The sequence below is a fragment of the Sander vitreus genome, chromosome 19 (genome assembly GCF_031162955.1).
Source record: "Sander vitreus isolate 19-12246 chromosome 19, sanVit1, whole genome shotgun sequence".
Classification (NCBI taxonomy): domain Eukaryota; kingdom Metazoa; phylum Chordata; class Actinopteri; order Perciformes; family Percidae; genus Sander; species Sander vitreus.
The window spans coordinates 642070-785121 of NC_135873.1; the positions used below are offsets into that span (position 1 = coordinate 642070).

At 39.6% G+C, this 143052-nt stretch overlaps 11 protein-coding genes and 1 long non-coding RNA gene across 32 annotated transcripts in view; 7 read left to right on the forward strand and 5 right to left on the reverse strand.

Annotated features, from left to right (window-relative positions):
* Positions 1–4304: 4304 nt before the first annotated feature.
* LOC144534326 (L-amino-acid oxidase-like) lies at positions 4305–16111 on the reverse strand. 2 transcript variants are annotated; one of them, XM_078276194.1, is made up of 8 exons: positions 16044–16111; positions 14615–14662; positions 10360–10583; positions 9011–9123; positions 8234–8435; positions 6667–6735; positions 6223–6359; positions 4305–5799 (listed from the first exon to the last, which is right to left on the reverse strand). In XM_078276194.1, exons 2-8 carry the CDS (start codon positions 14643–14645, stop codon positions 5010–5012), a joined length of 1566 nt encoding a protein of 521 aa, XP_078132320.1. In that variant the 5' UTR covers positions 14646–14662; positions 16044–16111; the 3' UTR covers positions 4305–5009. The 2 variants fall into 2 exon arrangements, with proteins under 2 accessions (XP_078132320.1, XP_078132321.1); XM_078276195.1 differs by having other exon boundaries at positions 14615–14658; positions 16044–16094.
* A 9337-nt stretch (positions 16112–25448) lies between these two features.
* Positions 25449–32134, reverse strand: LOC144534204 (Fc receptor-like protein 5). 9 transcript variants are annotated; one of them, XM_078276000.1, is made up of 11 exons: positions 32004–32134; positions 31696–31740; positions 31532–31600; positions 31367–31438; positions 31041–31286; positions 30825–30923; positions 29947–30003; positions 29549–29623; positions 28355–28420; positions 28134–28198; positions 25449–27385 (listed from the first exon to the last, which is right to left on the reverse strand). In XM_078276000.1, exons 1-10 carry the CDS (start codon positions 32032–32034, stop codon positions 28134–28136), a joined length of 825 nt encoding a protein of 274 aa, XP_078132126.1. In that variant the 5' UTR covers positions 32035–32134; the 3' UTR covers positions 25449–27385. The 9 variants fall into 9 exon arrangements, with proteins under 9 accessions (XP_078132126.1, XP_078132128.1, XP_078132123.1 ...); XM_078276002.1 differs by lacking the exon at positions 31532–31600; XM_078275997.1 differs by having other exon boundaries at positions 28134–28195; positions 31367–31600.
* Positions 32135–32851: 717 nt separating this feature from the next.
* LOC144534202 (low affinity immunoglobulin gamma Fc region receptor III-A-like) lies at positions 32852–43910 on the reverse strand. 9 transcript variants are annotated; one of them, XM_078275987.1, is made up of 9 exons: positions 43754–43908; positions 43428–43487; positions 42935–43198; positions 42491–42736; positions 42144–42281; positions 41746–41796; positions 41294–41356; positions 34316–34470; positions 32852–33277 (listed from the first exon to the last, which is right to left on the reverse strand). In XM_078275987.1, exons 1-8 carry the CDS (start codon positions 43782–43784, stop codon positions 34346–34348), a joined length of 978 nt encoding a protein of 325 aa, XP_078132113.1. In that variant the 5' UTR covers positions 43785–43908; the 3' UTR covers positions 32852–33277; positions 34316–34345. The 9 variants fall into 9 exon arrangements, with proteins under 9 accessions (XP_078132113.1, XP_078132112.1, XP_078132114.1 ...); XM_078275986.1 differs by having other exon boundaries at positions 34345–34470; positions 43754–43906; XM_078275988.1 differs by having other exon boundaries at positions 34345–34470; positions 43428–43504; positions 43754–43906.
* A 2064-nt stretch (positions 43911–45974) lies between these two features.
* LOC144534592 (uncharacterized) lies at positions 45975–71185 on the forward strand. Its single transcript, XM_078276598.1, has 12 exons — positions 45975–46083; positions 46801–47142; positions 48341–48619; positions 48697–48813; positions 49256–49308; positions 49412–49523; positions 60472–60807; positions 60976–61062; positions 67928–68266; positions 69710–69991; positions 70645–70766; positions 70878–71185. Exons 1-12 carry the CDS (start codon positions 45975–45977, stop codon positions 70893–70895), a joined length of 2196 nt encoding a protein of 731 aa, XP_078132724.1. The 3' UTR covers positions 70896–71185.
* Positions 71186–71476: 291 nt separating this feature from the next.
* Positions 71477–76763, reverse strand: LOC144534593 (Fc receptor-like protein 5). Its single transcript, XM_078276599.1, has 4 exons — positions 76733–76763; positions 76210–76269; positions 75587–75850; positions 71477–71795 (listed from the first exon to the last, which is right to left on the reverse strand). Exons 1-4 carry the CDS (start codon positions 76761–76763, stop codon positions 71485–71487), a joined length of 666 nt encoding a protein of 221 aa, XP_078132725.1. The 3' UTR covers positions 71477–71484.
* Positions 76764–78989: 2226 nt separating this feature from the next.
* On the reverse strand, positions 78990–85854 carry LOC144534516 (uncharacterized). 2 transcript variants are annotated; one of them, XM_078276495.1, is made up of 11 exons: positions 85802–85854; positions 84660–84719; positions 84103–84366; positions 83776–84024; positions 82564–82623; positions 81633–81737; positions 80920–80997; positions 80689–80748; positions 80469–80543; positions 80116–80222; positions 78990–79757 (listed from the first exon to the last, which is right to left on the reverse strand). In XM_078276495.1, exons 1-10 carry the CDS (start codon positions 85830–85832, stop codon positions 80128–80130), a joined length of 1077 nt encoding a protein of 358 aa, XP_078132621.1. In that variant the 5' UTR covers positions 85833–85854; the 3' UTR covers positions 78990–79757; positions 80116–80127. The 2 variants fall into 2 exon arrangements, with proteins under 2 accessions (XP_078132621.1, XP_078132620.1); XM_078276494.1 differs by having other exon boundaries at positions 80620–80748.
* Positions 85855–103583: 17729 nt separating this feature from the next.
* LOC144534216 (low affinity immunoglobulin gamma Fc region receptor II-a-like) lies at positions 103584–108471 on the forward strand. 2 transcript variants are annotated; one of them, XR_013503520.1, is made up of 8 exons: positions 103584–103633; positions 103780–103839; positions 104139–104402; positions 104481–104729; positions 105906–106104; positions 106247–106282; positions 106466–106543; positions 106846–108471. XR_013503520.1 is itself a non-coding variant. In XM_078276020.1 (8 exons), exons 1-7 carry the CDS (start codon positions 103603–103605, stop codon positions 106540–106542), a joined length of 906 nt encoding a protein of 301 aa, XP_078132146.1. In that variant the 5' UTR covers positions 103584–103602; the 3' UTR covers position 106543; positions 106846–108471. The 2 variants fall into 2 exon arrangements, 1 of the variants encoding a protein (XP_078132146.1); XM_078276020.1 differs by having other exon boundaries at positions 105906–106094.
* A 7837-nt stretch (positions 108472–116308) lies between these two features.
* Positions 116309–117880, forward strand: LOC144534594 (V-set domain-containing T-cell activation inhibitor 1-like). Its single transcript, XM_078276600.1, has 5 exons — positions 116309–116595; positions 116774–116808; positions 117114–117395; positions 117497–117549; positions 117875–117880. Exons 1-5 carry the CDS (start codon positions 116396–116398, stop codon positions 117878–117880), a joined length of 576 nt encoding a protein of 191 aa, XP_078132726.1. The 5' UTR covers positions 116309–116395.
* A 5820-nt stretch (positions 117881–123700) lies between these two features.
* Positions 123701–134395, forward strand: LOC144534190 (uncharacterized). Its single transcript, XM_078275975.1, has 13 exons — positions 123701–123862; positions 124088–124195; positions 124439–124558; positions 125494–125646; positions 126465–126572; positions 126878–126997; positions 127362–127454; positions 127687–127794; positions 128062–128181; positions 130279–130425; positions 131004–131111; positions 131231–131299; positions 133912–134395. Exons 2-13 carry the CDS (start codon positions 124157–124159, stop codon positions 133939–133941), a joined length of 1215 nt encoding a protein of 404 aa, XP_078132101.1. The 5' UTR covers positions 123701–123862; positions 124088–124156; the 3' UTR covers positions 133942–134395.
* Positions 128575–129383, forward strand: LOC144533997 (uncharacterized). Its single transcript, XR_013503500.1, has 3 exons — positions 128575–128662; positions 128895–129003; positions 129270–129383. It is a non-coding gene; the product is annotated as an uncharacterized LOC144533997 (long non-coding RNA).
* Positions 134396–135346: 951 nt separating the features above from the next.
* On the forward strand, positions 135347–138944 carry LOC144534595 (uncharacterized). The gene is made up of 8 exons (XM_078276601.1): positions 135347–135352; positions 136010–136032; positions 136246–136503; positions 136558–136773; positions 136855–137245; positions 137385–137519; positions 138358–138469; positions 138774–138944. The coding sequence occupies exons 1-8, from the start codon at positions 135347–135349 to the stop codon at positions 138839–138841; spliced, it is 1209 nt and encodes a 402-aa protein (XP_078132727.1). The 3' UTR covers positions 138842–138944.
* A 3966-nt stretch (positions 138945–142910) lies between these two features.
* LOC144534416 (C-type isolectin Sp-CL4-like) overlaps positions 142911–143052 on the forward strand; it is a 10990-nt gene continuing 10848 nt past the window's right edge. Inside the window, exon 1 of one of the 2 annotated variants that reach the window (XM_078276329.1) lies at positions 142911–142959. The gene's annotated coding sequence lies outside the window, so the exon portion shown is untranslated. The remainder of the gene's footprint in view (positions 142960–143052) is intronic. The other variant, XM_078276330.1, reaches the window with a different exon arrangement.

Below are 143052 nucleotides of genomic sequence, written 5' to 3' on the forward strand. Positions count from 1 at the left end.
AAGTTTCTAGCATGCGCTACATGGAGGTATAGTATCTGGGTTCATTTTTGAGGAACTATGAAAAGCACTTTAAATATCAGCTTCACCACAATGCATTTTTTGCTTGGCCATATAAAAAGCGGTGGTGTATGAGGAAAGGACCCAAATGCAGAGCAGCAGGCAGACAGGAACAGTTAAGTGATTTAATGGTAAATTGATGATACATAAACTCGCAGTTGAAGGTAACATGTCCAGACAGAAGCAGATGAGATTCCACTGGTTAACATGGGGCGGAAACACCATTGACAGTCTGGCCAGGGAGAAGTGTAGATGGGCTGCTATAGAAAAAGGAGGCTGTGTGTCATCTTATGGGAACATTTCTAACAATGCAACCACAATGAGGAAATGCAACATTCATCTTACATTTCATTTGGGAAATGAGGAACAGGGGGTAAAGTCTGAGGGCATCTGATGGTTGGATGGAGAATGGTAAGTCTGTAGAGTTCCTAGGAAATACATGGTGGGCAACTGAAGTAGCCGTCGTGATACAAACTTGACCAAAGTGATCTTAAAATGTTCAATTATCGGGACATATATAGCCAATATACCCATTTGGAATATAATGGGTGCTTTTATCATTAGAAATGATGTAACCCTTAAAGTTATATAAAATACTGCAGGTACCATTGGACGGTCTCTTGCTTATAACCACTGAACTCACCAAAATAAAGCATTGATTCTTAAATGGCAGCCATTTGTTGTGGTTGTAGTGTTTGTGATTTCTGTGAGTCAAAGGTTACAACCACAACATTCTGAGAGATGTGACATCACCTGTTTCTCTGATTACTGGATATACAATTCAAAAATGTTGGGCTACAAATATAATCAAGAAGAATCAGACCTTAGAGCTCATCTTGCGCTGGATATATTGCTGAGTTGAATTCAAAGCAAGTATAGGGTGGGTCTGCTCTTCATCTGACAAACCTGCTGTGACAAAATGGCGGGGAGGGAGTGCATCACAGAGTGTGCTGTCAATGCAGAACCAGGGCGGGGAAATGTGTAAAACTACATTGCTACAACTGCTACTACTTTTCATACTGCTGCTTGTACTACTATAGCTATCACTCTTACAAGTATTATGACAACTACTAACTACTACTACTGCTGCTGCTAACACTACTGTCAATATTACTGCTAATATCACCGTGCAGTGGTTTTTATAACATCAGCTTGTTGCATGTATCTTGTGTCCTGCGTCTTGCAGTAGCTTGGCAGCCATCAGTCCAGCCATGCCAGCTCCCACAATAACATTTTGAGATGTATTTATGTGTGGGAGGCCGGTTTTCAGAGTTTGCAGTAGTTGATCATAGTCTTTGTTCTACAGACAATCAGCCAGATGTCCCTTCATGCTCACAGCAGCAGCAGGGCTGTAGTCGAGGACTGCCCTCAGGGCCTCCATCTCCCTGATGGAGAGAGGTGGATCAAAGTCAATGAAGAGGGCTGCTTTGGTTGTCGTTGTTACCAGGACAACGTCAGCAGGCTTCTTGTTTCCGCTAGGATTGAATACAAGGTCTCCCTCCTTAGCCACCAGTGCATATATGGAAATGCCCCCCACCCTATCTGAAAGAACTACTCACCCCTCTAACTACAACTCGATCCCTCCGTTCAACAAACTCAAACCGCCTCCTTCTCCCCAGGACTAAGCTCAGCACAATGGATGATCAGGCTTTCTGTTCTGCCACTCCTCGGATCTGGAATACCCTCCCCGACCATCTGAGGGCACCTCAAACTATTGAGACTTTTAAAAAAGGACTACAAACATTTATTTTTAGCAGAACTTATGAGTTTTAACTATCCCTGCAAGTCGTTGCAGTATTTGCATTTCATATCGATGTACTTACCATGCTTTTATGATCTTACCTGTAGCACTTTGAGATTTGCTTCAAATGTAAAGTGCATTACAAATAAAATCTATTATTATTATTAGACGTTAAGAAAACCTTTGGGAAGAAGGTCCCACCCACCAGTCACTTCATCATACCTTAAAAAGAAAAAGACAAAAAAGATACTCTTATTGAATGCAGTCTTGCAGAGAGAGGTCCAAATGTCTGCGGTATGCTAGACCGTTGCTAAGCATAACAGACCGTGGCCATGTATAACAGACCATTGCCATGGATGCAGTTCTGTTAACTCTGGAGGAAAGCCATTAATCTACAGAAATAAGCCCTGTTAATTTATCAGCTGTGGCAAAAAGTGTGAAAAAGTGGAGCAACTCCTGTTCTCCAATCTAGGCGACAGCAGATCTGGTGAGCGCCTATCGCTACATCTTTATCTACAGTCTATGATAGCTGCCCAGTAACTTCAGCCGAAGGGACAATAGTTACATTGCATTTTTATTACACAACATCCAACTTTATCCATAATTTCAAGCAACACAAAGGTACGTAATTGTGTCTTTTAGCTAACGTTAACAGTAATAAACCAGCTGGTAAAACTTCAGCTAGTTTAGTTTTAACTTAACCTTAACGTTACTTCAGATTTGGTTTCAAATCTATTGCTTAGACATACAGTATATATGAAAGTTAATCGGCGACTGATTCAGGGCCATTACGATTAAATCAATGTATCAATGTAAGTATGTGTAGTTAACGTAACAGGTTTTGTATGACTTGACTTGTGACTTGCTTGACTTACAGCAGGGACTTGTCTTGACTTGCTTGATTCTCACCACAGTGACTTGTCAGTCCGGTCATAGATCATCTCACTCAGTGCTGTGTACATAAGGCTCTGGTTGTTAAGCAGGTCTTACCGAGACCTGTTTGAAGAGGTGGTCTCGGTACGCTTTCAATCGATCGTTTGTGGTGAGAACATGATCCGACCTCGAACTGCACCAACTATACATACTCCGCAAGTCTGAGCTAATGTCTCCTGTAGTCAGAGGTGTTTAGACCATGGAGATGCAAGAAATATGCACTAGTCCAGAACACAGGAACTTCTTCCTGTATTTACTTTCTTGCTCCCGCCCCCAGACACAACCGACCAATACGTTCTTGCGTGATTTGTAATGGGGCATTTTGGTATGCTTGGATTTTTCCAGGAGTGAAACCAAACCAAACCAAGCCAAACCGAGGGCAAATCGCTCCAAGTTTACAAACTCACCAGCTGATTCGGACCAAAGCAAACAAACTATAGGTGTGAAAACACCCTTATTTAAGGCACATATTTTGATCTGCTATTCATACAGACAGCTAACTCTGCACCTGGCCCGTGCAGCACTTTGGGAATCAATGCCTTGAGCCATTAAGCTACTACAAATTATCAAAAAATAAAGACTTTAAATAATAATTTTGCCTCACACAGATCCATCTGTTATTAATCGCGTCTTATTTCTCTCTTTGGTGACATGAAGAGAACGATATCTTTCTTTCTTTCAAAAAATTAACTCATTCATAAAGTTAACGAAAAGACATCAAATAAAATTACAGATTCTTATCGTTTAAAGAGCTTCAATGTCAACATCTTCTGTTCGAGTGACTTGAAATGAAAGGGAAAACCTCTTAAATAGACACATTTAGGGCTGGAATTTTGTTCTCATCTAACTGGCTCAACTGGAAAATGGTAAGACTTTTATTTTAAATCAGGGTTTTGGTCCTCATTATTTGGTCTCTTTCTCTCTCTCCCCCCCAATTAGTCGAGTCAGATGGTCGCTCAATAGATTAGATAAATTGGGGGGAATTGTTGGGTCTCTGTAAATGATGTGTGTATATATATATATACTCTGTAAAGTGCCCTGAGATAACTTCTGCTATGATTTGACACTATAAGTACATCTGACACATCAGAATCTGATGATCTAGAATTACTGGTCATGACTCATGATCAGTAAAACCTTGAACACAACATCATCATCAACATGTGTGTGTGTGTGTGTGTGTGTGTGTGTGTGTGTGTGTGTGTGTGTGTGTGTTTTTGTGTGTGTGTGTGTCATCTTATTTATTGGAAACCCTGCCCAAAATATGAACTGATAGGAGGAAATCAACAAACCATTATTTTAATTATTTAATTCATCTTGAATTCCCATTGTTAACCGCATACTTATCATTCACACAGTGTCATATATCCAGTATTTAGATGAAGCCATGACACCTCCAATGCTTCTGCTTTTCAGACAGAGAAACACTTTCACTTTGTTGTATTTAACATGCAATGACAATAAAAGATGTATCTATCTTAAACCACTGTGCATGTTCGGTATGTGGGAGGTCTAGTCTTTAGAATAAGAGCTGCCTTTTTAACTTATTAAGGAGAATTTGTTGACATTAAAATAAGAAATAAACAAATTGAATCATTTTTAATATCAAACAACAGCGTTTATAGTGGCAGCATGTTCACGATAAAACAATATTGTTTAACATTAACATCCTCGGTATATCTACAACATGTATCTATAATGTAATGAAATCATGTTTAACGTATATGGCACATTAAGATAATTTCCCCCTCACCTGGAAACTTAAAATGTATGTTTGCACCCAACTAATAAAGCTGGCCAGAATTGCTAAACATGCACAAAAAAAGAGTATTGTAAGGACAAGGATGAAGTAATGGACAAACAACTATTAATTTGAGCATTTAATTCAATAATTTGAGAGCACCAATGAATGTAGATTAAAAGTAGCAAATTTGTATGAAAACATTTTACAGTTTGTTTCTTTGTAATGTGCTGACTGTTTTTGTTATGTTTAAATCAGATCAGCTGTCAATTGCCTGCTCTTTCATTCTCTGTATGTAATGCCCCCAGGAAGTGTGCCAGGCTTTGACATTTCAGCCAAACAGTGGAATTGAAATGAACACAACAAACAGTAACTGCCAAACATCCACCTGTTTGATGCAGATTAGAACTGCATGGTGTAAGGACAATTCCAATGAGCCTTACTCCTAAGGAAGGAATGCAATCATCAAGCGTAAGATACAATTTGACACAGACATTTCAGTACTATGGTACTACTGATTGACCTAAAAAGTAGACCCTAGAGCTCATCATGGTGTCGCGTTCTAGCTGACTCTTTGTTAATTTTGGAAGCAGCCCTGATCGCAGATTTCATAGATGTCTCGATCCAAGCGTGAGGAAAAGCTGTGTGTTCACCTGCAAAGTGCACCCTGCCTTCACAACTGAAGAGATCTTTAGAGTACTCTAAATGTTGGTAGGGTGTGAAGAGAGCGAAGGCACCCAAGCTGTGAGGATCCGCGCTCCACCTCTTCACCACCACCCCTGTGCAGAGAGATTTGACATACTCGCCGTGGATCTTCGCCAAATCTCTAAGAGCCAGCTCTTTCAGGTCTTCATCGCTCGCACCTAAGAAGAGGAGAGATTCGTCGGACCAGGTGTAGGAGGCCAGGAGGACACCAATGGTCTTATTGGTTGGGAAACTGTGGCTGGGGTAGTAGATGAAACGGGATGGCCCGTCGGTGATGCTCTTTCCTCCTCGGATGCCGTCCTTCTCCCAGAACTTCTTGCTGAAGGTGAGGATGATTTTAGTGGAGCTGTCATAGTGGACTGCCCTCAGTGCCTCCATCTTTTTGATGGAGAGAGGTGGATCAAAGTCCATGAAAAGGGCTGCTTTGGCTGTCGTTGTTACCAGGACAACGTCAGCGGAAAGATCTGTCAAAGAGGACTGTTGTCCTGTCTGGTACGATACTATTACACCTTTATTTGACTGGCTGATGTTTTTGACCTTGGAGTTGAGGAAGATAGGAACATCCAGGACATTAAGAAAAGCTTTTGGGAGAAGGTCTGATCCACCAGTCACTTCATAATACCTTAAAAACAAATATTTGTTTGAGTGCAATGTTGTAGAGAGGTGCAAAATTCCAGTATGTCAATATGGTATGTCTATGTACAGTTATATTCATAGGTTATGATTTAAACTGGGAGAGCAACATTCAGGCATACGTGTCAAAGGAGTTTTGCTGCCGGTTGATAAAAACAACTTTCAATTTCATCTTAGTTTAGGTCAAAAATGTACTTTACATAGGGCCACATGTAAAGCCACTGAATTACTGTCTTTCAGATGAAAATATAAAATGTACTGGTTTTCTCTTGAAGCCAGTACTCTTTAGTTTTCCAGACCTTTCATGACCACCTTACATTTTCTGGCCAGGGGTTTTATAATTTGTATCTCTACTGCAAAAAAAATATATTCCAAACTTGAATAGTTGACAGTGTGGGATGTAGGGCCTTACGTAGTGTCGTCACTGATGTCAGTCTGGTCATAGATCATCTCAGTCAGTGCTGTGTACATAAGGCTCTCTTCATTAAGAAGGTCTCCAATCATCCGTATTGCTTCTGAACTCAGATTTCCTTCTTCTTTCAGATACTCCTATTAAACAAAGTTCCACGTAATGCTGTCAGGGTGCCTCAGAAAGAAAGCTTAACAAGTGTTAAAATCTTTGGATTACGTTTTCCACTAGTCAGGTTTTCAAATTTAAATCAAGAATTATGCATGTACAGACACTTGTGGATGTGGTGGGGAGTTTCAGTAACAACTGTTTTCAAATGCTAAACCATTGAAAATGGCGTGCGAAAATAATGCCATTGATAATGCACTAAAATATATGTTGTAATTCGCAATTTACCCCACACAATGTTCTCATTTTACAACATTTAATGACATTGTTGTGTTTTACCTTCACAGAGTAGTGGTCATATTTTATCAGCGCAGCCTTGCAGCCATGAGTCTGGACGTAATCTTTCACCTACAAGAAACCGGAACAATTCACTCATTTATCTATTGAGCTGATGGTGTCACCATGAGTCAAACTGAACTTTGATTTGCCTATAATGACCCATGAATGTGTAACTCGACTGTATGGCCTAGCCTGACACAAGTGGAAGCTCTTAGAGGTTGGGCCCACCGAACAGCAACGCCAGTAGTTCAATGTTTGTCTAATTTTCATATAGCTCAGACTTTAAACATGTCCTCTTTTAACCTTACTGGCCGGAACAGCTTAAAGGACAATTCCGGCGCAAAACGAACCTAGGGGTTATTAACAGATGTGTACCCACTCTGTCGCTCTATGGGACATGTTTTCATGCTAATCGAATGTGTTTGTAGCTTGAAAGACGCTAGCGCGGACCGCTGATTAGCTTACAACGCTAGTTTTTGGGGCACAGGGAAAGTAAAAACAAATCGCTATTTATACCACTAAAAAGGCTCAAAATATCACCGCACTTCAACGGTAGCATAATGAGGGTCCCAACATGTTAACCGAAGCATTGAGAACTTTGTAAATGTACAGTTTATTAAAAAGATAGATTATAAAGACACTCGTGTTCATGTTTATGTTCATGTGGTTCTTGGAAACCAGTCATGACTTACAGCTGGCGATGCAAACTAAAATCAAAAGCGATTTGCTCAATATATCTGAAATAATCGCACTCTGCATAACTTGTCTAGTGTACTTACTCAGTGGATAACTGTCCATCTGGTCCCTCCGGTCTGGGTCGCCGTCTCCAATTTATTTTCGTGACATGGACACACTGCGTCTCTTGGGTGTAACGACGCAACAGGTCCCACTCCGTGCAAGACAGACACTCCCGTTCAGTGGCCATAGCTTCACAATGTCCGCAGCTACACCACCAGTTTCCCGAAGTACGAGGCTGTGTTGCGGCATTGACTACCGGTAGCGCTGTCTCTCTCGTAGCCCTTTCACGGAGCTCCCGCAGCTATTCGCTCAATAAACTGTCTGTACACTTACAATGTTCTCAATGCTTTGGTTAATATTTAGGGACCCTCATTATGCTACCGTTGAAGTTTGGTGATATTTTGAGCCTTTTTAGTGGTATAAATGTGTTGTTTTTACTTTCCCTGTGCCCCGAATACTAGCGTTGTAAGCTAATCAGCGGTCCGCTCTAGTGTCTTTCAAGCTACAAACACATTCGATTAGCATGAAAACATGTTCCAGAGAGCAACAGAGTGGGTACACATCTGTTAATAACCCCTAGGTTCGTTTTGCGCCGGAATTGTCCTTTAACAATTAACTCTGACTTCTGCAATTAGTGAATTTCCTGGATCAGGAAAGTCTGATATTGAGGAAGCTATACCATTAGTTATGTTGCACCATGTTTTATATAACCCTTCTATGCCGGTGTGAAACTACTCTACAAAAGAGAAAAATACATTTGCTTTCCAAGGATGTGTGAATTTGTGTAACTTTCTTTCCACCCCTCCTTCCTTTCTTCTGTCTTACGTACCTTCTGCAAAGCTTGTTGTAGCAGTTCGTCGGCTGACTTCCCTTTCTCACTTGGCCACACGTTGTAATTCAGAACGTCAGGGTCATTTTGCACTGTGTACGTCTTCTTCAACAACCCATTAACCAAGTAAAAGGTGTTGGGGTCATACATGCTGAAGTTATTCAGCTTGACCTTTAGCTCGTCCGCAAACCAATGGACGATTCTGGTGACAAAGGGGATGGTGGTTAGCTTATTACTGTAATGTATCTTTACCTTGTGGGCCCAGACAGTAAACAATGACATTCACTAACTACTCTTGATGTGTAGGCAAGACATTTAATGGTGGCACATGTAACATCCCTACATCATTTTTGAGTTTTAAGTTAACAAGACAGCGACAAGCCTCCAAGGGCCTCAACAACAAAATTCACCTTCTACTATTTTGAAGTAACTCGGCATGTTATTTTTATGTAAATAAACCAGAATGTTTAGCTCTATAGATAACATAACATAACTCTGAGTCAATTCCACTATAGCGATAGTAAAGCCTTTACAATAGCTTAACTATTAATTTCTTTTTCATTCTAGCCACGTTTAATTTTTATCTCACCTTTAGTGTTTTAAGTAATTGTAATAACAATGCTGGTGGATGGTTTCCTTGCATATCAACCCCATAAAAAGCTGGTAGTTTTATCAGCATCCTTTTTACACAATCATGTTAGTCTGAGACAGGGAAGGGTTGCATGCCATGTTTATATGTAAATGCCGAAACTGAATGTTTTTAAAACTTAAACTCACCGGTGAGTACTTGGGATCCTCATGGCTCCCAGTTCTGCATACCAGCCCTCTTCTTCATTCCTGTAGGTCTCCACCCGTCCTCCAACACGACCACTAGACTCTATTATGGTTACCTTGTCAGAACAGAAAAATACAAACAGATAAATACACAGAAGGCCATTATGTAATGTTTCAAAGGTAGTAGGTTTGGTATTGCTACAACTGGACAGCCTAAAGCCCTCTTTGGGGGAAGTTACAGCTTACTTACTCTGTGTCTCCATAGATGATGGGAGACGTAACAACAGTATGATGAGACAGTGCTGCCTCAAGCACTTTCATCCTGCCAATGTCATAGAGGAAGTAAACACATATCACATTCTGTCTGTGCTGAAGTATTTGGGTTAAGCATCTTTGCGGCACCCTCAATATCTTCGTTGACATTGAAGGTTCAAGTAAACTTAATGGCTCCAGCATTAGTTTAAATATACCTTCAGGTAGACAGGAACTTCAGAGAGTTGGGACGGCACAACATGACATTCTGGTTAACCTGTACGGCCTGCCTAATTTTCTCCTCAAAAGAGATTCCATTAAATGCTTCTGTGTAAGTCTTTAAAGTCTAACGAACCTTCTTAATGTAGGTGAATATCAATTGTGCTTCTCCTGTGTTAATGTTTAATAGGTTTGTTTGTTATGTGTGCACTTATCACCAAGGCAAATTAAAGTTTTGAATGAATCCCAGGATAAATCTTTTGTTATATATCACTGTTGTGTGACCCAGATACGCAAGTACAGAGCCTATGAAGTGAACCACACCTCTTTATTATAATAATGCAATGTGTTTTTGCTTGAATTAACATAACGTTGACAAAAAAAGGAATCCCAATCAATTAAAAACAAAGCATTAATCATTAACAAAAAACAGAGTGTGTTCGATTTCAGTGCTTTGAGACAGCTACAGCCTCTTTACTAACTTAACAAAGCACAACAGTGCTTAAACACAACAGACAGACTAACTACATTATTAAAACACATATAAAGGTGCTTCAGTGGATTGTTAACATTCAAAAGCTGACTTGACTTGTAACTACGGGTGGGGCGTTCTCTGGTAGGAGTCCATAGGATCATATGATAGCTGCTGTTAGGTGACGCTACGCAGGTATTGGAAACGTATTTGATGGATGCAAACAAAACAGTGCACCATCTCATTAAAAAAATGCTTTAATTGCGGTTAGATACTTTTTAAATAATTGTTACAGGCCTACGCCCAAGTTGCCCAACTATAGTGTCTACGAGCCCACCCTCATATAGCAGGTAAAAACCGGCCCTACCATGTAGTGGTCTTTATACCAATATCAGCTTGTTGCATGTACCTTGTGTCCTGCGTCTTGCAGTAGCTTGGCAGCCGTCAGTCCTGCCACGCCAGCTCCCACAATAACAACATGACGAGATGTATTTGTGTGCGGGAGGCCGTTCCTCACAGTCTGCAGCAGTTCATTGTAGTCTTTGTCCTCCAGACAATCAGACAGGTGTTCCTTCATGCTGACAGCAGCAGTGGTGCTGTGGTACAATGTGAGCAGCAGCACACTGGCAGCAACTGGAAACCCACACACACCAAGAGGAAAACACTCCATTTTACTCAAAAAGAGAGCTCATATCACTTTCCATCTTCCATGATGTTGGGACATTCAATTCAACAAGTGGAGAAGATTAACGTTAAAGATGGGTTGAGTTAATTTAAGGTAAGATACTGAAAAAAACTGAGCCTTTACTTACCTTTAAAAGATAAAAAAGGCATAACTTCATGTCTGGGCTAGCTTCACTAACTCAATGTACTCTTTCATTTACCATTATTTTTCTAGGTCTTTCTGAAAAAGTGAAATGTGTTCCTGAGGTCCACTTCAGCGCGTGCTAATAGTAACTTAAACCTCACAAAGTAATTGTTGTTTAACTTTGTAACTGTAGTTTAAACTACAACAATGGCGGGCACTTCGTCAATCGTAACATGGTTTCAACCGCATCTGTAATATTCACCAACGCTTTCTTCCAAAGACATTTTTCTTCACAGTCACTCTTTAGCTGTAATTTCTGTTGTCTAAAAACTTGTACAGTGTTTAGTCCTCTCTTTTTGGCTATTACAGACATGTCTAAAGTAACTGTCACCCCCTCCAATCGCATGAGAACCCGCCTCTTTTGTCGAGCCGTGTCGTTTAACTCAGTGTTCTTGGGCTCTGGGAAATGGTAAATATTAAAGTCAGCTAAAAAACTGAAATAAATATTGAATAAACTATTTATGATTGTTACTGTTTTTATCTAAACATGTACTTTTTAGTAAAGCTATGTTCACAGGCTGAATATTTAGTTATTTATGTCATAGGGATTTTAAATTAGTTTTTTCTTTATTGTAGGAAAGAAACCCAAAGTTCTGGTTTCACCTTCGCTCTCCATGAAACTGTAACTTGCATCTTAGGCAGTGGCGGACTTAACGTAGAGGCATAGGTAGGCGGCTGCTTGGGGCCCCCTACCAGTGGTTGTAGTAGGGGGGCCCCCAACCAACCAAAAAAAAAAAGTAGTAGTTTGATTGTCCAGTTCATGGTTATCTGTCCCTAGTCCGTAGTCCGTAATACACCCCTACTTTCACAATGAAATGGACTAGGCCGTAATAAACCCCCAACTTTCACAATGAAATGGACTAGTCCGTAACGTTGCACACAGCATGGCGCGAAAGATAAACACACAGTGACAGAAGAACTGGGGAAGTACACAAACAGAGACGAAGCAAGACGAGTCTAAACGCGAAAATTAAACGAAGTTACCCAAGCGGCTCAAAGAAAAGAGAAAAGCGAATGGACGCCAATAAGTATTTGGCAACGCCGCCAAAGATGACAAGCTTTTTTACTGCTACTGTTTGGGGATACAGACAGGAACAACAACATCCATAGCGTTGAACATGATGCTACAGCAGCAGCAGGCAGCAGCTAGCTGTGAAGTGGAGCTAGGTGAGGATGTTAGCCAAGACAAATTAAATGAAGAGGACATCACGTTGTTTCAGAAAGAAGAGCAGGAGAAGAACAGAAAAAGGAGGAGAGGAAGAGAAAGAAAGACAAGGCAGAGAGAGTAAAAACAGGCATGAGGCATGAGGAGGAAAAGAAAGAAGATAGAAAGGAAGGGACAGAGACACAAAAGAGAGAAGGTAATCATTTAACAAGACAACATTTCATAATAGTTCTTAATCCCAATGATTGACTGCTGTTGTTTTTTGTTATCCTCTCACTTCATGGCAATGCTGCAAACAACTTTCACTTACAATATCCTGTATCATGTACATGGGTTTGTTTGTAGAATGTTTGAAATGTCAATCTCAAGTGCATTGCCAATTGCAACCTCACTCACTCACTCAAACATACAAAGTCAATTATTCATCTTGGCAATATTTGCTAAGTATATGGCTGTTTGGTTTTACCCTAACTACTTGTCTGGCTGGTATATTGATATTGATTTGATCTTAAAAAAAGAATAAACAGTGGTGGTTTTCCTGGCATTTTGGCAAAGACGGGTGTTATCTGAAGCCTTATTCTCTCTTGGGTTCCATCGTGACTATTCGTTTGTGTTCTCTGCTTTCCATCTTCATTTTGGAGTAAAGAAGTGTATGCAAGTTTGTTTTTTCTCTTCTCCAACCTTTACCTTTTTGTTCTCTTTTAAAGATCAGATGGGGGGGGGCATACATACCTTCGCCTTGGGCCCCCAATTTGCTAAATCCGCCACTGATCTTAGGGCTGCATGATTATGCCCACGTTATCTTGCCATGTTTTGCATTGCCAAAATTCTGGTCATTTATTACAAGTAATATCAACCCACTCTCACGGCAGTTTGTGAAATGGTCATGTTATTTAATCTATTGAGTCGTGTACATGGACACGTTTATCTTGTTTATTTCGTGGTGGTCAGCATGTATTTTAAACTAATGTATTTCAATGGGAAGCATCTTTCGTGATCTCATCTCGACTACGGTAGCGAGTAGTATGAAATGCCGAAAATCCACATAGGGAGGTTGGTTGGGTCAAACAACACAGGACTTTCACCCCAGAGACCGGTGATTGTGTCCCGCGTGTGACGTTAACTCTCCCCGTTGTTCTTTTCCTAAACTCAACCGTCCCGTTGTTGTCCCGCGTCCCCCAGATACCGCGGACCGTTTCCCTCGTGTGACGTTAACTCTCCCCGTTGTTCTTTTCCTGAACCCAACCTCCATATAGATGCTTCCCATTACGTGCTGACCACCACGAAATAAACAACATAATCGTGTCTGTGTACACAAATCAATAGATTAAAAATAACGTTACCATTTCACGAACTGCCATGAGACTGTGTTGTAAATATAGATATATTGATATATAGATTTATTTGGTAATGTTTTTGTTTTTCTGTTATGTCACTTTCCAATTATTTTCTTGGAAGTTTCATAAAAAAGAATTTGGTACGAATTGTATGTGAAATTGGATTGTTTTTTTTGAAATAAAAGCTCCATTGAAACCCAAATAACTCTATTCTCCATATATCTTAATCTGTTTGCTTGCCTCTAAATCAATTTCAAGTTTTTGCTTTAAAGGTTAGGCTAGGAATCAATTTGAAAGAATTAAATGAAAGTGTACTACTTAAACACTATCTCTATTGTTGTTAATGAGTACCGGATTACTTTTTTCACTACAGAAAATATTAGTATATTTAAATTGTAAAAAAGTTTGGATATTACAGACCCATAAAGTAAAGTGTTACCTTTTATTTCTCTCAACAAAAAACCTTGTTCACCTGCATTTTATACAGATCTAAATCTATACTGTATATCAAACGCACAGCAAATTAATCTTTCAACAAAAAGTCACTTTCTTCACAAGAAAATAGTACTAAGGTACTAAAACACGACTACTAACTAAAATAAACAAATATCTTGGACTTGATCTTGCATTTATAATAACCTAAAGAGACAACTGTTTAATCAGACATCTACAACTCTGACCGGATACACTATGACATGATTAAATATGAAACAACTGTGTGAATTATTTCAAAAAGGAAGTAGAGAAACTGAAGAATTACACACAATGAAAAGAGAGCTGCAGCGTATGTCACATACAGTGTGTGTATATAATGTTTAATATATATTTTCAAATGTGGACCCCAGGAAGAGTAGCTGTGCTTAAGGGCACAGCTAATGGGGATCCTAGAATAAACTAAACAGTATATGCTAGTAAAGACTGGCCTCTCATTTCATCATGCAGCACTGAAAATGAAACTTTGAGCTTAAAAGCAGAACTACTGTGTAGCGGTTTTCAGTGGATCAAAACCGCAGACAAGGAAACAGATCAATGAACTGACCACAGCAAAATCTGCACGTACGCCACATATTTGAAAGCACAGGATAACTGCAAATGAATTTAAACCAATTCCCAACCACCTTTAAGTCTCCACCAGTCTGTAAAATGTAATACCAACATGGCAGAGGGACAGTCTGATTCCCATTATCAGTTAAGTTTCTAAGTTTATTTATATTTCTTCATATTAAAAAAAAATGCTGTCTCCAATGCTTTTGTCTACATAAAATAAAACACAATACTGCTGCAAAATACTCACATAATTTCCACTTCACCCAATGTGAATCCATCTCAGTCTTCTTTCTGTCTTTGGTGACACGAGGACGAGAAACAAAGTTTAAACATTAAATCCTGACAAACAAAAGTTGCATGTCAGATCCAACCCAGTCTCACGCCAGTTCGTGAAATAGTCACGTTATTTAGATTTATTAATTTGTGTACAGGTCACAATTTTTTCGTTTATTTCGTTACCATTTCACGAACTGCCATGACACTGGGCTGCTCTGGGGGACGCAACAACGGGGAAATTAAACACCACAACGGGGAAAATAAACGCCACACGTCAGCGCCAACAACAGGACGGACCGCCAGACGCGGCCACAACGGAGAAATTCAATGACACACGCTGGCGACAACAACAGGACGGACCGCCACACGGGGACGCTATCCCCAGGCGCAGAGACACGATCCACAGTCTCTGTGGCACGCTACAACGGGGACATGAAACGCCACAACAACAGGACGGTTGAGGTTAGGAAAAGAAGATACTGGGAAAGGAACCGTCACACGCAGGACATGCCGACAACAACGGGACGGTTGTGGTTAGGGAGAGAATAAGGAAATGCAACACGCCGGACGCGATCCCGCTCTCCGGGGCGAAAGTCCTGTATTGTTTGTTTTCTGCTTTTCATACTACTCCCTACCGTAATCGTTCTGTGATCACGAAATATGCTTCCCATTATTAAATACATTAAATTAAAATTTGTAATCACCACACGAAAAAAACGACATAATCGTGTCCTGTTCACGAATTAATAGATTCAATAACGTAACCATTTCACGAACTGCCATGAGACTGGGCTGTCAGATCATGAAAGTATGTACTAAAGTATATGTAGTTTGTGTGCATTTATCTCATGATCTCATTTGAAGCCGTGAACGTCAATGACAACTGCAATTTGCAACAGTTATTAAGAAACGCACCAAAAAGGTGATTCTGTCCTAGTATGATTAACAAGGTCTCTCTGTAGAATCTTACAATGCCTAACTTTCTGTACAACTGAATACCTAGTAACAACATTCATAATGAAAAATGATGATGCACATTCTACACATTAAGTATTTAGTTTAAATTTCTGTTTTATTTTAATATTTCTTCCATTGCAAATAGTTCATATTATTTTATTATATATTATATAGTTGTATATAGATATGTTTTACTCACATACATTTCAATTGGCAGCATTTTATGTTTTGATATTGCTTTAATCTTTAGTTTTCGTTCTATTCTATTCATCCAGTCTTGTATAGGCTAAGAAAGGTTTTGAAAATTAAACTGAGATGAACCTCATTTAGGAAGTAAAAGAAAAATCCAGCAGATGCTTTCTTATGCCGATATAATAATGACATTTCAGTTAATAAATGTTAGATGTTATCTAAAGTTATAAATGTTATGAAACATTTCCTACCTTTTCAGGGGCTTAAACAACAAAACGTTTGATGTTAGCTGATGTTAAAGTGACTAGATGTGAAATGTTAGCCTCTTATATACTCATAGCCTCAATGCTGGAACTTTTCTGTCAGCTGACCAGACTGACCTCAAATGGCGTGACTTTGTTGGTTTTTTTTATCATCAGAGTTTGGGTTTCAGCTCTTACAATCAGGCAATCTAACTGGCAGGTCTTATGATGAAAAAGGAGGCTGTGTGTCATGTTATGGGAACATTTCTAACAATGCAACCACAATGAGGAAATGCAACATTCATCTTACATTTCATTTGGGAAATGAGGAACAGGGGGTAAAGTCTGAGGGCATCTGATGGATGGATGGAGAATGGCAAGTCTGTAGAGTTCCTAGGAAATACATGGTGGGCAACTGAAGTAGCCGTCGTGATACAAACTTGACCAAAGTGATCTTAAAATGTTCAATTATAGGGACATATATAGACCAATACACCCATTTGGAATATAATGGGTGATTTTATCATTAGAAATGATGTAACCCTTAAACTTATATAAAATACTGCAGGTACCATTGGACGGTCTCTTGCTTATAACCACTGAACTCACCAAAATAAAGCATTGATTCTTAAATGGCAGCCATTTGTTGTGGTTGTAGTTTTTTTTGATTTCTGCGAGTCAAAGGTTACAGCCACAACATTTTGAGAGATGTGAAAAACATACCTGTTTCTCGGATTACTGGATGTACAATAATTCAGCATACCAGCCCTCTTCTTCATTCCTGTAGGTCTCCACCCGTCCTCCGAAACAACCACAAGACTCTAATATGGTTACCTTGTCAGAACAGAAAAAAAGTACAAACAGATAAATAAACACAAGGAATGCAAATTTTTCAAAAGGTACGTAGGTGCAAAAGAATTATACTTTTATACTATTGTACTTTTGTAATCAGTAGTATTTATTGTTCTTTGAACAAGAAGAAAAGACAAAACATCAAATAGTCTTCAACATAAGGCTGTAAGGAAACAGAAACAAGAATACACAGAATGGATGATATAAAATATAAAATTATATAATTAAACAAACATCTGACACAAACTGGGTGAAAGAAAATGAACAGTACAAAATAACAGCAAGTAATGACATAATTGAAAATACATTACTAAAGAATATTCATACACATACATAACTACAATTTGGCAGATGTGTAGATAGTTAAGTGGCACATATCATGATTCAATGTAATTCCTAAGGATTCAAGCCAAGTCAGTCTAATGCGGGGGTCAGCAACCTTTCTAACATGAAATGCCATTTTAAAATGTTGGTGTTGGGGCACCTTAGTAGCTCACCTGATAGAGTGCGCGCCCATATATAAAGGTTCACTCATTGATGCAGCGGCCGCAGGTTTGACTCTGACCTGCAGCCCTTTGCTATGTCATTCCTCCTCTCTTTCCCCTTTCATGTCTTTAGCTGTCCTATAAACAAAGGCCTAAAATGCCCAAAAAAATGATCTTAAAAAAAATGTTCAATGTGCCATAATGTCTAATTTAAGGATCAGTTTGATATTTTCATGTATAGCAGACCAGAATTTTTGGCAAACAGGGCAGGACCACATCATGTAGAGGAGAGTGCCAATGCCCACCGCGCACTTCCAGCTGTCTGTTAATTTCAGCCTAAGTAACCTGGGTTGGGACCAGTATACTGTGTTCATTATTTTAAATTGTACTAGTGCAGTTCTAAGTTCCCGTGATGTTTTTTTTCCATAGTTCTTTAAAATGTTATTAAAATTCCTGCTATGTCAGTCTCCCAGGTTGATTTAAGATTAGAGTCTAGACTATTAAAACATTTAAGCAGTATGGAGTAGTATTTGGATGCTTCATGGCCAGTGCCAAATATTTTAACCACCACGGAGAGAGCGTCTGAATCTGGAAGTCTAACAAACAACAAGTCTAACACAAGCTGACATTTTCTCCATCAGCCACAGTATTGCCTTTATTTTCTGGTTTGATAAACCATCTGTACACTACCAGCACAGCTACAAAAAAGTTAGTGACTTACTAGTGAACACAATGGAGCATTTAGCAATATTTCCTGCTACATGTATATCCACTGAATTATTGTCTTTTAGATGAAATTATTAAAATGTACTGATCTTCTCTTGAAGCCAGTATAAAGTTTCTCAGACCTTTTTTGATTTGCATCACTTTTTCTGGCCAGGGTAAACAGTTATTACAATCTTGAATAGTTGACAGTGTAGGATGTAGTGCCTTACTTAGTGTCGTCATTGATGTCAGTCCAGACATAGATCATCTCACTCAGCGCTGTGTACATAAGGCTCTGGTCGTTAAGCAGGTCTCCAATCATCCTTATTGCTTCTGAACTCAGATCTCCTTTTTTCAGATAGTCCTATTAAACAAAGTCATACAAGCAGGAGCCTCTCCGGGAACCATCACCTTATCGTGGTGGAGAGGTTTGTGTGTCCCTATGAACCTGAGGGCTGTGTTGTCTGGAGCTTTGTGCTCCTGGTAGGGTCTCCCAAGGCAAAGTGGTCTCAGCTGAGGGGCCAGACAAAGAATGGTTAAAAAATCCTATGAAAAATCGAGGAAGGGATGAAGTGACCCTGCCCGGAGGAAGCCCGGCCCGACCAAGGTACTTCTGGAAAACCGTTCGCCACCTCAGGAGGGGGGAGCGGGGGAACCATCCAAGCTGTGTACAGTAAGGATGGGACGCTGTTGACCTCAACTGAGGAGGTAATAGGGCGGTGGAAGGAGCACTTTGAGGAACTCCTACATCCGACTAATACGCCCTCTATGGTAGAGGCAGAGCTGGAGGATGAGGGGGGATTGGCATCAATTTCCCTGGTGGAGGTTGCTGAGGTAGTTAAACAACTCCACAGTGGCAAAGCCCCAGGAATTGATGAGATCCGTCCAGAAATGCTTAAAGCTCTGGGTGTGGAGGGGTTGTCTTGGTTGACACGCCTCTTCAACATTGCGTGGAAGTCTGGGACGGTGCCTAAGGAGTGGCAGACCGGGGTGGTGGTTCCCCTTTTTAAAAAGGGGGACCAGAGGGTGTGTGCCAATTACAGGGGTATCACACTTCTAAGCCTCCCCAGTAAAGTCTACTCCAAGGTGCTGGAAAGGAGGGTTCGGTCGATAGTCGAATCTCAGGTTGAAGAGGAACAATGCGGATTCCGTCCTGGTCGTGGAACAACGGACCAGATCTTTACTCTCGCAAGGATCCTGGAGGGAGCCTGGGAGTATGCCCAACCAGTCTACATGTGTTTTGTGGATCTGGAGAAGGCGTATGACCGGGTGCCCCGGGAGATACTGTGGGAGGTGCTGCGGGAGTATGGGGTGAGGAGGTCCCTTCTCATGGCCATCCAATCTCTGTACGACCAAAGCGAGAGCTGTGTCCGGGTTCTCGGCAGTAAGTCGGACTCGTTTCAGGTGAGAGTTGGCCTCCGCCAGGGCTGCGCTTGTCACCAATCCTGTTTGTAGTATTTATGGACAGGATATCGAGGCGTAGTCGGGGTGGAGAGGGGTTGCAGTTCGGTGGGCTGGGGGATCTCATCGCTGCTTTTTGCAGATGATGTGGTCCTGATGGCATCATCGGCCTGTGACCTTCAGCACTCACTGGATCGGTTCGCAGCCGAGTGTGAAGCGGCTGGGATGAGGATCAGCACCTCTAAATCGGAGGCCATGGTTCTCAGCAGGAAACCGATGGAGTGCCTTCTCCAGGTAGGGAAATGAGTCCTTACCCCAAGTGAAGGAGTTCAAGTACCTTGGGGTCTTGTTCGCGAGTGAGGGGACAATGGAGCGGGAGATTGGTCGGAGAATCGGCACAGCAGGTGCGGTATTACATTCAATTTATCGCACCGTTATGACGAAAAGAGAGCTGAGCCAGAAGGCAAAGCTCTCAATCTACCGGTCAGTTTTTGTTCCTACCCTCACCTATGGTCATGAAGGCTGGGTCATGACCGAAAGAACAAGATCCAGGGTACAAGCGGCCGAAATGGGTTTCCTCAGGAGGGTAGCTGGCGTCTCCCTTAGAGATAGGGTGAGAAGCTCAGTTATCCGTGAGGAGCTCGGAGTAGAGCCGCTGCTCCTTTGCGTCGAAAGGAGCCAGTTGAGGTGGTTCGGGCATCTGGTAAGGATGCCCCCTGGGCGCCTCCCTAGGGAGGTGTTCCAGGCACGTCCAGCTGGGAGGAGGCCTCGGGGGAGACCCAGGACTAGGTGGAGGGATTATATCTCTAACCTGGCCTGGGAACGCCTCGGGATCCCCCAGTCGGAGCTGGTTAATGTGGCCCGGGAAAGGGAAGTTTGGGGTCCCCTGCTGGAGCTGCTACCCCCGCGACCCGACCCCGGATAAGCGGATGAAGATGGATGGATGGATGGATGGATACAAGCAGGGTGGCTCAGAATGAAGGCTTAACATGTTAAGACAAAATCTTTAGATGAAATGTTTTCCATTAGTCAACTTTTTAAACATGGAGAATTATAAATGTACAGACACTTTTGGATGAAACAACTTTCTAGTTTGTTTTCAAATGGCAAACCCAATTAATGCTATTTGTAATGGACTAAAAAACAAAAACTGTGATTCACAATTTACTCAACATAGTGTTCTCAGTTTACAACATTTCATTGCATCACATTGTGTTTTACCTTCACAGAGTAGTGGTCATATTTTTTCAGCGCAGCCTTGAATCCATGAGCCTCTACTTCATCTATCACCTAGCAAAAAAAAGGAAGAAGAATTTATGTATCTATTGAGATTACCATGAGTACTAACAAACTGAACCTTGGTTTGTTGACTGGATGGCCCAGCCTTACACAAAAAGCCACCCAATGGAAGCTCTTGGAGGTTGCGCCCACAAACAAAACAATTAATTAGTCAACTGAAGCCACCAAACCGCAATGCCAGTAGCTCAATGTTTGCTAAACTGGTTTGCTTTTTTGCTTTGTCTAATTTTCAAAACCCCACAACATATCCTGTTTCAACCTTACTGGTGGGAACAGCCTAAAAGTAAACTCTGGAATTAGTGAATTTGCTCAGAGCTTTTTTTATAGTTCAACTTGACACACAGATGTGTGACCTTTGATGGAATGGAGACCCGAAGGTCCAATTTTGGGGAAGCTATCCTATTAGCTATTTTGCAGCATGTTTTATATAACTCTTCTATACCGTTGATGAACTGCTCTAAAACAGAGAAAAATACATTTGCTTTCCAAGGATGTGTGAATTTGTGAGACTTTCTTTCCACCCCTCCTTCCTTTCTTCTGTCTTACGTACCTTGTGCAGAGCTTGTTGTAGCAGTTCGTCGGCTGACTTCCCTTTGTCACTTGGCCACACGTTGTACTTCAGAACGTCAGGGTCATTTTGCACTGTGTACGTCTTCTTCAACAACCCATTAACCAAGTAAAAGGTGTTGGGGTCATATATTATGAATTCATTCAGCTTGACCTTCAGCTTTTTAGGAAACCAGCGGACGATGCTGGTGACAAAGGGGTTGGCGGTTAGCTTGTACTTACAGCGGCAACAATGGCAACCTTCGCTAACGGTCTTCTCCTATTTTGCAATATATAATGTCATGACATTAAACGGAAATGTTTTATTCTACAGATAATATAACCTAATTTCACCTTTAGTCAGTTCCACCTTACCAATTGTACAACCATTACAATAGCTTAACCTTTCTTTTTGATTATAGCCAAATTCCATTTTTAACTATGTTCGTTATTTATTTAAGGGGCCACCAGAGGAGTTTTGGGACCTTTACTCAAAATAGACCTGACCCTCCTTCATCAACAATAAATTTTGGATGACCCTCCAAAATGATTAAGAGAAAAAGGATGACCCTCCCCAACAATTTATTGTACTGATTTGCACTTTGCAAAAATGTACAGAGTCCCATTGTTTTTTTTTCCAACCATGACATATATGACTAAACCTCTGCATTCTCATCTGACGCATCCCACTCCTCTGTTATGGTGTGGTGGCCATTTCAGTAGATTTACTCACTAACATTGTTGTGGAAACACAAAAAGCATGGAAACTAAATGCATACTTCCTGCGGTACTTCAAATACTAAATTACTAATCTAGTAAACTAGTATTCACATGAAATAAAACAATAAAACATTGAGACCATTCAACAAAGCACACTGGGTAATTCAACATTGGTTGCTATGGACTCGTCACTAGGCTTCCTCAGTCATTGTATATTTTAACATAGGTAAAACTGCCGAAGCTGAACATTATCCAAAACTCAATTTCTCAGATGAGCGTCAATTTGCGAGCTTGCATGCTACCACTCCTTCCTTCTCAAATACCTTGAAAAGGCTGTCGTTTGCACAATTTCACAAATAATCACCGGGACCGAAAGGATATACCTCCTGTCTCATGCCTTCCCGGCTACCGGCTGGTGCTATCCGCGATGCAAGTTTCGGCTTTTCAAAATAAAAGCTTGCGTCTGGTCAGCTATGTTAGCTGTGGCTTGGCGGCCGTCAGTCCATCCATGCCAGCCCCCACAATGACAACAAGATGAGATGCATTTATGTGTGGGAGGCCGGTTTTCACAGTCTGCAGCAGTTCATCGTTGTCTTTTTCCTTCAGACAATCAGCCAGATGTCCCTTCGTGCTCACAGCAGCAGCAGGTCTGAGGTAGAGAGTGTGAGCAGCAGCAGCAGCAATAGCACACTGACAGAAACTAAAATCACACAAAAAGAGAAGCACACCCAAGTAGGAAACATTTAGCAAAGTATTTTTTGGGATTATGGAATATTTGGTTCAGTGTACTTGCTGCTTTTCCTGAAGCACAGTTGCCAGAGTGGTAAAGTCTTAGAGTTTTACAAATCCAAAGCCTAGTTGACTAGATGTGAGTGAAATCCAAAGTGTACCAGTGTAAAGCTCATGCTGAAAAGCAAAACTCAAACATTGATTTCTTCAATGGGTCTGAATCGTAGATAGGGACTAAATCAAGGAACTGAGCAGACTACATGTGCACATTATATAACAGAGATGGGGACTCGAGTCCGAGTCTCGGACTCGAGTGGCACTTAAGTCGCACAAACAGCTGACTTGACTCGGACTCGACCCAAAAGACTTCAGACTTGACTCGGACTCGAGCTTCGAGACTCATCAACAACCTGTTTTCATTCAATTATTGCTTTTTTAATCTAAACGTATTCATGTATTTCTATTTTCTATTTGCGCATATACGTTAGGGAAACGTATGACGAGCCTCATGTCCACTGCCCTTTGCCATAATGTGCAACGTAACGCATTTGGTATGCCTTATGTGCGCGCAATCACATATAAAAAAAATGCATTGACGATGGCGACACCAAGTCCTCCCGGAGTTGTGCCTTTTGTCATTAGTTTTGCTTTCAATAACTTGGTAAACAGAGGCAGTAAGAGAACAGCTACATGCAAGGTGTGTGGCACCAAGATAAATGATGCAGGATCAACAACGTCAGACTTCATCAGGCATCTCAAAACGCATAGGTCAGTCACTTGCTAATGTGAAAGAGACGTTACATTTAGCATATATCGTCACAGGTAACAAGCTAACCATCGCAAAGTGTTGTGCTAATGCTGGGAACAGGCACATTGTGTCTTTATAGTTAGTAGTTGCTGAGACTCAGACATCCATGGCGCACAGGAGGCGGGACGCACGGATCCATCTCCCCAGGAACAAACGCTGTGTCGGGTGGGCAAACTCATGTGATGCGTAATTGATCCCGTGGATGATTTGTATGCTATTAAGTGAGTCCACCAAACACTGGGCCATCTTGACTGTCTTAATTCTGGACATATTTCTGTTACTGTAGTCCTATTTACTATTTCATCCAGCGGATCCGTGCGCACTGCCACCCGCCGTGGAGACGCTGGCCTCACTAACCTCTCCTCCTCTGAGTCAGGTCTCCCTCGCGCTGGACTCAATTTCACTGAGCGTACTAACACTTAGAAAATAAATAAGTTGCATTACATCAGTGAGTTCAAACTGCTTATTGTGCGTAATTTGGACTGACACTGAGATGCGTCTTGTTCTGTAACTGGTGTGGCGCTGCCACTATTCTCCTGATTTCCACTTTGACATTAGACATTTTTTTGAGTGAAAGAGACGTTACATTTAGCATATATCACCACAGGTAACAAGCTAACCATCGCAAAGTGTTGTGCTAATGCCGGGATTGCCTGGGAACAAGCAAATTGTGTCTTTATAGTTGTATCCATATGATGTGACAGATCCATCTGTTATTAATCGCGTCTTCTTTCCCTCTTTGGTGACATGAAGAGAACAATTTCTTTCATGTTTGAAAAATTAACTCATTTATAAAGTTAACGAAAAGACTACAAAATATTTTCATGTTTATAGTGAAATTGCAATGATAGTCTGAGACAAGACATCAAATAAAATTACAGATTCTTATCGTTGAAAGAGCTTCAATGTCAACATCTTCTGTTCGAGTGACTTGAAATGAAAGGGAAAACCTCTTAAATAGACACATTTAGGGCTGGAATTTTGTTCTCATCTAACTGGCTCAACTGGAAAATGGTAAGACTTTATCTATGTTCATATGTTAATCAGGGTTTTGGTCCTCATTATTTGGTCTCTTTCTCTCTCTCCCCCCCAATTAGTCGAGTCAGATGGTCGCTCAATAGATTAGATAAATTGGGGGGAATTGTTGGGTCTCTGTAAATGATGTGTGTATATATATATACTCTGTAAAGTGCCCTGAGATAACTTCTGCTATGATTTGACACTATAAGTACATCTGACACATCAGAATCTGATGATCTAGAATTACTGGTCATGACTCATGATCAGTAAAACCTTGAACACAACATCATCATCAACATGTGTGTGTGTGTGTGTGTGTGTCATCTTATTTATTGGAAACCCTGCCCAATATTGTATTTAATATGCAATGACAATAAAAGATGTATCTATCTATCTTAAACCACTGTGCATGTTCGGTATGTGGGATACCGATATCTTGTATCTTACAATACGTCTGTTGTGTGGGAGACAGAACGGACAATGACAGGTAAGTACAGGAATTTTCAGAAAGCTTGTATTGCGTGTCACCAGAACGAATGAAGCAACGATCAAGCGAAGATGATGCGTGGATCCGGGGTTCATATACTGGGCTTGATCGTAGATGGCTGGCAGGTGTGTACGGCGGGAGAGGTGATGGTGGAATGACGAGCAGGTGTGTGTAGTCAGCTGGCAGGAGCAGGCAGAAAGAGGGGAAAACACAGGGGACACAGAGAGAGGCAAGGCAAACAGAGAATAACCGACAGTGGAAATGAAATAGGCACTAGGAAACTAGAAAACAGACTCACAGCCAGCCGACCCCAACCATCACAACGTCTCTACTATAAAGAAAACACACAGCATGAACATGTGTTGCATAATGATAGAAAATGTTTAACAAGTCATAAAACAAATTGTTACAAATAAAAGAATGTTCGGCCTCAGGATAAATAAAAAAAAAGCTGGATAACAATTGAATGTCGTTTTGGAGGATTTTAAAAGGCAGCGATGGACAAGACTGCACATAGATGAAAGAAACAAGCATTCACACAACAGTTTTAGTCTGTGTTCACAATCTTGGGATCCTGCTCAACTGAAATATTTGAGACCAACATTTGATCAGTTTCTTAGTTTTTCTCTTTCTTAGCTTTTCTTCTGTAGCTGCAGTTTGGAGTTTATGTAATGGGAGATGAGATGGAATTTTGGGAATTATTTTTTAAGAACAGAAAAATTCATCCATGTGTCGTGGTGTTTTTCTAAGCAAAGAACCTGTTTGTGAGTTAGAGAGAAAAACACTAGTCCAGCCACAGCAGCAGGACATTTGTTAAAAGCACGTATTTTTATGATTATTGTTAGTAGCATTTGTAATTGATCCTTTCCTCTAGTCCTTTGAGGTGGAAACAATTTGACAAGTCTTCTGAAAATGTCTTATGTATGTCTGTTTGTGGGGGGAGCCCTGAGGGCAGAGGGAGGGGTTAAGACAGAGCTCTGAGGGGATGCTACTCGAACATTTTGCTCACTTTTTAACATCAACCAACCCTGCCTTTAAGCATTTCGGAAGATATTGACATCTGTCATTTGTGGGATAAGAGGCCATCATGAGAAGGAAAGCTGAGAGGAATCTGCTCAGTAGAATCAAGGTTTTACTCAAATCAAACCATGTCACTAATCTTTCTGACTTTATGGCTTCACATCTACAGTAGGGCTCAAATAATTCAATCTTAACTAATATATAACAGACAATTAGTTTGTCTTCACGTCTTCATTTCCCATCAGGGAGACTGGGAAACACCCAAACTCTGATTCTCACATTTGATCAGTTTGTTAGTGTTTCCTTCTTAACTTTTTCAGCTGTAGCTGCAGCTTTGTCTTCGATCAAATTACATATTGATGCTTTTAGTAATGATTTATTAGGAATATGTGATGGAAGCATCAACAGTTAAATTACCAGGAAATCCATAAGCTCTTAATCGTGGCAGACATTGCTTAACCCCCCTAATTTATTCACTCAAGAACAGACTCTGTTAAAGCAAGATCTATCAGCCTGGTGGTCATAATGAAAAGGACCCTGAGAAAATGTGTTTTGTATCAGAGAACAAACACAAGTTGACATGTAGAGCATGACCTCTCTACACTGTGATAGTAGTTATTTATTCCACATCTTCTCAACAAACCTTTACACGTTCATGAGACACGTACTATTTCCACAGCATTGTGATCATGACAAAGTGTTAACCACAAACTCAGTGTGTCTGCTTTAGATGGCTTCAGATAAACGAGACGCGACACCATTAACTTAGCAGTTGACCACAGTGAGTGTATTTAAAAACTGCAGCAGTTCCTGTAATCAGACTTCTCACATGTGTGAAAAAACAGAGATGGAACAAGTTGGTTTAGCTGTTGGACCATAGCTAACTGACACTTTCTATTAATGGACAGGTTCTTTATTTTGTCAGATGAAGGCTGCATGCAACATCCTTTTAAATGCTTTGAACTTCACATGCACTTACAACCATGTCAATCCAGCTCAAAAAGGTACGAATACATCACTGATCTCATACATGTAGACAATTGTACTATCTAACTGAACAAGCTGTACCATTTTGTATGGGGCTGTGTCATTTGATTGTTTTCACTCATATGGTATTGCTAATTTAGGTCTATTGTGTGAAACTGCTTTATGATTAATAATGCACAGGATGAAAAACCTAATGGGACAACATTTCTATGGAATTGTACCTCATACAATTTCATCTGACAAAGAACATTGATTGAACATGTCTTCTAAAGCTCCTCCTTCACTTAGCAACCTGCAAGACACATAAGATGCACAGAACAAATGTCAATAATATAAAATAAGGAGGAAGTATGTCAATGTCAAGCTTGTGAAAAACATAAAATGCAGTGCAGAACTGTTTAGTTTTAAACCGCCTTAACAATATCATAAAACAAATGTGGAACAAAACAATCTTTCGGAGTTAAGTAACTGAGGAAATTGATTATCTCAAAACCACTTGGTGAAACACATTCTACCATATAGCTTATTTCAAACATTCGACATCTAGAAATATTAACTTTATGAGACACTTCGCACATTGGTGGGAAACATTTTCATATTAAATACTAGTCGTCTTTCGATAAGCATGAGAATCAAAGTATAAGAAGAAATGCTGTTGGAAGTGGTGCTCCAGAGGATCAAATATGATATGTTTGATGATAACAGTATATGAGTTTCTGTCTTAAATAGCATTCACATCGACATTTGAGTCATAAATACGTCTCAGAAACTCTGAAAGCTCCCATTGATCCCACTTGATGCTTATCTTTGCACTGAAGTGGCTATTGTCAGCTAATAATTGCTATTTATTATATTAAAATCAAATTTTTATATAGTCTGTTATGACATTTCACAATTTTAAAACCCTCATACAACAAAATGTTCATATAACCGTCTTAAGTTATGACTCAAGTTGTAAATATAGAAAGCTTTCCAATCTCTACAATCCATTCCATATGACGTGAATGTGGCATAAAAAACAGTATTACCCTCAGTCTTACCTAATGGATTGAAGAGTAAACAGCATTCTCTGTAAATGATGGGTTGATACCTGCTGCATGATCTGCTTTGAAAATAGATGAAATTATGTCAGTGTGCATATATAGATTCACCAAAACACTAATTTCACTTACGTTATTGCCAAATTGGTGGTGTCTCTGATGTTGGTTAATCCCAACATCACTTACCATTCAAATGGCTTTTTAATAACAATGAGTCTCACCCAGGTGTTCAGTGTCACCCAGGCCCAAGGTGTTGTAAATAGGTCTAGACGCAAATTCATCCTCATCTGACGGAAATAGACAGGGGTAGTCAGCTGATAGGTAGATATATCAACATTAACGATGGTGTTTAAGGTTGAGCTGAAATTACAGTTTGTTCACTAGAATACTTTTCATTGTATTTATCGGGGGAAGTTTGACATTTTTGGGAATCTTTCTTGCCAAGAGACCCTTACACATGTCTGTGAAGTAAGGACCCTGAGCCAGAAGGTGGTTAGTTTAGTATAAGGTCTGTAATCAGGTGGAAAAGCTAGCCAAGCCTCTAAAGTTCAAAATACCCCTACCAAAACCTTTAAAGCTCACTTGGGTTTTTGTTTTGCATAAACACAGGGGTTACATTGGGCTAGAACTTTACTGTATGCTTCTGCATTCCTATCTGAGATTGAACATGCAGGTTAATTCTGCTGGACATATGCTGGTTAAACTCTGAATTATTATTTATTTCTCATCAATAAGCTCCCATCCATTGAGTGGCACCAATCCGATCTTAATAAAGTAATGTTCTGACTTTGTTATTTGCGTTTGTGATATTACACACTTATGGTTGCACAATGGCTTTGATTGGTGGGCTTATGAAATATAATGACAACATTTTCAAACCCTAAACATCCCCAAGTTTAAGCAATAAAAGTGAGATTGGTGTGCAAGGAAAATAAGTATTTCTCTTAAAGCTCAATATTAAAGGTGGAATCAAACAGAAACTTTAACTTCAAATTGAATGCATCTCTCAAGTTATTAGGTTATTAGGTATGTAGGTAGCTAACTCTTTTGTTTAGTATAAAGCAAACCCATAACCTTTATACTACATACACTGAGGGGCCTTTCAACCTTGTTTTCTCTGTGGGTTTCTTCTGTGGTTTGAGTCTAGCAAGCTCAAATTATCACCAGCACCTACACATTTTCTGCTTGTAAAACTATAGTCATTTCTTGCACTAAAACTGTTGTTTGCAGTAATGTGCATGGCTGTAAATTTCTAAACCAAATGATACATTCTAAAGTTTAAGCTGTTTTACCCAATTAAATACACAATTTAGATGCTGTGTTAATAACATGATTGCTGTGGTCTGTGTTGACATGAGGTTATAATGTAGAGTAAAATTTAGACAAAAATAACAATGTCAAGTGAAGTACTTTACCTTTCTTCCTCCTGTTTTTTGTTACAACAGCATACGTCACTTTGTTTGCATCAGCTGCACTGGTTTCTACAGAGACTAAAAAACAACAACAATATAAATAGGAAACTAATGTTGCCTATTAGATAAATTGTTTTTGTATACCATAAATGACTCAACAATTACCAACAGGGATTACGCCAGATTGGGATATTTGACTTTAGGCTTTATACTTGATATTTTTAGATAATTTCAACTGTTGCCTTGTGTAAAGCACTTTGTAGTTCTGTTTTTTTAAAATTGTTTCATATTTAAAGATCCTAATTAATAAATATAATATAAAACGTATAATATATATAATATCTTTTACATGCCTAGGTAGAAAGCTGAAAATATACCAGTATACTGATAGATGTTCTCACCTGTTTGGTCCTCAGGTAAGCCTGATCTGGGGGTCAGTGTGGACAGGTAGAGCAATACTGTAGTACAAGAAAGAAAAATAACAGCTTCAATAGAAAAGCAGGAAATAAAGATCAAATACGAAAAAATGTCCCAGTGTTAGCATCTGTCCTGTTTCTGTGCTTTATTTTGTGACTGCAAATATTACATTGAGTGGATCCATTTATAAAGGAGTTAAAATAGCCTTCTGTTCACAGAATTAGAACAAATATTAGAAACCCATGTTCAAGTTTTCAAGTTCCCTGTGAAGTCCTTGACCTATGGTAGTGCTATGGAGCAGTTTTTCTAGTTTGTACGGCTCAGTTACCAGCAACAATCCTCGTACTGCACATCTCTCTCTCCCTTCTGTGCCAAAATGTTACCAAAATACCAAATAGTTGCAAGTCAGTAAACACCTCACTTGCTTGTTAAAAGAAACAAAACAATTTGGGGGGAGCCCTGGTAGTTCAACTGTTGAGGCTGCGCCTCATATACTAAGACTCAGTCCTAAACACAGTGGCCCCGGTTCCAGTCTGACCCACGGCCCTTTGTTGCATGTAACCTCCCCTCTCTGTCTCCCCTTTTGCTGCCTCTAAGCTGTCCTATAAACTAAAGGCCATGAAAGCCCCAAAAAATAATCTTAAAAAAAAATGCTGGTTGAGATATGCATTGCAGAGATACCATGAAAGGCACTTCTGTTTCACAGAATGGGATTTGTTGCAGAAGCAGAACTGAGTTTGTCCAAAAGAGTAATTACATTAGCATATAAAAGAGAGCAATCTACAGACACTTAAATGGCACCAACACAAAATCAAAGGTTAAACACATCAAAGTTCCCCCTACACTTTGACTGACAAATAACCTTTTCCAAAGTGAAGTAGTCCAACCGCCAACAGCAGAAGCATCAATAGAACAGTGACAACGATCCATGGGGTACAATCGGAGGAGTTGGGAGTAGTCTCTTTAGTGAAAAATGGCAGAGAATGATTAAACCTAACTTCAAATATATATGCCTATAGCAGTCATTTGTTTCACATGTATGTATAAATGTTATTTTTGAAACATTGCTGTATCTCACCTCTGACGGACAGCCAGCTCTCTGGTGATTCTCCACCATCAGAGATGCTGCACTTGTAGAGTCCTTCATCAGACTTAGAAACACTGTGGATGGTCATCTCTCCTGTTGAGCTGCTACTGATGAGGCGGCCATTTTTATAGAAATCAGTTTGGAGGTTGAAAGAAGCCGTCTTGTTTCTGCAGCTCAGAGTCACAGCTTCTCCCTCCATCACAGGAAGAGCAGGACTCTCCAGCATCACTGAATGCTCTGATCACAAGGTGTTTGATATTTATATCATGTTAAAGTCTAGATGAATTTGACAAAATCTTGTCTTAAATCAAACATACCAGTGACAGTGATGTTGACGCTGTTGCTTCTCTCCCCCCCTTCAGCCTCACACCAGTACTCTCCACTGTCATCTACAAAAATATTTTTAATGTTACAGGAAAGCAGTTTGGATGCCTGCTTACTATTAGTTCTACATGTGAGTACTTCCCCTTTGACCCCCTCACAATGGAAAGTTACAGGCTCATATTCAAAGAACTGCAGCCTGTTTGGGTCGACTCGAAGAAACACTGAATCTGACACAAAGGAAAAAAGGGTCAGTTCACCAAAATCACAAGAGAACATGTGTTCCTACTTCCTTCATAATAATAAGCAACCAACCGGTACTTACAGACTTTCTGATTAAATGCACACAGCAGGAACAACACATTGACCACTGGAGAGACAAAGAAAAAGAGCCAAACATCACAGAGACATGTTTATAGCATCTATACATTCATCGAGTCCTACAGCTACTGCAGCTGCTCTTAAAGCTCAGCGTATTGTCCGTTAAATCTCATAAACGGAACAGAAAGGTCAAAGTCAAAAGTAAACATTTTGCAGCAGCAGTCCACAGAATTAGTTTAACAGCCTTATTAACTTCAACCTGCTTCTTTATGATTTTTGTTTTAGTAAAAGGAAGACATAGTCAGTACTCACACAGTCTGATGCGGAGAGCTGTGACCTCCATGTTGTCTCACTGCAAGTATTGAAAGCAGGTGAGAAATGGCACTTCCTTTGCGTCTTATTTTATGCTGTTGCCACAACACTAATTCTGTGCATTAGGTCAAAAGCCTCGTCTCAGGGACAGAGCTGCTGTCGTGGTAGAAATAACCTCAGTGGGTGGAGCCAAAGAACTTCATTCAGACAAAACAAAACTGGTCATATAATTATGCTATTAATATGGTATTTTAGATTTTACCAATGACAATTTGTTGGCAAGTGGCCATTTTGTTGGCAAGTGGCCATATTATACTGTAAATGGGATAAGTTTGCACTTTCTGTGGTGGTAATGGTTCCCAAAGAGGCAAATAGCTACTGTCACGCAGTCATGGAACGTACTTGTCAGATATTGTCTCTCAAAGGAAATACACGGGTAAGCATTGTCTTGTGAAAAAGAAAAACCTGTGCTTCTCTTGGCTCCGTGAACGCTTTGTGTTTAATTTTTCATTTTGAAGTGTAGTGAGGCAGATTCATGAACATCTGTCTATAACGGAAGTTGTGTAACTGCTACTTGTTATATTTTTTATTAATGGCTGATTTCAAGATTGTGGCACTTATCACAAAGGTGTTTCCTTAAATACATGTAGACATACTGGAAAAACATATCAGTAGCACAATTTCCTCTATTCTTTTTTTCAATGTTTCACTTCCACACATGCACACGCACACGCACACGGACACACACACACACACACACACACACACACACACACATGATTCACAGGTCCTACGACTACCCCCTGCATTACATCATTCAAAGTATTAAAAAACATTTTGGACAGACAGAGATTTTATTGCGTATGCTTTATTAAAAAAGTATTATATTTACATACATGTGGCTGATAGCTACTGGCCTTTTACTGTCATTAAAATGCTCTTTAACAACTTCCCGTTTCTATCCAAATATTACATCACAATATGGTGTTGATGCAAATAAAACATTTTTCATGTTTGTTAAGCAACTTTTTTCCTTTTTTTAGATTGTATAAAATACAAACAGAAAGTGAGACTCCCACTCCCCCACAGGGTGTGTTGATCGAGGTGCAGAGATGATGTGGTCAGTCTGCACAGGGTTTGTCAGCGTTATGGTCAGAGTGGATTATTAAATGTAGACACGGCTCAAAATAAAACTGTCGTTTGCAGAGCGTCTTCATTTGACTTCTGAGAATCCTCACGTCTCGATTCGGTCACAGCACATCTGCTTCTAGCCCCTTAAAAACATGAATTCATAAATCAATCAATCAATGAAAAACAAGTCTTAAAGCAGCAGATGCAAGTACCATCATTCTATTAAACATTTTATAATTAAAAATGTATTTTCCTCTTCTAAATTGTGTTATTGATGATGCATAATGCATTGAAAGGAATATGATGTGGGAATGACTGAGCCTCTTGTAATGTTATTGCTTCAACCTTTTAGATATTTGTGAATTATCGTGATTAGGTGGAGTGGGAAATGTGAACAGTATTGTTTGTTATATTGTAAAACCTGGTGTTCTGTATTCCATTTGCATTGAATTCTGTTATTCATTTAGCCTTCTATCTACCTGCCCAGGGACTTTGGGCAGAAAACAGCAATTGTGCTAAAACCTGGTACGATGCATCTCCTCATTTTTATACAAGGTTAATGTTCAATTGTGCACCGTCCCTGTCTAAACTTCTGAGATGTGAACTACTTAAAGGACAGCACTTTCCATCCCTTTACTTTCTTCCTTTCTCAGTTTTGCAAGTGAGAATTTCAGGGGTGGTACTGTATAGACTCCCAAGACACTAAAAATGACACACATCCACCAGCAGGTGGTGCACTGGGCCCCTGGGCATAGACATATAACAGACCCCCACCCCGTCTACATAGGATCAAGACACCCAAACTCAAAGAGTTTGAATGAGTCTACTTTTTGTCAATTTGGGTCCTTTTGTGGTTGATTTGCATGTATTTTGCACCTCTTTTTTTTGTCATTTTCTGGCTGTTTTGAATCTCTTTATAGTCGTTTTTGGGCTATTTGTAGTCGGCGTGTTTGTGTTTTTGGTCGTTTTTGTGTCTCTTTTCAGGCATTTGGCGTTTGTAGTTGTTTTTGTGTATGTTTTTAGTCATTTAGCATCTTTGTGTGATCGGTTTGTGTTTCTTAGCAACATTTTATGAGTCAGGACCCCTGACCCTTTGGGCCCTTGGCCTGTGCCCCAACTTTCTTTTACCCTCATTCTTACCAGTAGTATACTCTAAAAACTACAACACTATTTATTCACACCTGAATGGACATGACTTATTGTTGTTTACCTCAGAGTCTCCCACAGTGCAGTAGTCCCAGCAGCAGCAGCAGAGGAGCCATCATCACCAGGGGGAGAACGGTTCTTAAGATGAGGAACGCATCATCGGAGGACGGACAAGTCTCTGGAGGAACTGCTATAGAGCCAACAGAAAGTATCTACTGTGATGTCATGACAAACAGCGGTGACTCAGTATGTCTTTTATTTTAAGATGAGAATGAAATACATTGTTTCTCCTGCAGATTGGCTGCATGCACTTTATGCTGCTTCTGTGTCTACAGCAGTTATAATTCTGTATTCCAGTTGGAAAGTTTGGCTAACAGGACGACTCGTTCAACACCCCCCCACTTTGAGAAACCGCAAGTCGAAATTTCTGTTTTGATCTCCCTCAAAACGTTCCATCCAGTTAAACCATTGAAGCCCACACATTTAAAAGAGACAGACTCGTATTCAAAGAGTTGCAATCTGGTTGGAATGATCGAAAAAGCTCCATCTGACACAGAAAATCACACAGAGGAAAAGAGATGATGTTGAGAAAGTTCCTTAAAGTAATGACTCAATACTTTTTTGTTGCTTTTATAAACTAACAAACAAAGCTACTTACCAACTCTCTGAGCGTGTGCGCCAATAATAATTCTGTGTTTTAGATTGAAAACCTTGTCTCAGAGACAGAGCTGCTGTCGTGGTAGAAATAACCTGTGGTTAAGATGAATATCAGTGGGAGGAACCAAAGAACAAAGACTTGCAAATGAGAAGGTCCTTTATTCTCAGACCCATAAACTATATTTCATGATGGTTGAAACAGAGAAATAAGACCAAAATCGGTTAAATTAAGTAATGGTATTCTAAACTACACATGACATTTTGTTGGCCAGTGGCCAATTTGTTGGCAAGTGGGAATATATAAACATGGGATAGTAATCCCTACGTTTGTGCGTTCCATGGTGGTAATGGTTCCCAAAGAGGCAAAGAACTACTGTCAACCAATCATGAAACATACTTGACAGGTATCGTCTCTTAAAGGTTATATCAATATACTGTATTTCTGCTGTTGATGCCACACTTATTACGTGCTTGAGATTGAAAACCTCGTTCTTGACACAGAGCTGCTGTCGTGGTAGAAATAACCTCAGAGGTTGAGTTAAATATCAGCGGGTGGTGCCAACGACAAAAGACTTACATATGATAACACAGATTATAAAACATTGACAGTACATGATAGACACAAGACTGATTACCATTTATTCAACAGAACAGAGGCTGTCGTCGTCAGAAGGAGGACAGCACTGGTCGACTTTTGACTGTCAGGACTAATGGGAAAATAGTGTGATGTTATTGTAGAGCCACAAAGCTTCACAAACATAGGAGGCCACTGTTAGGAGGCCACTGTTTGTTTCACATCTTCTACCAGCAGTCAATGCTGGTTTTCTTTTAAACGTGACCACAATCTTACCCTTACCCTTACTCTAACCTAGAGGTAGGTTCATGTAGGTGCATGTCACACATTCTCTAAAATAAGTTAAACAAGCAGGTTAAACAGAACAAACAATATAAGTATAAATATATGTGTGTATATATATATATATATATATATATATATATATATATATATATATATATATATATATATATATATATACATACACAGAATGTATTAAAAATAAGAGAGTAATAGTTAAGATAAAAAGAGCAGATTAAGTACAGTGGCATGGAGAGCCAGAGGGGGGGTGTGGAGAGAGTCAGGGTGGTTTTCCTTGTTGATAAGGCTAGTGGCGGAGGGGAAAAAACTGTCCTTGTGACGTGAGGTTTTGGTCCTGATGGACCTCAGCCTCCTGCCAGAGGGGAGTGTCTCAAAGAGTTTGTGTCCGGGGTGGGAGGGGTCAGCCACAATCTTTCCAGCACGCTTCAGAGTCCTGGAGGCGTAAAGGTCCTGGAGCGGCGGCAGATTGCAGCCAATCACCTTCTCAGCTGACCGAATGACACGCTGCAGTTGGCCCTTGTCCTTGGCTGTGCTAGCAGCGTACCAGATGGTGATGGAGGATGTGAGAACAGTCTGCCCTTGTCCTCGGCAGTGGCAGCAGCGTACCATATGGTGATGGAGGATGTGAGGATGGACTCGATGATGGCTGTGTAGAAGTGCACCATCATTGTCTTTGGCAGGTTGAATTTCTTCAGCTGCCGCAGGAAGTACATCCTCTGTTGTGCTTTCTTGACGAGGGAGCTGATGTTCAGCTCCCACTTGAGATCTTGGGAGATGATAGTTCCCAGGAAGTGGAAAGACTCCACAATGTTAATTGTGGAGCCACAGAGGGTGATGTGGGCAGGTGGGGCTATGTTGAGGGATTCTATGTATGTGTATGTTGATCAATTAATTCAAAACGTAAATGCAATCATAATGGCCTTAACTTGGGTGACACAAGGTATTCCTTTTGTTTTTGGAAACATTGGAACAAATGTCTGTGTTTAAATCACTGTGGTTTTGTGAACTGCCATGATTGTCTCTGTACTGTTTTCCTCTATTGCATATATTTTATTTTATTATTTTTAATACTGATATGGACATTCAATTGACTCCTAACCCAGCATTTTCTAAGGATTGTTTGGATTTGATTAGATTTTTTACAAATGGTCATGAGACTCTATTGAATCCCTGTTATGAAAGAATATTTGATGAGGACTATCTATACATTGCCACTAGCGAAGGTGATCCATTTGGGGACAGCATAGAGCTATGAACAGTCAGTCTGATTTCATATATTTGAATGTTTAGGTATTTGAAAGGTACAAATGTGATCTGTGAGGTAATATCTAAAGAACAAAAACAAAACAATGCAACATTTGCTATTTTTTGACATAGTTCATATATTGTTATTAATTCTGAATCAATACAATGTTTACTGTCTTTATAAATATACCATACTGTCTTTACCCATGTTTGCCATAGTTGTCCTACAAGCTCTTTTTTTAGCTTTATTTAATACAGACCTACTATCAGCTACTTACTGAAGCCCCCTGAGGCAAATGTGTGATTTGTGATATTGGGCTATATAAATAAAGCCAAATTGACTATCAGGACATTATATTCAACATTTGATTTGAGAAAACTATGCCCAGCATCAACCAAATCAGGGACACACAATTAAGGTCAAAATAATGTATAAATCTACTCTAATCTTTACGGTTTTCATTTTAACAGAACACATCTGGTGGCTGTTAGTATGCATGCTTATTCTTCTTTTTATTTTGTACAATTGGACACCTTTAATTGATTTATGATCAAATTGTCTAATGTAATTGTATTCATTCCTAAAGGTAATGTCCTGATGTCTAAAACTGCCAATAACAATTTAGATCATGCATTGAAAGTAATTGTATCACTTCTCGGTGTGAATGTCAACATACCTTTCTGGTCAAATATATTTTGTTTCATTTTAAGCCTTTATTTGTGACAGGATAGCTTAGACATGAAAGGGGAGGGAGTGGGGGAATGACATGCAGCAAAGGGCTGCAGGTCGGAATCGAGCTGTGTCGAGGACTGAGCCTCTGTACATGAGCGCACGCTCTAACAGGTGAGCTACCCAGGCACCCCGAACAGATGTTATTATGTTAGCAGTTGACCACAGTGTATTACAATCTGCAGCTGCTCTGTTCTTGTAATCAGAGTTTTACATGTCTGAACAAACAGAACAGGTAGAACAATGTGGTTTAACTGTTGCACACTGATGCCTTTAAAATAGACATTGATGCTGTGAGTAAGCTAAAGCTCTCCGATGATGTTGAAAAAAGTCTTTGTAGGTCATTTCTACTTTATAACAAGCCACACATCGTCATTTAATCAGAATCAACCGATTTACTCTCTTTACAAATATATATAACCTGCAACATATTTAATTGTTTCTCTATGTATTTCTTTTAAGAATAAAAATATGTCATTATCTTTTGTCATGGACATACATAACTCCTAAAATTATGTTCTTGAATGCATTCGAAATTAAAACAGCGGTGATTAAAAATGTAACATATTCTGTTTGTAATATTACAAAAACATCTGTACTCATTAAAGACTCTTGCATTAATGTAACAGCTCTGTGTGGTTGTATGACCTGCACACACACAGAGCTTTGAAAAGCCACGCCTTCATTCTTCAGACTCTGCTCTCAGTATCCTGCAAGACACACAAGAGACAGAGAATATAGCTATCAGGATGTTTAGCCTCCTACTCTCCAATAAAAACACATTTTAGTCAAATGTTTCCAGCAAAGCAAGAGTCAAAACACAAATCACATTCCATTTCAGTTGTATTACCTATTCATGGTGGCCTGGTGTCAAGCTGTCCTCACTTTATGGTGTAGTAAAGAGGGGTAAAGTCATCATCTGACAGATAGAACATTTTAGGCATCCTGAGACATACGTAAGTGCACTATTGAACAATGTTTTTTATTAATACACACATCCATAGGCCGGAATAACCATCTGTTATCATGGCTGGGCCTGCCTCCTAAATGTGTAGTAGGACAAGGCTCACTTATTGGCCCATTGCATTTTCTATAAACTACTTTGACAAAACATACATGGCTTCGCTTGTGTTTTAAAATCATTATTATGCAGATGATACCCAACCAATGGTGGAAGAAGTATCCAGATCCTTTACTTAAGTAAAATTACTAATACCACACTGTAAAAATTGCATTGAAAATGTTACTTAAAGGTGCAATATGTAATACTGATAGCTAGTGTTTAAAATAGTTACTGCAGTACAAATTCAAAATACTGGAGAGAGTCGTCTCCCTCGACCCCTCCCCCTCCCCAGACTCGAAGTTCACGTTGGTTGCCAGGCTGAGACCGCAGCATTCACAACAATGTTGCTAGACGATTGTCTCACATAGCCAGACATTACTTAACAGCACATCGGAGTAGCTAACGTTAACGTGGCTATATTGACAGTCGTAAAAGCCCGTGGTCACTCTGAGCTCTGTACCCAACTGACAGACGCACCTTTTCGGCTTAGAATTACTCTAGGAACTGCTAAAAACACAACAACTTTGCCATCCTCTCCACCTAACTGACAGACACACTTCCTTGGCTTAGATTCATGGTGGGAAACGCCAAAAATAACACTAACGTTAGCTATCTTGCCGTCCTCGCCACCTGACTAAACACACTTTATTGGCTTAGAACTATGGCAACAATTGCTGAACACATTGCAAACTCCCGGTCTTCTCTTCCCAATTCACAGCCCCCCTTTCTTGGCTTAAAATAACGGGTTAGGGCTGCTGAACAGGCTACACGTGGCCCCCTTGCCTAGTCCTCCGGTAACGTTAGCAGTTAGGCAGTGTTAGCCAGGACCAGTTGGGATCACTTTACTGGCTGTGTCATGTTAGGAACATGCTGGATTTATTTAGGTCGGTAGTCTCTCTCTCCGTTTGTTTGTTTGGTGCTTCCATGGCTATACTAACGTTACAGCTGTAGCACGCTGGGTTTACGTTTTTACAGGTATATCTGGCAACCCAGACTGGCTGTCAAACTGGGCAGTTGATACCAACACACAGGCCAAAACACAAACAGACATTCCATCACGGAACGGAAATCTCAAAATGAGAAAATACTGGCAATAGCATTGTTGTCAGAAAAGATAGTTTTTCATCTTAGCATGTTTCCTTAATATCTGATAACGCATTGAGGTCATTTTTGGATTTATTACAGTAAATATATTACATATTGGACCTTTAAGTAAAAGTATGTCAGTATCATCAGGGAATGTACTTAAAGTATTACAAGTAAAAGTACTCAATGCAGAAAAATCCCCCTATTTTAGGATCCAAACAGTTTTGTTTAATGGTCTAATCAGTTCAGCTGGCCATTATTTTGTTAGCTAGTTTCATTTTAGAATAAAACATCAGATTTTATAAACTACATGTGTTTTGTGAACAAAAATCTTAATCTGTCAGGTAACTAGTAACTAAAACTGTCAGATTAATGTAGTGGAGTAAAAAGTACAATATATTTCTCTCTGAAATGTAGTGGAGTAGAAGTAAAAACTGGCATGGAAAGAAAAGACTAGTACAAGTAAAGTACAAGCACCTCAAACTACTATTACCCAACTTAATATCTGTGTTGAACAAGCACAAAATATACTCCATGACTGCCTTGATACAGCTAAATGAGGTAATAAAACTGATACTGTTTGACCCTTTACTTAACATTATTAGAATGAAATACTTCTTTGGTCATTTGAGCTTGACAAAACAAGTCAACATCTGCAATATCCTGTCATTAGACGTGCATATTTGAGTGACAGCTTAGATTTAAAAAAAAATAAAATAATAAATGTATCAGGGAGAAAAAAACACGGGTCCACATTTACACATGTACATGCGTCATATCATTACTGGCCCCATTGTGTATTTACATATACTGGCCACCTCTTCACTACCCACATAACTCATGGGGCTGTGAGGTGGCTTTAAGTACCTGGCGTCCTGATCAAAATAAATCTGCATTGTCATGTAGTGTTTCCATGGTGGTTTCTTGACTCGCGACCATATATATATATACATATGACCGTGAAGCAATCACCAGAGCTGCTACACAGTGAGCTGAGGGGCCAATCTACCTGTTTCTGGCTGTGGGTTTCTCGTGTAGTTTCAGTCTGAGATGCTAAAATAAGAAGCTCTCACCATCACTAGGGCCAAAAGCTCGAGAAACAGACACAGTCTTATACAGTTTAAACATGAATAAACTTTAAAAATATACTATAAATGACCGATTAGTAATTCAGTGGTTCTCAAGATTTCTGGTTGTGACACAAAAGTAATGCCTGTTCACAAGCACTGATGTAAACTTTAGTCTAAAGGAAGGTTCACTTTAATACTAATATAATAAGATAATTACATTTTCTAAGATTTCTTTTAAAGGGTTAACATGTTGCATTCTGTGTTTCTCAGTGTCAAGTTAATTACCTCTCTCCCTTCTGGGTTTTGTGACGACAGCATATGTTGCAGCTACATTGGCCTCTTCAGACACTGAAACATGATAACGTAGCAGTTAGGTATATAAGCAGACAATTATTACATTTTACTGAAAACTGGTACACAGATAGCTTATCTACATATTCTATAAATATATCCCTTTAAATATTTTTAGTAGTTAGGACAAAAAAAAGATGTGAAAGTAGAAAAAAGTGTTGCATACTCTGGCTCTGTATGCATTTCCCTTTTATTCAAATGACGTTTCTGCCTTCATGCCTTCTTCAAAATGGACAATCAAAATGACTACAACTTGTGTTGTGCATTACATTTCTTTTATATAAACGTAGGGTTAATATCTCAGCCCACCTTCATTCCTGGGATAATTTCCATAATGACAAAATACACATTTATATAGTTATGTTAAAAGGAGGTTGGTTCCTCACCTGTTCGTAGCGATGGTAAAGGCTGGAAGGACGAAGGAGACATTAGGGTATCTGTTTGAATGGAAAAAGCACTTTTAGCACACTTTGCATTATCATTATTTCAACCCTGTCTCTTAAAAAAATGTGTTCCCATACAACTAAACTTTGTACCAGTGACAGGCTCACGTTCTGAAACGGTTTCAGTTTCAAACATGTGGTTATCGCGGTGAATTAAAACAATGTACTTGGTTACGTATAGGGAACAAAATCATGGGTTGGCTTTTGGGTTTACACGTGACCTAGTCCTGTGTTTATGTGACCAATCCATGACCCTGGCGTCTACGGAAACTTTGAAAACGTTTAAGTGAATAGGAACGTAATTTTAGGAGAGAAGGCAGCCTGATTTTTATCCTCCGTACCTCTGGTGATTGTTTGATGTTTCTTACGTTGCAGTAATCCCACCAACAGCAGCAAAGCCGCCAAGAAAACAGCGACACCGACGCAGAGCAGCAGCGAGAGCTGAGGGCCATGATGAGGGGAAGGTTGTGATCCTAATGCTGTGGAAAAACATGCTTGTTGATATCAATGTAATACTTAAAAATATTCTACACATTGTCTATGTCCATTCCTTAATTAACATTCAACAGTCAAAGAGCAGGTTGAACTCAGTAACAAGTTGTCATTTGTAATACTTCTATCAAGTTTTAAAACATGAAACTTGACACGAGGTACACATCATTTTTGGATTTATTTTGTCATGTCTCACCTCTGACAGCCAGCCAGCTCTCTGGGGATTCTCCAGCTCCAGAGATGCTGCACTTGTAGAGTCCTTCGAAAGACTGGGAAACATTATGGATGGTCATGATTCCTGTATAACTCTTCTCCATGAAGTGACCATCTTTAAAGAATTGAGTGGTAAGATTGGTGGACGTCTGCTTCTGTCTGCAGCTCAGAGTCACAGCTTCCCCCTCCATCACAGGAAAGACAGGACTCTCCAGGATCAGAGAGCCATCTAAACAACATGTTTGAAAAAATATGTTAATTACACAGTTTGAAAGCCTATGCATGGAATAAAGCTGTCCAATATAGCAGATTTTTCCCAGTTATTACTACTTTAAAATATATATTGAACAAAGAACTGAGATGTGCACGGACTAAAATGCGATGACTTTGCGTACTTAGTATTTACTACTGCTTAGTATTTGCATACCAGTGACTGTGATGTTGACAGTGTTGCTTTTCGGTACTCCCATTTCACACCAGTATTCTCCACTGTCAGACGCTGGAAAGGCATTATTAATTTTGCAGTGTTCTGTCGATGTCGACCAGGTAGAAGAACATGTTGTAATAACTCCTTTAATCTTCCTCATCACTCTCCATCCAGTCAGTCCCTCCAGTCCCTCACAGCTGACAACTATGGACTCATATTCAAAGTGCTGCTGTCTGTTTGGAAAAACCTGAGGAAAAGATGCATCTAAGAGAGAGACACAAAGAATGAGATTATTAAAGCAAACATTTTTCAATGAAATGTGTCCTCTACAACATTTGTACTAGTTTATTACGGTATGTTATTTGAATGCATAATAGCTTTAAGGTATTATCACTTGGGATACAGAATATGAGATATTTAAAGCCTATTTGGGATGTTGTTAAAACTACAGCAAATACACATATTAACGTTTGATAAATAAACTGCTACTTACCAGCTTTTTGAGAATAACTGAAGTCAACTTGTGCGACCAGCAGACACAGCACAGTCATCACTGCAGAGACCAGAGAGCTGTTACTGTATTAGTTTAACATATATAACACAAGTAATACATGTAAATGTAATATTTGCTTATTATCAGTGAGCTGATTACAAATCTTAAATTACCTGTGCTTAAATCTGCCATCTTAAATTCAAAATATAGCACTGTATTTTGGATCATTCACATCAATTTCCCCTAAAGAAACTATACAGCTGAACATATTTTACAATTTTTTTCTCAATATATTTCTGTGGACATTACACAGTCTCAGTACTCACACAGTCTGATGCAGAGAGATGTAACCTCCATGTTGTCTTGCTGTTGCAGTCTGATGTTCAGTCAGTCACACTGAATTATAAATATCATGCAAGTCAGACCCTCCTCTTCCTGCCTGTTTCTCTTCTGGTGAGGAAACAGCAGGTTGGAGGTTTCTGACAGACAGAGTTGCTCTCAGTTTAAAACAAGAACAAAAAGTACAACCTCAACAGGTGGCCCGAGAGAACCTCCTTTTAGAGCTTATAACTGGTCAACAGAAAATGTATTCATTATGAATGACTTTTGTGACGAGCTGACTTTTTTTAGGCGTCACCACCTACAAACACTATCAGGACATTTTATTGGATTATATTCTATGAAGCTAAAATATTTTCTCTCCTCTCATTTACCTTTTCCCCCAGCACCATTACTCTCTGTACCCGCTTTTACACTCTTTTTGTCTCTCTCTCTCTCTCTCTCTCTCTCTCTCTCTCTCTCCCTCCCTCCCTCTGTCTCTCCCTCCCTCCCTCTGTCTCTCTCTCTCCCCTCTTTGTCTCTCCCTCTCTCCCCTCTTTGTCTCTCCCTCTCTCTCTCTCTCTCTCTCTTTCTCTCACACACACACATTGATCGTGATCTAGTCAACCTGCGATAGGCTCTACCTCTTGAGAATTGTTATTTTCTCACATTCACACTGATTATTTAGATGGAGATTTAAAAAACGCTTTCTTGGAGCATAAAGTTTAATGAGGACGTATTGTCCTGAACGGTATCTCTGTGTTATACTGTAGATATAGTATGTATGCCTCAGCTCAGACTGCAGCCAAGACCTCCATCTAGTGGAAAGTCTTGTTAACTGCATGATTTGCAGTAGACCTGAAAAATACATTTGACTTCATTGATTGATATGTGGTCAGATGGTCAGCTCATGGAAATCCTTTTTTTCCTATAGGTCAGCTACTGTAAAGACAAACGTAATAGATAATATTTCCATATATTTTATTTTTCAACCAATTTTTTATTCAAGAATTTGACTCTAGCAACCACTGTTGGTTTACTGTCAACTACCAACTACAGCAGATAGCAGGTTCAAAGTTCAGTTTGAACTATTAAAACAGGTCATGTAGTAACAGACTGTAAGAAAACGAAAGTATAACACATGGACACACACACACACACACACACACACACACACACACACACACACACACAATTATGTCTGTGTGTGTTGATTAGGCTATGATTTTAATACTTAGTTGATTAGTATGCAAACACTAACATTAAATGTGATTTAAAAAGCTTTGTTTTTTTCCTTTTTTTCTAGAAATGTGATCTTGTATTCATTTGTAAAATTCTGTTTATCATTTACAGTTTGTATCAATACAAGATCTCAATAAATTTATTGAACACAGTGTTTTAGGCTTAAAGCAAATATACATGCAGATGTAAACGTTGTGCATGCAGTCTAAACCTCTAAAAGCCACACATTCATTTGAGTTTATTGGAAAGGAAATATGAAGTCATAACACACGTTATCTATTTACAGACGGTGTGGGGTGAAAGTACACCTTTTGTTTCAGGCTATTTTATTCCAGACTTTGACCGTGCAGCGACTCTGACACACTTGCCAAAGGTAGGACGTTTTAGATGCAAGACTTATTCTTGGTTTAATTTTTCATCATGCCACTAATGTAATTAAAGTATTGCCAGTTTCTGGATTGAAAGTCAAATTGCTATCTTCTCCTGCAATATTTTTCATACATCTCTGTGGGTTATGTAGGACTGATCAGTTGCTTATAACACAAGAAATGAGGTTGACGTCTGTTGTTGTGAACATTATGAACCCGCATATGGAACAGCAAATGTGACAAAATAATGCATGAATGTATACAATGAGCCAGAATTTACATGAGAATAAAAGAAAATGTATCAAAAACAGAAGAACATGGAAAATCTGTTTTTTGGCAAGTGGTTAAGGTTTAATCTGGGTCCAATCACAGCAATGTACCTTGTGTTTCCACAAAGTTAACCTCCTGAAAATCCATTTGGTCCTAACTTTCCTCTTCTACTTAACTACTATGATCAACTTTGTTTCATTTGAGTTAATGATAACATGTTTAATCACACACATCTTCAGTTTAAAAAAAATGGCAAAACCACCATTGTGTTGTCTTAAAGTCTGAACCATTTGAGCGATTACACTGCCTACAGTTATATCAGACTTCTCGTAATTTTCAGAACTGCAGGATGATTCACATGAAGGACAGACTCCTCTTGAAACCTCAGCTCAGTGTCTTCAGTGCATTGGTCTTGCATCACACTGTGGTCTTCCTTCTCCTAACACACTCTGGTGAAGGTAAATTAAACACAAACATATGGTAAATCATGATTAGACTTTATATATACTGTATCAAAAAACATACTGTAACATAATGGTCATTAAAGGCTAGACAACTACAAAAAACACAATATACAATACATTTTACAACCCAATAAAACACCAATGCACTTAGTGGTTTTACTGCCATAGCCTTACTTGGTTTGAAATGACCAGAAACTAATGGTTGTGATACCTACAGGAAATAGCCATAGGATGGCTGGGTCATGAAACACAGGGCTTTCAACCTGGGGAGAGAAGTTCATGTCCTGGAGAAAGTATGACATTTTAACCCAGGAAAATGTTTTAATCCAAACCACGATCTTTTTTCTAACCTTAAATAGTCGTTTAGGAGCCTAAAATGAACTCTCTGCTGCAAGACGCTCACTTTTTGTCAGCTTAACTTAACTGTAATGTCCACTGAAACGACTGGCAGCTCATTGTGCCCTGTACCTGGCTCACAGTCTCATTTCTCATCTCATTTTGTCGGCTAAATTTAACTGTAGAGGCAGCTAAGCTCAACTGTCATTTTGACCTGTCGTCACGTGACCAGCTGGCGTTCTACTAATTTCGTAGGATATCTTACGAATGGGTGTCCATAAGTTTTTGTACAATATCATACAAACCTGTCATGGGTATGTATTGAATGATATGTAGGAGTTGGATAATAAACAGATGTTTTTTTTTTTTCCTTAGGTCAGTCTCAGGTGATGGATACATCTCAGCCAATAGTGGCAAAGGTTGGTGATGACATAACTTTGCCATGCCACCTGGAAACTGCTGTGGATGCTACTGACCTGACTGTGACGTGGGCGAGATCTGACCTAGAGCCCAGATTTGTCTATTTGAGACGAGACGGCGTGGAGCTTCAGCTTGAGGAGCATCCATTGTACATGGGGAGAACATCACTGTCCACCAACAAACTTAAGTGTGGAGATATTTCTCTTAAACTCTCCAAAGTAAAACTCTCTGATGCAGGAACCTACAAATGCCTTGTTCCAAAATCTGGTACAGAATCTGTTGTCGAGCTTACTGTAGGTATGTTGGCATGAATCCATTGTGCACTTAAAGTGGTTATATCTAACTTTCAGTTTGTGTTGATTCTATCGGTCACTTTGGACAAAAGGTGTAGTGTTTTTAGAACACCTGCTGTCGTAAAGGTCTTTTCTTTACGGAGCTTCATTGCCAACTGTATTCCTGATTTAGAGTTACCTGGGGGGTTATGGAGTCGCGATGAATATTTTGCTCAGACAGAAAATCATTAATTTACAATAACAGAATATGTTACAGATGCACCGTTGCATTTCAAGTGTTGCATATGGTAACTTAGCCTGGATGCATCCTTGGCTAAACTGGGTATCATTGTCAATGTGTTACGAGCCAAAGCATTAAGAGTTTGTTGTAGCAACCAATGTATTTAATAACTTAGATTAATAAAGCGCATTTGAAACCCACGGACGCTTTACACAAGTACAGAGGGAAACGTGAAAAGAAAATTGCAGGCCAACCACAAACACTAACTGAAAATAAAAAAAAACGGGTGCTAAATGGAAGGGGGACCTAATTTAATCCAGGCTGCTAGCATACAACCACATTGATGGCATATGGACACGGGTACGTATAAACAAACACTTTTCTGAAAACTGACAGCTGTGTACAATGTTACTTTTGAAAACGTAGAGGTTGAAATGTCCGTTTATGAAAATAGCCGGCCACATGTAAATGTAGCGTAAATCTGATGCTGGCAGATATTTTGGTACTGTTCATGGGCTGACCAGAAGGGCACCCACAGGGACATTTGGGTTGAACAAAAAAGCATTTGGGTTAGTCAGAATGGATAATTGGATGGACTAAAACAGAGGTACTTGGGACAAACACATGGGCACTTAAAATGACCATGGGAGGGCATTTAGGCCAACCAGGGGACATTTGAGCTGAGCAGAATGGCATTTAGGCTGACCAAAGGCACACAAACACAAACAGAGGTGTCAAGAATGACATTTGGATTGATAGTACTGGCAATGGAACTGACAAGAATATTTCTTGGGATGACCAAAGGCACACTTGAGACACACAACATCATAAAAAAGACATTTTGGACCACCAGAAGGGCATTTGGGCTGACCAAAGAGTTAGGGCGTCATTGTAGAGCACTTGGGCTGTTACTTTAGGGAAAGATTAGGCATTACTAATCAGCTGTGGCAACTTTATATTCAAATTATTTCTACTTTTTTAGGTTCTGTCTCCTCACCTGACATAAAGATATCCAAAGTCAGCAATGGAGTGGTTCTACAGTGTGCGTCTAAAGGCTGGTATCCAGAGCCTCAAGTGTTGTGGCTGGACGGTGAGGGAAACCTCCTCTCTGCTGGACCTACAGAGACAGTCAGAGGTCCTGATGATCTCTATACTGTCAGCAGCAGAGTGACTGTGGAGAAGAGACCCAGCAACAGCTTCACCTGTAGAGTCCAGCAGAAGAACACCAACCAGACCAGAGAGACAACTATCCATCTTCCAGGTAGAAAAACACATTGATGCTATTACTTTGTCAGAGACAGTATTGTTGTATTTACACATCTATTGTGTTCATTTTAGATGATTTCTTCATGGAGCAGTCTAATTCTGCTGTTCGCATCACCATCTGCTTGGCTGTCTGCTTCATGTTTGTCATGGCAGTCTTTGTTTTGTGGAAATGTGGACCACACCAAATCAGTAAGTTAAAACTTCATTTTTCTTCTTTACAAATCTGAAGTTACTCTCACATTTCTTTGATGGCTATTTTGACATGAATTACATTTAGAGTGAACGGCTAAGAAGGGCTGAGAACCACCCGACGGGATCTTAGCCATAGCGTCATCCATTGCAATCATGGAACATCCAACTTGTTGGCTGTTATCCCACTCATACCATACTCATTTGAAATTAATAATTTCACTCTAAAGTTTTTCCACACTTTTCACCAATCAGAGTCTAGAAATATAACTGGCCACGGTATGATGATAGAAAATATATATTAATTAAGTAATATAAAAACATGTAATTTGACTAGATTTTCCACCAAATGTTTGTGTCACATTTGGGAATTAAAAGCTAGATAATTCTGCAAAAGAGGTTTAAACATCAAACTAAACACCCATCTCTTCTGTTCACATAGAAACCACAAACGGCAGCACAGAACATCAGCATCTGGTGGAGGGAGATAAAATGGTTCAGTTGGACATAAAAGAGGAAAAAACTTGATGAGGAGTTACAGAAGAATGAGGGTGATTTGAAACATGTACAACAGGTGATTATAATATTGATGAACCAGAAGAAAGATCTGGAGAACCAGAGAGAGAAACTCAACTCACTACTGGATGAGGACAGGACACAGCTAGAGGAGAACGAGAAGAAGCTGAAGAAGCTCCCCAAAACAGACACAGGTAAAAAAATGGAAAAGCGTGTAAAGACCAGAGAGGATCTGGACAGGAGAAAGACAGAACATGATGAACTGTTATGGAACACAGGGAAGTTACAGGAGACAGCAGAGCAGATGATTACTATAATGACAGAAAGGAAAGAGAAACTAGAGAGAGATAAGGAGAAAATAAATGAACACCTGAAAGAGATGGAGAGACAGAGAAAAGAGACCAAACTTCAGTTAGAGCAGCAAGAGAGAGAAGAGGAAAAAAATAATCCATCCTCCAATGATGATGAATGAAAAATGATGTTTTAATATTAGATCCATAGTGTTGTCAATCTACCAGATCATTCCAAACCAGATGTGACCACCGTGAACTGGACTTACAGAGACAGTCAGAGGTCCTGATGATCTCTATACTGTCAGCAGCAGAGTGACTGTGGAGAAGAGACACATGAACTAGTCACATGAAAATGAGCAAAGCAGGTTGCTGCATTAACTTGAATTTCAGTTCAAGTGTCTTTGTTTTATAGAAATTATTTTTTCTCATCATCTTGCATAATGTTGCATTTTTTGAATAGATTGTACTATAATACTTGGTAACACTGTCATAAACACATGACAAAGTCATGACACATGAACCCTTACCATAACCATAACTTGTCATGACAAAAACTGAATGACACTTGCGGACAGAAGTGTCGTCATAGCCGTTTATGAACTGTTTATCATGTTTATGTTTGTGTTTATGACAGTGTCATGTCACTCTTATGTAGATACCTTCAAGTAAAGTGTAACCTAATATTCTTTTGCTGTATTTGCTGAAAAAATCATGTTAGGCTGTACTTCACTGACATAAATAATACTTTGTACAGAATGTGTGATTAAATAATCCTGAAAATGTATGATAGATTATATAATCATCAGCAATTATTGTATTAATGGTTAAAGTTTAAATAGAAATTTATAGTAGGCACATTTTAATTTAATTTCACCCAGATTTGATATTTTGTTCCAATTTACTGATTGTTCTGTTGTGTTTACGTCAGGTTAGACAGTAACAGTCATCCCACAATCAGCCCAACAGCAGTTTCTCCTAACACTCTTAAAACCAAAACGTTTTTTTTTTCTTGCAGTCATTGATGTTTTTATAGCTGAGAAATACAGATGTGTTTTTGATAACAACTGTACATGACTCCTTTTCTTAAAAGAAATAAATGAACATTTTCTAGTCCATCTAATGAAGGCTGTCACATTTGTTTGTGTTGCTCAAAGCTGTACTGAAATGTTATTGCAGATAAAACTCAGCAACAACCAGAAGACACGTCGACAGAGATTTGGTCTTTTATCTGAAGTAATACACAGTTAAAAAACATAAACATTTGATGGATGAGATTGCAGGAGGTGATTAAAATAATACCGCAGCAATGACTGTTTCTTAATTGTAATTAATGTACTCACACAAGATGGATACAAGTATCTAATGTTTACAATTGCTTATCGTCCTTGCTAAAGTACCTTATTGGAGGGATGCCAAACACTGCAAGGCATGATCATTTATTTAATACTTTACAGGTATCAAAGCTTTTATACAGTTACTATTTTAATTAAAGTTATCAAAACTAAACTAAAATAAATGAATGATTGCCTCTTGAATGTAAAAAAGACATAAAAGAGTGGGATCTAAGGTTGCACTGCTTTCTTAAGTTTGATTTAAGCTGTTGAACAAACTGAGAATGGACTAAAATCTGTGAGTGAAAAGAAGCTGAAATATTTCACTCACTGGTGTAAAAGTGCAACATTTGCCAAAAAGCCATGTTTCAAATCGTAAGCTAAATCAAATGTACCAATTTGTCACTCTGCATGAGCATAAAAAGATGAACAGCAGGAAAGTAAAGACAACAAACCTGCTTTGAAACAATTATTCTAAGATAAAAACCTTTAAGAGTACCGTGTTCAGCATTCATTCTGTTTAAATTAGTCAAGTATTACAGGCTTGCGGTTGCAAAAGGCTTTCAGCTGGGAAGTAAATTTGACTCGTTGACATCTGGTTTCAGAACTCAAAGATGTTTCACCTGACGGATGAAAAATGCCCAAAACTGTGACTCTGTACTAGAGGATGGATACCAAACCCAAGCCCATCGGGAGCTGACAGTACCCAATGGCCCGGGCCAGGTTCGGACAGATATTTAGAATGGTGCTGTGGCTCCTTTAAGAGAGCTCAGTGTGTGTGTGTGTGTGTGTGTGTGTGTGTGTGTGTGTGTGTGTGTGTGTGTGTGGAAAGTGGGCAGAAGAGAGATAGAGAAAGAGGAAGCAGACATGTTGTAGATGTGACCGGAGCAGAATTGTTGGAATAAGTTAATAAGTTAAAGTTTTGTACACAGTGTGTGCGGTGTCCGAAATAAACCCCAGACTGAAAGCCAAGTTCATTCATTTGCTCACGCAAATGAATGATTCATTAACCCCCACGCTATTCATTTTATAACGTCTGATCACGGTCGGAAATGAAGCAATCTGGAAATGTTAACACATTGAACATTTTAAATTAAACAGCTCATTAGCGTGCGCTTGTTGCCCCGTGTGCGCTGATACGCTCATCTGTTGACATTTCCGAATGCCTTCCTACAGTTCCTTAATAAAAGCGGGCTTTCCACACAAACAAACGTACATGTGTCATTAGTATGAGAAAAAAATTTGATTTTAACTGTGTCGAGCTCGGGTCAGGTTCGGTTGCTGCTCTGTCGGACGCGGGCCGGGCTTGGACAGAAAAATGCGGCCCGATCCGCACTCTACTCTGTACCTACAATGTTTTGGTTTCCCATCCCACTCTTGTCCTGCTGCCACTAACGCACTGCTGTAAAAGTAACTTCACCCAGGAGACCGGGGTTTCATCTTTCAAACACACCCATCTTTTCCTAACCATAAGTGGTTTTACCCTGCATGTTCCCAAATGACACCAAGGGGTTCCAGAACCAGAGTGTTAAAATGTGATGCCAAGGGTAATGACCAAGCGAGTATTTGACGATTTTATTTCACGTGAGGCTGTCTTTAACTGACTAAGTGCAGTATGTGTGAATAAATAATCCTGAACAATTTATGATATATTGTATCAGTATTTACTGAGTTGTTCTGTTTCCTTCGGATTAGAGTAAATAACACCTTTTGGTTGTAAAATCAGCTCAAAGATGAAATAGGGAGAAAAGTCTGCTGATCTGCCACATAATCACTCGATCAGAATCAGAAAGAGAAAAGTAAGTAACACAAGGAATTTGCCTTGGTGGTTGGTGCTTAATAAACAAACATATTGAATATTAATATGAAATAAACAATACAGAAACAAATATATACAAAATAGCTGTTTAGAAAAAAGGCTGAATGGATTGAGTGCATACTGTGCAAAAAATATATCTAGTATGTGCAATGGGCAGGTGTATAGTCCAGGATGTAGGTTAATGCAAAGTGTAGTGATAGGGTTGTAGGGGTCAGCAGAGTTTCCTCCCAACACTTCCAAGTCAACAGAAAATAAAAACATTACAGTTTCAGTTGCTGATGTTTTTTTGTTTAAAAAATGCCATTGAGATATGTTGTTGATATACAGATTGGTTTTGTCTTTTTTATAATAGCTCAATATGTGGCATTTTTATGTTTTGTGATGTTTTGATAAATAACTTTTGCCTGTTGGGTTAAATTTAGTATTTTTAATCTTATTAATCAGTCAATGTCATGTTTTTACTGAGACACTGACTGAATATGTTGTATATGTTATATGTTATGTGTATGTAGCAATAAATAAACCATATTTTGTAAAGAAATTAATGAATAAACCTTTATTGTGAATACTGTGCAGAACATAAACCTTTCTTCGAGGCATCAATGTCATTGTTTCTTTATTAAAAAAAAACCAGTAAAATACAGTAAACTGCAGACCCTGAAAAAATGTTGCAAAATGAATCAATTCATCCTGGAGGATGATGGTGTTTACTGGACTCAGCTGAGCTGTGATGAAAATGTTACCAGAGGAAAAGGGCATCCCACCTAAATGCCCACAATTCATAACATTTGATAGATTGGCAGGAATAAAAACACTGCAAACTGAAAATTAAAGATATGCAGGAATGTAAACACTCTTATTTATTTACTTTTACTTTCCATAGACACAGCTAGGACAAATACCGTATGTCTGTGATACACAAAGAGGCAAATAGAGAAAGCTATTGTATTGAAAGAAACTTTAATATGTCAGAAAAAAAGTGTTGAACCAACCACCATAGACCAAAGGACCTGTGAGGGTCATGTATGAGTGGAAGATGTCTTGAAAAACTAAACTGAAACCTAACTCATGATATGGTACGAAAACTTTTGCACAATAATTTGTATGATATTTTATGAAATTAAAGCGACTAGTCACATGAAAAGAACGGTTTTAAACCTGGTACGGAGCAGCGTGAACTGTTGCAGTTTAGTTGATAAAAGGTGACTGTCATGCAGCAAAAACAGTTATGTTTAGGCACCAAAATGACTAGTTAAGATTAGAAAAAAGATTGTGCTTTGGTTTAAAAAACGGTCCTCTTAAGTTGTACTCCCGAAACAGGAACACTTGTTTCCTGCGTGAACTTCTATTTTTGTTTTTCCCTTAACGTCTTCCGGGACATGAACGCCACTTCCATGCCTTAAAGCCCTGTGTTTTATTAAAGGTACTTTATTGTCACATACACATACATGTATCGAAATTCATTTCTCTCCATTTAACCCATCCCTCAAGGGAGCAGTGGGCAGCCATTTACAGCACCTGGGGACCAACTCCAGATCTGAGCCAGTGCACCCGACCTTCCCCCTATGTGGAGCTTACATTTTGTAGCTATATGTATAAATGGATCATGCGAACAGCTTTCTACAAGCTTTCTTTCTTTTGTGTGGTGTCTAAGAAGCTTAAACTCAGTAGTATCTAAAATTAAACATAGAACAAGATATAAAGCAGGCCTTTTGAAAATAGTCAGGCGTTCATCTGTGGTTGCTGTATGAACGTTTTCTGCTTTTGCCAGTCTGATAATAACCACGCGAATTGGTAACAGAACTGTGAAACCTTTTCTAGTCCATCTAATGAAGGCTGCTACATTTGTTTGTGTTGCTCAAAGCTGTACTAAAATGTTTGCAGCTAAACTGTGCAACAACAAACAGCTTAAAAAGCACTGCTTTGTTTCTTAATTGTATTTTTCTAATCTCCTCACATAGGATGGAGAGATTGAAGTATGATGGTACATGAAATACTTTATCTTATTGACCAAAATCATTCATTAAACTCTGTACTTGGTATTCTCTGACGTTAACTCTTTGTTTGTTCCGTCTGGCAGTTACCTTCACATTTACAGTTAGAGGGAATCAGTTGCATTTGTGTGACTCTGAGTTTCCCAGAGTGCAGCAGTCCCACCAGCAGCAGCAGCAGCGCCACAATTAAAATGGTGAAAACGGTCCTTAAGATGAGGTAAATACGACAGGAGCAATGTGGGGAGGGATGAGTCTCTCTGTGAAGTGCTGCAAAGACAGAAAACAGGTGTTTCAATGCATTATGTGCTTGATAGGGTACATAAGGTGAGGCAAATTCATTTATATAGCACCGTATAGAGATGCTTGTTGAATCACTGACTTCTTTTAAATCACTTCTTAAAACACACTTTTATAGACACATCAGGATCTGCACTGGCCACTTTTTTTTTATTTGATGGTGTAATGATTCAGTCTGATCATCTTATATGGATTTTAAAGAGCCCTTATCATACTTATTTTTAACATCACATTTGTCTACTAGAATTGGTTTACATGCTTTGCTGTTACAAAAACATACTGTGTTTCTCATTCTGCCCATTGCTGCAATTCCCCCACCTAAAAACGCTCTAAGCTCTTGGCTCGCCTACCTGAAAAGACCAGGCTGCTCTGATTGGTCAGCTGGCTGTTATTTAATTTAAACAAGTCACTGGGCGGGCTGTGCTTGCTCAGGCAGCACCTATGGGCAGCACATGTAAAAAACTGGGCTGGCTTTCTGGATCAATGGCATCACAAAGGAATTTGGAATGTGGGCAAGGTGTTCTTAGGCAGTTAGGACAAAAGTGCCTTCTATGGGAGGGAAAGCTCCATTTGGAGTGAAATGTGTTTTTGTTATACTTTATACATCTTTAACATACACAAAAAACTATAACACTAAAAGACGGGAAATATCCATAAAAAAAAGAAGCATAATAGGCGTTCTTGAGTTTGCACACCATTCTTCTACCATTATCACTTTAAAGCTACCATGTATAAAACTTCAAAGTTCAATTTGAAATTAGACACAATGTATGTCTCACCTCTGACAATCCGCCAGCTCTCTGGTGATTCTCCAGCTCTAGAGGTGTTACACTTGTAAAGTCCCTCATCAGACCCGGATGCACAATGGATGGTCATGTTTCCTGTAGAGATGTTCTTTATGAAGAAGCCATCTTTATAGAAGGATGCCAAGATGTTGGAAGAAGCTATGCTATTCTTGCAGTGGAAAGTCACAGCATCTTCCTCCATCACAGGAAGGACAGGAGTCCCCAACATCACAGAACCACCTAAACAGTTAGTATTATTAATATTTTGAATGACATGGTTATTAAAGATAAACAGCCAAGAACAACTAAAAATGAGTGTTAACCAATGGCAGAAAGGAAACAACTGACATATACAGTATAATTTCATTTTGAGGTCTTGGCGACATACAGTATACCATGCTGATGGTCAATAATCCATATATCATCGTTTTATCTGTGACACCATCATATTTTCATACTGGAGCTTTTTCATTGGTCCATGTCATGTGATATAGTTATGACAATTTGAATGAAAGTAGGCCTACTACGCCATCGATATGTGATATTTCCAGACTTCACAAACTGACAAGAATTGTCTAATACAAAGTTCATATTATGGGATAGACGTCTCAGATATAAAATATTGCAGTGTCTGACTTGTTTACATTTACTTTGGCTGACTTGAATGGTTCATGAGTTGCCTAGTCTATTAGTTGGTAGGTAATCTTGACTTTGACGTTGACATGAACGCCATTTAAAAGTCAAACTGACAAATGTGGCATATAGTACTTTTATAGATCTGTCACACAGTGTTGGTAGTTGACCGCAGTAAGTGTATTTGAATGCTGCAGCAGCTCCGTTTTTAAAAACAGCATCTTCAGACGTGTGAAAATAGGTATGGAATAATGTGGTTACACGGTCACACTAACAAACTACTCACTCTTTAAAAAAAGATCCTGATACTGCACATGCATCCAGCATAACAATTATATCCAGTTGCAACAACAAATATTACATTTACAACAGGCTGACATTTGTAACTTCTGAAGACAAGCTTGATCTTGCAACAAATGGATACATTTTTGAAAACTGGTTCTCACCTCTGACAGTCAGCCAGCTCTCTGGTGATTCACCAACTCCAGAGATGCTGCATTTGTAGTCCTTCATCAGACTTGGAAACATGGTTGATGTCGAAGTCTCCTTCATATCCAGTTGAATTGAGGAGGCCATCTTTATAGAAATCAGCTGGGAGGTTGGAGGCAGCCATCTGTTTCTGCAGGACATACTCACACTTTCTCCCTCAATCATAGGAACCGTAGGACTCTGCAGGATCACCAGCTAAACAAAAGAATTTTCCTCATTGGATTACAAGGGTTTCTGGGTTTCTTAAGAACGTTCTTGCCAATTTTCACAGGTCATATGTGGAAAACACATTCAGAAGCCAATATTTCAAGGTGTATGCATTAGTACCGCTGCTGTTATGTCAGACAGAATTTACTTGCATTTGCCCAAAATATCCCCCAAATTGTGTAATGTTGAGATGCCGACCGTTCTGAAAATAAAAAGGCGTGTTTTGGCATCTAAAATCTCTCTTTAGTAGTGGATAAATACCAGTGATGGTAATGTTGACGCTGTTGCTTCTTTCTCCCTCTTTGTTTTCACACCAGTATTCGCCACTGTCTGATGTAAAGGCAGGTTTAATGGTAATAGTTCCTGTTGAGGTTTCCCATTGGCTAGTATTTGTTGGAACTTCTTTCAGTTTCCTCATCACTCTCCATTCAGATGAGTAATCCAACTCCCCACAATCTACAGACATGGATTCATATTCAAAGAACTGCAGTTTGTTGGGAGCAATATGAGGAAAAGCTGCATCTGTGACAGAGAGTAAGAGAGGTACAGAAGAGGTATTTTACCAATACAGTTACTTAAAAAAATGATAAACATGCATACAAAATTATAATTACTGTACTTCATAATTAAAATTTGTTGATACACAAAGGTATTTTTTAATCAAATTTTCTGCTTAAAAAAAGAATGAAGCAATCCTATTATGAAATATACAGGCAAAGAAGTTGGCAATTAATTATTAAAATTAAACAATTAAAAAAACTGAGTTTGTTTATACATGCTAACTGCTACTTACCAGATTTCTTAGCATTGCAGTTCTGAACAGCAAGTAGCAGCAACACATCCATCACTAGAAATACAAATATTAGACCTTAATACCAGATAGAGATTGTATGTTTCTTAAAAAGCTAAATACATATAATAATTGAAGGAACACTGTTGTATTACATCCTTCATTTAAATGCTGTGATGCCTAACATCTGTACTCTTGTGATTTGTTTACTCATGAAAATAAATGTCATATTCAGCTATACTTTAAGGTAGTTTTCAAACATCACACCATGTTGTTAAAGTATTGACTTATTAGTATTTTTATTGATTTAACTAATATATCTATAGCTGTATATCAAGTTCTGATATAACTAAAAATCAAACCACTCTAATTGTGTTCGATAATAAACATCTGTATCTGCTTATTTGTCCATCTTTTTACATGACTAGTCTTCACTTGAAGTTAATATTTTTACGCAGGACTCTGGACGATTCCAAATTTCTTAATTTTCTTCTATACGTCAAACATTGAATTTCATTAATAAAATAGGCCTGTCGTACTTTGTCATATGATTTTTACTCGCCAAGAAAGAAAATGAATTGCCTGACAGCTTTTATATCTAGTAATTTTTTTTATGATAAAATGCCGTTATAATAATAATACATCTTATTTGGAGGTGCCTTTCAAAACACCCAAGGTCACATTACATTAGATAAATACATAATAAAACAAGAAGACAGGCAATGACAGAGACAAGACATGACGGAACATGAGAAAAATGTGACACAAGTTAAAGAATGTGGTTGTGGAAAGGGAATCAGTGCATTACATAAATTATAAGTTATAGTTAGTAAGCCAGTTTAAAAAACTGTGATTATACTTCATATATCAGAACACCTGAAAAACATCTTTTAGATTTTAAATGTAACTATTTGTCTTACTTGTATTTGATTTTATGTCATTTTATGTTAGCCTACTTAACATAAATATGAAAATATATATGATAATAGATATAACATTTAACTATTATATTATTATATTACTCACACAGTGTGAAGCAGAGAGCTGTAACCTCCATGATGTCTTGCTGCTGACTGACTATATCTGAACAAAATACATCTAAAGCTAAGACCCTCCCCTTCCTGTTGTGTTTCTAGAAAGGTTACCACAGCACATACAATATCTTTCAGAGAGATTTCTAGTTGATCTAAAAGACAACAAAGGATGTTACTGACTAAGCTGCTGTATGGGCAGAGAAGGACCTCTAAAAATAAAGTTAATTAACTCAGACTCAATCGATATATTCTATAAACTTCACGCACACACACACACTATCTCTCCCCCCTGGCCCCATTCACCCACCCCTAAATGGACAAGAATGAATTCATTAAAAACAGGAACTGAGCTGAACCGACTAACACCATCAAAATTGAGGAAACACCAGAGGCAAGAAGCTTAAAAGCAAAATATTAAATATATTAATACTGTAGAATGCTAAAAACAATTCATAAAATACAGATAAATGAATCAAGTAGAAAAAAAAAACAACTAATTAAATCAATTATAAAACCAACTAAAACAGACTGCAAATCTGATAACTAGGGCTAAGACTATTAAGAGCTTAATAAACCAATAAAAGGACCTTAAAATCTAACACAGGCTAATATCCTGAAAAGTTGTCAGAATATCACAACTATAGACTTGCAGAGATAGTGAACTTTAAGATAATGATCCCTGAAGGTCTGCTCTGCTGAAGATCTAACACCACTCGGTAACACTGAATGACTGTGAATGTTTATGAAATGATGTGTCGACCTACAAGGAAACATTGCTTTTACAAGCGGCATATATTTGCTGCAGTGTTGTATGGTATGTACTTGCAATCAATGATTGAAACACACACACACTCAGTTGCTCAAGAGCATGATGAATTAGTCCGATTCTGCCCTCTGCAGTAAATCAACTGCCTGTCACACATGTGAAACATTTCCTTCCTCTCAATTTCCCCCAGATGAAGAAAAATGTTTCTCAACCCATTATATCTCGGTGCAGTGAATGCTTACAATTGGCTTTACCAGTGGTAACCCACATTTCCTATACTTAAGTTCACTTATTAAAAACTGTTTGCACAGTTTTTAATCAGAATTACCAACCATTATTCTATTGATGAATCAATCCTAAATACACCAGTGCAACCAAAACACTTGATACACACACATCGTAGGATCAACTTTTACCACAGCACTGCCAATATTGGTCTCCTAAAAGTAACAATTTGTCACGCAACACACAAACACCTTAATTACCCGTAGCATCACAATATCACTTTTGTCTTTGAGGCACTGCTACAAATGCTGCAATATGCTTGAAAAAGTTTTACAGTTTGTCATTTGTTTTTTTACTATTGGTAAATCACATTTCTCAATACTAAGTGTTTGTCATGGATTGGGGACAGAACTCAGGCGCAGACTGGAGTAGCTGGTAAAGAAACTTATTTTATTGATACTGTGAGTGTGGGCTGGCAGAAGGGGTACTGGGTCCGAAGATGGCTGGGCTGGCAGAAGGGGTACTTGGTCCGAAGATGGCTGGGCTGGCAGAAGGGGTACTGGGTCTGAAGATGGCTGGGCTGGCAGAAGGGGTACTTGGTCCGAAGATGGCTGGGCTGGCAGAAGGGGTACTTGGTCCGAAGATGGCTGGGCTGGCAGAAGGGGTACTGGGTCTGAAGATGGCTTGGCTGGCAGAAGGGGTACTGGGTCCGAAGATGTCTGGGCTGGCAGAAGGGGTACTGGGTCTGAAGATGGCTGGGCTGGCAGTGAGGGTGCTGGGTCCGAAGATGGCTGGGCGGGCAGAAGGGGTACTGGGTTAGAAGATGTCTGGGCTGGCAGAAGGGGTACTGGGTCTGAAGATGGCTGGGCTGGCAGTGAGGGTGCTGGGTCCGAAGATGGCTGGGCGGGCAGAAGGGGTACTGGGTTAGAAGACGGCTGGGCTAGCAGAAGGGGTACTTGGTCCGAAGATGTCTGGGCTGGCAGAAGGGGTACTGGGTCTGAAGATGGCTGGGCTGGCAGACGGGGTGCTGGGTCTGAAGAAGGCTGGGCTGGCAGAGGTGGATTCTGAAGGTGGGTAATTTTGGTTAGTAACAGAGCAGACAGGTACAAGTACAAAAAACAAAAACTAGACTGGCTACAATTATCAAAAAGCTGGTTAATACGCATACTTGGTGGTAAGCAACAATCCGGCAGGGAGAGGAAAGTCAGGCTGGTATATGAAGGCAGTTGATGGAGCATGATGAGTAGCAGGTGCGCTGATTAGGATTAGTGCCAGGTGTGAGGAGAGTCAGCGGGGGCGGCGTGTCCACGCTGTGGAACATGAGGTGGAAACAGATAGACAGAAAACCAAAACACACCAAACACACGACAGGCATAACAAAATGAAGAAATACAACAAAACACATACACACACCAGACTGTTACCGTGCGGAAGTCACGGCAGGCCGAGGCGTGACAGAGGCATGACAGTACCCCCCCTCCGACGAGCGCCTCCTGGCGCTCCACCAGGCTTCTCCGGATGGGAGCAATGGAAATTCCTCACCAGAGTAGCATCAAGTATCTGTCGCCTGGGTACCCAGCCCCTCTCCTCAGGACTAAACTCTCCCAGTCAATGAGATACTGAACCCCGGCGGCAGGAGTCGAGTATCCTATGAACCGTGTAAGCAGGATGGTTATCAATCATCCGAGAGGGAGGAGGTGCAGGAGGGGGAGGCAGTAGTGGGCTGGGCTTGACAGGTTTGTTCCGGGAAACATGAAAAGATGGGTTCACCCTGAAAGTGCGGGGCAGCTTTCGGCAGACAACAACAGGGTTAAATAAACTAGCAAATTAATCAAACTGTTGTGTGGATGGATATTTTATTTCATTGGGGTTCAAATATGAAAATTAAAATGTACACTTGAGCTGAAACTTTTTGGGAATGGTTTAGAGTTCAGTAGGTTAGTTCCTAAATAGATACAAATCATAAAACAATATATATTGTATGAACTAGTGCAGTGCCTCTTTGGAACGGTTTTCTTGGTTCCCAGTATTCCCTCCCCCCCACAACTTTATTGTGTAAATTCTCACAAACGTGATAGAAAATGCAGTTATAAAGTGCTTGGTTCCAAGTGTTGCTGCTTGCAGCGTTGTTGGGTGGTGTGCCCATTGGAAGTGTTCAAGAACCACTCATCGGATGGTACCTTAGTACAGGACAAAGAGCTTTACAATTTGCCTCTCCTTTACCCATTCACACATTGATGGTGTCGGAGCTGCCAAGCAAGGTGCTGGCCCACTATATGAAGCACCCATAGGATTGCTGCTGCTCCTAAATCAGAAGCAACAAAGTCGACTGTGGCAGCGGCAAGAGAGAAAGACCTTGCCATCGACTGACAAAACTGGAGTCTCTTTTACGGAAAATCGCTATATTTTGTGACAAAGTCGCTAAGTTGGCAACACTGCCCCGCCCCCCACTGCTGCACGGAGGCTCATACAACAGCGTGCCACGGGTAGTCTGGCTCTATGTTCATTTCTAGGATGTGTGGCGATGTGTGTTGCTGTTGTCTTCGGGAATGGTCCAATTATGAGCAACGAGCAATATACTGAAAATGGGAAATTTGAAAGAAAATTTGGATAGTGTGTTCAAGGCAGGCTTGCTTGGTTCTTGACATTACTGTAACAGGGATAACGGATTAGCAGGAATTTCCTACGGACAAAATACACACGGTGACACACTGGTGAGAGCAAATTATGTTTAACCATGGAGCCAGCTTATTTAAATAGCTCACATTACTGTATTGTGTAAACAGTAATAACTTAGATTAAGGCCCAGTATGTAACGTGTTTAGTTGTTCATTATCAAAATCTGTGTTGCCCATTCACAAACTTGTCCTTTTTCATGAATATTTACCACCACCATCAATTCCAAATATTCCTTTGGGCTTGAAATTTTACATTTGCATTCGCATGAACTGGAGTAGACGCTCCATATTCATGCGCCATCTTGAAATACGTTAGCCAGTATCCATGGTATCCAACATATACAAAGGGAACAACCCGTTTTATTATCATTGGGATCAAAGTACAAAATACAAAATGCACTTTTAACCAGCATGCACAACATTTGCTTCCTTCCTTCCTTAAATATGGGCCATAACTGACACCTGTTTCTTCACAGAATCAATCACCTCACTAACTGAACACAACACTGCTATTATTTTGAACATTCCCCTTTCAATTACAGATTCAATTACACAGAATGAGCAGCATGCATGTCATGACTGTTGGGTCTGTTGGTTTTCTATGTCTCTACAACACATGTAGAAATATCACTTCTACCCAAAAAATTGATTTATGAGGTTAGTGATGTTGGACTGCTATTATTTTGAACACAACTGTACATCTGAGACACTGGAAAGGACAACATTGCAAAAATGCTCTGGTAATCTTCCTTCTTTGTGGTTTATAAAGTTTGATTTATATGAATGAATACACTTTTTCCTTCTGTCTTTTTAAATTCTCTTTATTGTATTGTAAAAAATGCTGCCTTAATGCATGGGCTTACCGGCGCTTAAGCCCAGAGGCCTATGAAGACGAGGGGCCTAACATGAGCCAGTAAAAAAAAGAAATCACATTGATTTATAATTTGTCAAATTTTCTGTCCATCACTTAAGGCCAGTGATAGCAAGGGCAAGAATGGGCGCAGCCCGCCCAATCAAAGTTAAGAAAATGTGTTTAGCCAATAGAAAAAATAACCGTTTCTGGGTAGGCAGCCTAAAGCCCGCCTCCAAAGTTGCACACTGCCCCGTCTTCTCCTCGTGTTCAGGCTTGTTTATGTGGTTCAGCAACACATTCTCACACCCATCTCATAAAATATGGACGCTTGGTCAGGTGCCTTTGTCGTTCTTATTGACGCTAAAAGTCTCCTTTAGCGCTTTAAGTAAACGCACTTGGTCGGGACTATTGCCGTCCCTTTTGACGCAGTTATGTTAAGGAAAAGGTCGTGGGTGGGCTTACGGTTCCGTGACACATGGGAAGAATGGGACGGTTGGGTTTAAGAAAGGGTCGTGGGTGGGCGTACGGTTCCGTTACACGCGGGAAGAATGGGACGGTTGGGTTTAAGAAAGGGTCGTGGGTGGGCGTACGGTTCCGTTACACGCGGGAAGAATGGGACGGTTGGGTTTAGGAAAGGGTCGTGGGTGGGTGTACAGTTCTGTGACACGCGGGAGGAAAGAAAACAATTACTATAGCAAGCGTGACGCGAACCCCTCTCTCCTGGGTGAAAGTCCTGTGTTTGACCCATCTACCACCCCAACCAACCACCTTACACGGAAATTCGCCCTTACGTACTACTCGCTAAATCCTATCTAACTGCTGCTCTGACACCAGCTGCCGCCAGAGATGTTCTTTTGCTGGTGCTTTGGGGTTGCTGGACGTTTCAGTGAGGGTGCGCTGAAATTTTTAGGTTCCCTTGACACAAATAGGCTAACGTTACACACACTCGCGCAGATGCCAACCCGCCTCTGCCGCGGTTTACTAAGCGAGCGAACGAGAGAGATTGATTTAACGTTGCCGATACAACAGCACCATAGAACTCTGATTACTCAGAAGATTAATGCAGCAGGCCAAATGTCAGATGGTCAGATCACCTTCCTCCGGCCGCTTTTCTCCGTCCCGGTTGGTGACAAGTTCACCATATCTCTCAGTCTCATTTACAGATTTTGATAAAGTCTCCACACCTTGGCGTTTAGGTTAGTAAAAAACGATGCATTGCTAGCGTTAGACTCACTTCTCTAATCCTAACGGCTCCAAATATTGAGCTCTTCTTCTTCTGTGTGAATACGTTAGCTGCTGTCGAGTATAGTGTTAACTAGCTAGCGGTAGGCTAACGTTAGCTGCTGTCGAGTATAGTGTTAACTAGCTAGCGGTAGGCTAACGTTAGCTGCTGTCGAGTATAGTGTTAACTAGCGTCACATGCAGCGGTGTTTGTGTTTCCTGTAACGTCTGTTTCAGAGCAGCAGAGAGAAGAGCAGACATATCAGTGGCACCAGATTTTCGTCTGTATTGACAAACGTCAATATGGAATGGATTAATCTGCGTTATTTTGACAGCCCTACTATTTACACATTAACAATTTTTTATTTATTTATAAATCAACCACAACAATTTCTTGGGGGTGCTAAGGGGGTGCTATGACAATCCTAGGGGTAGCTACAGCACCCCCTAGCCCCTCCCTGATGCCGCCTCTGCTCTCCTTCCAACTCATCTTCTCCGTCTACCTTGCTCAGTTGTTCATTTTCTATTTCTCTCGCCTTTCTCTTTGGTGAGAAAAAAAATACATATGGTACCTTTTCTCTTCATTTCTGTAAGATTAAAAGTAATTTTACAATGTTTTCCTTGACAGACGTTGAATCAATATTAGCTTTTGCGGCCTATACTTTACACAGAACAAACGTCAGACCTAAGTAACATATGTATAGTTAGCAAAATAACGTTCTTCAACCTGATTTTTATCATCTCAAAATCAGCATCGCCACTATGCTAGCACTGTGCTTTCGTTATAATTTCATTTCTTGATAGATAGTTAATCCGTTTTGACCTCTTTCCTCCTGTGTCTCCTTTCCTCACGACTCCTGGCTCCCTCGCTTTGCGCCACTCAGTTTTCCAAAAAAATTCAAGCTCTTGCTGCTCTGGCGTCATCTCGTGCTACATTCACTGCAGTCGGACATTGGAGATTCGCGCTCAGAAATTGTCAAATTGGCCATAACTTTTAATTCGTTGATGCCAACTGGGGTGGCAGCAGGGCAGGCAAGGCTTTTTCTTTTCTATGCCACCCCGGTAGATCCGCCCCTGCACCAAGGTGACTTGGTTTAGTCTTGACTTCTGGTCAAATCTGTTGATTGTCGAGTGCCGAATAAACATAGATGGACAGGACAAGGTCAAAGCCATCAGGTGTCCAATTTAGAAATAAAAAAAAATAAAAAGGAGAAACGAGGTATGCAACTACGTTCTCTCTGTATGATTACGGTATCCATGTAATGAATGAAGGGCTAATGTCAGTGGTGTAGTCTACGTGATACGCAGTATACCCACTAAGACAGCTCCAGGATTTCCATATACCCACTTAAAAATGCTCAATGACATGTAACAACATATTTTGCATTATTATTTTGATATATTTTGAATTGTCATGTTTTTTCTTCTTCGCATAGGCTAATTAAAGGTATTTCCACAGTATATTGGTGCATAAAAGTGTGTCGGAATGCAGTCGGAAGTCTTTGACGCTCAAAAGTTTCCTGGGCGAGGACACCCAGACCCCCCGCTATGATATGGCCCCCCATCCTGGCCCATATATACAGTACAGTATACCCACTACAATGCATTAGACTACACCACTGGCAAATGTTAATTGGTGGGTATAACTCTTACATTTGTTAGCGTTTTTTGCTATGATGCTTGCTATGCTTATAAAACAATAATTTGGTTTTAACTCAAACACAATATCTAATTCCACCATAATATTGTGCCGTGCAACAAAACTGTTACGAGTTCAGTTATTTATTTCCATCATTTGGGTTAACGTTAGGCCCTGTAATTAGCCAACGGAATTTTCCAATATGTAGGTTTCGAAGACGAACATTTGCTATTTGCTACAACTCTATTTCGTGACAACAGTTTAACAAGTCACAACTAAAAGTGTGCCATGCATAGAATTCAAGGCAGTAACCAAGGAGCTAATGGTTCCTCCCTCAACGTTAGATCAATAAAGCGTGTAATGACATTTAGCGTAAAAGCGAAAATGTGATAAAGTTGAGTTCCCTGCCAGTGGAGAAAAAGGGATGCAGACAATTTCCTCACAGCCAATGACAATGCTCATCTGAAATTCAGCACAGCATGAAAGATTGTATGGAAATATTTAGTCATACAGTAGCTTAGGTGGAGTCTACGCCTAAGCTGTCTACACCTAAGCTGAAGGACTCTTTTTGAACTACAACAGGTATGTTGTACTAACTTATAGCACCCAGAACTCAGCTATAGTAGACGTGCATCTTTCTATAACTAACATATATTCTTACAATATCCTGCAGGTTATTTAAAAGTTTGTCACTGAACTGTAACCTGTTGTTGCTTATTACTGTTTGAGTCTACTGTTACACATGAAAGAGACATGCAGAGAGTTGGTTATTAATCATTTAATGACGCATATATTTTCCAAAATGAGGTTTATTTAAACTTGTTCTCGACAATGTCATTGAAACACAAAGGGGAATACTGTAGTTGCAAACACATTGCATTAAAAGATAATCAATTATTTAAGTTAAACCTGAACATTACACATTATTTTATCTTATTTTATGAATGTAAAGTAAGGCTGAGTGACGTATAATATTTCATCATTTTGTGATTCACACTGTTTTATTACTATAATTACTATTTTACAAATGATTTAGTTTTCAGAAGCCCAGGATGTCTCACCTGAAAGATGGACCATGTCTTAAATCTTCACATAGTTCTTTTACTGGTGGTGTTTGTCCTCCTCCTCTCAGCACCCTGTTTTGAAGGTAACATGTACACAAACACATTAGTAACAGCTAAATGAATGCAAAAGTATATGTAATAATTTAAGTTTAAAATGTTACTAGTAATGAGCTGAAACATACTGTAATTTTACAATTCTGTGAGGCAAGAAGTCACTGTTTTAGATCAACTTTGTCTGGAAAGCACAAGCTACCTGATATTTGTATGAACACACTTTAACTGATGAACTGTCACATGCAAATTTTAACAGTAATCTTTAACGGCACATTATATTATTATCTACCCACCTTTTACTAAGCGGCAGTCTAACGTCCAAGGCCACTGAGCTTTTAGAGCTCCTCAGAAAGGATTTTAGTCACAGAAATTGCAAAAACCACAACACACATTGCTTGAGTTAAAACAGATCGGTATCTTCCTTAGGTCTGGTGCATGTAGTTGGTCCGTCTCAGCCAATAATGGCAACAATTGGTGATGAAGTCATTTTACCGTGCCAGCTGGAACCTGCCACAAAAGCTTCAGGCATGACTGTAGAGTGGGCGAGACCTGACCTGAACCCAAGATTTGTTTACGTGTGGCGTGACGGTGTGGAACTGGAAAGTAAAACACATCCGTCATACAAAAGAAGAACTAAAGTGTTCCCTGACGAACAGAAGCTCGGAGACGTTTCACTGAATCTCTCCAAAGTGAAACTTACTGATGGGGGAACATATAAATGCTTCATTCCAGGACATGGTGACGCGTTAATTCAGCTTGTTGTTGGTAGGAACATGTTTTATATCCATCCATCAAATTATCAAAGTTGTCTGTTTTAATTCTTGCAGTACTAGTAAGATATATGTAAGTGTCTCAATGAAATGAGTCTTTATATACTGGTGGGACACTACCTTAAATAAATTGAATCTGAGCCTGCAAAGTGAGGGAGACAGAAAAAAGTGCTGTAACATATTAACATGAATCAGATAACAGGAAAATTATTTCTGATGTAAAAGCATTTGCAAATGTGCAGCAGCTGTCTGTTTTATGAGTTCAATAAGCATATGTTTGAATGTGCATCACTGACTATGTTTACATGCACGTTTACATTACGTTTTTTGCCCTTATTCCAAGAAAGACAATATTCCGACTAAGCTGTTTAGATGGCTAATGAAAATGAATATTAATAATGTAATATAATAATATAAATTAATATTCAAATAATATTCCTTTTGACATGCAGCTGTAAAAACAGGGTTTTTCCACTGGTGGTGGACGTGCAAACTGTTATGAGGGAACAGAACAGACTCAAACGCTAGGCTCAAATGTCAACAGGTCTATTGAGTTTTCAGGGAAAAGGGAGTGGGGAGGTAGACGCCAAGGACAGGGGAAAAGGCAGCTAGGATGGTGAGGGAATCGGGAGCAAGGATAGGATGGCGAAGGCAGTCAAGGGCGAGGGTACTCAGGGGAGCCGGGGCCGAGAAGCCGAGGAGGAGACACTGGAGCTGGAGAGCCGAGAAGCCGAGGAGTGGATGGAAGTGGTGGAAATGATAACCAGGAGTGATCAGCTGGCAGCAGTAGCGGGAGGGGAAAGGGGAAAACCAACAGAGACAACAAGGCAGGGCCAACAGAGAAACTGACAGTGGAAAACTCAAATAGGGACTAGTAAACAAAACAAGAAACTCACAGCCAGCCGACCCCAACCATCACACAAACACAGCCTCCCTCTTTCACTCCTTCAACCAGCTTCTTGAAAAGGTTGGGGTTGTGTCATTTGTGCCTATTCAAAAACCTGTTGATATCCAAGTCTTTCATAATGTTTAAATGTAGCTGTGTTTCACCTTTTTTTTCTTTTGGCCTAAGAGTTGGCTGGTTGGTTTGTGTACAACAAACCATAGAAAATGCACAGAGCTGAGCATAAGCTGTAAACAGGCAAGAGGCCACAAACTGTCAAACTGTAGCAAACTGCAGTAAAAACCCTGATTGAGATACATATTCTAAATGCACTGTATGCATGTCCAAAAAATGCTTGATAACTTGAAACTCGAATAATACCAGCATAGCACACGTCTTAATCGGAAAACGTTAAATTTGGAAAAAGGCCTTATACGACATATCCAAACATAATATGCTGTGATAATAGTGGAATATTTGTGTGCATATAAAGGTAGTCAATAACTCTGTATGTACATATACCTATTTAATTTTTTTCCTCTCTTTATTTTTAAGGTGCTGTTAACTCACCTTTCATAGTGAGTATTAACAGATCCTCCAGTGGAGTGGTTCTACAGTGTGAGTCTGAAGGCTGGTATCCAGAGCCTGAGGTGTCGTGGCTGGACGGTGAGGGAAACCTCCTCTCTGCTGGACCTTCAGAGACAGTCAGAGGTCCTGATGATCTCTACACTGTCAGCAGCAGAGTGACTGTGGAGAAGAGACCCAGCAACAGATTCACCTGTAGAGTCCAGCAGAAGAACACCAACCAGACCAGAGAGACACACTTTCAGATTGCAGGTTCAAATATGAAAGGGCTGAAGCCCCCATTACCAACCCCGTTTACAGAAAAAAAAAACATTTAGCTATACTTACATCTTACATCTACATACGAGTCGTGGGTCTGTAAATGTAAAGTTTGTCCTTAGGTTGGTGCTAGAGGAAAGTATTAAGAGAAATTACTGTGCTCAAAGGGGGTGGCTCATTCATTACAATGGAAGTTGCTCACTGGTAGCCATTAACAAGAAAATTAATCAGGCTTTCTCAAGCGTATTCCGATAATAATAAAGGACTTCAAAGGAAGTACTGGTAGCTAGGACTATGGTTTAGGTGTGTGATGGCCACCACGGTTTGTTAAAAACAACAATGGCGGAAGTGATAGACAGATGATTTATCCTATCATCTGCCAGGTATTTTTTGAAAGTGCCTGCCCTTTGCTGAACAGTTTCCAATGACTTAGGTGGTTCTGTGTAACACACCATCTGGCACATCAGGTTACAGATATCCTGCTCTGGACGAAGGTATTAGACGTACAAACTAACAGGACTTTGTTAGCTGCTAATCACATAAATATTTTTTTTATTTATTTAATGAAATGCTCAATTTAATAGTTTGAAAGAAGTGATGTGCAGTTTGACATAAGTGACGATTGGTTCTGTGTTTTATCATTTCAGCTGATTTCTTCACAGTTCCACCAAGTTCATCTGGTCGTGTCAACATTGGCGTTATTGCTTTGGTTATTTGCCTTTTGTGTAGTCTGGCAGTTGCCTTTGCTTGGTGGAAATGGAAAACATCAGTAAGTCGTTAATCCATTTATTTCACATTTGCAACCCTGCATGTTTTCATGTTTCATGAACTATAACTTTTAACTGAAATTTCTTTCCCTTTCTTTCCTGTGTGCACACAGAGACAAACCCACTTGTAACTCAAGGCTGCGATGGCACAGTCAGGGGAAAGAAGCAATGAAGGACATGAACAGTTTGTTAGTTACTAAAAAAATGTAGAGGTCATTGTTCAAGCAAGTACTACATTGAGGTACTTGACCTTCTTCCTGTGATTGTGACTCATCATCGCTTACAAAAAGGCCATACATTTAATTCAAACAGGTGTAGATATGCTGTGGTTATTCTGCAGAGGCTTTGTCGTGGTTAAATGTAGACACAGTCACAGGTAGTATATTGTAGACACTCAAGTTTGAATAAAAACTACCCCGTATAGACTGTGTGGTTTCAAAACCAAAATTACTTTACTTCACCTTTGAAAGCTGTCATATTTATATATTCCCAGTGCATTACATATCTGCTGCAAAGCCAAAAGTATCTTCTGTAACATGATTTCAATATTAGCAGTTTCCCCGGGAATGAGCTCAATTTCTAATAGTTGTTTGTCCTTTGCAGATAAACATAAAATATGGCGAAACTGATGCATTTTATAGCATGAAAGTGTAATAAAGTCAATGATCTGAATGATTCAGCTATTCTTAAATTCACAGTCTGGAGACATGACTTCAGATCTTAAATTGACTTTATGCCAAGCATCAAACCTAGGGCTTTTATTTTGAAACATGTTTGGGTCTCACCTCTGACAGCCAGCCAGCTTTCTGCTGATTCTCCAACTCCAGAGATGTTACACTTGTAGAGTCCTTCATGAGACTTGTAGACACTGTGGATGGTTATTTTACCCACAGAGCTGCTCCCAATGAAGAGGCCATCTTTAGAGAAGACAGCTGGAAGGTTGGTGGACGACGTATTGTTCCTGCAGTGCAGAGTCACAGCGTCTCCCTCCATCACAGGAAGAGCAGGACTCTCCAGGATCACAGAACCAGCTAAACAACAAGACTTTTATAAATGTTAAGTTAACTTGACAGTTTTGCTGTGTGCATAAATAAGGAAAACTAAACACATTTTGTACAAGTACATACAGAATACCAGTCACACATACAGATAGTTGACAAATTAATAGAAAACCCAATATAATGGTAACATCAGTGCTCTTTGGCATAGACTTGAAGTGTCTGCAGTCAACAGGAAGGATGAACACCATTATTGCAAAAGACATCATCCCCCTTTGGTGTTTTGATGATGGGAGTGGAGTCTAACATGTCGCTCCAAAACCATCCATCCATCCATCCATCTTCATCCGCTTATCCGGGGTCGGGTCGCGGGGGTAGCAGCTCCAGCAGGGGACCCCAAACTTCCCTTTCCCGGGCCACATTAACCAGCTCCGACTGGGGGATCCCGAGGCGTTCCCAGGCCAGGTTAGAGATATAATCCCTCCACCTAGTCCTGGGTCTCCCCCGAGGCCTCCTCCCAGCTGGACGTGCCTGGAACACCTCCCTAGGGAGGCGCCCAGGGGGCATCCTTACCAGATGCCCGAACCACCTCAACTGGCTCCTTTCGACGCAAAGGAGCAGCGGCTCTACTCCGAGCTCCTCACGGATAACTGAGCTTCTCACCCTATCTCTAAGGGAGACGCCAGCTACCCTCCTGAGGAAACCCATTTCGGCCGCTTGACCCAGCCATGGGTGAGGGTAGGAACAAAAACTGACCGGTAGATTGAGAGCTTTGCCTTCTGGCTCAGCTCTCTTTTCGTCACAACGGTGCGATAAATTGAATGTAATACCGCACCTGCTGTGCCGATTCTCCGACCAATCTCCCGCTCCATTGTCCCCTCACTCGCGAACAAGACCCCAAGGTACTTGAACTCCTTCACTTGGGGTAAGGACTCATTCCCTACCTGGAGAAGGCACTCCATCGGTTTCCTGCTGAGAACCATGGCCTCCGATTTAGATGTGCTGATCCTCATCCCAGCCGCTTCACACTCGGCTGCGAATTGATCCAGTGAGTGCTGAAGGTCACAGGCCGATGATGCCATCAGGACCACATCATCTGCAAAAAGCAGCGATGAGATCCCCAGCCCACCGAACTGCAACCCCTCTCCACCCCGACTACGCCTCGATATCCTGTCCATAAATACTACAAACAGGATTGGTGACAAAGCGCAGCCCTGGCGGAGGCCAACTCAACTCAACGAGTCCGACTTACTGCCGAGAACCCGGACACAGCTCTCGCTTTGGTCGTACAGAGATTGGATGGCCCTGAGAAGGGACCCCTCACCCCGCACTCCCGCAGCACCTCCCACAGTATCTCCTGGGGCACCCGGTCATACGCCTTCTCCAGATCCACAAAACACATGTAGACTGGTTGGGCATACTCCCAGGCTCCCTCCAGGATCCTTGCAGAGTAAAGATCTGGTCCGTTGTTCCACGACCAGGACGGAATCCGCATTGTTCCTCTTCAACCTGAGATTCGACTATCGACCGAACCCTCCTTTCCAGCACCTTGGAGTAGACTTTACCGGGGAGGCTGAGAAGTGTGATACCCCTGTAATTGGCACACACCCTCTGGTCCCCCTTTTTAAAAAAGGGGAACCACCACCCCGGTCTGCCACTCCTTAGGCACCGTCCCAGACTTCCACGCAATGTTGAAGAGGCGTGTTAACCAAGACAACCCCTCCACACCCAGAGCTTTAAGCATTTCTGGACGGATCTCATCAATTCCTGGGGCTTTGCCACTGTGGAGTTGTTTAACTACCTCAGCAACCTCCACCAGTGAAATTGATGCCAATCCCCCCTCATCCTCCACCTCTGCCTCTACCATAGAGGGCGTATTAGTCGGATTTAGGAGTTCCTCAAAGTGCTCCTTCCACCACCCTATTACCTCCTCAGTTGAGGTCAACAGCGTCCCATCCTTACTGTACACAGCTTGGATGGTTCCCCGCTTCCCCCTGCTGAGGTGGCGAACGGTTTTCCAGAAGCACCTTGGTGCCGACCGAAAGTCCTTCTCCATGTCTTCTCCGAACTTCTCCCACACACGCTGCTTTGCCTCTTTCACGGAAGAGGCTGCAGCCCTTCGGGCCCTTCAGTACCTTGCAACTGCCTCCGGAGTCGTCTGGGATAACATATCCCGGAAAGACTCCTTCTTCAGTCGGACGGCTTCCCTGACCACCGGTGTCCACCACGGTGTTCGTGGGTTACCGCCCCTTGAGGCACCTAAGACCCTAAGACCACAGCTCCTCACCCCAGCTTCAGCAATGGAAACTTTGAACATTGTCCACTCAGGTTCAATGCCCCCAGCCTCCACAGGGATGCACGAAAAGCTCCGCCGGAGGTGTGAATTGAAAGTCTGTCGGACAGGGGCCTCCTCCAGACGTTCCCAATTTACCCGCATTACCCGTTTGGGCTTACCAGGTCTGTCCAGAGTCTTCCCCCACCCCCTGACCCAACTCACCACAGCTCCGCCCCTCTCTTCACCCGAGTGTCCAAAACATACGGCCTCAGATCAGATGAAACGATTATAAAATCGATCATTGACCTTTGGCCTAGGGTGCTCTGGGAACCATCACCTTATCGTGGTGGAGAGGTTTGTGTGTCCCTATGAACCTGAGGGCTGTGTTGTCTGGAGCTTTGTGCTCCTGGTAGGGTCTCCCAAGGCAAAGTGGTCTCAGGTGAGGGGCCAGACAAAGAATGCTTCAAAAATCCTATGAAAAATCGAGGAAGGGATGAAGTGACCCTGCCCGGAGGAAGCCCGGGGCCCCCGTCTGGAGCCAGGCCCAGATGGAGGGCTCGTCAGCGAGCGTCTGGTGGCGAGCTGCCACGGAGCCCGGCCGGGCACAGCCCGAAAAAGCTACGTGGCGGACATCTCTCCATCCCATGGGCCCACCACCTGTGGGAGGAACCGCTGGGGTCGGGTGCGCTGCCACATGGGTGGCAGTGAAGGTCACGGGCCTCGACGGACCAGACCCGGGCAGCAGAGGCTGGCTCTGGGGACGTGGAATGTCACCTCTCTGTGGGGGAAGGAGCCGGAACTTGTGCGGGAGGTGGAGCGCTACCGGTTAGATCTGGTGGGGCTTACCTCTACGCACAGTCTTGGTTCTGGAACCATACTCCTGGATAGGGGTTGGACTCTTTTCTTCTCCGGAGTTGCCCAGGGTGTGAGGCGCCGGGCGGGTGTGGGGATACTCACAAGCCCCCTGGCTGAGCGCCGCTACGTTGGAGTTTAACCCGGTGGACGAGAGGGTCGCCTCCCTACGCCTGCGGGTTGTGGGGGGGGAAACTCTGACTGTTGTTTGTGCATATGCACCAAACAAGAGTTCGGAGTATTCGGCCTTCTTGGAGACCTTGAGTGGAGTCCTGCATGGGGCTCCAGTCGGGGACTCCATAGTTCTGCTGGGGGACTTCAACGCGCACGTGGGTAATGATGGAGACACATGGAGAGGCGTGATTGGGAGGAATGGCCTCCCTGATCTAAACCAGAGTGGTTGTTTGTTGTTGGACTTCTGTGCTAGTCATGGATTGTCTATAACGAACACCATGTTCGAACATAGGGATGCTCATGTGCTCCAAAACCAAGTTATGATTTTACTTCAATCTTAGCAGCTGCACTGCTGTGATGGCATCATTAAGTTAAGACAGTTTCATAACCGGTTTAAAGCGTATGATAGTCACGTTAAATAGTAGTTCAATTCTATGTGTGACACGCTTATTGTTGCCATGTTACCATTGTTTCTGTCTCATTCAAATACGGTATGTGCCAAATTTGCTTAAAGTACACCTACCAGTGACAGTGATGTTGACAGTGTTGCTTCTCTCTCCTCCTTCAGCTTCACACCAGTATACTCCGCTGTCTGTTTCAAAGGCACTGGAAATGGTACAGGTCACCGTTGAGATCACTGTGCTATTAGAACACGTTGGGATGTATCCCTTGATGTTCCTCACCCCTCTCCATTTAGCTGAGCCGGTAAACCCCTCACAGGTAAAAGAGAGCGACTCATATTCAAAGAGCGGCAGTCCGGTTGGAATGATCGAAAGAAAAGCTGCATCTGAGACAGCGAAGAACAATAGAAAATAAATAAATAAAAAAAACACTTTTCAATATTTATACAATAGGCTAAATTAAAGAAAAGGCACATACACAAAAAAAATGAAAAAGACAAACAAAATCAAAACTATAGGTATGTAATGCTATAAGACCAATTGTTTTCAGCTGGGAGAGTTATTTTGCTAGAACCAAATAATTGGTTATTGGAAGGGACTAAAATATAAAAATAACATTTTTTTTTTTTGTCTGACTTTTCAAACCTTTAAATGTCTTCCTTATTCTTGTTAAAGGAAATAATAATTGTCATTGTATTTTTTCAGAGAATGGGTTAAAAAAAATGTTTAACTATTTGCCACTTACCGCCTTTCTTAGCATAACTGTGGTGACCATGTGCAGCCGGCAGCAACAACACATTCAACACTGGAGGGACAGAGAAAGAGAACTGTTGATGCTTTGTTTTATAAAACCATTTTCTAATTTTAATTATGATATAATGACTGGTATAAAGAGATAAAAGGATTTCAGATGCTCTTGGATATTGATAGAGGTTATAAAATGGCTGAAACGTCTACGGAAGCCTAAAGCCTTAATGTAATTTCATCAATTCGTGTAATCTCAAATGTCTAAAAAAAAATGTCTTCACTTCAACAAAATAGTTTATTATTCAGATGTGAATCAGGACAACAAACAATGAAGTGAAAGTTACTTTCTACTCTAACTTAGCAAGAGGTTTCTCTAGGATGTACTATCTACGCTCTACTTACTGCTACTACGTTTTGTTTCGATTTAGCACATTCATTTGAAAAATGATTTTAATTGTGTCACACTCGGTGCGGCTTTCTGATAAATGAAAAATGAACTGATGGAAAAGAAGACTACTTACACAGTTTGATGCAGAGAGATGTGACCTCCATGATGCCTTTCTGCCGACTGTCTGAGCGTCAGACGGAAATACAGATAAATACAATGTAGGTCACGACCTCTTCCTGTGTCGTTTATTCTTTTGTTCATGCAATGACAGGTTTGAGCTATCAGTGGTGGACTCACGGTGTCCGAGGGCCGATTGTCGGTTTAAGGCAGGACGGCTGTATAATTCTGTGATATGTGATATATATCACCTGCAGAGTGGTTAAACAGCCTGCAGATAACGTAAAGTGATAACAAAAGCAGCCAGAAGCCTGTCAAGCTAGCTGGCTTGCTAAGATAGCTAGCTGGACACACCTGGGCTGACATGAACTTACCTTTTTCTCTGTCCCCTGCTCATAGGTCGTCAGTGGAAATTCAGAAATTTAGAAGATGAAATTGACACAAAATCACAACAGTTGACATGTTTAGTGTTTGGAGTCAGGGCTTAACTTGAAGTTCAAGTTGAACCCAGCCTTCAAAGTTGAACCCAGAGTTGAAATAGAAGCGAAATTGCGATTGAAAATGTTAGCGTTTGTTGTTTGGAGCCAAGAAACGAAGCCACACACACATTCATCACACACACCTGAGTGACGTACCTCAGGGCATCCAAGCTGCGTTTCGATCCCACGTCTCCACGTCACCGGTCGGAGTCCTTCACCACTGGAGCATCTTCAGGGCCGATCAACGCAAACAACCAGAGGGAGAATGAAGTTCAGGCTGAAGGTGCAGAAACTTCACCTTCATCAAACTGCAGAGAAACACAGTTTACAGTCTTGGATAAATATCATATTCTCTATTTGCTGCTGTCCTGACCGTTTTGTGCTCAGAACGGGCTAATTTCCTTCTAAACCATGATTACAGCAACCAGTACTTCAGTACTCAATGAAACTGTAACACACTTGAAATGTGCAGCCCACTACTACTACTGTAGTACTGCTTATATCGCCAGTGACCACATTTGTCTCTGACGTGACAGAGGCTGGTAGCGAGAAGCAGCCAAAGCTAACTTTTGAGAGCGTTTTAAGCTTCGTGGCCTTTTTGCTAGACGGCGCTCTGAGCCAGGCAGACACAAAGCTGACAACCTCACATGGATGCGGTGGAGATGGCCTCATACATACACGCAGCGGACCGCTGTGGACTTGTGTCTGTTGCACGGACACGCAAGGATTTCCAGAAAAGAAGCTGCATGTGTCTACGACAATGCACGGACCCCGGTACAAGTCGATACAAACATTGCATAGTATACACTAACACGGTGTAACGCCGATGACCTGTTGGTGTCCATTCAACCCACGCTGGACTCGTTCATAATGAATCAGCCGTCACTCTGTGAGGAGAGAATCCAGTCTGCAGTGGAGTTCAGACACTTCACTGATAAACCAGAGATTGGCTTTATGGTCAAAGATAGTTTTTTGTATAATTAACTTCAGTCTCAGCCAGAGACGCCTGCTTTTAAAAGTAACGTAAAAGTAACGAGTAAAGTAAAAAGGTGTCATTTAAACTCAACATATTACTTACCAATATGCTACAGTTTCACAAGAAAAAGAAAGTTTTAAAAAACAGACTTCTGCACAGCACGTCTCATAATCTTGGCATCATTTAAAAAATTAGCGACAAAAGCTCTGAGCAGGTCACTTCCTTGCACTTCAAAATAAAAGCATTTCCTGTTAACAATGGCCACAGTAATACTGAATAATTACCATTTGCAAGTTTCTTATATTTCACACATTGACTCTAAATATGGTTAAAAAAAAAGTATGGTTTACAGTTTTCTTTAAAATATGTTTAAACTAAATAATATGAGTTATTAGAATTGGCTTAAATTGAAAGCCAGTATATGTGTGTGTGTGTGTGTGTGTGTGTGTGTGTGTGTGTGTGTGTGTGTGTGTGTGTGTGTATGTATGTATGTATATATGTATGTATGCATGTATGCACTATGTTGTTTTGAATTCTTTAAACAGCAGATATTATATATTTGTTTGTCCAAGACAAATGTCCTTTAGAATAATACAACAAAAAAAAACTCTTATCTCATCTTACAACTTTCACCTTAATTAAAAATGGATTCAAGTGTATTTCAATTGTAAAAAATAAAATCATATTTTAAATACAGGCATCCAGGAGGCCACTTTTGCTCTTTTGCATTTACTTTTGCTTGTGTGGACCACAACAAATAACTCACAGTGCAGATAATTTAACTTTACTGATACATCCATGTGTTTTGATAAAACATTATTCCAATATCATATCTATAATATATAATATATCATATTACCACTCTTTAATATTATACCCATTTTTTCATTGACTTTCATTTAATTGAGAACCTGGACCGTAACGAGTGTATTTAAAAGCAGCAGTGGTAGCTTTAGTACAGCAAGGTGTAAACTGGTACGATACGTCATTTTGGAGATGCTTTGAAAAGCCATTTATTGTTTATAGTATCACATTCTGCAAACAAGCATCAGAAAGTCACAGTTTCCATGTAGATTACTTTGTAAAAATGTACTTTAGTAATACACAACACACCTCAGATATTAACATTACCATACATAACATTATAAGACAAAGTACAAACATTATTTTGAAGTGACAGGTGATGCTTTGTGTAATGCAGTCTATTGTTACATAGCTTAGTTTTCAAATACTTTGTTTCTCATTTCTTTACTAATCTTATTATTAAAAACTGACAATATTGTTACCAAGTTGCAGTTTGCTTTGCTGTCAGTGTTACAAATAGTGACAGATACAAAGTACAAATACAGTGCTGTCAAAATGTTTGATCCAGCAGAGAGATGACAACACAAAGTACAAATAGTACTCTTTACTGACCCCGTACTCAGCAAAATATATGTTGTATACTAGAGAGAACCAACTGCACTACTAAATACAAAAAGTTAATTCAAGCAGAGTGTATTTGACGTCTCTAAACTTTCTTGTACATATTGCATGCTATAAGCAGTTCCTTCATCTCCTTTGCAAGGTGTTTCTTCCTCAGTGATCTGTAAGACACACAGAAACCACAGAATGTAATGATGTTTACGCACAAGACAGTACATTAAAGAGTAACTAAACCCAGGCTATAGGCTGTAGTGGCTACAGGCTATAGTGGCCAAACAGTGGAATTACAACTTCCGTGTCTGTCACGTGATGCCATGGCGAAAGAGACGTCTGTAAATCGGTGGCTACATTTTTTCGAGCGTCACCCCATGAAATGACTCATTTCAGATAGTTGCTTTAATTTCACACTGAGCATCAAGTTACCTTCTCTGTCTTTCTTGGCCTTATGTGTTGGTAATATAAAGGTCTGGCGAATTTGATTAAAAATAAATAAAAAGCCAGTGTTACTGTCAGTCCTACCTCCTCAGTCGTCTAGATGAAATCATATTCATGCTCCTGATCTGTAAAAGGTGGGTCTGTTACTGCTGACGGCGCTGCTGTCAATGTGAAGCTGAATACTCCTGGTTCTGGAAATATGGAAACAATTGAAATTGTCTTAGCCTTTTGGTAAGATTCGTTCATCATAGTAACCAACATGTTAAAACACCGAAAATATTTTGGTCATTGGCTCTGTCCCATTACTTTGCTTGTAACCCTGAGGAAAGGCGATGGATGGTGGTGTCAGTGTCGTCCAAAACAACCCATGTCAGTGTTACAATAATGACCAGACCCAAACGGAATCTGTGGATAAATAATTAAAATAAAATAGTAACCATTTTGGAGACCTGGCAATGTATCATCGCCGGGAAAAGTGGAGTGAAAAGATAGAGGCAAAGGTTCATCCTTATCTGAAAAAAGAGACACAAAGTTAGCAAGACATATTGCATTAAACTGTAGCATGGTAAACCTTCAACTAAAGGTCACCTAATGTCAGAATGCTACTTTGGTCCTGTGGAGGACTGCAGGCTGCCGGCGGTTGAGGGGCCCTCTTGCCTTTTTCTGTCTGTGGTTCTTTGCTTTGGTTTGTGTGGAGGCTCAAATTATCAGCAGCATCTGCAATGTCAAAACCATGACGAATTTAGTTGATGTGACTTAGTAAAAAAAGAGGTTCTCATACATTTCTGGTCACAACCTCAAAGTGACATCTATCCAGTTACTGTTACTAATGTTTAAATGCAGACGGATGAATAGTTTATCACTTTACCTCAAAGTGCATTCAATTACCTTTCTTTTTCTTCTTGTCTTTTTTGACCAAAGCGTACAGGTCCTTGTTTGGATCACTCAACTTTATCTCTAATAAGACTGAAACATGAAGGACATTTATTATCACTATCACTATTACCACTCACTATTTCTGCAGAATTATTTTGTAGAATCATTTAAGTGAGGTAGGTAGGCAGACATACATATACAGGTAATCACAGAAAAAAATAGGCATGGCATCCAATATATGAACACACATAGACATACAGTACAGAAGGAGATAAGTGAGTTTTAATTTTCCTGTGTTATGGGTACATAGCCTACTATACAAATAACTTCTTCATAAATAACTTCCAATTAGGGGTGCCCTGATCCTGATCTAAGTCCTTTAATACCTGCAGATAGGCATGTATTACAGCTGTAGCCCTCTAAATTCGGCCCACAATATTTTTCACAAGCTACTTGATCTAAATCTTGAGGGTCCTGGGAACTGCAAAAACACTCCACTACAGAGTGGTGCGTCTTTTACCTCATAAACAATTTGTGGCAGAGTACAGACACCGGCTGCAGAGAGCCTGAACATAAACCCGACAACAGCCAGGTTTTATTGTGGCCTGTTGAGAAGTTACTCACAATACGAACATTAATGAACGACATCCGATATGTCCAGCATAACCCAGTCAATCAGAATCACCGAACCTTTGTTTTGTGTGCATTAAGTATAATTGTAGTACCTAGCTGTTTCTTCCAGTAAAGTAGTCCAATCACCAATAGCTGCAGGAACAATACGACAGCGACAACGGTCCAAAGTAGGATGTAGTAATGGTGGGAAACCATCGCTTTGTCAGATAATGGAAAGATGACAAAAAGGACTTTCTTTAACAAAATGCTCTGGTTTTTGTCAGACAGTATCCTATATATTCTGTACCATTTGATCTAATGTCAACATTTTATACACATTTCCCTAAAAATGTTGCCTGACATATTCAGGGTTTAGAGCAGAGATCTTCAACAGGGGGTCTGGGGCCCCTAGGGGGTCCTCAGATTCTCTGCAGGGGGGCCTCCAAATTATTGTCAATTTTCATAATTTATTTTCAAAAATGAAAATGTCTTAACATGAAACCAACACATTATTAGCAAATATAAATCCCCACAGATGATAGGCTTACTGGCCTATAGGTAAGGTAGTCACTAAGGTAGCCATCCACAGATACAGTTCATCTCTAAGGATTCACTGTGCAACATGTATGTTTAACATTAAAAGATCATTCATGAAATAATGTTGACAATCATTATTTTAATAGCTTAGTATTCCATGCACTAAAAAGGTATGTAAAAAGGCTTTAGGCCACCGTACATGTTATTGTAGGCCCAGTTTAATATGCAACTTCATTTTATACAATATATGTAGTAGGGGGTCCCTGCTCCAACTCTCTTTCAGTTAAGGGGATCCTTGGCTTAAAAAACTTTGAAGACCCCTGGTTTAGAGCTTCCACGATTAGTTGATCAATGGATTTTTACAGCCATAGTTCAACCACGTCTAAAGACAAAATTGTTCATACCAGATTCTTGCCTGCCTGCTTATACCCTTTGGGTTTAGGTTGCCTTACCTTTTGTCGAATACTATTATGATCAACGACCTGGTAAACTTTAGTTTTACCTTACCTGTTCTGTCTGCGCGTTGTGAGTCCTCACTTTGTGTCACTGAGCCATCATACTTCTCTTCTAGAATTTAAAATAAAGTTCTGTGAGTACAGCGTTTGGCTGCGTTAGATGAATTTGTACTGACTCACTCACATGTCTAGAAATGCTGTTAAGATGAGCAGCTAGCTAATACCATCAGTATAATCAGCCGGGGCTGCAGTAAAAATATACTCTCACCTCTGTTAGATACTGGCACATACAGTATTTAATGGTTTATGTTGTTTTTTTTATATCTGCTTACCCTGGTCAGGTTGCCACATGGCTAACAATAGCCCACTGAATCATTGAACAATCTAGCAGTTTGTTCACGTGTGCAGTTAACTGATTGATCTGTCTGAAAGGCTGAGAGTTATATATATTTCTTTTTTACATTTACCTCTGACAGCCAGCCAGACTCTCTGGTGATTCTCCAGCTCCAGAGATGCTGCACTTGTAGAGTCCTTCATCAGACTTGGAAACACTCTGGATGGTCATCTCTCCTGTAGAGCTGCTCCCTAATGATGAGGCCATCTTTATAGAAATCAGCTGTGAGGTCAGAGGGAGCTTCCTTCATTCGACAGCGCAGAGTCACAGCTTCTCTCTCAGTCACAGGAAGAGCAGGACTCTCCATGATCACATCAGCACCTAACCAACAGCATACAAACATTTCATGTTAGATAGTAGCACATATTTAGTGGTTCATTTTTTTTTATATCTTCTTACCCTGATCAGGGTTGCCTATGCCATTATGCATTGCATGCACCAGTCTATCACATGGCTAACAATAGCCCAATGAATCATTGAACAATGTAGCAGTTTGTTCATGTGTGCAGTTAACTGAATGATATGTCTATTTTACATTTACCAATGACAGCCAGCTGATGTTTGTTTGATGTTTGAGGACCAAAACATAATTTTAAAGTGTATTCAAGTGATGGACAGTGTGTTGGTTTATTTGGATCCCTTTTAAACTCTAAGGCACATGCTCAGCAGATTGCTCCTTTGCAGGAGTCATTTTTTAACCAGCCAATGATTACAATTTTAGCAACACTGTCATGTGTCATAAGCATCAAACATCTGGAGTTTTTATAAGTAGGGGTGCCATCACCATTTGTAATCTGCACCCGTCCTGCCCATACAGATGATACTGCAACATGTTATCTTTACGATGTTTTGTAATGCTGTTTGTTCCACCTCTGACAGCCAGCCGACTCTCTGGTGATTCTCCAGCTCCAGAGATGTTGCACTTGTAGCGGCCGTCATGAGACTTGAAAACACTTTCAATGGTCAGGTTTCCTGTAGGACTGCTCCCGATGAGGCGGCCATCTTTATAGAAATGGGTGATGAGACTGGAAAAGGAAGTCAACTTGGTTCTACAGCTCAGAGTTACAGCTTCTCCCTCCATCACAGGAAGAGCAGGACTCTCCAGAATCACAGAACCAGCTGAACAGCATTACAAAATGTTTAGAAGCAGAATAAATGCTAAACTTTAGTGATGATATCTACACACAATCAACCTACCGGTGACAGTGATGTTGACAGTGTTGCTTCTCTTTCCTCCTCCAGCTTCACACCAGTATTCTCCGCTGTCTGATGGAAAGGCAAAGTCAATGCTGCAGGTCACTGTTGACGTTACGGTGTCATTTGAACATTTTGGAATTAATTCCTTGATGGTTCTCACTCTGCACCCAGCTGAGACATTAAACCCCTCACAGGTAAAATGGACAGACTCGTATTCAAAGAGCTGCAGTCTGGTTGGAACGATACGAAAAGCTGCGTCTGAAACTGAAAAATGGAGAGCATAATTAAGGAAGAATTTGGTTCCCAGACAGATAAGAGGTGCATTCTATAATAAGAGGGAAATCAAAAAACAATTGAAGAATCTACGGCTAAAGAAGACCTTGTCTATGCCATAGATGTATTATAAGAACTGGATATAACATTAAAGGCAAAGCCCCGTTCATTTCTATCAGAGTTGCTCAGGAGTGCATGAAACCATCATGGAGCCAAAAATTACCCGGATGATCAGCAGGGTTAGGGTTTAGGGATAGGGTTGGGAACAGGTAACTGCTACTTACCAGGTGTCTGAGGATAACCATGCTGAATATGGGCAACCAGCAACATCAACACATTCATTACTAGAGACACAAAAGAGGAGAGATATGTGAAAAGATGCTTTTACTGTACATAGAATTAATATTCAATCACTAAGTCATATAAAATTGTCATCTTGTTAAAAAGTTTTTGGAGCTGCACAACACTTTATATGCTAAATATAACTAGTGGAAAGTTCTGATATTTTAGAATACGTATGGATTTGATCAAATGCTTTAAATTATTCACATTGGCATATAGCTTTCATAAAGGACATCTGATTTTGGTATTCGGCAGAGCACAAATAAGGGTTTAATAAATAATATTATTTTGTATAATTTTTTTTTTTGGGGGGGGTGAAAAGAAAATATAACTCATAACTGTGCCTGCTTGTGTGCCAGAAAAAAAACATTAGGAACCTGCAAAACATATTACATTGCGCCACTATTTTGTTTTGACTGGAGTTTTTTTACCTTAACTTGCTGAGGTAGTTTATTATGTTACGTGTCTTTACTTGCAATATATGTATGTGTATGTATGTATATGTGAAGAGCAGTTTGTTTGAGTGGGAAGAGGAGATTAGCCTAGGTAAGCTCTGTAGTTAGTTCACCTACACTTTGTGCTCACTGCTCAGTCAGTCTGTGTCACACGGTAGCAGATATCACACTGAAGAAATAGAGCACTATTTATAGCTATACTAGCGACGTTGCTGTGCCACATTTACACATAAACCAATAGAATTCATTATAGTTCATTAATATTCTATTATGTTTTATTGAATAACACTTATTCTAACAAAACATATTCTATAATAATAACAACCAGGATCGTTACATCTATTTCTACACTTATTTGAATACAAATACAGATAATGTTGGTGCCTCATCAAATACACATCAAATACAAACACTATAGGCTCCGTGCTGAAACCCAATTCCTAAAGAGGAACTTCTTTAATTCCACATGTATAGATGGATCCAGACACCACACAAAAATAGAGATATGATAAACTTTTTCAACATTTATCTCTAAAACGTTTATGTTGCTATCCTTTTTATTTCTATTTTGTGTACTGTTACTTGTAGAGCAACAAGAAATGGGGAAAACAGACAAATGTAGTACTCACACAGTGTGATGCAGAAAGCTGTAACCTCCATGGTGTCTTGCTGCTGACTGTCTGAGCAACAGGCTGATACAGAGCTAAAAACAGCATAATGCAGTTGAGAACTTCCTCTTCCTGTGCACACGATTTCTGGTGTTAAGCAGACGTTGGCTCTTGTTTTAAAAGCACTTTGCTGAGGCAGATGTACTCTACAACAATACATGATCTTAGATTTGCACAAAAGGGGCATAACTACTCACTTGTAGTGCGTTTAATACTTCAGTTTCCTTTGAGTTCAGTAGCACCCTGCAGCTACATCAAATGGAGACATTTAACCAGCCAAGCAATGGATGGTAGGATATATAAAATCCCAATCATAGGCCTCCGGATGTATCAAAGTTTTTTAAGTTAGCTTCTAGGACGGACTGATTTCCCCAATAAAATAACATTTTGCCCTGGGAATAATTTGACAGATGATATAGTCACTTAAACGTGAACTCATTCTCATGAACAGGTTCGTATGAAATCATACAAAAAGTTAGGCGCAACAATTCGTATGATAACCTACAAAATTACGGGTCACATGACAGTTTACTGGCATTTACAGTTAAATTAAGCTGACAAAAGGTGACTGTGAGCCTGGTACAGAGTACCGTCAGTACATTTATTTTACAAAAAGTGATTACAGCACATATCCATTCAATCCAATTCATTCAGTAGGTGTCAAGATATCTCAGTCTGGACCAAAGTGGTGGGCAGACGTTGCCATCCTTAGAGCCTTGCTGCAAAAAAGGAGTTCTGATTGGATGGTTCATACCAAAGTAAAGAGGGAGGAGAGATGTTAAGACCTAGAGTGCAACTTTGCATATAAGTAGGTCAAGTTTCTTCCTGTTTGAACTTTTGCTGAACTCCATTTATCTGAGATAGATGGGTGAACATAAATAAAAAGTCCTTTGCTGCCCCCTGCAGACATTATATCTGTCTCTCAGGTTGTCAAAACTACACAGAAACTGCCGTCATTGCTCCTGTTTCATTGACTTCAGATGTGTTTGCTGCTGTAGTATTTGATACAGTAATTATGGTGATAAATTACCTGGCAACTGGATCAAAGTTCAACCTCTTATTTATATGTAACATATTAACTAAGAGACATTGAATGCAAGTGTGAAATCAGCTAAAGGCTACAGCACAGAGCCAGTATGATTATTCAAAACTTACTGGTTTGACAGGTGAATTTAGCAGATTGAAATGTTCTTGGTAGTGGGAAGTCAGTTGTAATTATGCATTAATTAGTTCAAGAGAATATTCAACTGCTGCCGCCGAAGAAACAGCATTGTTTTAGTGGCGTTTCCGTCCTGAAGACAATTATACCACTTGGAAGTGTGGGTGTGGTTATAAGAAACTATTAATACATCAACCTTTTTATTACTACAGGTAGACTTGGATTTATTAGGCTGAGCAGAGGGCAGCACTGTAGCTGAGACTGAGCAGTTGATTGTTGGATATAAGGACTTTGACCGTGTGCAGCTCGCTAAAGGTAAGACATTCTTTTTAAATTAAACTCTTTCTGCTTTGAATTGATTTTCAATTTAGAGGAACTTGTAACTTTTTTGATATGAAAGGAAGTTTGTTGTCACATATGGTCCCCGTTTATATGCAACTTTTTTTTTCAAAAGCCCGGGCAGGCTTATAAACAATGGCTTCTTATCTTCGAAGGAATTAAATAATGGCTAATAAATAATAAAAATAAATAATAGCTGTATAGGAAATACAGAACGGACCTAATCTCAGACTGTTTGAAAAGATATATACATTTGATATTAGATGTTTATTTAGCCAGAATATAAAAAAAAAAGATTCCACATGATATTTTTGTGAATTTATTTTGTGGTTTATTTTAAATTCCCAGCTCTGCATGATGCCTCACCAGACGGACAGATTGTCCTATAAATCTCCGCCCATTGTTCTCAGCACTTTGATTCTCCATTACGCTGTTGCCCTTCTTCTCCTGACACACTCGAATGAAGGTAACGCACACATAAACATGATTATGAAAGGTCATTATTTTGGAATTGAGATGGAATACTCTGCACTACCCGCATGTACTAAATATGGTCGTCAAACCATTAGAATCACCTCTCAATTAAATGTAGTCCAATACAAAACTGCCAGTAACTACGACCTCAGTAATAAACGTACAGTGTCATCAAAAACTGAAGATTAGATTGATTTTTAAATGTAAAAAAAAGACAGAAAAAGTATACAAAATAATATTACACAACATAGAAAGCATAGAGATAGATAACAACAAAACTGATATGTCCGAAGAGGACACTTTATTATTAAATTGTTGTTCCAAAAATACTTAATCAGAGGCCATTTGGATGTTAATGGATACCAACACTGCCTTTTCTTTTTGAACAGACTAATACTTTCATTGTTGTATCAAATCCTTATTGTTGTTTATGTCATTAAATATTGAATGCTTCAATACTTCAAACCCACCAGATTACTGGCTGTTTTCAAATTATTATTCACACGTTAAAGACATGCTGTTGAGTGTTCTGTATTGTACTGTAAGCCAGTGACATGGAATTAACTTATGAACTTAAATTTTTGGCAATGATAGTTGCTATCAGGTCTGTGGCGTTGTTAGTTTGGTTTTTAGCTTTTAATAATTTTTATGGATACAACCAGTGCCTGAAATGGGCCAGTACTCACCAGTAGTACCAGCACTTCTAATAGTCCACAGTGCAGTACCCTTACTTACTTAATTACTTACTAATTGTTATTAATAGTATTATTAATAGGCTGATATCTATACCAACATAGGCTATATATCATGGTTTATTGGGAAGAAGGCACTGGATACAACATTGCCTTTCTAGGGGCCGATACTTTGTCACCACCAGATCACTGGCTGCGTCTTCCTAGGATTTACATTACAGATATGCTGTTGTGCTGCTCAGTACTGTGCTCCCGTGCTACCATGCTCTGGGTGTAACTGATGCACAATGTTACCATTTCAGTGGCACAGACAGACATTTGTCAGAAGCCAAAGTGTCCGCCACACACTCCCTCATAAACTCAGTGGTCAAAAGTGAAAGTGAAACTGTTTCTTGTTTGTTTGACTGATATGGTTTATTTGACTTTAGCAGGTCAGTTAGATAACGCGGTGATAATGGATAATGTCTGGGGTTATAGTGAGAGTTTATCATTACCTCGTGCCTGTGTGTTGCTGTGTCTGTTTTTAACCATGGCTTGAGGGATTGCAATCTCAGCCTGTTGGCCGCTTGGTCCATCACTTCACTTACTTGCTTATGCCTAACACCTCCTGAAGTATAGGCCGTCGATAAGGGATCTCCAGAGTTGTACAAATAGTAATGCACTGTAATTTGTATGTAATGTAATGTAAATTTGTTACTGTATTCACCACATTGACCGATGCTGTGTATAAATGAGTACTATACTATACTAGTATACTACTATACTACGAATTGAGTACTATTTAAGGGGACCAGTGTTTTAACCCAAACCACAAAGTTTAATATTTATTATCATTACTAGTCTTTTTGATGTCTAAACTTAACTGTCATCACTCTATGACGGTCACCTTTTATTGGCTAAACTCAACTGTAACAGTAGCTATGCTATGTCATGTGACCGTTAATTTCATAAGATATATAGGTTTTTATACAATATCATCTGAACCCAGTTAATGAGAATATGTTGACCTTCTTAACATCATCAACATGTTAGCAGTTGTTACCACAGTAAGACAAATTGTGTTGTTTGTGATGTTTCGTCCTCAGGTCAGTCTCAGGCGATTGGTCAATCTCAGTCAATAGTGGCATTGGTTGGCAATGACATCACTTTGCCATGCCCTGTAAAACCTGCCACGGATGCCGTTAACGAGATGCTGGAGTGGTCGAGACCTGACCTGAACCCCAGATTTGTCCATGTGAGGCGCTCCGGTGACGACAGACTGGTTGATCAGAATCCTTCCTACAAGGAAAGGACATCGGTGTCCATCGACGGACTGAAACAGGGAGACGCTTCACTGACACTCTCCAAAGTGAAACTCTCTGATGAAGGAACATACATATGCTTCATTCCACGGTTGAATACAGAATCCAGTGTTCAGCTTGTTGGTAAGTTAACATTAACATTGTTAATGGAGTATCCTTAATTTAGAATTATACATTCAGTTGAAGAAACTGAGGATAATAAAGTACAAAGAAGAAGACAAAAAGAAAAAAAAAACAATAACCAAAGTTAAATTATTTGTTAAAGACAACTTTTACATTATTCCCAAAAGAGGAACGAGACCAACAAAGTTAGCCCCCGCAGGACAACACAAAACAAATAGAGTCCATATAGAGTCTGTATTAGTCTCAGTCCATCCAGTCCACACAAGAAACCAAGATAATTCCTTATGGCAAACATTTTGGGAACATGCTTGGAAGTCCTATGTTAACCCAAACAGACCAATCACAGAAAGAATTGGGGAAAGGATCTCACGAACCTCTAGGTAGGGCTTTAATTGTATGCAAAACATGTACACTGTAAACCTACTTAGCTTAACGAGTCCACTTTATCAGTATTCACCTTACAGTCTTTAACAACATTTTTTTCCATTTCAAATCAACACAACATACATACATATAGCCAGCAACGGCACAGATTCAAACACATTGCTTTTATTGCAATGAACAACCTTTCATAAGGGCTTTAGTAGCCTTAGGTTTAAGATTAAATCACTTTTAATATGATATTGGCAGTGTGTGTGCTTTTTGGATAATTAGGCAAAGGCAGATAGGGGAAAATAACAAAATGTCCAATAAATAGGAGAAGCTGCTTCTGTGGAGAGTCTATTAGATATTAATTAACTTAGATTGACCTTAAACAATTTAGTATCGGTAAGGTTTTGCCCACTCAGACGGTATTGATATCTGGTCTGGCCTTTGGACTAAGAGGGCAAAGCTGCTCTTTTTGTGTCCTTGCAGTCAATATAAATAACTGTATAATAAACTCATCTGGCTTTTCCCTTTCTCAGTATCATCCCCTGTCATCGAGATAACCGAAGTCAGCAGTGGCGTGCTACAGTGTGAGTCTAAAGGCTGGTATCCAGAGCCTGAGGTGTTGTGGCTGGACGGTGAGGGAAACCTCCTCTCTGCTGGACCTACAGAGACAGTCAGAGGTCCTGATGATCTCTATACTTTCAGCAGCAGAGTGACTGTGGAGAAGAGACACAGCAACAGCTTCACCTGTAAAGTCCAGCAGAAGAACACCAGCCATACCAGAGAGACACACATTCTTGTTTCAGGTTAATATGAGTTATTTATTTACGAAATGATCACTTTTACTTTTAAACAGCTGATGTATAGTTTAGTTAAATACCATGCTATTTTGTGTTTTATCCCTCCAGATGATTTCTTCCTGAATCCATCTGATTCTGGTTCGACTGCTTATATCATCATCGGTTTGGTTGTTGGCGTTCTGTTGATTCTCGTTGCCCTTGCTGTTTGGAAATGGAGACAAAACAAAATCAGTAAGTCAGGGAACTGCTGTTACGACCCTGAGATGGTTATAGTATAGAAAGGTTTGACCATAGACTGTAAAAATAATAGACGAAGTGTTCAGCTCTGAAAGTGAAGCCAATGTGAAAGCTGCATTCTATCTAATTCAAAGTCAGTTTCTTTGGAAGTCTATGAGAAAATGAACCACTTTTTCACTTGATTTATTACCTCAGTAAACATTTTCATAACTAGTTCATGGTCTCAATCACTAGTTTCAAGTCTTCTTCAATACAGCAGGATGTTCGTTTGGTAAAATATGTGTGTGCGAATGTGTTTTCATAGTAACATCTTTACACTAGCACACACAAATGTATATTTCTGTGTGACTACAGTTCACTGTTTCTGCACACAGAGACCAAGAAGCAGCAGGAGGACGAAGAAACACAGAGAGGAGGAGAGAAGAACCCTACAAGTAATGATTCAGAAAAGGAGTGTCTGATAGAAGGACAAACAGAAAGAGAGACAATACATAATCAGAACAAGATGGAAGACGAAAATAACATTGCACGTTTAGGTGAAGGAACAAAACTTTCATGTCAAACAGAGGAGGAAACTCACCAGGAGAAGACAGAAGGAGAAACTAGCAATATTCTCATCCAGGGACAGGAACTACGTTTAAATGCTAAAACAGAGGAAGCGAGCAAATCAATAACTGTAGAAATAGCAGCTCCAGGTCCAGCAGAGGTAGAAACACAGAACGAGCAAGAAGAGAGGACAAAGTCTGTAAATACTGAAACAGCAACTCAGAGTCTGATGGATGGATATGGACGACAACAGCAGGTCAGGGCAGCAGCAGACACAAATAATGAGACTGAAAAGGAAGAAAAAGAAGTGGACATCAAATCTACTAAAGACAAAGCATCGAGTCAGGGTCCAACTGACGACACAACACAAACCACTGATCCACCAGCAGGAGGAGGGAGGCAGAATGATTTTGAATTGATAACGGGACAAAAAGACACTCCATGCACAGCAGAGAGCGGACACAAAGTAGAGAATGGAGACAGGAGAGATGGAGGGGGGAACCCAACCCCTCTTCCTCCAGTTAAACCAGATCGGCTCTCTAAATCAGAACAGAAGGATTTGAACACACTGGTCGGACAAGAAGCAAGTAATGATACTAAAACGGTAGAAAATAAAATACAAACCCAAACTAAGAACAACGCAGCAGCTCAGGGTCCAACTGATGACACAACACAACACGGTGATCCACCAGCAGGAGGAGAGACAAAGATAACTGAAGAAAAAGACACTCCATGCCCAGCAGAGAGAAGACAAATAGTGAAGAATGGAGACGGGAAAGATGGAGGGGGGATCCCCACCCTTCTTCCTCCTGTTAAACCAGATCGGCTCTCTAAATCAGAACAGAAGGATTTGAACACACTGGTCGGACAAGAAGCAAGTAATGATACTAACACGGTTGAAAATAAAGACCAAACTCAAACTACAGAAAACAAAGCAGCAGCTCAGGGTCCAACTGATGACACAACACAACACGGTGATCCACCAGCAGGAGGAGAGACAAAGATAACTGAAGAAAAAGACACTCCATGCCCAGCAGAGAGAAGACAAATAGTGAAGAATGGAGACGGGAAAGATGGAGGGGGGAACCCAACCCCTCTTCCTCCAGTTAAACCAGATCAGCTCTCTAAAGCAGAACAACAGAAGGATTTGAACAAAAAAATGAAGTCAACAAAACAGAATCTACAAATAACGAAGCAGCAGGTTCAACTGAGGGAGAAACACAACAAAACGACTCAACAGCAGGAGGAGGGGTGAGGAATGACTTGGACCAGACAGGAGGACAGACAGGGAGAAGTGACCACACTCCAGGTCCAGCAGAGAGAAAACAACAGCCGGTCAGAGCAGCAGGAGAATCAAGTAATGATACCAACACAGTTGAAAATAAAGACCAAACTCAAACTACAGAAAACAAAGCAGCAGCTCAGGGTCCAACTGACGACACAACACAAACCACTGATCCACCAGCAGGAGGAGGGAGGCAGAATGATTCTGAATTGATAACGGGACAAAAAGACACTCCATGCACAGCAGAGAGAAGACAAATAGTGAAGAATGGAGACGGGAAAGATGGAGGGGGGAACCCAACCCCTCTTCCTCCAGTTAAACCAGATCAGCTCTCTAAAGCAGAACAACAGAAGGATTTGAACACACTGGTCGGACAAGAAGCAAGTAATGATACTAACACGGTTGAAAATAAAGACCAAACTCAAACTACAGAAAACAAAGCAGCAGCTCAGGGTCCAACTGATGACACAACACAACACGGTGATCCACCAGCAGGAGGAGAGACAAAGATAACTGAAGAAAAAGACACTCCATGCCCAGCAGAGAGAAGACAAATAGTGAAGAATGGAGACGGGAAAGATGGAGGGGGGAACCCAACCCCTCTTCCTCCAGTTAAACCAGATCAGCTCTCTAAAGCAGAACAACAGAAGGATTTGAACAAAAAAAATGAAGTCAACAAAACAGAATCTACAAATAATGAAGCAGCAGGTTCAACTGAGGGAGAAACACAACAAAACGACTCAACAGCAGGAGGAGGGGTGAGGAATGACTTGGACCAGACAGGAGGACAGACAGGGAGAAGTGACCACACTCCAGGTCCAGCAGAGAGAAAACAACAGCCGGTCAGAGCAGCAGGAGAATCAAGTAATGATACCAACACAGTTGAAAATAAAGACCAAACTCAAACTACAGAAAACAAAGCAGCAGCTCAGGGTCCAACTGACGACACAACACAAACCACTGATCCACCAGCAGGAGGAGGGAGGCAGAATGATTCTGAATTGATAACGGGACAAAAAGACACTCCATGCACAGCAGAGAGAAGACAAATAGTGAAGAATGGAGACGGGAAAGATGGAGGGGGGAACCCAACCCCTCTTCCTCCAGTTAAACCAGATCAGCTCTCTAAAGCAGAACAGAAGGATTTGAACACACTGGTCGGACAAGAAGCAAGTAATGATACTAACACGGTTGAAAATAAAGACCAAACTCAAACTACAGAAAACAAAGCAGCAGCTCAGGGTCCAACTGATGACACAACACAACACGGTGATCCACCAGCAGGAGGAGAGACAAAGATAACTGAAGAAAAAGACACTCCATGCCCAGCAGAGAGAAGACAAATAGTGAAGAATGGAGACGGGAAAGATGGAGGGGGGAACCCAACCCCTCTTCCTCCAGTTAAACCAGATCAGCTCTCTAAAGCAGAACAACAGAAGGATTTGAACAAAAAAAATGAAGTCAACAAAACAGAATCTACAAATAACGAAGCAGCAGGTTCAACTGAGGGAGAAACACAACAACACGACTCAACAGCAGGAGGAGGGGTGAGGAATGACTTGGACCAGACAGGAGGACAGACAGGGAGAAGTGACCACACTCCAGGTCCAGCAGAGAGAAAACAACAGCCGGTCAGAGCAGCAGGAGAATCAAGTAATGATACTAACACGGTTGAAAATAAAGACCAAACTCAAAATGATAACACAGAAGAACAGAGAAAATCGGATCAGCCCCAAGCAGAAGTAGAGAGTGAGACAGGTAGAGAAGCAAAGAGTGATCAAGATAGCAAAAAAGAAGATTCACAGAGAAACGACAGAAGTAGAAGGAGAAAATGATCCGAATAAAAGAGATGGTTCTAATTCTTCTTCTCTAAGGGACGCCTCAGATCCTCAGCATGTGATGAAGGGACGAACAGACCAAGATTGAAGACAGACCGTGGAGTAAAAATCATAAAAAAAAGCAATTCAAAGCCGCAGAAAAGGAGACAGCACTGAAAAATCTGGAGAAAGAGATGAACAAACCTAGAGAAGAGAAAGAAAATTAGAAATGAAATGTAAAGAAAAGAGCTAGAGATAGAGAAGATCGATTTAAACTGTAGCTGGGGGAGGTATGTGAGAGAACATGACAGGAAGCTTCAGTTAGGGAAGAGAGAGGTAGAAAAGATAGACCCTGAGACAGAGAAAGAAATGACTTTTCATTCTTATATCTAAAAGAAGAGAAAACAGACCTTTAGGACACAGCGAGAAGCAGCAGGGAGAGAAAACCAAGAGCAGCAAGAAGAGAGGAGCTGAAAGAAGCAGAAATCTAAACTAAAGAGAAGGTTTTTTATAAGTGAGAAACTGACACTGATCAAACTCCAAAGAAAAGTAACTTTGAGTTGACTTGTTTATTCAACAATAGTTCCATCTTGCATTTCACATGACAATGATCTTTCTCTGTTTCACACATTCACATTCTAGGGTGTATACAAGTATAGAATGTTGCTTTTTGTGCATTTTTGATTGATAAGAATTCACAAATCTTTATTGAATGTTTTCTGTATTGTGTCAGATGTCTTTTATTTGCTATTTCTACAGTATATGTATGTGAATGGATCCACTCGTTATTAGAAGAACTCCCTTTAAAACATTTAAAATGTCTGCTTGGTTTGAATTGTACTCAAAATGTTGCTGTATTCCTTGAAAACATTTATTGAAGACTGGATTTGAGGTGTGTAGGTGCATTAGGTTTTCTTTTAACATTTTGGATGTTGTGTTTTATTGTCTGATTTCCCTGTAAATAAAGACACGCCTGTTGCTGAGGTAAAAAAAAGCTCTGACTGCATTCTTTCATTTCCAGTTTTTTAGGGTAACGATTCTTTCCGATTAACCCTTCAGTAAATCCTTAACTGTGCTGTATGTCCTTTATGAAATAAACCCAAAGATCACAGTCTGCCCAGCTAATATTCTGCAGTACTATAAATATTTACACCAATAATTCCATCAAAGTTCAATGATTATGTAATACATAATTACATCCAACGAGCAGGGGCAGAGCCAGACGTTGTAAACATTTGGGCTAAGCCCATACCTAGGGTGGGTCTGGGGGTATGCTTCATTTATGGCAGCTACAGTATATGCACTATTTTTCATGCCCTTTGGTAATAGAATATCTAAAAATCATTTGGGGAAATACAAGCGATGCAAAGATCCTATTTTGTATCAATTTGTTTTTCCAACTGTTAATTTCTGAAGATCTTGTTTCATTATTTATTTTTTATTTATTTTGTTAACCTTTATTTGTCCTGGCTAGTCGATTGAGAACAACTTCTCATTTGCAACGACGACCTGTCACATTCACACAGTTACACATTTATACCTGGAAGCTGCCCAGTACAACCACAGTCTGATCTGCTGGCCACTGAGCAGCTCCACTGGAGCCGTTGGGCTTAAAGGCCTTGCTCAAGGGCACCTCAATGGTGGTAATGAGGGAGGCACAAGCGCTGCTCTTTCACTTTCCCCACGCAGATTTTATCTGGGGATTGAACCGGCGACCAAGCTCGCTTCTTAACCTCTAGGCCACCGCTGCCCTCATTTCATTATTTTCATTGTAGAATAATCTGTCGATTATATTCTTGATAAATCTGTTAAAAATAGTGAAAATGTGGATCATTGTTTCCCAAAGCTCAAGATGACATCCTCAAATGTCTTGTTTTGTCCACAACTCAAATCATCTATAATGAGTAAATTATTCTTATCGGGTGGCAGACGGGTGTTGTCGCAAAGTGATTCAGGTATGCCATTAACAAAATTGATATTCACAGACTTAAGTAGTTGATCATATAAAGGTTGGCAACACGAATAAATGTATACAATGTTATCAATTTTGTGTGAAACAACAGACGATACATTTTCAATAATGTCTGTGACAAAATATGTTTTTCCACAATTCGACGGACCGCTAATAACAACACTAAAAGGGTGTTGAAACCTGCCATCAAATCCTGCAACGCATTGATTATTAGAATCCATATGGTAATGTGTTATAGTCGGCAAGTATCTGTCGCTTATTGTACACCACCTTCACATTCTTGTGAACTGTAGCGTTTAGATGAAACTTCTTTTTATCGCGTCTGATGGTGTGTGTTACAGTTAGTCAGATGGTCTGTGGAATGCTGATTGGCCACAAATGCTTTTACCAGACATATTAATGACTCATGGGTGACCACTTGTGCATTATTTGAATTGAGCATTACACCTTTGCATTTAACTGTTTTTTTGCTGTGAGCCCCCCCGATACGAACTCGGTGATGTAGTCTTCCGAAAGGAGACCACATACTTGGTCGGTGTTTAGCTCATCCGTTAAATCACCCAGATATGGCCCTAGTTTGGGAATCCACTCTCCCTCTTTGGTTGTGAAAACGACACTATCTGTATCACAATACAACACACGCTCTTGCAGTTTATCTAGCAAATCATAAAGCTCAAGTCGGGCATATGCAGTAGTCATTGCACCAATGAAGACATTTACATCTTTTACATTGTAATCCTGACTTTCTGTCTTACACCACTGCACCACAGCCACCTCGTCTGATATGAACAAGAACTGTTGAACATCGAAAGACTCACTAAACATGAGCTGTGTGAATCTGTCTGGCTCTGATATGAGCTCACAAGTTGGCATGTTAGTTCTCATTGAAAAGCGACCCCAAAGACTGTTCAGTTACATTTGTCTCTCCTCCTGCTGTTGGATCATTATGATGGACGTTTTGTCGTCAGTTGGACTCTGACTTAATGCTTTGTCTTTAGTATATTTGATGTCCTCTTCTTTTTCTTCCTTTTCAGTATCTTTATTTGCGTCTGCTGCTCTGAGTTGCTGTTTCAGAATTTACAGACTTTGTCCTCTCTTCTTGCTCTTTCTGTGTTTCTACCTCTGGTGGACCTGGAGCTGCTATTTCTACAGTTATTGATTTGCTCTCTTCCACGTTTAGCTGTTCCTTCAGCTAAACGTGCAATGTTATTTTCGTCTTCCATCTTGTTCTGATTATTTATTGTCTCTCTTTCTGTTTCTCTTCTATCAGACACTGCTGTTCTGAATCATTACTTGTAGAGTTCTCTCCTCTCTGTGTTTCTTCGTGTGTGTGTGTGTGTGTGTGTGTGTGTGTGTGTGTGTGTGTGTGTGTGCTAGTGTAAAGATGTTAATATAAAAAGACATTCACTGCAAAAGCACAGCAAGGGTATGAGAAGATGCAACATATTTTGCATTAGAAATAAACTAAAAACAAACTGTTGTAGGAGGATATTAAATATGTAAATAAATACATACATTTACATTTTACCAGACAAAAAAAATGTCTATGACTCTCCAAAACAATTTGGAAAAAGGCATGACCCTCCCCCAGCAATTTATCGATACCTTCTGTACTAGTTTGCTCTTTACAAATATAGACAGATGCCCATTGTTTTTTTACATCTATGACATACATACTAAACCTCTGCATTCTCATCTTACACATCCCACTCCTCTGTTATGGTGTGGTGGCCATTTCAGAAGATTTACTCACTAACATTGTTGTGGAAATACAATAAGCATGGAAACTAAATGCACACTTCCTGCATTACTTCAAATACTAAGTTACTCATCTAGTAAACTAGTATTCACATGAAATAAAACAATAAAACATTGAGACCATTCAGCAAGGCACTCTGGGTAACATTCAACACACAAACTGGTTGCTATGGACTCGTCAATAGGCTTCCTTCACTTTGCCGTTTAAACAAAGTGGAATAAACGTATAAAAGTCAAAATCTACGCAAAACCCGCAATCAATTGGTAAGCTGACATCAAATGTGGCATTTAGGAAACCTTTATTGCAACCTTGGCACGGTAAGATGTCCAGACATAGTGCACCAGTCATTTTCGTTTTTTGCGTCCTGCTGCTCCCATCCTCAGCCAGGAAATACTTTTTTTTACTAAAGCAGTATATGAAATCAGATGTATTACCTACCACTAGTTAGTTGTTTTGTGTTATTTAAGATATTTATAAAATATCTGGTCATGTCAGACGTAATTATTCCACTCATTTTTTAAACAATGCAATTATTCGTTTCAGCCACCAGGGGGGCAGCTCCCCCTGCCCCCCAGCAAACTCATGGGTCAGACCCATCTGGTAGCGAAGGAGGGCCGAGACTAAGAGCTACATGGAAAAATATGCACCAAACAAGCCACTTTGAAATGTTGCTGTTTCATGAATACAAAAGTTGGGTAACCCGGCCCCCCCCTCTGGACTGAAAAATGTTGGATGACCCTCCCCTCAGCAAAGAATAAAAAGACCTGACCCGCCCCTATTTTCCTGCGGTGGTCTATTCCATAGATACCGAATGGTCCCAAAAGCATCCCCTGCTTTATCGTCTATTTTAAAAGAAATGGGACCATAAGTTCCCAAACAAGCATCCTGCTGTATTGAAGAAGACTTGAAACTAGCGATTGAGATCATAAACTAGTTATGAAAATGTTTACTGACGTAATAAATCATGTAAAAAGTGGGTCATTTTCTCATAGACTTCCAAAGAAACTGACTTTGAATTAGATAGAATGCAGCTTTCACATTGGCTTCACTTTCAGAGCTGAATGCTTCGTCTATTATTTTTACAGTCTATGGTAAAACCTTTCTATACTATAACCATCTCAGGGTTGTAACAGCAGTTCCCTGACTTGTTTTGTCTCCATTTCCACACGGCAAGGGCAACGAGAATCAACAGAACGCCAACAACCAAACCGATGATGATATAAGCAGTCGAACCAGAATCAGATGGATTCAGGAAGAAATTATCTGGAGTACCCTGGTAATGCATTAGATGATGAACAAAAAAAGTACATTGACGACTATTTTGCGAAGGAAAACATCAGACTTGACCCTAGCAAATTATGTGTTAACAAAGCAGTCAAAAACATTAATAAGTTACTTTTGAACAGTCTTTGGGGTAGCTTTTCAATGAGAACTAACATGCCAACTTGTGAGCTCATATCAGAGCCAGACAGATTCACACAGCTCATGTTTAGTGAGTCTTTCGATGTTCGACAGTATAGAGATCATCAGGACCTCTGACTGTCTCTGAAGGTCCAGCAGAGAGGAGGTTTCCCTCACCGTCCAGCCACAACACCTCAGGCTCTGGATACCAGCCTTCAAAAGCACACTGTAGCACGCCACTGCTGACTTCGGTTATCTCGATGACAGGGGATGATGCTGAGAAAGGGAAAAGCCAGATGAGTTTATAATACAGTTATTTATATTGTCTGCAAGGACACAAAAAGAGCAGCTTTGCCCTCTTAGTCCATAGGCCAGACCAGATATCAGTACCATCTGAGTGGGCAAAAACTTACCGATACTAAAATGTTTGGGGTCAGTCTAAGTTAATTAATATCTAATAGACTCTCCACAGAAGCAGCTTCTCCTATTTATTGGACATTTTGTTATTTTCCCCTATCTGCCTTTGCCTAATTATCCAAAAAGCACACACACTGCCAATATCATATTAAAAGTGACGTAATCTTAAACCTAAGGCTACTAAAACCAGGTTGTCCATTACAATAAAAGCAATGTGTTTGAATATATGTTGTCGCTGGCTGTATGTATGTTGTGTTGATTTGAAATGAAAAAAAAATGCATATCTGTAATGTAAATCCTAGGAAGATGCAGCCAGTGATCTGGTGGGCACAAAGTATCGGCCCCTAGAAAAGCAATGTTGTATCCAGTGCCTTCTTCCCAATAAACCATGATATATAGCCTATTTTAGTATAAATATCAGCCTATTAATAACACTATTAATAACAATTAGTAAGTAATTAAAGGGATACTTCACCAATTTAGCATTTAGCTTTGTATCAGTAGAAACCCGGTAGTATTTTTGAATGACCGTGCTTCTCTCCCTCTATTTCCCCCTGTGAGGGGAGATCTCTGTATTGTGGGTCTGGAAAAAAGCCTCTTATGACGCAAAATTGTCATTTTGCGTCATAAGAGGCTTTTTTGCCTAGGGGCTATGGACTACAGTCCAACTTCCGCATATTTCAAACCCGCCCGTAGGGGGTTGGACTCCGGCATTGTCCGAAATTCCACAAAAAAAAACGGGTGTCAGCCATCTTGAATCTTCGCGTAGCTTTAGTGGCTTCTCAGCATCAAAACTTTAGATAGATTTATTCATCCCGAAGGAAATTTTAGAACAACAATTATGTGCATTCAAACTACCGCACACGTGAACCAACGGGATACATTGGTACAGATCGGAGAATACACAGGACACTTTATTACAGACGGAATACACACACACAGCTTCGCCTGCCTGCTATGGAGACCAGCGTTGCTGATCGAAGCCTCTGGCCGGTGAAGGGACATCATCAGCGGCGGACGTTGATGATGTTACAATTGTGTAACCAATTGAGCCTTGGTTGTATGGTTGAAATGACAATAAAACAGACTAAAGTTGAGTTGACTGTCTCACCGTCTGTCTGTAAACAGTAGGCGTGGCTTGGGGGTAGACGCTAAAGCAGCGAAGCAAGTGCAGTCTGGGATTTGGTGTCTTTCATCCACATGAGCCAAAAACACATTTTCTGGCTTTTCTCGGCCTAGAAGCCACCAATTTCCCAAAAAAATTCACATTTCTACTACATAAGTGAACCAATTTAAAGATATATTCATCTTTCCAACGGTGAAATATCCCTTTAAGTTAGTAAGTAAGAGTACTGCACTTTGGACTATTAGAAGTGCTGGTACTACTGGTGAGTACTGGCCCATTTCAGGCACTGGTTGTATCCATAAAAATCATTAAAAACTAAAAACCAAACTCACAACGCCACAGACCTGATAGCAACTATCATTGCCAACAATTTAAGTTCATAAGTTAATTCCATGTCACTGGCTTACAGTACAATACAGAACACTCAACAGCATGTCTTTAACGTGTGAATAATATTTGAAAAACAGCTAGTTATTTGGTGGGTTTGAAGTATTGAAGCATTCAATATTTAATGACAGAAACAACCATAATAATAATAATAATTGATTTACAAAATGAAAGTATTAGTCTGTTTAAAAAGAAAAGGCAGTGTTGGTATCCATTAAAATCCAAATGGCCTCTGATTAAGTATTTTTGGAACAACAATTTAATAATGTCCTCTTTGGACATATACATTTTTTTATTATCAAATGTTGTTATTTATGTCTATACTCTCTATTTTGTGTAATATTATTATTACATATAATATTATAATATATTAGTATATTATTATTATTATTATTATTATTAATAAATTTTTTTCTAAATAATTTCAATCAATTTCTAAATCAATCTAATCTTCAGTTTTTGTTGACACTGTACGGTTATTACTTTTGTATTAAACTACATTTAATTGAGAGGTGATTCTAATGGTTTGTCGACCATATTTTGTACATACGGGTAGTGCAGAGTATTCCATCTTAATTTTGGCAGTTTCTGTGTAGTTTTGACAACCTGAGAGACAGATATAATGTCTGCAGGGGGCAGCAAAGGACTTTTTATTTATGTTCACCCATCTATCTCAGATAAATGGAGTTCAGCAAAAGTTCAAACAGGAAGAAACTTGACCTACTTATATGCAAAGTTGCACTCTAGGTCTTAACATCTCTCCTCCCTCTTTACTTTGGTATGAACCATACAATCAGAACTCCTTTTTGTCCTCATGTTTTAGAAATTCTAGCAGCAAGGCTCTATGATGGCAACGTCTGCCCACCACTTTGGTCCAGACTGAGATATCTTGACACCTACTGAATGAATTGGATTGAATGGATATGTGCTGTAATCACTTTTTGTAAAATAAATGTACTGACGGTACTCTGTACCAGGCTCACAGTCACCTTTTGTCTGCTTAATTTAACTGTAAATGCCAGTAAACTGTCATGTGACCCGTAATTTTGTAGGTTATCATACGAATTGTTGCGTCTAACTTTTGTATGATTTCATACGAACCTGTTCATGAGAATGAGTTCACGTTTAAGTGACTATATCATCTGTCAAATTATTCTCAGGACACAATTTTATTTTTTGGGAAATCAGTCCGTCCTAGAAGCTAACTTAAAAAACTTTGATACATCCGGAGGCCTATGATTGGGATTTTATATATCCTACCATCCATTGCTTGGCTGGTTAAATGTCTCCATTTGATGTAGCTGCAGGGTGCTACTGAACTCAAAGGAAACTGAAGTATTAAACGCACTACAAGTGAGTAGTTATGCCCCTTTTGTGCAAATCTAAGATCATGTATTGTTGTAGAGTACATCTGCCTCAGCAAAGTGCTTCTAAAACAAGAGCCAAAGTCTTCTTAACACCAGAAATCGTGTGCACAGGAAGAGGAAGTTCTCAACTGCATTATGCTGTATTTAGCTCTGTATCAGCCTGTTGCTCAGACAGTCAGCAGCAAGACACCATGGAGGTTACAGCTTTCTGCATCACACTGTGTGAGTACTACATTTTTCTGTTTTTCCCATGTCTTGTTGCTCTACAAGTAACAGTACACAAAATAAAAATAAAAAGGATAGCAACATGAATGTTTTAGAGATAAATGTGCATCTTTTCACATATCTCTCCTCTTTTGTGTCTCTAGTGATGAATGCGTTGATGTTGCTGGTTGCCCATATTCAGCATGGTTATTCTCAGACACTTGGTAAGTAGCCGTTACCTGTTACTAACCCTAACCCTGACCCTAAACCCCAACCCCGCCGATCATCTGGGTAATTCTTGGCTCCATGATGGCTTCATGCACTACTTAGCAACTATGATAGAAATAAACAGGGCTCCGTCTTTAATGCTATATCCAGTTCTTATAATACATCTATGGCATAGACAAGGTCTTCTTTAGCCGTAGATTCTTCAATTGTTTTTTGATTTCCCTCTTATTATAGAATGCACCTCTTATCTGTCTGGGAACCAAATTCTTCCTTAATTATGTTCTCCATTTTTCAGTTTCAGACGCAGCTTTTCGTATCGTTCCAACCAGACTGCAGCTCTTTGAATACGAGTCTGTCCATTTTACCTGTGAGGGGTTTAATGTCTCAGCTGGGTGCAGAGTGAGAACCATCAAGGAATTAATTCCAAAATGTTCAAATGACACCGTAACGTCAACAGTGACCTGCAGCATTGACTTTGCCTTTCCATCAGACAGCGGAGAATACTGGTGTGAAGCTGGAGGAGGAAAGAGAAGCAACACTGTCAACATCACTGTCACCGGTAGGTTGATTGTGTGTAGATATCATCACTAAAGTTTAGCATTTATTCTGCTTCTAAACATTTTGTAATGCTGTTCAGCTGGTTCTGTGATTCTGGAGAGTCCTGCTCTTCCTGTGATGGAGGGAGAAGCTGTAACTCTGAGCTGTAGAACCAAGTTGACTTCCTTTTCCAGTCTCATCACCCATTTCTATAAAGATGGCCGCCTCATCGGGAGCAGTCCTACAGGAAACCTGACCATTGAAAGTGTTTTCAAGTCTCATGACGGCCGCTACAAGTGCAACATCTCTGGAGCTGGAGAATCACCAGAGAGTCGGCTGGCTGTCAGAGGTAAAAAAGAAATATATATAACTCTCAGCCTTTCAGACATATCAATCAGTTAACTGCACACGTGAACAAACTGCTAAATTGTTCAATGATTCAGTGGGTTATTGTTAGCCATGTGGTAGACTGGTGCATTCAATGCAATCACCTGCTCATCTTATCAGCATTTCTAGACAAGTGGGTGAGTCTGTACAAATTCATCTAACGCAGCCAAACACTGAATTCACAGAACTTTATTTTAAATTCTAGAAGAGAAGTATGATGGCTCAGTGACTAAAGTTTACCAGGTCGTTGATCATAATAGTATTCGACAAAAGGTAAGGCAACCTAAACCCAAAGGGTATAAGCAGGCAGGCAAGAATCTGGTATGAACAATTTTATCTTTAGACGTGGTTGAACTATGGCTGTAAAAATCCATTGATCAACTAATCGTGGAAGCTCTAAACCAGGGGTCTTCAAAGTTTTTTAAGCCAAGGACCCCTTAACTGAAAGAGAGTTGGAGCAGGGACCGTGTACTACATATATTGTATAAAATGAAGTTGCATATTAAAACTTTCTACATACCTTTTTAGTGCATGGAATACTAAGCTATTAATATAATGATTGTCGGCAAAATTTTATGAATCATCTTTTAATGTTACACATACATGTTGCACAGTGAATCCTTAGAGATGAACTGTATCTGTGGATGGCTACCTTAGTGACTACCTTCCCTATAGGCCAGTAAGCCTATCATCAGTGGGGATTTATATTTGCTAATAATGTGTTGGTTTCATGTTAAGACATTTACATTTTTGAAAAAACTTTCAAAAATTGACAATAATTTGGAAGCCCCCCTGTAGAGAATCTGAGGACCCCCTAGAGGCCCCAGTCTCCCTGTTGAAGATATCTGCTCTAAAACCTAAATGTGTCAGACAAAATATTTAGGGAAATGTGTATAAAATGATACACAAGACATTTAAAATGTCTCCTTTGGATCAAATGGTACAGAATATGTAACAAACAGGGCTACAAAACAACGTAAAGATAAAATATTGCAAGTTTTGTGCAATTTTTCTGTTGCATATATTTCATATTTACAAGTGTTTGTTAATTGATTAAACATTTAAATAGGTTTTTCAAGTGTCTTATGTTTAAAAAAGTGTTTATTTAATTTAATTTAGATTTTCTAATATGTTGCAGCAAAAACCGCTTCTACCATCTCTCAATCACCAAATGAGGAGCCCCCCTCCGTTGACTCTGACCCGCCTCATCCCCAATCACCTAATAACCGCCCTCGTGCCTTCATCCTGCTGTGGATCACTTTAATGGTGTTAATGGTGGCGTTGGTGCTGGTGGTGGTGGGATTCCTTCATATGAGGAGAAGCAAGGGTACAGAAAAGTAACTACCTCAGCATTATCTGTATGCCAAAAAAAACACTAAAACAAGAAAGTAACTGTGTGAATCAATTCCAAGAACTGAACATAACTTTCTGTTGCCTTCAACAAGCTCAACCTATCAAATACTTTTGCTTTTCAAACAGCTTCCTCAAAGACAACAGCAGCAGCATCACACTCAGGTGAGGTGTTGTAGTTATTACATTTTTTCCTACTTTTCTTTTTTAAGACCGTAGAACTAAGACAAAATATAATCCTAAAATCTGAATGCATAAAAAAGATCTTTGGGTACTATATTCATGCAAAACATGTGTACCCGTCTACCTGCCAACATTCTGCTTCTTTGCATGAAAAAAATGTTTCAGTCTGTGGAGAGGACGCTGAAGACGATCCAGACGGTGTGACGTATGCAGTCGTCGTAACAAAACCAAAACAGCACTAAGGTTTACTTACTTACTAAGTTTTTTCTTTAATTTAATGTGATGTGAGTAACACAACAAGACTGTAATGAATAACTTATGCATTCATTATTGGTGAGTCATATAAGCACACATACGCTCCCTACTTTAAGAGACAAAGTGTTACTTTAACGTCTTTAAGAAGGTTAACTACTGAGAAAAGTGGCTGTTCCGCATGTTGAAGCTGTCAGTTGAGGTTATGGTTAAGACGTGTTGCACAGCAGGACTGAGGTCTGAATTATTTTGGCATCCTCTCAGTGTGTCACATACACTGTGTTTGGTTTTAGATGCTGGAGACGCTGCTGATATTTTGAACCTCTGCCTCGAGTCAAACCACAGCACCAAACTGCAGAGTGAAAGAGGTGAGAGGCCTTTTGACCCCCTTCAGTCTGACAATATGAGTATTTATAACATGTTCTTTTAGATTCATCAGACTGACTTAAACTTACTTGCTGATATTTCTCCCCTTCAGAAGAAGCTATCCAGTTGTGGGATTTAAAATGTTCTGATGAAAGGTCAGGGCAGTCTTCAATACAAAAAAGGGATTACCCTGGAGAATTGTGAATATGAATAACTTTAGATCATTCTTTTAAAAAACTAGATTAACATCAATTGGATCCAAATTTGTGAGTTTGTGTATAAAACCGTCAATAAGATCAAAAGCTTGCCTTAATCTTTTCTTGAAATCTTCTCCGAATAAATTCAGTTTTTCATTCTAACTACAATAGACAGTCAGGGCACCTTCACCCCTAAATTCCACAAGACGCACCTGCGCTGCGTCTGGGTGCACGCCAAGTATATTTTTGATGGAGCAACAGGGCGTTCAATAGGCCGGGTAGAAGTGGAACGGCTAGAACATCCAATTCATTTTCAAAATAAAATCCTTGTGAAGATTCCTGATCAATATTACATCACTACACCATTTCAACAACACAAATCTTTGTGGATGTCATTCATAACTGGACTAAATAGAAGAATCCATTTAACTATGTGGACTACTTACTTTTATGGTACAGTAGAAGCACCAATACCCAGGAAAAATAAGCAACAAACAACGAAATCTGCGAGTCGGGCAGTTAAGATGCTCTGCTTCTGAGACGCTCCCGGTGTGGTATGATGCATGGCGGACGATGGAACAAAACCAGCGTTCAGGACACCTGTGCCTGATTTAATTCTAGGGTCATATTCCCCTTGTAAATTCTCTGTAAAGTATTTAGGTCAGCCGGGTCAGTCCCTACCAGTGTTTAAAAGGTAATCCAAAAACACAGTTTTGCCAGAATTGGCAAAACTTTTGTTTTCATTTTTATGGAGTAACTTGTTAATTTTAATATTTTTTTCATAAAGATTCCAAAAAATTACTATGAAATTTCTTAGTGATCGTGAACTCACCACACTGCAGGTGCATGGCTTGTATGCTAATCTAACTGGGAACTGGACCTGATTCCTCAGACACTATAAGAAAACTTGACCCTCAGTGACCCTTGAGTTTTACCACAGATATAATCTTTGTGTACTGTGTCTTACAGGCCACAAACAGCTAACAGCTAATACTAATGCAATAGCTATGTACTTTTGCACTTTGTGAAGCTTTAAACCCAGAATAAAAGATGGCAGAGTTTGTACATTAGATTGGACATATAGTTAAGGGTAGCACTATTTCACAGTTTCACTTTTGTTTTACTATTTTCACAAATAGAGGAAGTTCAGCTGGATGATCTGGTCAGTCAGACAGGTTAATGTGACTCACAGTTAAAGTGTCTATTTGTATTATAATGTGACAGTTAAACCACATTGATCTCTCTGCTGTGTTCTCATGTCTGGAGACGCTGTTTATTAAAAGAAAAAAAACTGCTGCTATTTCTAAAACTCTCACTGTGGTCAACCACCAACGTGATGCTGTTGCAGCAGTTTGACCTTATAAATGCTATCTGTCTTTTGATGATTGTCTTTTTTCCCTAGAGTGTTGTTAACGGCTCCACACCCCAAGGTGGAGCTTGTCTTAATACTTTCTAAATAAGGTGAACATAAATGTGAAGTGACTAGGAAGATACAAAAACATGTATCTGCTCTATTTTACTCCATTGTTTGAAAAGTTTGTCTTGCAAATATATTAAGCGTTGCCAAAATGTAGGTACATCAGTTAGACTTAACTATAGTCACATTCAAAAACCATCTGTTTCCAACAAACACAGTTGCTCAAAATAAAATAATAAAGTATTATGACACCCCCCCCCACACACACACACACACACACACACACACACACACACACACACACACACACACACACACACCTGTTGTCAGTCTCATTAACACTTCCCTTTTTCCATGGAGGAATGATATTACTCATGTTTTTGGTTTGGGTTTTTTCGAAATATAGTTTTTATTGGTACAAGTTTAAAATCTGTACAAATCAAGTAAAAAAGTAAAGGTAAGCAGAAACTTATATGGCAAGAATAGCAATACTAAACAGCTGAAAAAAATCAAATAACACACACACACAAACTTAAAAATAATACTATGGGTGCAGATGAATAATTTATGCCTTTTATTGATCCCCACCCCCCCCCAGTAGGAAAATTAAAAAATTTTACTCACTACATATCCTGAAATACACACACACATCCTCAGGTCCTATACATGCACAAATGGACTTTGGTATGTATACTGCGTACTTTAGTCCATAAAGGGACTTGAACCCGCGACCCTCCCAACTCCCTACGGACTGAGTTACTTGCCACCCCCAAGCTTGATGTTATAAACCACATGACATGGTTTTCTTTCTCTCCAGCAGACCTGCAGAAACACACATTCAATCCTCTTCAAAATGTTTTTTTTTTCTGTCCAATCATCATTATTATCTAACACAATCTGATACAACAGCCCTGCCATAACATATCTTAATGAAGCTCATAATGTTTTGGTGACATTGTAGGAAATGTGTAAATTCATAAAGTGTATTACTGAGTTAAAGGTGTTGTACTGGAGTACATAATAGGGAGAGGTGCTTCTAAATGTCTTTCCTTTACAAACATGATACCCTGTGAGTTGTTCATAGTTTTCAGAGGGACCTTTTTCTATCTGTTATTTTTTCGTTTGGTTTGTGTTTGAGAAACTCAAATTCACCAGCGCCAGTAGTGTCTAAATAAAACAGAATGTGATATATAGTATACTGACAACATGCCTTTTCAGAATAACTCACATAGCAGTCAGAACGTCTGTGGTTTACACTGTAACCTTTTATACTTAGAAAACCTCGAACAATGAAATAAATCCTTACACACATTACACTCCACTTTAACAGCAGTGAAAGTTAACCAAAGCAAAATGGGATGACATTAATAAAACAAGTAATTACTTGTTACAGTCCATCCAACATCCAACAATCTGTCTAAATAGGAACTCTCCACAATCACAGAAGTAAAACTGATGAAAGAAAAAGGACAGCTTTAAGTGCTTACATAGTTACCTTTACATATAATTGAATGTATTATTTTTGTGTGACTCAGAGTTTCCCAGCATGCAGCAGACCCACCAGCATGGTGAATATGACCTTACTCACCAGTCCTTACGCCATTGTTTATACCAAGATAGTGAAACTGCTTTGTGTTGTCCATATTTAACAGTTCACTCTGGAAGTATAGTCTAATGAACAATGCACATGAAAGGGAGCACTATTCCCTGTGTGACAAAGTTACACATTATTGTCATCTCTGATCTGAGAAATGCGCCAAAGCAACTGAGAAGAACAGTAGCCTACTGTTGTGAGCTGCAAAAACCAAATACCAAGTTGATTATACAGCTCCATACAGGTATTTGTAGGATATATTTGTATTTTTTATTTTAAAAAAAAGTCATTTATACTCTTTATTGATCTCCAGTGGGGAAATTACAATTTACAGTTTACAGTTTATATGATGTAAAATATATTTGGACTGATTGACACAAGTCATGTTCATTTTCATTGAAGTTCACATATAGGTATATAGGTAGGTATATGGCCTTTACACAGAATAACTACCCATTTCCAAATGTGTAAGCTCCAGTTTTGGAGGAATTAATTGCACATATGCATTAAACACAGTGTTTTCCAGAGAATGAATGATGCATGTATGAATGTAGGCTCATATCTTAGCTGTATTATACCCAACTGCAATGACTGCAGACCTCTTACTTAAGTATATAAACATGCAATGACACAGTGTTGAAATGCAACATTTTATTTAGAAATGAAAATGATCCACACGTCTTCATCTATTTAGAGGAGGAGTGTAAAAAAAGGTGGAAGAACCTAAGGGACAGGTACAATGAGGAGAGGAGACAAAAAAGTGGTGCAGGGGCAGACTCGGAAGTACTTTTCCATACTGTCTTGTCTGGAGCCACACGTCAGGGAGAGACAAATAGCCAGACGCTCCGTTGTAGAAATGGGCTTTCGGAATGTTGTTCGCATCCGGGAAATCGTAGGCCCGACTCTCGTCAGCAGACTGTCAAACTGCTCCCTGTTGAGCCGAAAGTACCCCTGGAACCGGTCACAGTGAATGCGGAGCTCCTTCACCAGCCGGAATTCCCCCAACTGCTCTCTGGACCTGAGGGTCTCGTGCACCCACACCCTTCTTCCTGCTGCCTTCCTCCGTCTTCTCCTCACAACCAGGGCAAGTGCCAAGGCTTTCTTTTGTTTCAAAGACAGAAACATCGTCTCCACCAAATCACTACTGTGTATCCACAATGTCGCATGTACTGCACGTCTGATGTATAATGATGACGCAGACGAGACGTGCATTCAAACATTGGCGCATGTTTGACGTAAATTTGTGCTAAGCCCAGCGGCAAGCACAACAAATATAGTTGGGAATAGTACAACCTAGCGGCGAGCGCAGCGCATGCCGCGTACAATGTGAAACGGCCTTAAGTAGGTCAAGGGGCGTGGCCGCTCGATCAGCTCTGCCACTCTGCCAGCACAGCTGCTGCCAATCCACTACTCACCTCATCAATACAAAAACCCAGGTTGATCTTACCATCATCGCCAGATTGTTTCATCCACCAGTGTGGTAACTTGGCTTTGCGTAATCTTAGCTTGTCCCTAGTTAGATCTTGACCTGTACTTTTCTAGTGCTGCAATTAATTACCTGCTTCTCTGCCCTCAAGACCTGCTGCACTCCCTGCTGTTGTCTGCTCTGCTGCCTGCTCCTCACCGGTCTGTCCTGCCACCACCGTGCTCGGATTCGTAAGAGATAGTTCGGATTCACCACAGTTCGGATTAATCACTGTCTGCCCGCCAGCTAAGCCACAGCCCCTTGAATCAGCCTCAAGAGGTTGAATACCAATAAAAGATTCACCTCTTTATTCTTTAGAGATGGAGTCATATTCAAAACCTGCAGTCTGTTTGGAGCAATATGAAAAAGCTCCATCTGAAAACAGAAAAACAGAGAAAACAATTGCAAAAGCATCTGCCAAATAATAATCACATGCACAATCCAAACAAATGACTATACTTTAAACCAGACACAAGGTAAAGTCTTTTTTTTGCAAGGACACATTTTGGTATTCCCTCTCAACATGATGATCAGCTTTCACCATTGGGTCAGTCTGCTGATGTGGCGACTAGAGCTAAAGATGTTTTCTTTCATCTGGCTGATAATCTAAATGTTAATGTGAGGACCAAAGGAAAGTCACATGTTCAAACATCTATCATCTACTGCAGGGGTGTCAAACTCATTTTCACTAATGGCCACAGTGGAAAAAGAGAATCACACCAAGGGCCACACATTTAGAGTTTATTTGTTTTTGTTCAGACTTTTTTGTGGCTTTCTCAGACGTTTGTCACCTTTTTTTAAATTTGTTCCTTTTTCCGATATTTTTGTACGCTTTTTGTCGCATTTTTGTTGACATGATGCCCTTCAAAAGTCATCAAAAGAGTTCCTTAGCCATCATAGAATTTAGCAAATCAAGCAAAACAATTATTTTTGCAACAACCTGTTGCACAGCCTGAATATGAAAACTATCTGCTTCTGGGTAAATTTCTGAGTCTCAGAGTCGGCAAATCTGCCATATTCTGCTTTGAATGTCAGGTAATTTAAGGCATTTTAAAAAACACTTTCCTGTGTTTTTGGTTTGGCACACAACTAGGTGGGCCAAAGTTTATTGTGAACCCAAATTGATATACGGGCCGGATCTAAATCTGCAAGGGGCCGGATATGGCTCACGGGCCTTGAGTTTGACACATGTGATCTAGTGTAATCAAAATGCTTACACTGAATAATGTAATTAACCCACCACCAATGGTGGAATGTAACGAAGTACAAATACTTTGTTACTGTACTTAAGTACATTTTTCACATATCTGTACTTTACTTAAGTACAATCAATAGTGCATACTTTTGACTTTTAGTATTTATTGGCCAGGCGCGTACTGCTCCCGGTACTACTGCTGCTGCTCCCGATACTCTGCTTGGTCATATGTGAAGCATCCGTTCACATAAGGTTAATATAAAACCTGTATATCTATCTTAAAAACACTCCTGGTCCTCCTCAGCTGTGAAGGCACGTACTTGTTGTCCAAGCCCCTGTGTTCTTGCTAAGTAAATGTGTGCAGCATTCACTGTCCTGTGGGAAATAATGCAAAGTAGAGCTTGATGCAGATCACCCTAATAGATAACCAGAATTATAAGTCAGAATGTAATCTGGTCCACAGATGGTAAGCACAATTACATTAACCTAAAACTAACTTAATTAAAATACCACAGCCCATACTGTTTGTTTTTTTAATTATTAGAATATAGACATTAAGAGAATAAATTGTTGTTGTGGGAAAAAAGTACTTTTACTTTTAATACTTAAAGTACATTTAAAATCAGGTACTTTTTACTTTTACTTAAGTAGGGTTTTCATTGTTGTACTTTTACTTTTACTAAAGTAAATATATCTCTGGTTATTTGTACTTTTACTTAAGTACTGAGATTCAGTACTTCCTCCACCACTGCCCACCACACCAAACTAAACCTCCTGCTGCTGGTTTCCTGTTGGCCGCGGGTAACCATGAGTAACCGGTGTAGCATCACAAGCAGCGCACTCATGCATACCGACCAGTGTGATGTGCTATAGATGCAATGCCCATTGGTCCACCTACTAAATGTCATAAATAATGGGCAACTCAGAGTTAACATGTTCTGACTAACATTATTTTTTAACTCTATTTAACATCTGATGGAGATGGTCCAGTTTAATCTGTGTCAAACTCTGCAAATGAGCTGAACTGAGACCATGTAGGGCTCTGGAGAAGACTGATGTTATAGAAATGTTACCTCCTGTCCTGCCACCAGCAGTACAATAGCTGCCTTAAAATCTCCCTTAACAAATATGTCCTTATCCTAAGTTGCTAAAACAAACAAATAGCGTACTAATGGTCCTTTATACATTTTATTGCAATAGATTATTTTATAACCTGTGTTACCTGGCAACTGAGTTCAAAGTTAAGATGTTCATTAACAAAGACACTCAGAGTGAAACTCAGCTCAGCTATAAAAAAATACATTCTTTATGTACATTTTAACTCAACTTAAACTTATTAAAGTTGTAATGGTGAGTTTGTTGCGGATGAATCATTGCAACAGCAAGAAATATAAGCACACTATGGTGCAACATGAATGAAGCTCTTACTTTATTTGCAAAATACGCAGCATGGAGCAGTTTGATAAAACGGCCTGTCAATCATTTACAGACTTCGGCCACGTAGCCAGATAATGCGACTGCGACACGGAACATTCAACAGGTATGTGGTCTTTGTCTAACATTTAATATAAAATACATATAAACAAGTGGGTCTGCATTCTGACTCGTGGTCTTTCTCAACCACAACTTCAGATTACAACAGATAATAGCAGATAAAAAGTCTATTTCATATCTTTGTTTCAGAGGGAAAATGCATGCAGACGCGAAATGTCATTCAAATGCAGTCTCATTTATAATTTAATTGTTTTGGCCTTGAAATGTCATTTAAAATGTGAGCATATTAACTGGACACCTGTTGTTTTTAACATCAAACTGAGGCAATGAGTCTTTATTGTGATTAATGTACCAGAAAGAGTTCTAGCGTAACTAAAATATCAAATGATCTTCAAGTTTCAAAACACACATTCACTATTGATTGATTTGAAGTCTTGAGCTACTAAAGTGAAAATATAATGGGATTTTTACAGAACGATGCACAGACAGACTTACACAAGAGAACAAACTGTGGGACAAGAGTCAAAGTAAAATGTCATGGGAATATTTGTAGCGTTGTCACCATAGAAGTAAGAATGACGGAAAAGCAAAGGTGTTCTAACAGATGTAGTTTGTGTGAGGATGAAACTAAAGAAAGAATATGAATAGGAATGCATAGAAGTAATATTTAAAGAACTTTAACTGGTCAGTCTTAGAAGATTTGTAAACAGATGATGTGTAACTTACTATAGAGTGCAGAAGATGGCAGTATTTTGTGTTCAAACCTGTGATGTTCAGTTCAGTCAGATTGACTTCTTTCTTTTTTGCCAAAAACTTCATTTTTGGCAAACATTTTACTATACTATATATATATATATATATATACACAAAATTATTGCAAAGTAATTTGTCCCTGGAAACTAACACTGTTATCACGGGTTTCTACCTATTTTCAGAGCTCCATGATGCTTTTCCACACAGACGGAAAGTGCCTTAAACCTCATCTCAGAACACTCCGTGTTTTGGTTTTCACTCTTCTCCTAACATACTTCTGTAGAGGTAACTTACACACAATTACAATCTTCATAGGTCACTATTAGGTCACCAATAAGTCACTACTATGGGGTGACCACCATAGTTTTTATTCTTCCCATCTATGTCTACCATCTACTATCAACAGAGTTTTGGATTCGAACAAGAAAGAATCCCAATAATGTATTGGTTTGAAGACAATTAAAAAGGGTCGCTCTTTGTTTTTTTCATACACTGTCAAAAAATATTGACGAAAAACAACAACCTGTGACACTGAAACTTTTATGCTAAAACAAAAAAATTTCTGTTATTAGCGCTTTGTCTTATTTGAGTTGACAAAACTAGTGCTGTGCCGATTTGCGCTGTGCATGCAGCATTCTTGAAAACTTAGCAATACACCCGCCAAGTGTGAAGTAGATTGGATAAACGGTTCTATTTGCATTTGCATTTCATGTTTCTTTGAATAGGGACAGATGCTACAACATAGACATTTGTGCAACAAATCTCCAATGTACAGCATCACAGCATTTATAGCTATTGCTTATTTCCAATGCCCATCCCTAGAAGGGCATTTAAACAGTCATAAAAAGAAACATTTAACATTGCCATATTAAAATACATAAAGCACATAAACATACAAGACAAATCCATCTGGATGTCTGGTCAAAGGTGTTTTTTCTAAAGGATATGTTACAGTTCCAATGCAATTGTGTTTCTAGTGGACAATCCCCTGGCCTGTAATGGTTGCACCATGTCACAGAGATCCTGAGGAGCCTGTTCATGTAAGCACTTCCAGATGAGATTTGAATTTGCAAATGCAATATAGTTGTGGAATCTTGACAGGTTCAGATCTCTCAACGTGATGTGCTGGTTGGCCTTTTGCCCAATATTTCTCAAGATATGCGACGGACAAACAGACAGATATACAGAGATTCCTGCCTTTATAGTTAGATGTACTTCCTTTAGAAACATTAAAAAAACATATTTTTTCCAGGTCAATCTCAGCTGATTGGCTCATCAATAGTAGCAACACTTGGTAATGACATCATCTTACCATGTCAACTGGAGCCTGTGGAAGATGCTACTGACTTGAAATTGGAGTGGATGAGGCCTGACCTGAACCCCAGATTTGTCCATGTGTGGCGTTCTGGGAAAGAACTTGTGAGTAAAAAACACAAATCCTTCGAAGGAAGAACATCGCTGTTCGTCGATGAGCTGATGTTTGGAAACATTTCACTGAAACTGTCCAAAGTGAAACTCGCTGATCGGGGAACATACCGATGTTTTGTTCCAGCACTGGACAGGTGATCTTTTGTTCAACTAGATGTTGGTAAGTGCATGTTTCGCTCAATCTTCACACTTCAAGTAAGAACACATTCTCATTCTGAAGTCGTTAAATACTGACGATTGGTCAGTGGCTCTCAGCGTCGCATACCAATGCAAAAGGCACCCTTTAGCATCTGTATGGAACTCACCGGGCAGAGAAGGTGATCGACCATGGCGCTGTGACAAGGATAGTGAGTAGTATGAACTATATATGTAATATTGGAATTAATTGAAAGCCCCCTGCGTCTGACTGAGACGCTAAAGGACAGGTTTTGCGTCAGTATCTAACGCCAAAAGCTCCTGACCAAGCGTCGGTTTTTGATGCACTGGGAGTGAGACACTGTTGCCAGTAAAGGATTTTAGTAGGATTAACATGGTTTGAACAGTGTTTATTCCTAACGCACCATTCTGGCCATTGAAGGTTTAGAATTCAACACTTAAGTCATTAGAGAGATATACAGCACTGTCATTTGTTTTTCCTTTTGTTGATTATCAGGTGCTGTCTCCTCACCTGCCATAGTGAGTATTGACAGACTCAGTGCTGGAGTGGTTCTACAGTGTGAGTCTAAAGGCTGGTATCCAGAGCCTGAGGTGTTGTGGCTGGACAGTGAGGGAAACCTCCTCTCTGCTGGACCTACAGAGACAGTCAGAGGTCCTGATGATCTCTATACTGTCAGCAGCAGAGTGACTGTGGAGAAGAGACCCAGCAACAGCTTCACCTGTAGAGTCCAGCAGAAGAACATCAACCAGACCAGAGAGACAGAAATCCTTATGTCAGGTAAACCTGAACATTTGTTATAATAGTTAACTTTTTAGTTTCAAAAAGATGAGCTCTAGTTTTCTAAAAATGTCATGATATTCTGTGATTTATAATTTCAGATGATTTCTTTGAGGTCCAGTCCAGTTCTTCTTCCATCATCACTGGCTTGGCTGTTAGTTTGTCTGTTTGCATCATCCTGCTTCTCTTTTATGTGTGGAAATGGAGACAAAACAAAACCAGTAAGTCACAAATGTCAAACAATTCTGATGTTTAGGGGAACTAGTGATAATATGTATATTTAATGTTATTTGACTGAAATGTCAGTGTTTTAAAAGTAATGTAGTTACTAAACATGTGGTGGTTTGTCTTCTTTTTTCTGACAATCAGTCAAATTTGGGTGTTTATACCTCATTTTAGACTCAAATGTCTCATATGCTGTGAATTTCCAAAAACTAAAGTAAATGTATTTTAACACTACTGCCTTCTTTTTTACACAGACGTGAAGATAAGACACAGGGATGAACCTGATAAAGCAGAAAACAGAACAAATGATCCGTCTGTCACTGCAGAAGAAACCGAGGCTTTGACAGGAGAAACGGGAAAGAAGATCAAACTTGTAAGTAAAGAAACAGGAAGGACTTTCAGGAAGAGAAGAAAACTAAAGCAGGTAAAGTAAAGTTTGATCTGAGCTAGAAGGATAGAACATGATTACATCAAGAAACAGGATCTGTGTTTCCAAAGGAAGTAAGAAGAGTACAAAAACAGCTAAAACAACTAACTTTAACTAGATTACTTTAACTGATGTTGGGACGTTCAGAGGTTGAAGAGAAACGAGACAGAAGAATTGAAATCAACGTCTATCTGTCTGTCCTCTCAGGTAAAGGAACTATCAGCTGAAGTGAAGGAGCTCAAAGAGGAGAAGCAGAGGAGTGAGAACGAGCAGCAGCAGCTGCAAAAGGAGCTGGAGATAAAAAAGGTTCATCTATTATGGATATTATTTCCATTTATTTGTTCAGTTTTTAGTTTAAATTTCTGCTTCATTTCATCTTGAGCGTATTTAAATGTTTAACATGAACTACATAGAGTAAAAAAATATGTTTAGATTGTTAAATTAAATTGAAGCTGTTGTTGGTCTATTGTTTATTGATGCTGTCTGTCTGTCTGTTGGCTGAAGGACAGAGAACAAGGACTTAACGCGCAGTGGAAGAACATGAATGAAGAGATCAGCACGCTGAAGAGAAAGGTACACACACACACACACACACACACACACAGTTAAACACAATGTACCACTGTAAGCAAAAACATGTATAAAAGTACATTTTAATACATGTTTCATAACAAACCATGATATTTATGACCCTTACAATCTAACAATTACTATAATAATATGTCACACATAACTATCAGCTCAGTCAGTGTTAAAACCAGTTAAAGTAGTACACTCAGGTTAGAAAATAAATCAGAGCACTGAGCTGGTGTTTCCAGTATAAATGGGTAGACTGATTAAAGCTTTACTTAAGGTGGACATATTATGCTTTTCCCTATTTTATGTCACATTCAGAGGTTGAGACACGAGACAGAAGAGGCCCAGTTCAGACAGACAGTCACATGAGGATGAGAGCAAACATCAGAGGAGATTAGAATAACAGAAGAGAGAGATCAACCAGAAATACAGCAACAACATCTGATAAGAAAGATGTGGTCAACAGAAGAGTTAGACATTCTCAACAGTTTTTATTTTGACAGTGACTAACTTCTGTTGTCTGTAAGTCTTGAAATAGAGGGGGTTAAAACTGTGGGAGGGTTGATTTGCTGAAACCAGTCTGAACCACTGCAGACGTAGAGAGTATTTATCAAACTGAAACTGAACATGTACCTTCCATATACTTCTCATAGATACTTATGTTAAATTAAAAGTGGATCTACTCAAGTGCAGTCACGGTCACATGCTACAAAAACAAGACTTGAGTTATGATTCATTTTTACATGTGCCATTGTGTGGTATCTTTACTAACCTGCCCTAATTAAATGATGACCCACATGTCCCACTGTTCATCTCTCTCCTCTCTCTCTGCAGCTCCAGGAGGATCAGCAGAGGACGGAGGAAGCTGAGAGAGAAAATCAGACTCTGAAAGAGGAGCTGGAGACCAAGAAGAAGGAGGTTTGTCTTTACTTTAATAATAAAATACACTGATTTCAGTTTAAAGTCACACTCTTTATGCCATACATAGTGTAGACACATTTAAACTTACAGTAGTGTGTGCAGGTCACTTACAAAAATCCTTCCAAGACCAGATCCACAGGGATTTGACCAAGTCCAGAATCAGATCAAATTGGTTTATGTAAATGTACACATCAAAACCAAACCAAACACAAATACATTTTAAAATATTTTTTTAAAATACATTTAAAAAGGGATTTGGTGTCTTTCATCCACATGAGCCAAAAACACATTTTCTGGCGTTTCTCGGTCTAGAAGGCACCATTTTCTAAAATTCTTTCACATTTCTGCTACTTAAATGACCCAATTTAAAGATATATTCATCTTTCCAGCGGTGAAATATCCTTTTAATTATTTCATCCATGCGTGGCGCAGTGGATCTGTGCACACTGTCCCCGGCCGTGGAGACGCTGGCCTCACTTCCCTCTCCTCCTCCTGATTCAGGTCTCCCTCGCGCTGGAAACAGTTTCACTTAGTCAATGGCATTACATCAGTGGGTTAAAACTGCTTATTGTGCGTAATTTGGACTGACACGGACATGCATGTTGTTTGGTAACTACTCTTTTGTTGATTTCCACTTTGACATTAGACCTTTTTTAAATTTCTGCCATAGTTCAGTGCATTCACCGCCCCGTCACCATTTGCCTCTCTTTTATTTCTTATCCGAGATGACAAACCTCCAAACAGAACATTTTTCCTTGCCTCAACCTCCGCGTTCAGCACCTCAACCTCACAGTCGGTGAAGTTTGTTCCGTCTGCAGCGGGATTACCTGTTGTGATTGGACAAAGAATGACGTCAGGGGCGCATTTCTAGTCATTTCCATATTAATTTATGTGCATCTATGTCTGATTATGATTTACAAAGAATTGAAATCAACGTCTATCTGTCTGTCCTCTCAGGTAAAGGAACTATCAGCTGAAGTGAAAGAGCTCAAAGAGGAGAAGCAGAGGAGTGAGAACGAGGGGCAGCAGCTGCAAAAGGAGCTGGAGATAAAAAAGGTTCATCTATTATGGATATTATTTCCATTTATTTGTTCAGTTTTTAGTTTAAATTTCTGCTTCATTTCATCTTGAGCGTATTTAAATGTTTAACATGAACTACATAGAGTAAAAAAATATATTTAGATTGTTAAATTAAATTGAAGCTGTTGTTGGTCTATTGTTTATTGATGCTGTCTGTCTGTCTGTTGGCTGAAGGACAGAGAACAAGGACTTAACACGCAGCGGACGAACATGAATGAAGAGATCAGCACGCTGAAGAGAAAGGTACACACACACACACACACACACACACACACACACACACACACACACAGTTAAACACAATGTACCACTGTAAGCAAAAAATGTATAAAAGTACATTTTAATACATGTTTCATAACAAACCATGATATTTATGACCCTTACAATCTAACAGTTACTATAATAATATGTCACACATAACTATCAGCTCAGTCAGTGTTAAAACCAGTTAAAGTAGTACACTCAGGTTAGAAAATAAATCAGAGCACTGAGCTGGTGTTTCCAGTATAAATGGGTAGACTGATTAAAGCTTTACTTAAGGTGGACATATTATGCTTTTCCCTATTTTATGTCACATTCAGAGGTTGAAGAGAAATGAGACAGAAGAGGCCCAGTTCAGACAGACAGTCACATGAGGATGAGAGCAAACATCAGAGGAGATTAGAATAACAGAAGAGAGAGATCAACCAGAAATACAGGGACAACATCTGATAAGAAAGATGTGGTCAACAGAAGAGTTAGACATTCTCAACAGTTTTTATTTTGACAGTGACTAACTTCTGTTGTCTGTAAGTCTTGAAATAGAGGGGGTTAAAACTGTGGGAGGGTTGATTTGCTGAAACCAGTCTGAACCACTGCAGACGTAGAGAGTATTTATCAAACTGAAACTGAAAATGTACCTTCCATATACTTCTCATAGATACTTATGTTAAATTAAAAGTGGATCTACTCAATTGCAGTTACGTTCAAATGCTGCAAAAACAAGACTTGAGTTCTGATTCATTTTTACATGTGCCATTGTGTGGTATCTTTACTAACCTGCCCTAATTAAATGATGACCCACATGTCCCACTGTTCATCTCTCTCCTCTCTCTCTGCAGCTCCAGGAGGATCAGCAGAGGACGGAGGAAGCTGAGAGAGAAAATCAGACTCTGAAAGAGGAGCTGGAGACCAAGAAGACGGAGGTTTGTCTTTACTTTAATACTTTGATTTCAGTTTGAAGTCACATATAATGCTCTTGAGTAGAGAAGGTTTAACCTTTAATTGGATACATGTTATTGTGCTGCTCTTCATATCTCTCTTCCCCGTCTCAGCTTAAGACACTCAAGGAAGAGCAGCAGAAGAGGGAGGAAGCTGAGAAACCAGTCCAGATCCTGACCCAGAAGCTGGATGAAAAGAATAACGAAGTTTGTATTTGTACCTTCTTGACATATGATTTCTTTCTATCTATTTGTTTGTTTTCAGTTTCCCTGCTTTAATTATGCACTTTTAAATTGTTAAAAACCAGATAGTGAATGCACTGAAGCCAAGCTTTTCATGTCCTCTAACAACAAATAGGCACCCAGTGACTAGCACACAGTGGTAGTGGTGGCACAGACGTCATTTTGGGTTATTATATATTATTATTATAAGTTATTAGCGTGTGCATGGTGCAGAAAGGCAGCACGTGAACACAGCACCAAACGTGTTTCTTTATCTTCCAAAGTTAACTAGTGAAACGATGATGGAAATAAAATAAAATATGTTTGGTGTAGCCGTTTATATGATGTCATCCATCCAATGCTTTTTTTTTTTTAAGAATTCTTAATTCTGCTGTATCTAAAGTACTTTTGAGTCTGATTCATGTGTCTTTGTGCTGTATATTTACTGATTTGCTTTAATACAAGAACATGTCTCTTTACCTCTTTCTGCTTCGTACCAACCAAAGGAAAAAGCTGCTTGGTCCAAGTCTTTGGTAAGTAATCCTGATATAAGTGTAATAATACACTCTGAGGTCAGTCAGGATGCCTCGTTGTTTATTGTATAATTTACATAAACCTTGTAGTGATTGTGAATGAGAATGAATGGACTGTATTACTCTTTATGGCTGTTTGACATTGTTTTTGATGGTCCTAGTGTTTTCATATTAGTCACTGTGTTCACTCACATTACACTCAAATGATTTAAAAGAAAAATGTCTCTTATTGTGCTGCTTTTCATATCTCTCTTCTCTGTCTCTCAGCTTAACTGGAATATATTTACCAAGTCGATACGTGAGAAAGAGCAGAAGAAGAAAGAGGAAGCTGGGAAACAAGACCTGACACAGAAGCTGGATGACAACAATAAGGAGGTTCTTCTTTGTACCGTCTTAACACATGATTTCTTTATGTTTATTGACTTTTTTTCTGTTTCACTGCTTTACCTTTAGTTCATTTGCACATGTAAAATATTAAAAACAGATAGTTAATGAACTGTGGCCAAGCTCTTTGTCAGCTTTATCACCCATAGACACTATTTTAAACTAAACCCACATGTCACACTTTTTTTTCTCCTCCACAGTTAACTAGTGAAACAATAATGGCAATAAAATAAAATATGTTTGGTGTAGCCGTTTATATGATGTCATCAATCCAATGCTTTTTGTCAGTCTTAATTCTGCTGTGTCTCATGTTTTAGGTAGTCGCTCATGTTGTAAAATGGGACACAGCAGTGGCTGCACCACATTTCAGATGTATTTCAAAAGTTTTTTTCTTAATAAATCATTAAGAAAACAGACAATACATCAACAGACAACATGTTTATTTCCTTACACGAATAGTTCAGATTTCTTTATGTTCTTTAACAAGACTGTCACTCCCTGCTGTAAAGAGGGGAAGATTTACTAAAATATTACCCCTTTTTGTTTGTTCATATTAGCTCTAACTCCCCGACAGTCACCTTATCTATATTGTGTTTCTAGTCTTTTATTGATTTCTTTTGTGACATTACTGACTGATATGGATATATGTGCAGTTACTCAACGACTGTTTACATGTCTTTAATGGCCAATCTTGTGTGTGTGTGTGTGTGTGTGTGTGTGTGTGTGTGTGTGTGTGTGTGTGTGTTAAAGCAAATAAAAGACCATGAAAGTGCTCTGAGTAAGCACCAGGATCACACCCTGACCAGCCCATCCTTTCAGGACTCAGCCACGGGACGCATCATTGTGGATGAGGTCGATCTGAAGGGAACATATGTCCGTCTCAGCAATAAGTCCAACAAGGTAATGCTGTTGTGTGTGGCTGAACTCTGAACCAATATGTGAGTATATGTATTTCTTTACATTAACAAACAGTATTCCAGAGGGCCATTCAAACTTCAAACAAAAAGTGTACATATTTGTTTCTGTATTTATAGGCATATTCTTTGTAAGTATTACTTACTTGGCAATAAATCCTTTTCTGATTTTGAAACCTCTATAGTTATGTCAACAATTTTCCTCCTGCAGGACATACCACTGGGAGGCTGGGAATTACATTTACACGTCGACAACAGAAAACCTCTCAAATACCAATTCATGCAAACATTCGAACTCAAAGCTGGAGAAGCTGTCACTGTGAGTTTTTCCTGACTGTTTAATGATTTGTTTCTTCTCTGTTTCTTTGTATTTATTCCTCTGTATCCAACTATACCTCTACACCTTTGAAGACATTGTGTGACTGATCTCATATCAAGCTTTTAAAGCTTTAAACATAACTTTGAGTGAAATAAGAAAAGAAAACAACTAGTCATAGTCATTAGTGATAGACAGTGTTACTGTACTTGTATGGTGAATTTGTGGAGTTCTTTTTTTTTTCAGATCTGGGCTTCAGGTTGTGGTGTCAATAATAATTCCTCCACTGACCTGGTGTGGTTTAACCAGACATTCTGGGGAACTGGAGAACAACTGCTGGTCTCCCTCTACAGCAACACTGGAGAGGTCTGACATCACCTCGCAACACACACATTTACAAATGCACTATATAACCAAAAGTATGTGGACACACACACAAACGCATACACACACACACACACACACACACACACACACACACACACACACACACACACACAGACAGACACACACACCTGTCCACCTGTCCACCTGGAGCCGGCAGCAGTAATCCTGTCGGCACTGCTCCTACATTTCTTTAAAGATTTTGTAAAGTTGGTAGTTCTGGCATAATGAAACCTGTCTATCATCTCTTATCTATCTGCCAATCAAAGGAATGCAATGGTACATGCATGGTGCGTCAGGCCTGGAATTTCACTATTTTAAGGGCAAGGCCACTTAGCCTTTGGTGTTGTCAATTTTTAGAGGGCTTGAAGGCAAAAGGCCAGGGCTGCAAGCAGGCCCGCCTTAACCTGCCGTTAGGCCCTGGGGCTAAGAGGTTTTGTAGAGTTTAGGGAAGCGGCTGCTCTGCATCAGAGGTAGAAATCCGCAACTACGGCAGAAATAAATGAAGAACGCACGCATCGCGACACTTCTGCTGCAACATGCACAGCAGAGCACCTCCATTATAACCAACAGAAGCTGCTACACGGACTAAAGAAGCTGCGCTGCTCGTCTCTATTTTTTCAGACAGGAGACATAGAGTGACAGGCAGGTCTGTCAGTGCTGTGTGTGTTTGTGCCTGAACCACATAACGATGTGTAGCCTACAAAAATTATAACACAATCAGTGAAATTCTGAAAGCCCGCCTCCAAAGTTGCACATTTCCCACTGCCCCGCCTTCTCCTCACGTTCAGGTTTATGTGAAAAGTCAATCAAAGGCAAATTTAGGAAGTTGATGATGGTTGGTTGGAGTCGAAGGTGGCTACCAACCTGGATATGTTCATATTATCTGTCAGACTGTCACTTCCTGCCTCTTTCAGCTAGAGGTAAGACAAGGTCTGCAGAACTCTCAGAATACATACCAGGAGAAGGACCCCTCTCTGACCAATCAGGACTCAGCAAAGAGACACATCATTTTGGATGAGGTCGACCTGGAGGGCAAACATGTCCGTCTCTGCAACATTTCCAAACAGGTAATGATGTTGTGTGTGGCCAAACTTTGTGTGAGTACTATATGAGCATGTACAGTATGTTTTATTGTTTTACATTAACAGAGTGTATCCAGTTATATTCTAATTGACCGTTCAAATTCAGATAGTGATAATGCCATGACCTTATAAAACCACAAAGATTGCTAGCATACTGAGTCACATACTGTACAACCTACTCTGTTAGACTCAGTTGTGTATAAAGTACTTGAAAGCAATACTTACAACAAGTATCGTTACAAGTATCTTACCAGAAAATGACTTTGGTAGAAGTTAAAGTCACCTTTTAGAATATTACTTGAGTAAAAGTCTTAAAGTATCTGATATTTAGTGTACGTGAGTATCAAAAGGCATTTTCTGATATTAAATGTTAACTATTAGAAGTAAAAGTTAAAGTAAAAAAAACAACTTTGATTATGAACTTTATTGTGGCTTCCTCATAGTAAAGCATAATATTCAGGGTTTCCACACCTTCTTAAACATCAAATTCAAAGTCTGACATCAACAGAGAGAAAAACAGAAACAGAATTTTAAGTTGTTGTTACATTTCTTGTAAGTAATGAATAACGAAGAAGCTGAGGGGAAATGTAATGGAGCAGAAGTTTCCAATAATATAAATAACGAAGTAAAGTACAGATATATGAACATTCTACTTAAGTACAGTAACAAAGTATTTGTAATTCGTTACATTACAACTATGGTTAGACTTAATATGTTTTGGGGAAAAAGCCAAAGTAAAACATTCATTTATTAAGTGTCTTTTTGTGTCCTCTTCCATTTTTCACCCAATTTCTCTCCGGCAGGAACAAGAACTGAAAGACTGGGAATTAAATATACACGTCAACAACAGAAAACCTATCTTGTTTAAATTCTCAAACTCATTCAAACTCAAGGCTGGAAAGACTGTCACTGTGAGTTTTTCCTGTTTGATAAATTCTTCTCTTTTTTTGTTTATTTCTATTGATCCAACTCTCTCTTTAAACCTATATGAAGACTTTGTGTGACCGTTTTCATATGAAACTCATATCATGCTGCCAAAAGCTTCAACCATAACTGTGTTCCAGTTAAATAAGAAAAAAAGAAATTCATGTTTTCTTTTATGCTGTGTTTCAGCAATGCAACAAAAGCTACAACTTTTTCTTTGTAAGTGACAGACATTTTAACTTGTGGTTAGTGGTTAGTTGTATGATGAATCTGTGAGGTTTGCTCTTTTCAGATCTGGGCTTCAGGTTGTGGTGTCAATGATAATCCCCCCACTGACCTGGTGTGGAGGAACCAGAACCCCTGGGGCACTGGAGAACAACTGCTGGTCTCTCTCTACAGCTGCAGTGGAGAGGTCTGACATCACCTTACACCACACATGTTAAGAAATACAGAATATAGCCAAAAGTATGTGGACCAATACACACACACACACACACACACACACACACACACACACACACACACACACCTGTCAACATTTGTTTTGTTCTGTTCTTTCTGGGTCTGTTTTTCTGGTTTGGTCAGCTTAGATTTGCTCAAATTATCTGTCAGACTGTCACTTCCTGAAGTAAACGACTGCTGAAAGATTAATGTCCATCTCTCAGTCTGTTAGCTGGAGAAATCTCATTTGAGAGCAAGTTTAATGTGTGTGTGTGTGTGTGTGTGTGTGTGTGTGTGTGTGTGTGTGTGTGTGTGGTCTGTTGTCTCTCTATCAGCTAGAGGCACGCAAATTTTTGGAGGGACGCATCATTGTGAATGAGGTCGACCCAGAGGGCAAATATGTCCGTCTCACCAATAAGTCCAACAAGGTAATACTGTTGTGTGTGGCCAAACTCTGTGTGCGTACTATATGCACATTTACTGTAAGTTTCAGAGATATACATTAACAAAGTATATCCGTACACACTTTATTAATGCAGTTTGTGATGCTGCCATGACCCAATAAAACCACAAAGACTTCTAGCAAACTAGCAAAATGTTAAATATGAATATATATTTAGTGTATCATCCTCCCTTTCCCACTCTCTTTCCATCCTGTAGGACCAACCACTGGAAGGCTGGGAATTTCATTTACAGATCAACAACAGAAAACCCAGCATTTACACATCTTTCTCTTCATTCACACTCAAGGCTGGAGAGACTGTCACTGTGAGTTTTTCCTGATTGTGTTTGATGAATTCTTCTCTTCTTTTTGTTGTTCTCTCCCTCTAACCCTACATGAAATCATTGCAGGCTGTCAAAGCTTTAACCATAGAAAAGAACTATTATTGTTTCTTCTATGCTGTGTTTTTAGCGCTGCAACGAGCCAGTCCTAGTCCAACCTGAAACCTTTTACTTTTCATTCAAGTGACAGACATTTTAACTTGTAGTTAGTGGTTAGTTGTATGATGAATCTGTGAGGTTTGCTCTTTTCAGATCTGGGCTTCAGGTTGTGGTGTCAATGATAATCCCCCCACTGACCTGGTGTGGAGGAACCAGAACCCCTGGGGCACTGGAGAACAACTGCTGGTCTCTCTCTACAGCTGCAGTGGAGAGGTCTGACATCACCTTACACCACACATGTTAAGAAATACAGAATATAGCCAAAAGTATGTGGACTCAAACACACACACACACACACACACACACACACACACACACACACACACACACACACACCTGTCAACATTTGTTTTGTTCTGTTCTTTCTGGGTCTGTTTTTCTGGTTTGGTCAGCTTAGATTTGCTCAAATTATCTGTCAGACTGTCACTTCCTGAAGTAAACGACTGCTGAAAGATTAATGTCCATCTCTCAGTCTGTTAGCTGGAGAAATCTCATTTGAGAGCAAGTTTAATGTGTGTGTGTGTGTGTGTGTGTGTGTGTGTGTGTGTGTGTGTGTGTGTGTGTGTGTGTGTGTGTGTGTGGTCTGTTGTCTCTCTATCAGCTACAGACACGCAAATTTTCGGAGGGACGCATCATTGTGAATGAGGTCGACCCAGAGGGCAAATATGTCCGTCTCACCAATAAGTCCAACAAGGTAATACTGTTGTGTGTGGCCAAACTCTGTGTGCGTACTATATGCACATTTACTGTAAGTTTCAGAGATCTACATTAACAAAGTATATCCATATACACGTTGTCAATGCAGTTTGTGATGCTGCCATGACCCAATAAAACCACAAAGACTTCTAGCAAACTAGCAAAATGTTAAATATGAATATATATTTAGTGTATCATCCTCCCTTTCCCACTCTCTTTCCATCCTGCAGGACCAACCACTGGAAGACTGGGAATTACATTTACAGATCAACAACAGAAAACGCCAGCATTTACAGATCTTTCTCTTCATTCATACTCAAGGCTGGAGAGACTGTCACTGTGAGTTTTTCCTGATTGTGTTTGATGAATTCTTCTCTTCTTTTTGTTGTTCTCTCCCTCTAACCCTACATGAAATCATTGCAGGCTGTCAAAGCTTTAACCATAGAAAAGAACTATTATTGTTTCTTCTATGCTGTGTTTTGGCGCTGCAACGAGCCAGTCCTAGTCCAACCTGAAACCTTTTACTTTTCATTCAAGTGACAGACATTTTAACTTGTAGTTAGTGGTTAGTTGTATGATGAATCTGTGAGGTTTGCTCTTTTCAGATCTGGGCTTCAGGTTGTGGTGTCAATGATAATCCCCCCACTGACCTGGTGTGGAGGAACCAGAACCCCTGGGGCACTGGAGAACAACTGCTGGTCTCTCTCTACAGCGACACTGGAGAGGTCTGACATCACCTCAGAACACACACAATAACAAATGCACTATATGACCAAAAGTATAACACACATGTCCACACACTTTAGTGTACTTTCACTCTGGGTCTGTTTTTCTGGGTTTGGTCAAGGTCCCGTAGTTCCAATGAAGAAAAATGTTTAATGCCACAGCATAGAATGAAATGTGTTCTTCTAACTCTGTGGCAACAGTTTGGGGACAAGCCTTTCCTTGACACACAGACCCATGTCGAGTATTGGTTCCTTAGAAAAGAGTGAACCTGTGAAGACTTCTAATGTTGACTGTTCACCACCAGACCTGATCACCAACATCAGTGTTGGACCTCACTGATGCTCATGTGTCTGAATGACAGCAAATACCTGCAGCAAACATGTGGTGGAAAGACAGAGGAGTGGAGGCTGTTAGAGCAGAAGATTAATTATCATGGTTTGGGAGTTATATTTATATTGGAGTTTGGTCCGATGTGTAGGCCTATGGCTTTTAATCTCTAGTGTGACATCTGTTTTCTTCTGTCATCTAATTGTATGCTGTTGTATAGGCTACATGCAAATAAAATTACAATTCAAACATACTGCTAAAAGATCAACAACTACTGGAAGTCTATTAATAATAATAATAATAATAATAATAATAATAATAATAATAATAATAATAATAACATTTTATTTATATAGCACTTTTCATGGTATTCAAAGACACTTTCCAGTAAAAACCAGCACATATATCACATTTAAAACAGATAAGTAATAAAACCAACACATAAAACAAACGTATTAAACAATAAAAAAAGTAGCTATCAGGTGAGAAATGTTGGAAAAATCTACTCCAAGAGCAAGTTCATTACATACAGTTTATGTGCGTGTGTTGTCTATCTCTCAGCTGGAGGCAAGCAGAATGCTTGAACCAGAGAAGTCCCGGGGGCAGATCAGTGACCAGACCAGTCAGGACTCAGCAAAGGGACGCTTTACTTTGGATGAGGTCGACCCAAATGGAAAATCAGTCTCTCTCTGCAACGCCTCCAACGAGGTAATGTTGTTAATGTGTGGATGAACACTGCATGAGTAATACATGAGCATGTACAGTGTGTTTTATAGCTATACACTAACAGAGTGTATCCAGTAGTATTCCAAATGGGACATTCAAGCATAGCTTATGTCCTGCCTAAAGGCAGCTAAGGAAAGGTTATAGTTGTGGAAGGCTATCGTGGTTAAAGGTCCCATGGCATGAAAAATGTCACCTTATGAGGTTTTTTAACATTAATATGAGTTCCCCCAGCCTGCCTATGGCCCCCCAGTGGCTAGAAATGGTGATAGGTGTAAACCGAGCCCTGGGTATCCTGCTCTGCCTTTGAGAAAATGAAAGCTCAGATGGGCCGATCTGGAATCTCCTCCTTATGAGGTCATAAATGAATTGTGGTGAAACAGAACGTAGACTAATGTAGACTGTAGGAATATTGAGTTTTGCTGCAACAAAAGTGAACCGATGAGCCACCAATTTTTTTTAACAAATTGAATCACATACTGTTACACTATGACTGCCTGGGGTGATTTGTTAGTGTTTCTTTGTCTACTTTCATCTTCTCTTGAATGAATTCCCTCACACAGGACCAACAACTGAGAGGCTGGGAATTACATATACGAGTCAATAACAGAAAACCCATCATGCGTCCATTTAACTATGGTGATGTACTTAAGGCTAGAATGACTTTCAATGTGAGTTTGTCTTCATTTCTCAAATTGTGATTGTCACATTTTGTATTTTCCTTCTTGAGTTAAATCTTATTTTATGATCTTCAAATAATAATATCAGATACAATCTCTGCACTGACCAGGTGAACATCACAAAATCCTGGAGCGATGGAGACCAACTGCTAATCTTTCTCTACAGCGACACTGGAGAGGTCTGACATCACCTCTCATCACACACCTTGACAAACACACTGTATGGCAAATACCTCAGTGTACTTCCATCTGGATTCTTTTTTTTTTAGGTTTGGTCGAAGAATTTAGTTTCAATGAAAAAAAAATATACGCAGTCTGCTATGGATTGGAGATCACCGCGATGACTACAACAAACAAAAGTCACAACACTACATAAAAACACAAAAATAGGAAAAGGCTGCTGGTCCTGACGCCATCTGTGGGCGTACACCGCACTATTGCGCCTTTTTCAAAAATGTGCTGACAGTGGGGATATACCTGACTAATACTAATACTAATACCCATCCCCAAAACTAAATCTCCTAAAAACCTCAATGAATTCAGACCAATTGCACTAACTTCCCTAGTAATGAAATGCTTTGAAAAGATCTTGAAGGACACAATCATCCCCCTAACTGTAGATAAATTAGATCCACTACAATTTGCATATCAAGCGGGCAAGGATGTAGAGGATGCAAAGCTCTTCATTCTTGACAGGGTGTATAACATCTTGAGAAACCTGCATCACATGCAAGAATTTCATTTGCTGACTTTAGTTCAGCTTTTAACAAAATTAATTAAACGATTAGCCTCACATTTTACGTTACCCTGAGCAGATCTTATTACTAGTTCTACATTTTTTAACAAACAGAAGGCAGCAGGTCTATGTAAATGGAAATATGTCCTCCGTCATTGTATCAAACACAGGATCTCCCCAGGGCTGCGTGCTCTCCCCCCTGCTTTTTTATATATTATACACTGACAACTGCAGGTCATCTTGGGAGAACAGCTACTTGGTGACGTTCTCAGATGACTCAGCCCTGTTGTCCCTCCTCCAGGGCAACCAATCGGCCCATAACAGTGCCCTTAGGGAATATGTCAGATGGTGTGATGACAGCTTCCTTGATTTAAATGTGTCTAAAACCAGAGAATTAATCATAGACTTTAGAAGGCACCGCGATGAACCAAAACCGGGTGTAATACACAATGAAAATGTTCAAATAGCCCAAACACATAAGTACTTAGGCACAGTGTTTGACTCACAACTGAAATTCAGTGAGAACACCGATAGTATCGTTACGCGAGCAAACCAAAGAATATACCTACTGAGGAAGCTTAACTCTTTTGGGGTCTGTAAAAGAGTTGTATGCACATTTTATCAAGCTTTCATTGAGAGCCTATTAACATTTTCTTTTATATGTTGGTTTAATGGACTACCCGTAAAAGACATTGTTAAGGTATGCTCAAAAATCACTGGTACCCAGTTAAAAGATCTCTGTTCTCTCTGGAAAACCTGAGTTGTCCAGAAAGCAGACAGAATACTGTGCCAACCTGATCATGTACTCGGTAATGGATTTGTTATCATGCAGTCAGGTCGGTGATATTATGTACTATTTGACTGTTACATGAACAACATAAAAGAAAACACATAACTATAACAAAACTTGTTATAACACTTGTTGCTGCAACAAACTTGCACTCCGTTGCTCTGTTCCGTCACTGGCAGGTGTGTGTGTGTGTGTGTGTGTGTGTGTGTGTGTGTGGGTGGGTGTGTGTAATGATTGGGTCATGTGTAAACGTGTGGATGTTATGGAAGAGAGAAGCTTCTGTATACAGGGGGATGTATGACTGCTGCAGTACTATTTATTTATTGTCTATTGTTTATTTTAATGTATTATTTTATAACATTACATTATATAGATTGCGTGCTAATGCACTTTTTAAGTTAGTTTAACCCTTAATGGATGGGTTGGCTGTAAAACTGAATTGCCCCTTTGGGGATTAATAAAGTTATTTGAATCTGAATCTGAAGGGAAATGTTAATACAGCATCTGGCAAAAGACCCTTTCCAGTTTCAACATGCATAAAGCCAGCTCTAAAAATAAATGTTTTTCTCAGTTTGGTTTGGTCTTGACCTTTGGGATAAACTGAATGCCATATGAGCTCTTCCTGTCCAAAATGTTGGGCCAAGTCTGAAATAGACTCTACCTGATCTGACATGCATGAGTTCATTTGTTTTTTAAAGAGAGAGAGCCGTGATCCCAAGGGGACCCGAGCACAGTGACACCTGATCAGATCAGACCTACTGACAATTAGACCTGATTCAAAAGGTGGTCAACCTGAACAGACCCTTACAAAGAGAGAACACAGAAAGCAGCTGCATGGTAAACTATTACTTAACACACTGAAGAGCAGCAATATGATACAATGGCCCAAGAATACCACAAAGTCTTTTTGTATTCTTCAGAGATGAAGTCCTATTTTTACCTCCTGCACCAACAGTAATTCTACAGCCAACTACGCAATAGATGGACGATCATTATTTTTATTGTGATGTTAAAGTACACTCTGATGCATTACAATCCACTTGGGGTAAAGAAAAAACTTGTCAGGTCTCGGTTCCTTAGAACGGAGTAGAAAAAGACCTCTGATGAGCCAGATCTGATCACCAACATCATGTTAACACATTTTATTTTGTTGTCCACATACATTTGGCCATATGATGTAGTTATTAACCCACACAACTTTTTTCTCTTTCAGCCACAGTACAACAGCATAACTTTCACAATTTTTATTTCTCTGTCACCAACAGGAAATAGCCACGAAGAAAGTTGGATTCTGATCTGCAAATATGAAAACAACAAGTCATATACACCAAACAGCTGATTGTGAATGTTACATGAATTTCAACAAATGAGTGAGACCTGTTCTGTGAATATCAAATCCAACATGATCACTGTTTTGCTCTTGTGGTGCATTGAACAATTTGCAAAAAGTATTGCTCAAAATGTGTTTGGACTGCAGTACTTTAGCTCATTTTATGTTTTTATTATAAAGCATTGCACTGAAAACAATGTTTTGTTTCTACACACATTTTACTGAAAACATTGTCTTCATTATAAAGGCACAAAATAACTTTGAAATGTCAAATATTGAACTGGTATGAAGATAAAGGGCAAAATGAATTAATATTAAAATCAAAACGTGAGCTACTGTAACTTATTATGTCTGTTTACTGATTGAATGTATATATTAAATGTCTTGTCCTCTAAGTGGGGACACAAATATAGATTTACAGTAGATTTTTCCTGAAATTCAAGATATTTTATTTGTTTTATTTGTGTATATGTTTTGTATTGTTTGTAATTCAATTCATACTGTCAGTATAACAGAGCTCCCCACTGACATTATGACAACATAAACTCTACACATCTTCCATAAGATAACAAAAGTTGTTTCTAAATGTAGCACTAGAAGCAGTTCAGCATATCTGATGAAGTTGATGTACCTGCGTGGTTCTTGCACTTTTTCAGTTGTACCCACATGATTGAATGCACGTATTGTAAACAGCTTTGAATATGAACATTGGCAAAATAAATATAATGTACTGTATGTTGAAAGTAGAGAGATGAAAGGAAATGCATGAAAGGTCCCCAGCAGGGCGCAAGCCTCTTTTTATTCAAACATAAAGATATTTGTCGAATTTGCTCTCTTTTGCAATTTTTTCTCCAATAAGACTGGTGTTTTTATGCAACTATTTTGCTTTATCAAAAAAGGAAATTGGGCATTGTCTTTACAACGTATAGGAATTCAGTTCATATAAAACATCTGCAAAATGTTCAGTCTCTTTTACCTTTGTACATTGTGGTTGGATTTTCCTCGTCATGTGCGCAAGCTCCTTCTCCTGTTCCATCAATATATTGGGCACATTTTCCAATTCTTTTTCCTTCTTTGTCTCTGCATTGTCCATTTTCTCATCTTTTGGGAAATAGTCTAAAATGAAACAGCACACAAAAGCACAGCAGCATTGTAATAAAACAGTCCATATTTATGTAGAAGGCAAAACAAACATAACAGCAGCAATAAGACATTCACTCAGGCCTTTCATTCCAAAGAGCAACATAAACCATACAGTACAACACAACCAGACTTCCATAATGTGATCACAATTATTTAAAATATGTGTATCAAACTGTGACTTACAATTCACTGTAGACAAGGCTACGACAGCAGCAGCAACAACAGAGATGACGGTACGCATGACGGTGATGATACAATATGTAGCACTTGGATGACACACATTCAGCTGGAAAGATAAAACACAATCCAATGTGGCATTTAAAGTCACTTACAGAAACATTACAACTTACATGACAATGGGTTAAGATTAATGTTTTCTGTGATTACAAAACTGAAACCGCTTGCTGCTGCAGACAGCATGCATGCTGTTTAAACTTTTTATCCATTTAGTTTGGGCTTTTTAATCGACAAACTCATTGTGCATTTTCCAAAACACTAATATTTAGATTGGAGTTAGAAACTGATTTGTTGTACAACTTCAATAGAATGTAATGTATGTAGAAGAGTTGACTTAACAAAAGCTTCCCTACCCACTTTGTGCATTACAGTCTCCTCGGCGATCACAGTCCTCAAATAAAATACCTTGTACTTTGGTCCCAGTCAACTGTAATCAGGTAAGGTGTGTTGACTTGTGATTTTCCCACCTTTGAGCTGCAGATTTTACATAAATAATTATTATCTTTGGCAGCATTAAAACTTTCTCACTTTGCAGCAGGAAGTCACACATTACTCCAGTTTTTTCAACTCCCTGCTAGCTCCCTCCCACTTTCAAGACTGGTTTAAAATGTTAACTTTTGACATACAAGGCGTTACAAAAAAAAGGCAAATAGGAAAAGGCCGATAAAGATCAAACAGTGAGCTGATTTTAGATGTTCTCTTCGATGGATTGTACGTTGTCGTGATGCTCTGCTGCGATGACTTCACCTACGCTTTGTGTTTATTGTGCATTTATAACATCTTCATACTATCAAAATAAATGTGTTTAATATTGTAATATAAAAGTTCTACATGAAGTGACTTTAACTGGAACCTCCACATTACCCACTGAACTTTTTTTCCTACAAATAGCTGAAGTCAAGAGGTTGTTCAAAGGAGCTGAATTCAAGAGGTTGATCAGAGGAGCTGAAGTCAAGAGGTTGATCAGAGGAGCTGAATTCAAGAGGTTGTTCAGAGGAGCTGAAGTCAAGAGGTTGATCAGAGGAGCTGAAGACAAGAGGTTGATCAGAGGAGCTGAAGACAAGAGGTTGATCAGAGGAGCTGAAGTCAAGAGGTTGTTCAGAGGAGCTGAATTCAAGAGGTTGATCAGAGGAGCTGAAGACAAGAGGTTGTTCAGAGGAGCTGAAGTCAAGAGATTGATCAGAGGAACTGAAGTCAAGAGGTTGATCAGAGGAACTGAAGTCAAGAGATTGATCAGAGGAGCTGAAGACAAGAGGTTGATCAGAGGAGCTGAAGACAAGAGGTTGATCAGAGGAACTGAAGTCAAGAGGTTGATCAGAGGAGCTGAAGACAAGAGGTTGATCAGAGGAGCTGAAGTCAAGAGGTTGATCAGAGGAGCTGAATTCAAGAGGTTGTTCAGAGGAGCTGAAGTCAAGAGGTTGATCAGAGGAGCTGAAGTCAAGAGATTGTTCAGAGGAGCTGAATTCAAGAGGTTGTTTAGAGAAGCTGAAGACAAGAGGTTGATCAGAGGAGCTGAAGACAAGAGGTTGTTCAGAGGAGCTGAATTCAAGAGGTTGATCAGAGGAGCTGAAGACAAGAGGTTGTTCAGAGGAGCTGAATTCAAGAGGTTGATCAGAGGAGCTGAAGTCAAGAGGTTGATCAGAGGAGCTGAAGACAAGAGGTTGTTCAGAGGAGCTGAATTCAAGAGGTTGATCAGAGGAGCTGAAGACAAGAGGTTGATCAGAGGAGCTGAAGACAAGAGGTTGATCAGAGGAGCTGAAGACAAGAGGTTGATCAGAGGAGCTGAAGACAAGCAGTTCATCAGAGGAGGCTGCTCCGGGGATTGGTCTACATTCAATGACCGTTGTTTCCTCTACATTCCAACACCCATGACCTGGGCTAAAGCTGAGGTAATGTTCATTTTGTTTTCATACACATGGACATTTGGTTTGTTGGCATCTTTTGCTGACTTAGTGTCATCCTTCTTACTTTCTTTAACAACTCCTCTCTTTGTTGGTCTGTCTGTCTGTTTGTCTCCCGTACTGTAGAAAACATTGTGAGTCCATGGGAGGAGACCTCGCATCCGTTCGCGACATCATGGAGTACCAAGAGCTTCAGAGACTGATCATGACCGGCAAAGATAAGTACAAAGAAACCTGGATTGGAGGCACTGATGCACAAGAGGTAATTTTGCCATCATTACACAAGTTGCAAATATTGCAAACCAAATATACATACTATTTATTATATATTATACTAAACTGACACTTATACTTTATATTATATACTTCATTGCTGTACTATATTACATATTATATATATAAACTCTGTATACGATATACATGCTATATTACTACATTTCACTGTATATTATATTTTATATTCTATACTACATTTATTATATTATACCATATTATCATAAAGGGGCTGTACTCAAATACTGTACTCGAAATACTCTCACAGCCTGTTCCCCAAACTTGTCAAATACTGACACTTTGTCAAGCAAGGCAAGGCAGCTTTATTTATAGAGCACGTTTTAGCAACAAGGCCATATAAAGTACTTTTCATAAAACAGTAAAGAGCAGATAAAAACAATTAAAAACATTTGTTAAAGAGAATATAAAAAACAGGTAAAATAGAATAAGAAGGAATGAAATACAAGAGTAAAAGTTGCACTGCTGTGTAAGAAATGAACAATTACTGTTATTCTTTTTTTAAAAGACAGCATCATCCATGATTCAAATGAAATGAGAGTTGCAGCGCACCTGCAGTTTTCTGAGAGTTAGTTCAAGATATGTGCAGCATAAAAAATGACCTTTGTCACAACTCTCGGCGTGTAAAACCAACGCTCTCACTCACATGCACACGCGGCCCGCGTTTTTATAAAACAACTTTTTTATGTATCTGTCCTTATTTCTGTCCTTGTGCTGCTGTAACACCTGCATTTTCCTCTGGGGATCAATAAAGGTTTATTTAAAAGATTTTAATTTCATGGCTTATTCAAGTACTTTCTTTATTCCAGGGAAAGCAATGGTTCTGGAGCGATGGCACACCTTTCCTCTACTCCAACTGGTGTGTTGGAGAGCCTAATAACCTTGGGGGCAAGCAGAATTGTTTGCAAATAAATGTTGCAGGTAAAATGACATATTGATTATCGTACAGTAGCAGTGATACAGCTCATATAACATGTTGCATCTTGAGCAAAAAAGTCGCTCTGAGTCAGATATCTTTTTGTTTTATCAAATCAGTAGGTGGGTTAACCATACACAGTATTACAACATTTACGTTTTTCGCAATGATCTGTATCTTATCATTGATCATAGTGTTACCTAACTGTACCCATCAAGAATAATTAGTCACGTTTAACAGTTTGAGTTTTTGTTTGTGTAGCATTCGCTGACTCGCATTCGCTAACTCACCTTGTTTTTGTACATGCAGATCAGAAATGCTGGGATGACTTGCAGTGTGACTCTCAAAGACCGTCTGTCTGCGCCAAGAAAACCTGAAGATGCCTGGTCTGACATCATAACATACCCGTAAAAAGCGTGTGTGTGTTTCTGTTTCTGTTTCTTTTTTATCAGTTGAAATAAAACCGATTTCTTTACTCTGCCCTTTTGTCCCCCTCAGGCTGCTATTGTTGGAACACAGCTCTCCTATACGAGCCTGCAGCACTTCACTGCATAAGCATGTAAAGACATTGAGGTTAGACAAATGCACAAACTCCGTAATCTCAGACGTGATCATTAGCAACGAGCAATGACACAAGAGTCATGCATTCCACCAGTGTTACACCTAAGACTTACGTAACTATTTTGCATGCATCAAGTCTAAAAGCAATCGTCTCTACTTGACTAAAGATGACATTTAACAAGCTGTATATTTAACAAAAATATACAGCTTAACATTTTTTCAAAATCTGTGCTCAAGTAAGCCCAGAGAGCAGTGGCGTAGGCAGAAATAGTATTTTGGGCGGGCCAGTACAAAAGTGAGTGGGCCATTTTCAAAATGACAAAGTAGCAAAAAGGACAAACTGAAAAAAACAGCTACAATTTTACCTTCCAACATACTGCATTACAACGGCAATAGCAGTACTGTCTACAACATGCTCAACCAACAAAGCTCAGTCTAAAAAGTTTGTACGCAACAATATAGAGGGTTTTCCCGGCATCAGATTTCGGGTCATCAGACCCGAAGTCGCCATGTTGGAGGTACTCCGCATCACAACAAAGAACAGGCACTGAAGTAGATCCCGAACGGCGTCAAGGAAAATGGTTAATTATTGCCGTGTTTTAGGTTGTACCAATAGGTCAGACCGAGAAAAACATTTGGAATATTATCGACTTCCAAAAGTTATTGAAAACCAGGGAGAGGAATGCCAGACGTTATCAGAGGAAAGGAGGCGCTTGTGGTTGGCAAAGCTCAACCAGGATCTACGAGGGAAAAATTTGTCTTGTTCGGTCTTTGAAATGAAAAAAAAACTATTGAGAGTCACTTGGCTACACCTTGAGTATCACACTGATATCATACAGTTAAGGTTAGGTTGATTAAAGACGTTATTGCATTAATTACTTTGGCCTTCACAACACAACGGTCGTTAATGACTTGGTACTGCGTCTCCCTCACCCATCCACACACCATCTGGTTATAAGCCTCCAAACATTTGTAGGATTTAAGGTCTTCCGCTGTGTATGGGCTCGGCGAGAAAACCAGGTAGCTGACTATATCGGGATATGCAACTGAAGGAAGAATCACCGGGTCGCCATGGATCCAAGAAGAGGGAGCCAACTTGTAGGGATCTGCACCGCCAGTAAACTGTAATTTCTCAAAATATCACGCCTTTTTTTTTTGTGGTCCAAGTCCTTCCATGCCTTTGCATCTTGGACGTCTTGTTTTGATGTGCTTTTCTGTTGTTTAGACATAAAGTATTAAAGTATCCAAAGTGCACAATACTCCATTACTCCATTCAGTTGTTTACACCGAGTGCCTCCAATATGGCCGCGCATCCAGGTTACCGCCCAGAACGTGACGTCGGTGAAAACCCTCTATAGACAAAAACCTGTCGATTTTAACCTATTCAGGCTAAAATATATTTGCACCGGCAGAACCAGCAGCATTGGCTCTGCACAGCACTGTATTAAAATTAAGCATTTTATTGCAACTAAACATGAACCCAAACAAGATCATGAGCAGCAAATGTGCTACTAGCAGTAAAAGAAAATCAAAGAAAACTTCCAGCCAGGCATTGTTTGAATTATGAAAGATATAATGAAAAGTGGCCAGCAAAGCGCCAAATCTTAGACAGTGTATCGAGTCCACGGCAGTGACAGGATCAAAGAAAACTAAAAACTACGTCACTCACAGATAAGTTATCTTCTTATTTAATGTGGGCAAAACACAAACGCGTTTCAGCTAGAAGCCATCATCAGTGTTCACGATTTCTTACTAAATAGGAAGGTTACTAGGTTACTTAAATAATGCAAGAAGCATGAAACACGTTTTACTTAATGTTACCTCTGTGAGGGCCAGCACTCAAACACACTCCTCTCTCTCTGATGGGCTGTCAGCTCCGCTGTGGAAATATCTGCACATGCTGCAGAAAAGCTCGTCCTTATTTACACTGTATTCCATCCAAGAAAACTGTCCATATCACGTTAAAGAGAAGCCATTGTTGTTGCAGTAACTTTTAACAGTACATTGCTTAACACATCCATTGTAGGCTACATTGTCTAAAAAGCCAGCTAGCTAACGTTAGATGCTCAAGGCAGCCCGGAGAGTCTGCTTCCTAATTGTTTGATCCTTATTCTATGGTTTGAAAAGTTCTGTTTTAATCAGGAGAAGAGAAGACACATTCAACACACACAACTAGTTACTATTTCTTTTTTTTTTACATACATTTGAATATTTTTCATAACAAAACGTATTTTGATCAAACTTGGCTGGACGGGCCAGCGAATGAAGTGGGCGGGCCAATGCCGCCCTGGCCCATTACTGACTACGCGCCTGCCAGAGAGTACATGAACCAAAGGACCATTTAAAAGTTCACGTAGGGACTAGAGTCTGTTGAATATTTGTGATAATACAGTGATAATAATAGCAGAAAAAAACAGAGATAAAGAAGTGGATTTAGATTGGACTTTTGATGAAATTTATTGATTGGACTAGAAATACAGAATGTGTATCTTTTAAAGAGGTTATCGCACACAGAATGCTGTCACAATGAAATCTGTTGCAGAACAGCTGTTTTTCCACAATTATCTTTAAAAGAAATGCATCTGTAAGAAGTTGATCAAGATTTTTACACAAATAAAACGCTGTTACATGAATGCTTAAGCGGACAGATTTCCTCAAAGTTACTGCAGGGTGGCCTCCAAGTTACTGTTTAATTATTAAAAAAAAAAATCCAAATAAGAGAAATCGTCCTATTTGTGATTTTATTTTATTTACACAACATTGATGTATGTAAGGTACCCATCCAGAGTTAAATGTAAGGATGAACTGTGCTACATGTTTAAGATTAAAACATAATGTATAAATATATGAATAAGTTTATTGTATTGTATATATTTTAATACCTCAGTATTGTATGCACCATAAAAAGGTATGTGTAGGCTTTATGCCGCCCCAACACGTTATTGTAGGCCCAGTTTAATGTGCAACTCAATTTTATACAATATTAGTAGGGGGTCCCTGCTTCGTCTCTCTTTCAGCTAAGGGGTCCTTAGCCTAATAAAACGTTGAAGACCCCTGTTCTAAAACATAAAGAGAGAAAAAGAAGCTTAACACGGATGTGTTCTGATTTCTTGTTGCTCCTCTGTCTGATTGTCAGGTGGAAACTCACTCTAAAAGCTTTGCTGATAAACAGTTTGCTATATTAGCAGGGTAGCACCCTTAAAATTAGTTTGTTCATGTGTGAGACCTAATTCAGCCTAAACCCAGCTCAGTTTGGTTGTTTTCCATTGCCTCTGGTCTAGAAACTCTTTAATGAACATTTTAATTCCTCATTTTTTATGTAAGAAATCAGAGGGAGTTGACATTGATGAGAACCACTAGACTCATCACTTATAAAATGGGGCACCATTTGAAAGGGAACTAAACAGGCTTTCCAGCAGTATAAGATTTATTGCAAAAAAGCATTGTTACCACAGAGAAATAATCTACCAAACACAAATTTCCTTACTTTTTGTGCTAAGTTTATGTATCAGCAAAGCAAATAGATCAGTGTGAGCTGCAAGTGTAACAGAATACAATGACAATACAGTAGGCATTTACATTACTTATTACTTTCGTATGTTATCAGTTTTATCCAACTTCTAATTTTGTGTAATAAGATAATTTTGTTACTGCAAAAACGCTTAAACTAAAAGTTTAGATTTCAGTCACTGGGGGATAAAACAAGAACCCCAACTAGGCTGAAGTGAGTTTCTGCAGAAGCAAATTCTCACGCATACCTCAAACAAGGGGCTGTGTCTCTGGGGCATGACTTTCGTGCTCTGTTTGTTCTTATAACCGATCATATGAAAATGAGCCATTACCATGTCCAGAGGGCATGAGTGATGAGTATAATAGTGAGAGGAAGAACCACCTGAGAAACAGAGGAGCAACGAGAAACCAGAACACATTTGTGGTGAGCATGGGCTAGATTCTTGTTGTATGTATAAATCTGTACTGTATGTCTTTATAAAGTTGCCTCCTAATTTCACAGGTGATTCAGTGAATG

Coding starts and splice junctions, on each gene's coding strand:
- LOC144534326 (XM_078276194.1), bottom strand. CDS start 14,645: ATGGATTCACATTGGGTGAAGTGGAAATTAT. Junction 9,124..10,359: donor TGCAAGACGCAGGACACAAG/GTACATGCAACA, acceptor TGTTCTGACAAG/GTAACCATAATAGAGTCTAG. Junction 6,736..8,233: donor TACAACAAGCTTTGCAGAAG/GTACGTAAGACA, acceptor GGTTTCTTGTAG/GTGAAAGATTACGTCCAGAC.
- LOC144534204 (XM_078275996.1), bottom strand. CDS start 32,034: ATGGAGGTCACAGCTCTCCGCATCAGACTGT. Junction 31,287..31,366: donor CGTCAACATCACTGTCACTG/GTATGTTTGATT, acceptor CCTTGTGATCAG/AGCATTCAGTGATGCTGGAG. Junction 28,199..28,354: donor GGGTGACACTGAACACCTGG/GTGAGACTCATT, acceptor CTATTTTCAAAG/CAGATCATGCAGCAGGTATC.
- LOC144534202 (XM_078275987.1), bottom strand. CDS start 43,784: ATGGAGGTTACATCTCTCTGCATCAGACTGT. Junction 41,797..42,143: donor ACATCAAACAATCACCAGAG/GTACGGAGGATA, acceptor CCATTCAAACAG/ATACCCTAATGTCTCCTTCG. Junction 34,471..41,293: donor AAAACCCAGAAGGGAGAGAG/GTAATTAACTTG, acceptor TTGGCTCTATAG/CAGTTCCTCCAGAGACTTGT.
- LOC144534592 (XM_078276598.1), top strand. CDS start 45,975: ATGATTCACATGAAGGACAGACTCCTCTTGAAACCTCAGCTCAGTGTC. Junction 48,620..48,696: donor GACAACTATCCATCTTCCAG/GTAGAAAAACAC, acceptor TGTTCATTTTAG/ATGATTTCTTCATGGAGCAG. Junction 49,524..60,471: donor GCTCCCCAAAACAGACACAG/GTAAAAAAATGG, acceptor GTGGGCTGGCAG/AAGGGGTACTGGGTCCGAAG.
- LOC144534593 (XM_078276599.1), bottom strand. CDS start 76,763: ATGGAGGTCACATCTCTCTGCATCAAACTGT. Junction 76,270..76,732: donor ATCTCTCTGCATCAAACTGT/GTAAGTAGTCTT, acceptor CTGTCCCTCCAG/TGTTGAATGTGTTGTTGCTG. Junction 75,851..76,209: donor CAGTTATGCTAAGAAAGGCG/GTAAGTGGCAAA, acceptor TCGCTGTCTCAG/ATGCAGCTTTTCTTTCGATC.
- LOC144534516 (XM_078276494.1), bottom strand. CDS start 85,832: ATGGAGGTTACAGCTTTCTGCATCACACTGT. Junction 84,720..85,801: donor AGCTTTCTGCATCACACTGT/GTGAGTACTACA, acceptor TTGTGTCTCTAG/TAATGAATGTGTTGATGTTG. Junction 80,223..80,468: donor ATTGCCAGGTCTCCAAAATG/GTTACTATTTTA, acceptor CCATATTTCCAG/AACCAGGAGTATTCAGCTTC.
- LOC144534216 (XM_078276020.1), top strand. CDS start 103,603: ATGGAGGTTACAGCTTTCTGCATCACACTGT. Junction 106,095..106,246: donor TCATATGAGGAGAAGCAAGG/GTACAGAAAAGT, acceptor CTTTTCAAACAG/CTTCCTCAAAGACAACAGCA. Junction 106,283..106,465: donor AGCAGCAGCATCACACTCAG/GTGAGGTGTTGT, acceptor AAAATGTTTCAG/TCTGTGGAGAGGACGCTGAA.
- LOC144534594 (XM_078276600.1), top strand. CDS start 116,396: ATGAGGCCTGACCTGAACCCCAGATTTGTCCATGTGTGGCGTTCTGGG. Junction 116,809..117,113: donor ATGGCGCTGTGACAAGGATA/GTGAGTAGTATG, acceptor GTTGATTATCAG/GTGCTGTCTCCTCACCTGCC. Junction 117,396..117,496: donor GACAGAAATCCTTATGTCAG/GTAAACCTGAAC, acceptor TTATAATTTCAG/ATGATTTCTTTGAGGTCCAG.
- LOC144534190 (XM_078275975.1), top strand. CDS start 124,157: ATGCAAACATTCGAACTCAAAGCTGGAGAAGCTGTCACT. Junction 124,196..124,438: donor AAGCTGGAGAAGCTGTCACT/GTGAGTTTTTCC, acceptor TTTTTTTTTCAG/ATCTGGGCTTCAGGTTGTGG. Junction 127,455..127,686: donor TCACCAATAAGTCCAACAAG/GTAATACTGTTG, acceptor TCCATCCTGTAG/GACCAACCACTGGAAGGCTG.
- LOC144534595 (XM_078276601.1), top strand. Junction 136,504..136,557: donor AGAGGAGCTGAAGACAAGAG/GTTGTTCAGAGG, acceptor TGAAGTCAAGAG/GTTGATCAGAGGAACTGAAG. Junction 137,246..137,384: donor TGACCTGGGCTAAAGCTGAG/GTAATGTTCATT, acceptor CCGTACTGTAGA/AAACATTGTGAGTCCATGGG.